Source organism: Tympanuchus pallidicinctus, unplaced genomic scaffold, assembly GCF_026119805.1.
Source record: "Tympanuchus pallidicinctus isolate F22 unplaced genomic scaffold, pur_lepc_1.0 scaffold11, whole genome shotgun sequence".
Classification (NCBI taxonomy): domain Eukaryota; kingdom Metazoa; phylum Chordata; class Aves; order Galliformes; family Phasianidae; genus Tympanuchus; species Tympanuchus pallidicinctus.
The window spans coordinates 8,885,702-9,012,600 of NW_026294627.1; the positions used below are offsets into that span (position 1 = coordinate 8,885,702).

At 44.6% G+C, this 126,899-nt stretch overlaps 3 protein-coding genes across 9 annotated transcripts; 1 reads left to right on the forward strand and 2 right to left on the reverse strand.

Moving 5' to 3' along the window:
• Nucleotides 1-7,773: 7,773 nt before the first annotated feature.
• On the reverse strand, nucleotides 7,774-18,393 carry FAM76B (family with sequence similarity 76 member B). 4 transcript variants are annotated; one of them, XM_052670970.1, is made up of 10 exons: nucleotides 18,201-18,391; nucleotides 18,027-18,091; nucleotides 17,837-17,891; nucleotides 16,229-16,384; nucleotides 15,619-15,815; nucleotides 13,661-13,708; nucleotides 13,382-13,462; nucleotides 12,596-12,728; nucleotides 10,668-10,769; nucleotides 7,774-10,123 (listed from the first exon to the last, which is right to left on the reverse strand). In XM_052670970.1, exons 1-10 carry the CDS (start codon nucleotides 18,294-18,296, stop codon nucleotides 10,034-10,036), a joined length of 1,023 nt encoding a protein of 340 aa, XP_052526930.1. In that variant the 5' UTR covers nucleotides 18,297-18,391; the 3' UTR covers nucleotides 7,774-10,033. The 4 variants fall into 4 exon arrangements, with proteins under 4 accessions (XP_052526930.1, XP_052526929.1, XP_052526932.1 ...); XM_052670969.1 differs by having other exon boundaries at nucleotides 12,596-12,731; nucleotides 18,201-18,390; XM_052670972.1 differs by lacking the exon at nucleotides 13,382-13,462 and having other exon boundaries at nucleotides 18,201-18,393.
• A 679-nt stretch (nucleotides 18,394-19,072) lies between these two features.
• CEP57 (centrosomal protein 57) lies at nucleotides 19,073-32,514 on the forward strand. Of its 2 annotated transcripts, XM_052670929.1 has the most exons (11): nucleotides 19,073-19,210; nucleotides 19,641-19,797; nucleotides 22,148-22,327; nucleotides 22,632-22,753; nucleotides 23,604-23,717; nucleotides 27,018-27,095; nucleotides 28,011-28,115; nucleotides 28,268-28,348; nucleotides 28,666-28,910; nucleotides 29,551-29,695; nucleotides 31,308-32,514. In XM_052670929.1, the coding sequence occupies exons 1-11, from the start codon at nucleotides 19,181-19,183 to the stop codon at nucleotides 31,542-31,544; spliced, it is 1,494 nt and encodes a 497-aa protein (XP_052526889.1). In that variant the 5' UTR covers nucleotides 19,073-19,180; the 3' UTR covers nucleotides 31,545-32,514. The 2 variants fall into 2 exon arrangements, with proteins under 2 accessions (XP_052526889.1, XP_052526890.1); XM_052670930.1 differs by lacking the exon at nucleotides 28,268-28,348.
• Nucleotides 32,515-55,794: 23,280 nt separating this feature from the next.
• Nucleotides 55,795-119,245, reverse strand: MTMR2 (myotubularin related protein 2). Of its 3 annotated transcripts, none has more exons than XM_052670914.1 (16): nucleotides 119,066-119,245; nucleotides 96,050-96,155; nucleotides 79,457-79,532; nucleotides 76,641-76,735; nucleotides 76,340-76,450; nucleotides 74,239-74,340; nucleotides 73,339-73,422; nucleotides 66,815-66,964; nucleotides 65,825-66,013; nucleotides 64,444-64,629; nucleotides 63,379-63,585; nucleotides 61,754-61,846; nucleotides 60,150-60,263; nucleotides 58,698-58,874; nucleotides 57,626-57,781; nucleotides 55,795-56,918 (listed from the first exon to the last, which is right to left on the reverse strand). In XM_052670914.1, exons 1-16 carry the CDS (start codon nucleotides 119,146-119,148, stop codon nucleotides 56,697-56,699), a joined length of 2,151 nt encoding a protein of 716 aa, XP_052526874.1. In that variant the 5' UTR covers nucleotides 119,149-119,245; the 3' UTR covers nucleotides 55,795-56,696. The 3 variants fall into 3 exon arrangements, with proteins under 3 accessions (XP_052526874.1, XP_052526875.1, XP_052526876.1); XM_052670915.1 differs by lacking the exon at nucleotides 119,066-119,245 and adding an exon at nucleotides 110,515-110,622; XM_052670916.1 differs by lacking the exons at nucleotides 96,050-96,155; nucleotides 119,066-119,245 and adding an exon at nucleotides 88,066-88,881.
• Between the last annotated feature and the right edge of the window lie 7,654 nt (nucleotides 119,246-126,899).

The window sequence follows — 126,899 nt, forward strand, 5'->3', positions numbered from 1 at the left end:
CACTCCCTATTCCACCTATGTAAGTTTCAAACCAAAGACTGATCCGAGGTGAGCTGAGTGGAAAGAGTCATCCTGACTACAAAAGAAAACAACCCTACAAGGAACAGAATGCAGGACTAAGAGCCATGATACTGATTCCAACAGCTTTGCTTTGGGTGAGAAAAAAGACAGGCAACCAGACATTCTCAATATATCCATAAATCAGAGCTACTCAGTTGTTTTCTTTTTTTCCATTCCTTTCTCTTTTCCTTTTCTGCTAAGATCTGTTCAACAGCCTTAATGCAGGGTCAGCAGGGCACAGAATTCTGCCTTTAAGCCTGGAAATTGCATCAGTGAGTGCAATCACGTCTTGAAAGACTGGAAAAGTGACAAGAAAGAAGGATTTCCTGCAGGAATACAGGAGGAATTATACACTGGCATATTCTGGCCAGAATTTAAACCTGGAGCTCTACTTTAATATGTCAAACTGAGGCCTATTGGAAAAGCTACTCTGGGAGTTAACACTTTGCGCATTAAGAAATTGGGATACATACACACTAATGCAAAATAGGCTCATCCGGAGGACTATTTTTTCTTTTTTACCCTAAACTGCTCACTAGAAGTATCAGATAGCTCGTTGGGAAACCTGGACCGACTGTCTTCCTCATGTGGGCAGCATGAAGGCCTCAAGAACGTGCTAAAATTGTTCAGCCCACTGAGGTTCGAGTGGGACATTAAAAAGTCTCCATTGATGTGAGGCTAATGTGGTCGCAGCTAGAGCAGGCTGCTCTCTCCCTCATGGTTCTACCACCTGTGTTGCCTCTTTGCCCTCCAACAGGCCTCCAGAATTTACATGGGGAACCACTACTGTAGAGCATCTTCTCCCCACTAAATAAACACAGAGACACCAAAGCCTGTGCTCCTCCTTCATTACACCTGGGTCCCTGCTCACCGCTCTCCCCTCACTTGTGCTCAATCACACACTAACCTGTGGCTGCTTGGTCTGCACATCTGCCAGCCTGCTGGAGAACTGCCAAAGGCTGCGCCGCTCTGATTCACAGACCTCAGTCAGCCCAGAGGGTGAGATGAGGAACTTGAGAGCTGAAGTCACTTCCACAGAGAGCCAGACCAATTCTTTCATTAGCTCCAGCACCCAAAACCACACATCTTTTAAGAGCAGTAGAAGAGTCAAGAAGATTGAAGACAGAATCATAGAATGGTTTGGGTTGGAAGAGACCTTAAAGACCATCCAGCTCCATCCTCCTGCCACAGACAGGGACATCCCCCATTCATTGAGAAAAATATTTCACCTTCTACTGAAATGTTTCTGGACTACACAAGTTACTGCTGTTACAAGCTCTGACCATAATCCAGTAAATAATATATCAGTATCTATGCTCCCAACTACAGTTCAAGTACAGAAAATGTGTTGTCATGCAGTTTTGTAGAACATGGTCATTTTTTGGTTTGTTTTTAAGAGATCAGATGGTTATCAGCCTGATAGCAATCATGACAGCAGAATCAACTTGATGAACACACTCTGAATCACCACAAAATTTCTATTTACTGCTTTCAAAATGATCTGGATTAGTGTTTTTCCCACTATCGATTTGTTTACTCAACTTAATGGCAAGTAAGACATTATTATAAATGGATTAAGATTTATTTATTTATTTGTTTTGCTGTGGCTTCCACTTGTCTGCACTTTCACACAGGAACAATATTCTCTATGCTATTGCAGAGACACTTTTTGGGAAAAAGTGCATCTTTTTCCTACCAAAGCAACTGATTATTGGGAAAACTACATTCAACATTGAACTCCAGGACTCTACTCTCCTGCTACAAAGAAAGAAGCAAGGAAATGCTCTGTACTCTGACTTTGTTTTTATGTATAGAACATATAGAATAAAACGAATATGTAAAATTCATTAGCTCCAAAATACTGCATTTTCAGATGGTTTGACCCATCATTTTGATGAATAAGCAAACTATATTTAAATTAACACACAAGGCCTGATCAAAAAATGTCATGAATAAATGGAAAAAAAAAACCCTTTTAAAAGGACAGGGAAAACACACTAAATGCTCTTAAACCACGGTGTTCAAAAAGTATATGGTGTCATGTATCAACATTTCACAAGCAACTCTACATTAAAACATACATGTTTAATTAAAGATAAGAAATGTGACTAAGGAAAGAGGGAAAACATCACAAAATAGTACATATTCTTGACGCCGTGCAGTCTACATACCAAACTTGTGCTATTAACAACAAAAATCAATGGAAAGATTTGGGCAGTAAGGTGAGTATTCTTTGGAACTCCATTTTTTTTCAGATTTTTTCTAATTTAAAGAAAAAAATAATTAACATGAATCACAGAATGGCCAGGGTTGGAAGGGACCTCAAGGATCATGAATCTCCAGCCCCCTGCCACATGCAGGGCCACCAACCTCCCCATTTAATACCAGACCAGGCTGCCCAGGGCCCCATCCAACCCGGCCTTGAACACCTCCAGGGATGGGGCATCAACAGCCTCTCTGGGCAGCTGTTCCAGCACCTCACCACTCTCTCTGTAAAGAGCATGCTCTAAATTCAGTATATCATGCTGGCAACAGACTAACAGGAAACAAATAGATGGGAAGTTACTGCTCCCTGCTCTGTTTACTTGAAATTGGTTTCCCAAAATAACTTACAGAAATGCCTCTTCATGCAAAACTATTTATTTTACAAGCTCAGCAAACTATCTTGGTGATCTCGAAACAATCATTGACTTATAATTAAAATATTTCACTACACAACACTCCACTACACAACAGGTGATTTTTTTTTTTTAATAATTATATTAAACTGAACACAATGAAAAATGAGAACACGAAAAAATGACTTATCCATTCTTCCCCCATCAAAGGTATGTATTTTAAGAGTTTAGATGAAGAAAAATATGTTTACCCTGTTTGGATTTCATGATCAAAGAATCATAGAATGGTTGGAAAGGACCTCTCGAGGTCACCTGCTCCAAGCCGTGCTCCAGCAAGGACACCCAGACAGGGTGCCCAGGGCCATGTCAGGCTGCTTTGGAAAACTCCAAGGAGGAGACTCCACAGCCTATCTGGGCAACCCCTGCCTGTGTTGTCACTGCTGGTTCATGTTCAGCTTGGTGTCCAGAACCTCCAGGTTTTTCTCTGCAGAGCTGCTTTCCAGCTGGATGATCCCCAGCATATACTGGTGCCAGGGGTTCAGCCTACACAGTTGCACGACTGCACATCTTGTTGAACCTAATGAGACTCTTTCCAGCCCACCTCTCCAGCCTGCTGACAGCACGGCCCACTTCTCAGCCACTCTTCTCAGTTTTCTGTCATCAGAAAACTTGCTGAGGGTACACTATTCCACATCATCTAGATCATTAACGAAGATGTTAAATAGGATTGGAACCAGCACTAATCCCTGAGGTACAGTTAGTTACCTCCAACAGCCTCCAACAACATTCTGTGCAGGTAATCTCTCAGATCTCCAGCACTCAGTCAGTTTTCAGTCCTCCTCACTGCAGTCCAAACAACAGCTTACTATTTGTTCAGACCTCTTGGAAGACAGTCAAAGGCCTTACTGAAGTCCAGGCAGACATCTGCACTGCTCTCCCTCATTCATCAGGTTGTTCATTTCACTGCAGAAACTTGAGTCAAGAAGGTGGGACAAGCATAGCCTCTCTCTGCTGAATTCTGGATGATGACTACTGGTGATTTTCTTGTCTTGCCTTGCAGAATCACTGCTCCATCACCTTCTCAGGGATCAAGGTGAGGCTGACTGCCAGCCTGCAGTTCCCTGGATCTTCCTTCTTAAGCGGCCTTACTGCTTATAGAATGAATAAATACAATGAAAAGAATGCCCATGGAGTGGACAAATTAAAACCCTTTTTCCCTTCACCAGTTAGATCTTCATGAATCCAAGACAGCCTTGAATTTTTAAATGATGAAGTGACCTCTCTCTTTTCACTACGAAGTTGCAAGATTTCAAGTGCATCAGACTTGGGAAAAATGTGCATCAGGAGTGTGTCAGGCTCAGAGAAAGAGGAAAACAGTATAGTTAAAATCTCATTATTCCAAGTCAAAAGTATATCTTTCTCACTTTTGTATGCTTACTGCAGTACAAACAAATCATTTACACGAATGACCTTAAGACTCAGACGCTAAGTCAGCCAACACTATGGATATATTAAGCATCTACATTGACTAAGTAAGACTTTAACTTATCCAGAGCAGTTCTTTTCTCAAAGGAAAAGCATATCCAGTCTCCACAGTATTTGGATGTCCTAGAGCATTTAACACTGTCTTTTGTGGGACAGCAGTCAAGAGGCATTCCATGGAACAGCCTCCTCACCTATAAAATGGGGGTGCTTTTTTCTTAAGGTAAATCAGTCAGAAAAATCACAACATGGTTCCAATTACGTATATATTTATACCTAATGAAATTAAGTATTCTTAATATGCTTCATATTTGCTAAAACATATTCCAAAATGCAACCACTTTAGTAGTTCAAATGGCATCAGTTTGCATTTGGACAGGAAGAGCTATCCATTTTAACTGCCAGATTGCATGCAAAGAGCATTTACAGCCATATACTTCTGAGAAACTGTGGTTTAAGCAGCATCTAGTGGTTACTCTTATGTAGGCAGTCATTCCTATTCAGCTCTAGATTCAGTCCATGAATGTGGTATTTAGGAAGAAAGGAAAGTGGTTCACTCCTTGTTATGAACAAGATCCAAAAGTGTGTCTGCATTAAAACAAAAATCTTAAATATAATTACCATTAATGCAAAACAAAAGGAACACCCTAAGAAACTGGCACAGTTATTACAGGAAGAAAGACTGAAGGATCTTAAACTGAGGAATATGAGAAAAAAGTTTCAACTGTCTCTTCCAAGGCCACTTTTCCTTCTATTTAAACCCAAACAACCTCATGCTTTTCCAGGAAGAATAAGAATCCAGTACTCACTCTCAATATTTTGTAGATGGTATTGTTGTAAAAGATACAAAGATAACTTGCACCAAGGTAACTTCTATGAATAATACACCCTGAGTCAGGCAAGTCACCAGCAAGCAACTTCTTGCAGATCCTGAAGGAATGGCTGAAATTACTGTTACCAGCTGCACTCAGTAAGATATTATGCAACTACAGCACTGTATGCTGCTTGAGAGTTCCTAAATTGCTTTAGTGAAATGTCAGCTAGATTGACAGACTAGCCATTCTACAATGGTTTATGTTATTCTAGCAAACACAGCCTTATAAGTATTCCTCTTTTGGAAGGTTTTGTTTTGTTTTTATGCTCTAATACAGCATAGCTGGAAGCATTCAAGGCCAGGCTGGATGGGGCTGTGAGCAACCTGGTCTATAGCAGGGGGTTGGAACTACATGATCTTAAAGGTCCTTTCCAACCCAAAATGTGATTCTATTATAGTAAATTATGTCAAGCTCCAATCAATGTAGGCATATAAAACTTTCAAGAGCAAACCACGGCTGGACAAAAACATCCCAGGAAATAATTTTATCAGTTACGTTGCAACAAAATTTTGAGCATACAGATATAGAGGGAAATTAGCACACAATTCTGCAAGCGTGCAGCAATAAGGAGTAGTCTAAAAGAAGTTTTAAAAGTTTCTCAATTTATAAATACAACTCACCCCCAAAATGTCCATAAGACGAAGGGGAAAAGACATTAACTGATGTAAATAATGAAGGGCAAATTGTGAACGTTCTGTTTTTCTTTTGTTAAAATAAAGTAAAACATTTATTTGTTAATTCAAGTAAAGGAAAGTGTCTCCAGGTTTTCAGCATTCAGTTAATAAATTGCTATGTGAGCTACTGAAAAAGGAATTACATCTGGAGCTAAGCATCAGCTTAGGCTGCAAATTCTAATACCTGTAAAAGCCACAGTAGGAATGCACCAAATTTCTGCGAACCAACCCATAATACGATCACAAGGCCCAAAGCTGTTTGGATCTATTCATTCCATTCACTTTTGTTTGTCCACAAGCATTCTGCAATCAAAACCCATCACCATAAAAGTCATCTTCTGCTGATGCCTCCAATACCAACCCTTAAACGTGTAAAGATGATGCAGGTTTATCTTCAGTCATTAGTATCTTTGAGAAGTTGGAAGGTTTCTCTTCTAATTGCAAACTAAAATTAAAGGCACTTATCTAAGCACTCCTAACGTCAGAAAGTCTTACCAGCAGAAAAAAACAAAACCTGCTTCCACTTGGCTTGTTTTGTACATCAGCATCCATTCAGTCACAATGCAAAACTGCTTTTACTCACCAAAAGGAGAGACACCAAAGAGAAATTCCCAGGAGAAAGGTCATTTGGAGCAGTGCCAACATACCATCATGAATTTTTATTTTTTTTAAACAGGAAAAGCTGCAAATCCAGGCTTGTTTTCTCTGTTTGGGTTAAAGCAAGGGAAAACATCACTGATTCATTTACCGCTGTGTTTGAGGACTGTTTCTGTCTAACATGTCAGATCAGACAAAATGAGTTCAAGCTATACTTTGAATCTTCTACTATGACAGTTATAGCAATCACAGAATCATTGTGGTTGGAAAAGACCTCTCAGGTCCTCTAGTCCAGCTGCCAACCCAACCCCCCGGTGCCCACTGAGCCACATCCCTCAGTGCCACATCTCCATGTTTCTGACAGTACTCTGTTACTGTTTCACCTATTTTTTCTAGGCCTGCACAGTACCAGCTAACCTTCTATGTGCTCTACATCATACATCCTTCTATTTTAAGCTCATTCCTTCTGCTTAATTCTTGAATTTTATTCTCCTACTGTGAAAAGAAGAACAAAACCAAAACACCGTAAGCAGCTCCACATTTTACCTTAAGGAACTGCCATTTTAGCACACACAGGTAACAGCTGGCTTGAAGAAAACTAGCCCTCATTCAGCACAGCACTTAAATGGGTAACACCTCAGAGATGCCTCTTACCGTTCACCCTTATCTTCTTTTTGTAGGAGCACATCAAACCTCTCTGCCTCCTACCCCAATGAACCCCTTGCCTGGTTTCCCCTACTTCTTCTGTGTGAGACAACAGAAGTCATTTTACTTTTTCCATGAGGAAATCAGCAGGAACTGCACATCACCACATCTGTGGTGACAGAACAAGGGGAAATAGCTTCAAGCTCAGGGAGGGTAGATTTAGGTTAGATATAAAGAAAAAATCTCCACAGTGAGGGTGGTGAGGCACTGCAACAGGCTGCCCAGTGATGTGGTTGATGCTCCATCCCTGGAGGCTTTCAAGATGAGGCTAGATCAGGCCCTGGACCTGTTCTAGTTGTGGTGTCCTTGTTCATTGCAGGGCAGTTGGACTAGATGGCCCTCAGAGTTCCATTCCAAACTCAAAGGATGCTATGCTTATATACCCGAGAGAAAAACAAGAACAAGTTCCATGAATTGCAGCACATAAAATACAAAGACCAGGACTTACCAATGCAGAGTGCAGCACGTTGTTATGGGTGCCTCCCTCCTTGAAATGGGTGCAGAAACTCTCAGCTTCACTTCCAGTCTCAGAATCACCTGACTTGTGTGCATGTAGAGAAAGAACAACCTTATAGTTAGCAAAGTCAGAAATTCAGGCACTACTGAATACGAGTGCTTATCTTACCTCCTCATTTTAAGATAGAAAACCTGTTTTAAAAAATGTTAAATTCCATAAGATAGCAGTTAAATCCTTTTTTTTTTTTTTTTACTGAATTTAAGACACGAGAAATACAGATTTAAGAGTAATTTTAAAATGACAAATTCACGTTTTGACAAGATTTTATTGTGAAACATTGGATTTAGAAAAGGTACAAAATGTCAGCAGTCAGATGTGTGCCAGTACAGTGTTTTAATGGTCTATACATGAGGACAGCTGAATAGCTTCACTGCAGAGCATGTATTCAGATGCAGCATCCAAGAGGGGGCTGCAATATTTGCAGGCTTGAAAGATATCAACAGCTTGATCCAAAATGGCCATTACTGGTCAGAGATAATCAGCATCTGAGAACAGGCTGGAAACCATAATATGTTACAACAATCTCCTTGCAGATCCACGTTTAAACATCAGTTTACTCTGTTAATAATCCACAGCTTCAGGACAGGATGTTATGGGATTCAGTGGGCATTTTGGAGCTTTTTTAGAACTTCTGTGTGGTTGTGTTTTAAAACCAATTTCACTGAATATGGGTCACCATTCAAGTGGGGAAAAAAAGCAACAGTATCAAAATATTACTCTGAATTAGTGAAAGTCATAAATTTGTATCTTACAAAGGAGAAAAGACAAATATCCCAAAAGGATAGCAGAATTCTCTACCCTAGTTTAACAATTTTAATGAAGGAGCATTTCTAAACATACAAAGTTGATATCAATGTACAAATGTATAAAAACACACACCGTATGAAACAAGCTAGCACAGTTTTTCAAATTATTCAGTAGTCTGTCACTGCTGGAACTTGCTCCAATGACTGAGAGGTTTCACAGGCAGGTGGACAGCCAAGTAAGGTTACATTTTGGTTCATTTATTTGGAAGCCTGTAGTTTATTGTACACAAGAAGCCTACTGGAATACAAGCAGTTACCCTGTACCAAGCTGTACCCAGAGCTGAGCTAAGCCTTCACTCACCTAAGCCTGCTGCACTTTATGCTGAGCTGTAGCTCACCTTCCTGACCAGAGACAGCAGGGCATACGAGGCTACATTGAATAGAAATTCCTGAACATGACTGATATCCATTAAGAGCAAAGCTAAACCTAAACTGATGTCATTTAGAACCAAAATCTACCCCAAACCCTCCTTCTGACACCATATCCACTCCCTTAACTTCAAGGCCATTCGTTTTGGCTACTATTTTCATGCTGTGCATCTTTACCAGGGGATGAGAACCTCGCAATTCATTAAGAGTAATCAAAAGTGACAACTAAGTAACTAATTAATTCAGACAATGGTGAATGTGCACAAGTATATTTACTTTAAATTTGAGTGTGTCTCTCTAATGAAGGCTGCAACATAGGGGGTACAACGTCTGCTAAGGACTTAAAACCAGCGCTGTGTCAAATGGAAAAATATACAAACAAACCACCAAACTTCGGTGTGGCAAAAAAGCATTTCTTTGTTTGTTTGTTTGGGAAGTGTTTGGCATGAGCAGCACTACCAAAACTCCACACCTCACAGACAAGCTACAAAGGTTATCTAAAGCCAAGACTCGCTGCCTGTCTATGAGCTAATTTCATTGCTGCTCCAAGCGCTGCACTTTGATCTTTGATTCCGACTCCTCTGTACACACATTTATATTTACATAAAACATTTATTAAACATGATTTTAAAACATAAAAACCTTATGTACAAAATACCAACATTCCTATAAATAAACAGTTGGAGAAAGGCACTTGCAAGAAAAATCTACAGTAAATCTTACAAAAACCACACTGCCTCTGTTACTGTACAATAGATAGTCTTTCTGTAAATCCCTATCACAAGAATGTAAAACACTAATTAACTGTTATAACTAAGAATATAACCGTTACAGCTGTATTTACAAATACATATAAGCCTTTTTTCAGTTTCACTTGAGCACCATGATTTCCGCCCTAAATTTATTTTTTGATACAAAGTAAAAGAACAGTTGCCAGAAACCAGCATTCATTGTAACTGGAGACTCATAAACATTTGGCTGACATCACTATAGCTTAAAAACATCCGTTGCTGCTTCGTAAAAAGTACACCTAGTTTGTTATTGCATGTTGTCCTTTTAGAGAGAACACTGCTACGTTCTCTACACAATTTTTTAATACTATTGCTGGCAAAAAGTTTCCAATATAAAAAAAATAAAAAACATTCTTCAAGCCAGTTGAAGTGTTCTATCCGAACGGTAACTAAAAAAAGCTGCACATTAACTATAAAAACGTGTAGGAAACATGCCAACTCATCTGGTGTGCAAAAATAGTTCTTCCACTACACAGGATTTTAAGGGCTTCGCAGAATTACTCAACTCCCATTGAGCAGAGCCATGAATCACCACCTCCTCAAGGAGACGTCAGTATACTGCCGCTCTTATCAAACTTTTTACCCTTGGACAGTGCTGCGACCTGCTTGAGCAGCTCTCTGTTTTTGGCCTGCAATACAGACAAAAGAAGTGCTATCAATGAGCAGAAGCCTCAGACTGTACTGGAACGTGCTAACTCCTCACTGCATTTAGGAAACAGATTTTCCAAATGCGTATGTTGAGCAAGCTCAAAGATAATGATTGTTTCCAGAGCCTCAACATGTATGTTCCACCTTCCAACAAAAGGCAACCAGAATCACAGAATGGCCAGGGTTGGAAGGGACCTCAAGGATCATGAATCTCCAACCCCCCTGCCACGTGCAGGGCCACCAACCTCCACATTCAATACCAGACCATTTCCTGAACAGCAAAAGTCAGGACTGGAGTCACTGTACTGAATAGTTCTTCATTCTGTGGTTAACAAGACAGCTCTCTGAGGACTTTTTTCTGCTTAACAGTAGGCATGTAGTTTAACCCAATATGCTTAACAGTTGGTCGTGTTACACTCAACTGTTAAATCAGACCAGCAGCTCGCTCACAACTGATGAAATACCAGAGAACAGAAAAAAATTCCTTTTCGAGCCCTTCTCTAGCACCAATAAGCAGCCACTTACCTGCAACTGTTCCACAGTTTCTTTGTGAGCTTTCTCCATGCTGTTCATCTTTGTCCTCAAGTTTGATTCCTGATACTGGAAGTCTGCTTTCAGTTCTGTCAACTGAAAACATAAATTCCATGAAGATTCCCTGGACTGCTGCAGTACGTCTTCTAATCAGCCTGTGAAATCTTTATGGAATCTTTTGGAATCTCAGGAACTACGGTATTTATTTACAACTGCAATCTCCAGGTATGTCTCACGATTATGTCAGTTTTAGCAATGGGGATATTAACACTATTAGATGCTCTCCCTATGGAAACAGCATAAAACACGTCACTATACAGAAGTTTGATGACATTTACTTACCCAAAGTTTTTGACAGCTTTACCCAGTAGATGAAATTTAAAAATAGGTAATGCATTTCCTCCTGACTCATCACCTTCTAAAGGTTTTATAAGAGAGAGGTAAGAGCTTAATGCTTGTCCTCTGAAGAAACTACCTACGCCCTTCATCACAGGCTACCCAGCTCTTTCACATTAAGCACTTAAAGGTTTGAAATTACAAGTATTTCCAACAGCAGTAACACGAGGCATGTTGTAAGAGCAGTACAAAATGAAGAGTTTCAATATCCCTCACACAGTAGATTTAAGTGTAGAAATGCAGGTACTGCAGATGGTTTAAAACTGGAAATGATTTTCTTCCAGGATCAGCGAGCCGGTCTTAACCATTAAACTTTTGATAAACCACCATGCATACCTATAATCAACTTTTAATTGAAAAGTATTACAAATGTAAATTATTTTCAATACAATTCCATAACCTCCTCAACACTGAATAATCTAGAACCACTATCAGTGTCTTAACAGCACCTAGTTATGAAGAAAGGTTGAGGGAACTGGGCTTGTTTAGCTTGGAGAAGAGAAGGCTGCAGGGAGACCTCAGTGTGGCCTTCAGTACTTCAAGGGAGCGTATAAACAGCAGGGGGAATGGCTGTTTGTGAGGGTGGACAGTGATAGGACAAGGGGGAATGGTCTTAAACTGTGACAGAGGAGGTTTAGGTTTGATATTAGGAGGGAGTTTTTCACACAGAGGGTGGTGACACACTGGAACAGGTTGCCCAAGGAGGCTGTGGATGCCCCATCCCTGGAGGCATTCAAGGCCAGGCTGGATGTGGCTCTGGGCAGCCTGGTCTGGTGGTTGGTGACCCTGCACATAGCAGGGGGTTGAAACTGGATGATCTTTGTGGTCCTTTTCAACCCAAGCCATTTCTGATTCTAATTAATCAGATGGCAAAGAAATAAGCTCTAATAAAGGATAATCACAGTACATATTTTTTTGTTTTTGAAAGCTGAATCTCTTTTATGAGTTTTGACTGCAGTCATTTGAGCCTAACTATATTTCACTTAACTTTTCCTGACTGCCAGGCACCTAATCCAAGCTTATCATCAAGCTTATCCACATCATCGACCACAGACCAAGACCTGATAACCTGCACAACACACATACTACCAGTATTTTAAAATCCAAACATGTGCTTTACATAAACTGTACATGTAAATTTGTATATCATCTCATGAATTATGGCATAGTAGCTTTAATTTAAAACTAAGGTTATGCTAAGCTTGAAATACTTACTACTCGTATTCCTCCTCTTATCTTGTGTGCCCATCAGCCTACACAGATCATTTGGGACCTCTGCTATGATTCAATTTCAAACATGTAAAACACACAAACCGCTGGCAGTTTAGGTAAGATTAATATAATTTGGCTCTGAGTCAAAGAGGAATTCATGAGACAGAAATCCCAGACTTGTCCTTGAAAAGGTAAGATCTCATTAGTTACTATATAAAAAACCTGCAACTAATTTTTGTTTTCTCACACAAGTAGGAGCCTACAAAACAGACAACAGAGTGATGCAGTTCTCGTTAAGCAAATGCAATTTTTACCTTTTTATCTTTCTCTAGGATAGTCTGATCTCTTTGCTGCAGAAGGCGTTTAAGTGACATTACTTCTTCTTTCAGCTGGCTTATGAGGACAAAGTTGTCAGTTCCCCCACTGTCTGCTGACTGATTTATAGAGCTACTAAAAACAGAAAAAGTTAATTATGACATCAATAGAAAAAAGAAGCAGTACATTTTTTTTCAAAGTTCAAATTGGACAATTAATAATTCTACAAACATCCTTAAGAACTCATGCAAAAAAAGTATGTACCTGACAGAATTGGATGCAACTGGCAAATTACCTTACTAATGGCACACATTACATACACCTGCAGAAATATAATTCAGTATTAGCTCTGAGGGGGAGAAATACCTTTTGGTTGAAGCAGCCCCTTTTACATTCATCCCAACTGTTTGGTCAGAAACAGAATAACGATTCAGTCTCACACCTTAAGGCCTAAAAGGCTTCTCTGGATACTAGCTCAGCATTAAGCAACAGGTTCAACCCTGCATCTAATCCAAAAAAGGTCAGGGAATAGCATTTCATTGGTAACCAATGCCTCATTATTTCACCTTTATTTAATGTTGTCCCAAGCAGCTTAAAAGTAGGAAGGCAGTGCCAGTTTTCTGACAGACAGCACTCAGATGCCACCCAGTAATCTGTGTGGCTGGACAAGGTGCACCTCCCTCACTCTTCAGACAGCAAAAGAAAACAAAAAAAGGAAGCAGCTGGCAACAAATCAGTGCTCTATTTGGTTGAAACACCTCAGCTTTACAAAAATGTAACTTTACCTATCTCCATTTGATGGCTTGGATTCCAGTTTGGGCTTTTTCTTTGGAGTTTCATTCTGAATAGCTGCAGAGGATTTATGGCTGAAATCAAACAAAATGTAAACCTAAAGCCTCGTGCTACATAACCCTCTAATTCACCATTTGGTACATGTAATATCACTAACTCATGCTCCTTGCTGTAATGCTAGAGACTAGCCAGAAAGGCAAGGAAAAAAAAGTCCTTTAAGTAAAAATGGCAAGATAAATTAAGAAGAAATCAACAAATAATACCATATTTACCTCTGTTTCCATAGTCCCTGATCTTGTTCTGGACTCAGACTGCTGATTCTGAAATAAACGAAACATCCTTGGTATAACTGACCAAAAGTACCATTATTTCTAAGTTTATATAAATCGTATCTGTACTTAACAAAAGTCACCCCCAACCTTTTTTTTTTTTCTTTAAATAAAAAATTACCTATTTTAAATATTCAGCTGGACAGCATTACCTGTCCCATTCATGACCCCTCTTTATAATGTCAAGATGCTGACATTTTTTTTGGTCTAAATATTTACATTACTACAACATGCAAGATTTCATGACTGATGGTTAAATCTTTTTTCCTCGTATTTCCCAATTTCTGTGTACATCCTATGGCTAATCTTGTGCTCAGCAAGCTAGTCTAAAACACCACTCTGTCTCGGAATTCCCATACTCTAAAGTGAGCATAGCCTAAAATGGTGCTTAATGATGGCATATTAGCAGCCTTCAATTTTAGATCCCTGAAAACATCTATCTTTCGAGTCTAAACGTCTGTCTTCAATCATTTGGAAAGTAACTTCACTTAATGCCACTGACAGAGGAACAGTAAAACTGAGAAGACCAGGTTGAATCAAACAGTTCAATGATTTTTCATTTCTACCTTGTATTATTCTCTCACCTCAACAATAACTGAAACGGATAGGAAAAGTCTTATTTATTGGACCAGAAGCAATGGACCCAGGGCAGCCTACAGAAAAAAGGTGCCAAACAAGCAACATTACGACCTGTATAGAAATATGCTCATTTTGTTAACTCTTGAGAACATTAGAAGCTCCATTCTATAAAGAGCTAACTTTATAAAACTCTTACTGTACCTCATGCATTACATTAGGTTTAGCTTGCTGCAACTTGGCTTTCACAGATTAGAGAAAACAGTACAGTAATTCTCTGAAGGAAAAGAATTTTATTCAGGTTTCTAAAGAAATCCAGACTTTTTTTTTTGAACTGGGCATATTTACATTTCTCAATACCACTGCAGTTCTTTTTGTTGTTTTTTTTTTAAGCCATACTTAACCAAACAAGTTTCAGTCAAAAAGGAAAAGCAAAGCTTAGAATGGAAGTTTGTTCTTGTGATGGAGTCATCACCACTGCTGCCATACTAGCTGTTATCTGACACAAAGATAAATCAAGCAGTTCTAAAGTGTGCCCAAAGCCTATCAATGAAAATAAAAATCATGGCCACTATTACCACAGTATAAGAAACAAGTCAGTCTCGGAATTTGTGATTTGTTAAGCTGGGTATCTAAATTAAAGGCTGTATGCTGCTTCTACCACAGCCAGAGATGGTGTACAGAAAAATGTTGCAGGAGATGGGAAGAACCATGTGAGCTGTTCTCTGTGTCAGTAACTGAACTGAGTGCTATTTTCCTATGCCTGCATAATGAAATCCTGCGGGATTTGATTATCACTAGCAAAGAGATTCACGCTGGTCCTAGACTGGTGGTGATCTCATACCTTTACTTCTGCTTCTCCATTTCACAACTATGAGCACACAAACGAGGCACAGTTAAGTAAGTTAGGGTGGGGATTTTGAGCGAAGCAGATACTGTAATATTAATATGCTAACACACACCTTTTAGCCCATGGTAAACGCATGCAAAATAGCAGTTGGCACACAGTAATTACTGCTTAGAAATCCATGTTTATCCCTAAGTAGCTTCATTTTCTGTGGCCATCCTGTGGGTATCTTTTCTCTGTTATCAATCAAGCAGTTTGACAGTCGCTGAGAATTTCTGCATCCCTGTCCTCTCTTCACTCAAATTGTTGGAAAACAAAGATTTCCACAGACAGTGGGAGAAAAACATTCTGCTCCTACTTCTGATGACGTATGTTAAGCAGCCTTTCTTATTTCCTTCCATTTCCTGACAGTCCTCAGTCCTGACAGCACACAATTGGAAAACGTACCTCCAACCACTCTATTTCTTGAAATACTTACTTATGGTGACCACTGCTGTGACGGTGGTGGTGGTGGTGATGGTGGTGGTGTTTTGAATGGTGCTGGTCTTTCTCAGTAAGAGATGAAGCTGAGGAGTTTGAATGTGAAGATCCTAGACTCTTCCTCTGTTCTTTTGTCTTCTGTAGCACTCGTTTGTAGGACAGAGTGCAGAGCCAACACAGCAACTTTCCATCGACCTTTTGGGAAATAATTCATAAGAGTTTTTTCTCCCAATTACACTTGCATTAGAAATATATATTTTAATACTTGCAAAAAAAAAAGAAAAGTTTCAACTCATGTTATCTTTAGGAAAAATCCAAACACCCCTTCAGTATAAAACAGCACTACAGTATATACAAGTAAAGTGAATCTTATTCCACTTCTTTTGTGTAATAGGGAATTATGCCAGAAGGCAGTCTTAGCAAATATGGGACAAACTCTACATCGCAGAAGAGTTAATACAGTTAATACATTTTCTAGGGGGCAAATCATTCTCAGCTTAGACAACATGTAACCTCTCTCAACCCATCGCACTCAATTAAGATGTCTCATATGAAATGGGAACATCTGTTGTCAACCTAAGCCATGACAGCTCCGGAACAAAGCTTACCTTCCTTCTTCCCTCCTCTTTTCGATCAAAAGCACACTGCTGTTTGCACTGCTCACATGTTTGAGGTGGGCCATACTTCTTTTCAGAGTTGGTGCAGCGCTGACATTTTGTGCCAATAAATGCTGCAATAATATTACAATACTGACAAGGCTTGGGCTGAAAAACAGACAAATTGAATGGAGGTTAGTTCATTGAAGAAACTGTGAAGCATTAGCACAGTTAATTCAAATCACAGGATGAGGATGCTTCCAAACTCCAGTGGCTCCATATGATGCATCTTAAACCTTTCTTCCAACCATCTCTCTCTCCAGTACTTACTTTTTTCTCAACAAAGATAATCCTTCAAAGGTCAAAAACCATCCTGGAATTGCCATGAAAACCCAGGTACAAACGTTGGATCTGCACTGTACTTTACCGTGCTACATCTCAAGCTTTTCAAATACTGCGCTTTGTTTGGCTTACATTTATATTCACTAAACGCCTGCCTACATGCCAACAGCTGATACGTTTCTCCAATAAGCTAAATTTCATCTACAGTAGATGAAGTTACGAGGTTTTGTTTCACAAACGAGATTATCCTGATACCTTCCATGAACTTGTGTCGGCAGGGCACACAGATGCAGTGTGTGCATTCACCTATTAAAAAGTTTAACTTCTCTAGCAGAACTGGAGCTGACATTTAAAACAAGGAAACCTAAAGTAACACGAATACAGCTAACACTCAAAATCTGTCCTACTTAGTAGCTTAATATGATTAACACACAGCAATTTTCAGACTTACACAACGCAGTGTGACTAGACTGACACATTTAGCACTCATAAAGAACACAGGCAGCTAACGGCCCTTCTGCTGTCAGCGTGTGTTCGTGAGAACAGGCAAAGACTTTCTTTACATGCATGAAGTGAATTAACATTGTTTTTTTCTAACTATACCGCAATTATAAATGACTGTTAAGCTGCATTTAACCACAAGGGACTTAAAAGCGAACAAAACAAACTGGAAGCCAGGAAGGAAATCTATCAGTAACCTTTCTCACCTTCGAATCATAGAATCACAGAGGGTGGAAGGGATCTCCAGAGACCATTGAACCCAAGCCCCCTGCTAAAGCAGGTTCCCTACAGAAGGTTGCTCAGGTGTGTTTTTAATATCTCCAGAAAAAGAGGCTCTGCAGCCTCTCTGGGCAGCCTGTTGCAGTGCTCTGTCATGCTCACAGAAGAGTAGTTGTTCCTTGTGCTTGCATGGAGCTTTCTGTGTACCAGTTTGTGTCCACTACCCCTTCACCTGTCGCTGCACACCACTGAAAAGAACCCAGACCCATCCATTTGACTGCCACGCTTCAGACACTTATGAACAGCGATGAGATCCCCTCTCAGCCTTCTCCAGGCAGAATAGCCCCAGGTCCCTCTGCCTTTCTTCACACAGATGCTCCAGGCCCATCATCATCTACGCAGCCCCCCCAAACTGGGGAGCCCAGACGGAGCACTATAGACGTGAGCTCAGCACGGCAGGTCACAGGGTCAGATCCACCTCCCTCCACACCTTTCCAAAATTCCTTACCGCCTTTCCCAACTCCCCCCCCCCCTCCCCGTGCTCTCGGCGCCTCTCACCGTTCCGAACTGCTTCACGTTCTGGGCGCACTTCTTGCAGATGGTGTTCGTTTTGCTAAAGACAAGACCAGCGTCAGTGGGGCTCCGCGCCAGCACCCCCCGAATGCAGCGCCGCCTCCGCGTTCGGGCGTGCGGGCAGTCGATCTCAGCGCCCACCCTCCAGCCCCAGAGGGCCCGGCCGCCGCCCTACCTCTCCTGCTGGAACTCGGAGCGGCAGTAGGTGCACTTGACGATGGGATGGGCGATACGGCACTCCTGGGGGAGAACAGCGGTCACGTCCCGCCCGCGGCGCCCCTCGTGCAGCGGCGCCTCCCGACGCGGATTCGCCCGCCCGCCCCCCGCCCCTCCCGCCGCTCCCCGGCACCTTGCACAGCTGCTGCCCCTGCGAGAGCTCCTCGAACGGGTACCGCTGGTTGCACTTGGTGCAGGCGTACAGAGCCGGGGCTGCCGCCGCCGCCATCCGCGCCGCTGCCGGCGGGGCGGTCGCGGGCGGGCCCGAGGGAGGGGATGAGGGAGGTGCGGGGCGAGGCCCGGAGCCGAGGTGCCGCCCGCGCCCCCCGTTCCCCTCCCGCCGCCGTGCCCGGGAGCGCTCCTGCCCGTCCCGCGCCGCCCCGCGCCGCCCTAGGCCCCGCGCGCCGTCGCCGCCGCCGCGCCGCGCCGCCTCCCCCTTGTGTCGGTGTCGGCGTCACCCCGCGCCCCCCGCCCTTCCCTCCACCCCGGGCTCGGAGCTCCCGCGGCAGCCAATCACCGCCTCGCGCCAAACCGGCCTTCAAAACTCGCCGCCCAATCGCCGCCCCCGCGCCGCTCGGAGCCGCCAATCCGGACGCGGATGCGCCGCCCTGCGCTGCCCGCCGATTGGATGGCCCGCGGCTCGCGGCACTGATAGGTCCCGCCTGGGGGATTCTTGCTTTCTGATTGGCCGACGTTCAGGGGCTCACTTTGACAAAGACCGTCCTCTTCCGCTACCTGCCCGCTGCGCGTGCGCAGAGAGCTTCTCGTGCAGCACACAAATCCCGCGGCCGCTCGCCCCTCCCGGTTTCGTTCTCTCGGCTCACGCGATTGGTGAAGAGAGTCCGCGCCCCCTCGACCGCCTCGTGTCCTTCGATTGGCTGAGAAGCGTTGTTTTTCTTTTTTATTGGATGATCGGCACGTCACTCAAATCTGAATGCGTGACGCTACGAGGCGAGCATTCGGGGGCGGTGCTCACCTCCGCTCTTCCTTTCTCATTGGCGAGCCGCCCCGCCGCTCAAGCGCCACGTGACAAGAGCGGGCGGCACCACCACCGCGGTCTCAAAGAGCCGTGCGCGAAAAGGCCGTGCTTGAGCGCGCGCGGCTCCGGTGGACATGGCGGCGGCGCGGGGGCAGCAGCGCACGGTGAGGCCGGCGGGGCACAGCGGGGACCGAGGCTGGGGCCGCGCCTTGGCACTTGTCGCTTCTGAGCGGCCGTTGTACGTTTCTGTCCCCTCACTCAGGCCGTTTCCCTTTTCCTGCGCTGATGTCCGTGCCTGTAACGCGCGCCCGGCTGATTCTGGATCGGGGCTCCGCCGTAAGCAATACTGCGGCGCAAAAGCAGGAATTAAAAGCTAGCTTGAAGAACTTAATCTTCGAGGTGCTTTATTTTTGGCAGGAGGGAGGCTGTAGTGTGTAATTAATGCAGCCCGAGGCTGCCAGGGGAGGAATGCAGCCTTGGAGCCGCTGCCGTGTGCTGTGGCGGGGCTTCTCCATGCTTCATCATCTCGGTCTGCCTTCTTTGTCACAGAGGAACAGACACCCGCGTGCCGTAACGGCTCTTTTTTGTTCGCAGGGTGAACTGCGCAGAGCTCCGAAGTCTGCATCGGCCACAGACAGACTCTCTGCAGCTTCCTACCTGGACTACCCAAAGCACAAGCCCTTCATCAATTCCGATCTGCTGCGCTCCCCGCACAAGCCTGTGGTTCCTTATCCTGAGAGCAACAGCAGAGGTAAGAATCATAGAGTCATAGAATAGCGTGGCTTGAAAAGGAGCACAATTATCTCGTTTCAACCTCCCTGCTATGTGCAGGGTCACCAACCATCAGACCAGCCTGCCCAGAGCCACATTCAGCCTGGCTGGAACAGCTGCACAGAGAGGTTGTGGATGCCCCAACCTTGGAAATATTCAAGACCAGGTTGTATGGGGCCTTGGGAAGCCTGGTCTACTGTTAGATATGGTGGTTGGTCACCTTGCCTGTAACAGGGGTTTGGAGCTTGATGATCCTTGAGGTGCCTTCCAACCCAAGCCATTTTATGATTCTACGTGAGCTGCCTGGCACAGGCTCCTTGAGAAAACACCCCCTGGAGACTGGCATTGCACAGAGGCTGTGACAGATCTGCTGTTTTCTTCCCTATGAAGGGAAAAGGGAATGAGATTTAGGATGAACCTTAAGTTAGTCTATGAAAATAAAGTCATGATAGGCTCAAGTACTTGTTCCAATGTTGTAATTCATGTTGGAGTTTAGAGACCTGGATGTTAATGATCTATTGGATCAAAGGTAATATATGCTCTGACATGCAGAATGCAGTCAGTTTGAGAGGGCTGCTGGCTCAGCTGAAGGACTTGTATGACACAAAGACTGGATGTGCAGCAAAGAGCTTACTTGTAAGTGATGCAGGTGTGTTTTTGTACATGGTGTTTCGTATTGATCAGTTTTTGGTGCTTAAGTTTTTACTTCCAACTTTTCTCAAGCAAGTAATCTGCAACTCTGGAAACAAATGCAGGTAGGGGGACAACTTACAAAAAGAGATATGGTTTATTAAATGTGTATATATGTAAATAGGAGTGCATATAGAAAATAATAAAATCAAACAGGCAGTTTCTCAAATATCTTACTTTTTTTGTCTGTGTAGACTTTACAAGGCCTAACATTTCTGTGAGTATATATTCTAGAAAAGATAAAGATTTGGGAGTTAATTTCAAATGGGAGGATAGATCTGGTAGTTCTTAAGTTTCCTTACTGCTCCTGCCTCCCTGTTCTAAAAAATCGCATTTAAAACCTGGAAACTATGCAGAGTAAATTCTGCTTGTTTTGATTAGGGCTCTGTGTTTGTTTCAGGGTAGGTGGTTGTTTTCATACTCTAATCTGGAAGGCTGGTACAAAGTAACTCTTCCTTGGATATTTCTTTGTTCTGAAGTGATACTTGGCATCCTGTAGGATTCCACCTTTATCCATTCATTGCTCAAATTGCTTCACTGATCTATTTTGCTTCTTGTTACTGTAAATACTCGAGGTTTTAATTTAGCCCTTGGGATTATGTAACAGCTGTTGATAGCTCCAGCTATGCCAGTTTCACCTGAGGCCTGGTAATGGTAATATCAAGAGAAGAGGGTATAGTCGGTGATTCTGGTCCTGCAAATTGGATTAGGTCATCTACAACTTTCCCCTTAGCTGTAACTGCTGTCATTCCCTTCTGAACCATTTAAACTGCCTTATAGCAAGCAGGCTGGTTGCTCAGTTCTCTGCATTTCAAGCTTTGATGCATTTTTCACTTTGGAAAACACATCCTTTTTTTTTTTTTTCCTTTCTTGTAATGTGATGCCCAACCAAAAATGCAGTTTCAGTTTTTTTCCTGTGTTCATGCCTCCTTTCTCTAGAGCAGGTTTAAGCACAAGGGAGCAGGCTAACATGAATCACATCTGCTCTATCAGCTGCCTGTGCTGGTGTTCTCATGTTATACTTCAGTAGGACTGTGTAGGGAAAGGAGCTTATGTTTGTGATTCCCTTTGCAGAATGAAACAATACAGCTAACAGACAGGTGGTCTGATGGCAAGGTGGTGAGAGTTATGTTATAGCTGCTTTTTTTTCCTGTGATGAGTGTAGAAGGGCTTTAAGCAATTGTTGGAGTAGGGAAGGGAACAGAAATGGGGAAGCTGGTTAGCACAGAGAGGGCACATGCGTTGTGGGCATGAGGGGTATAACAGGTATAGCAGAGGTATAACAGGTTAGCCCCTGCTTGGAGAAATAAACATCTCTTAGTTTCTGACCTTTATACTCCTCTGTGGTCACTAATAGGAATGTTTTCTGCATGTGCTTGTGGAGGCATAACAAACGTATGGAGAAGTTGCCACTGCTTTAATAGTTCAGCTGTTACTTTAAATTTCCAGCTGACAAAAGTCAGAAGGGGCACTGTTTGCACTTAATCTGCAGAATATTTGCCTGAGCAATAATTCATGGAGGGAGTCCTGGCTGGTGGGAAGGAGCTCTGGCTTTCTTACGTAGCACATTTGTCAAGGTAACATCAAACTTGAATAGTGCTTGTAAAAGCAACTAACAAAAGATGCTCACTCAATTACAGCAATATTTTCTGCTCTGAAGAATCTTCAGGAAAAAATTCGTCGGCTGGAGTTGGAACGGCTTCAGGCAGAGGAGAATGTCAAACACCTCAGCAGAGAAACAGCAGACTACAAGAAAGTACTAAGTGAGCAAATGCAGCACAGAGAGCGTGACAGAACTGAAGTGTCAAAGAAAAATCAAGGTTGGTTGCTGTAGGTAACACTGAACACTGATGTGGATGAAATCTGGGCTTCACCAGAGCATGAAGCTGTTCTAGCTGACTTTGTTCAGTCTCTTTACTTTGTAGTGAAGCATGGAGTTTTGAAGCAGTTGTTTTAAAAGCAAACTTTGTTCTGGGGGTTTGCTGCGTGTATGAGTTGATTCAGCTTCGTCTCAGTTTTAGATGAGCCTTTCCTTGCTTGTTTTTGAAGTGTCCTAAAAATGTCCCAAAACAGCCCCTACGAGCAGCACTTCAATTTCACTTTTTGGCCTTCTGTTACCTTCAGAACTGGCTTCTCAGCTGGCAGCTGCTGAGTCTCGGTACAGCCTGTTAGAGAAACAGCTGGACTACATGAGAAAAATGATCCAGCATGCAGAAAGGGAGAAGACACAGCTCTTGGAGAAGCAGGTGTGTTCTCAGGATTAAATGTGGGAGAAACATAATTGTATGAACTGTGTCATGATTTCTTAGAGTTAATGCCTTCAAGCACTGGTGTCTGTTTGAGCTGGCCTTTATATCATTTTCAGTATTATTAGGACCTTGGTATTTTATTTTATTTTTTTAACCTTTGTGCATCTGTCTCTGTGGCAATACTAAAGGCTGTGGTATTAGTGAGTCACATACCAGCAAGTAATTCTCACTTGCCTAAGCTCATCCGTATGCCTTGGAGTATAACTGACTGCCAGTGGACAAACCTTCCCTTTTGTGATTGGTCTTCAAATCTATTGAGATTTTATCAGGGAAAGTACTAATTGAAAGAAACTGAATCTGAAATATTAATTCTGTAGAAATGATGGTGAATTGTTTTTCCTATCATCAGTTATTGTGGGGATTTGCCCTATGTCAGAAATGAGCTTAAACTTTCTTTTGTAGGTATGTGTATCACCTAGGGCTCTCTGTTCACTGGCTTCTGTGGCTCCCCTATTTCAGACTATTAAACATTTACTGAAGAAATAAAGAAAATTGCCTCTAATTACCGACTAATAAAATGGGGGTTTTTTTTGTCCTATTTGGAATGGAATGGAAGGGAGGCTGCAGAATTTTTGTCATTCTGGCTGGATTTGAGGTCCCAGCACGGACAGAGTTCCCAGCTGTGCCAACAATGCTTATTTGCTCCTTAGTTGTTGCACCACTTAAAATCAGACAGATGAAGTAGTTCTCTTGTGGTCCTTCTTCATGTTGCATGCATAAAGCTTGCTATGTATGTGCTTGTTTTGCTGTGCTTATAATCATTCTCCTTTTTACTTCTCCCTTCAAGGATTCATTGGAGAGAGAACGGCTTGATCAGTCACATGTTCAGTTGAAACTGGAGAAGCTGGATATGTTGGAGAAGGAATACACCAGGCTTACTACAATGCAGTCCATAGCAGAGGTCTGTTGTATGTGCTGTAACAGATAAATCTTGCTTATTGTATGCAGCACTTTGTAGCTATATAACAATAACAGAGCTTGAGTAATAGAATGTCCTGTAGTGAAAAAGAACAGGTAAAGATCTTTGTAAAAATGGAAGTCTTCATGGTCAGTCAGGCTGTAGGTCACTGCACCCTGCAGCACTTGGAGTTTTTGTTTAGACTTAACCATATCTGTTGGTATTTGTCTTTTGTGTTTGGTTGGCATGTAGGATTGTGGATGTTTGTGAACTCTTGACTTCCTTGAGGTACCTTGCACCCTACTGGATGTTAGCTGATTTGACTTGAGGGTGTGGTGTGGTTGGCTTTTTGTTAGTTTTGGTTTTAGTTGGTTTGGGGTTGGTGGTGGTTTTGTTTTGTTGGTTTTTTTGGTTTGTTTTTTTTTTTTTTTTGCCACTTGACCTTTGTCTTAAGAAATGCAATTATTTTGTGGGCAGAATTCTGGCATTGCCTGTTGCAGTCTGGCATTGCCTGCCCTCCAGCCCTGGCTGGTTGTCAATGCATTTAATCTGCTTTTTCAAGATACAGTTTGAACCAATAGCTTTTAAAAGTTCAGTATGGCCATGTTCCGTCGTATCTTTTTCTGTGTTCCGTCCCTGCTGTTGGCTCCTGAAATCCAATCCACATCCTTTCTGCTGCTGGAGAGACACCACAAGGCTGAAGTATGGGAACTACAGAAGGCTTTAACGAGGGAGAGGCTTCCACCCACTGACATTCTGTCCCCTTCAAGAGCAGACAGGATGTTGTTGGGATGTGGTACTGGGGATAGTTCTGGACTCCAGCAAAATTGTAAGCTTGCCACCTGCGTGCAGCCCTCACCAGGTGCTGATATAGTGCTTTTCCAAGAGTGTGTAAGGTAGTAAATCATCCAGCTGGAGATTCTACGGATCTTTAGACAGCACAGCTCTTCCTGACAGACTCTGTTCCAAGGCAGCTGTAGGAAGTTGGTCAAGATCTTGACACCCCATTGTGAGCTCCTTCTATAGAATAAAAAGAAGTCTATTCTTTACCCAGGTCGAACTATGAGTGTCTTCCAGGCATTCTTGCCCATATTTAGTATTCCTGTGTAGGTTCCTCCAGAGTCAAGGTTGAAATAAGAGGTTCAGCAACAGGAATTGCTTCTAATGAGCATTTACCAAGCGTTGGACTGGGAGCAGCTGAAGTTTGGTGGGGTTATTTGTTATCTTGCACTGGCTGCTGAACAGAATTTCAGCATTAAATTTAGTTATTTCTCTTGGATCAAAGATGCTAAATTCACACAGTAATCAGTTCTTGGAACAGAGAAATCTGGGTTTAGCTCTGAAGGTCATTTTCCTTGTGATCCTCTTGCTGTCATGGATTGTTCCCAGATCAGCAGCTTGGACTGCTTCTGCTTGTCAGCCATGTTTCTGTTTTAACCTTGCTGTGCAAGTGTTATCTTAACAGTTGCAGCTGTTGTTTCTGCTTTAGTTGTGGCAAGACCACAAAAACATCTGCAGACTTCATTTCATGTGAGAAGTAGGGGCTATTTCCATACATGGTGTACTGAAGAGGATGAAAGTAGGGAGGTTCTGAGTGAACAATGATTTCCCTGCCTCTAATTTCAGACTCTGACAGAGCAGAAGTTGTGTGTGTGGTTTTTAATCACCAAGATTTGTAGAGCTGTTACCTAGTATTGCTTTCAAGCCACATGAAGATGTTGTTACTGCTTGTAAAAAGGAGATACTGAGATTTGCATTCATCTGATGGTCTCCTCATCAGAGTCCTTAACTCAAAAGTGTGTGGTGTAAGAACGGTGTAGCAGTAGTCCTGCAGTGCCTGGACAGCTGACTGAGAGGATCTGAGCATGCCTGTGTCTGATGGTGGAGGCTACAAGCATGGCAAGGGCTCTGGTTTTCTGCATGTCAGCTAGAATTTGAATATATGTGCAAGTCATATGCTTTGAAGAATTGTTGCTAGTCGTCCAGAATACTGTTCTGTGAATGAACAGCAGAAGTAATGAGCATCATGTTGTGGCTACGTGCTACCTATTCCTCCTGCTTTTCTTATTTCCCTTAATTGCCAGGTGGTGAGAAGCAGCAGCTGTCCTGCTGGAGCTATGCATGTGCTGGCTGCTCAGCTGCCAAGCAAATGCTGATTTGCAGGGCAGTGAAGCACAGAGGTGGGAGCTGCCTTCACACCACGGGTGTTTTTTGTCTGGTAGATATGGCTGGGTGTTTGTCTTAGCAGCCAACTACTAGGGAGTGAAGGCATCCTGTATCACTGAGCTCTCATACCTTTCCATTTCAAGTCCTTTGAGACTTACTTCAGTGTATGGTGGTCACATGAAATTTCACTTAACTTCAAAAATGGACAAAAACATGTTAAAATCCTATTTTTACATGTGGATTTTTTTTTTCAATGGTTAGCAGTAACTGAGCAGAGCATTTTAATCAGTTTGGTGCCAGCTTGTAGTCCTGTTACCTTATGCAATGGGAAATGTGGTCAGGGAAGGTCTGTGTTTCCACTAGCCAGGCCACCGGCTTGCTTACTTCTTGGTCATAGGCCAGGATTCTACACTGCCTGTGGGATGTAACTGTTGTGAGAGCTGAGCCTGGAAGGCGGATTTCAGAATGCTGTTTGACTGTAGAGAAGAAAAAAAATACTTTGGGAGTGTGACAGAATTTGCACAGTGATCTCTCACTGAAGATGTAGTGAGATGCATTCTTGCTGCACAACTTGAGCTGTACCCTCCAGCTGAGACAACTGACCGAGTGGGTGCTTGGTCCATTTCTGTGTGAAAGCACTGGTTTGACTTCCTGTCAGTCTTCAGTTCAAACAAAAGATTTGCTTCAGCATTTGTGTATTAAAACTGTCACATGCAGCAGGTTAAACAGGAATCTTTGTGCAGCTGTCCATGTGGGAATCAAAAACTGACACATTGTCATGGGTGGGTGATGTTAAGTTGCCTTTCCATTCTAATCTTTATTAAAAAGGTGACTGTATGGTCAAAAACATCATCGGAGTTCAACCTCATGTATTACTCTTCCTGTAGACTGCAACTGAAATTTATATACCAATTCTGGAAGTAAAAAATAGAAAAACTATTTCAATCTGAAGTGTAACCACTACAGTGTTGTATTTATGTCTATATAGGTGACACTGCTTCAGCGATTTTAGTTTTAAAGTCTTAACATTGCAAGTTGAGCTGATAAACTTCTGCTGAACCTCTCAGTGTTGTGCACTTCATGAAGAAAGAATTTGCTTTGCTAGTAATGCCTTTGTTTTCATTCAACTTTGACTAGAAAAAAATGAAAGAGCTGGAACTGAAACTTCAGGAGGAGGAACACGCAAGGAAGCTTGTTCAGGAAAAAGCAGCTGAGGTAACAGCAGGAAAATTCTTTTGTACTGCTGTGCACTGTAATTAGTTCTTCCTAATTCATCAACTTCTCAACTAAATTTGCTGATGATGTCTGCTACATACAGATTGCAGATGTACTCTTCACACCATCCTCTCACCTCATGTTCATCTGAGTGCCTTGCAAACCTTTTTCTAGCAGCATCTATGCACTTAAGCTTTGTTTTTGTTGTTTTTTTTTTTAATAAAAGAAGCTAGTTGGAAAAGAAATTCAGACTAATTTGTAGCCAAGGTGTATGAAGGTATCTGCTTTAAATACATCAAGGTCAAGAAGTGTGCTTCCTTTTATAATTTTAACTAGAAACACTGCATAAGGAGGCAAAAAGAGAGATTGTGAATCTGTAAAGGAGGACACTGGCCTTCTTCTGTGGTCATTACGTACTCATCAGTTGTATGCTGAAAAAGTATTTCAGTAACATGGCAGGCTCTGTCTGTAGCCTTTCCAGTAAGTGGTGTGCTCAAGTTTATCATAAATGTTTTGTTACTGCTTCTAGTTGAGATTGCTTGCGAGATGATTTCTAAGGCTGTAAGAAGTAGCAGCAGAGCATATATGCCACAAAATCAGTGGAGGAGGGCTGGTCACTTGAATTCCTTAGTATTTTGTTAAGTATAAAACAGCTGTTGTTTTGACACCTGCATCCTTGGGAGTTATTCAGCACGACTGATTATTTAACTTACTGGGATTATTGATGAGAAGTGATACTGAAGGAAGTGTTCTTGTCTGATGTTTAGATTAGGCTGCAGAAGCATCTACGCACTTGCAGCCCTTGCTTTCAAAGAGCTTGTGTTTTAGAAGCTGCTGTGTTGCCAATCTGAGCACCTCCTCTCTGATAACCTGTTAATATAATTTTAATCATTTCCTTCATTCCCTCAATTGCAGCTTCAGACCGGCCTGGAAACCAACAGACTGTTGATTCAAGCAGCATCACCACTGCTTTCTCCAAAAGCAAGAAAACCCAGGAAGAAAACTAAGCAGCCAGAGAAGGTAATGGGAAAGAGAAGGGTGTTTACTGAGAAGTGAAATAAATGTGTGCATGCAGTCAGAAAGTAGGCTGCCTCTTTTATCAGAAAGCTGAGGAACAGTGGGTTTGTTGTAGAGTCATCTTTGATAAACATTTCTCTCTTCTTTCCTTTCAGAAATGCTCTCTTACAAGCCATCTCACTACGCAGCCCCATTACAGACTGTGTCTGGGTGATGTACCCTTTGTAGCTGGGAAGGTGAGCTGCCGAATTCCAAAGCTTAATGCTCAGTAGCTGCAGCTCCTTCAATGGCTTTGGCATGGTGCACTCCTGACACCCAGTGGTCAGATCTTGTTTTCTTTTGGCTCTTTTATTCCAGTTTATCTTCAAAAAGCTTGTTAACTGCTATTTCCTAACATGGGTCTTCTGTGCTGCTTGCTGGTTAGGCTATTCCTGTTATGCGTACGCACTCAAAGATAAAAGTACATTGGCAGCAAATAAATCCTAATTTGTGTTTTTCATTAAGATAAGTAGGTTGATGACAATGTCACTTAAAAGAGGTATTTTCCTTCTAGTCTACAAGTCCCAGCCATTCAGTTGGTGCCAATGTACAACACGTCCTACACCTCATGAAGCATCACACAAAAGCTTTGTGCAACAGTCGTGTGGTGAATGATACTCCACTAGCAAAATCCATCACTGCTGGTCGTCCTGCCAGCAGAAGCAGAAAGCCACCTCTGCCAAAGGACTATTCTTCATCACAAGAAGAGCTCTCAGAAGTTCTGCTGACTTTACAGGATGAGTTTGGGCAGATGAGTTTGTAAGTTTGATGTATTTGACACTGCAGACAACGAATGCATATATTCTATATTTTTGCTTTGAAGTTGGAAAGTCTTGCTGGGGAAAGCATTTGTTTGGAAGTCTGTGGCATATAATCTATTTATTCTTGTAGCTGCAGAGGTTTTCCTTTCTGCAGTTACAGATTGATTCTGGTAATCTTGGGACTCCAGGTGCGTGTTTATGTGCAGTGGTATCATATTTTTGAGGGGTTGGGGGAGAAGTATAACAGCCCCCAATGCATTGGACAAACATTCCATGGAAAGACAGCTTTAACAACTCTCTTGCTCATCCTGGCTTACAGACTATGAATTGTTTGACAGCCCAGCAGCAGTAGAAACAAATGTGTAAAGTAGTAACTGAACAAGTGCTGAGTTCTCTTTCTTAAGGGGTCATTAATTTTAATTTTAAATGTGCATGTAGAAGTTTGAAACTGTTGGTTATTGACAGCTTCATTTTGCAGCAGCCTGCTGCCAGGGTGTGTAAACTTTATGATGCTACTCATGAAACTGTTCTTATTGGTTCATTATGGCATGCTGAACTTGTTGGGCTGCTGCTACTGTGGCTGTGTACACCAGCACTAAGTCTAATGCAAGCTTTGATCTGTATGTATTCTGTGTTAGTGATCACCAGCAGCTGTCTAAGCTTGTCCAGGAAGCTCCAACCATTGCAGTAAGGGAAGATCTGGAAAGGGAACTGGAGGCACTAGTGGGAAAGATGGAGGCAAAGGCAGATCAGATCAGCAAAGTCCGAAGGCATTGGCTGCAGGTGAGTTACTTGCCTATGATCATGCTTCTGTGAATTTGCATCTTTATAACTGTATTGTACATTCTAATGTAGCAGCCATAGTGTGAAGCAGAAATAATTATAGCATAGCACCTAGCCTTAGCTTCGCATCAAAGTCAGTCTGCATGCTGCTATCTTTCTATTCCAGTATTCACAGAATCACAGAATTGTAGGGGTTGGAAGGGACCTGCAGAGATCATCGAGTCCAACCCCCTGCCAAAGCAGGTTCCCTACAGCAGGTCACACAGGTAGGCATCCAGGCAGGTCTTGAACATCTCTAGAGAAGGAGACTCCACCACCTCCCTGGGCAGCCTGTTCCAGTGCTCCGTCACCTCACTGTAAAGAAGTTCTTGCGCACATTTGTGCAGAACTTCCTATGCTGCAGTTTCTGGCCGTTTCCCCTTGTCCTGTCTCCACTCACCACTGAAAAGAGTCTGCCCTCGCCATTCTGCCCCCCACACCTTAGATATTCATACACCTGGATCAGGTCCCTGATCCTGCAGAAGATGCTTTCTGCCTTACCATGTTACCCATCTGCCCGCTCTCCATTCTGTCCTGGGCAGAGTTTTGCATCTGATCTTACATGGCATTTTATACTCCTCTCATCTGCACAACAGGGAAAAGATCACCTGCAGTACAATAGCAAGTTTTCACAGCTGTTAAGTCTCTAAAGTCTCTAAGTCTCACATGTAAACTGGGTGAGTGGTCTGCAAGTTGAGCGTATGGAGTGGGAATGGAATGGGAGAGGTGCTGGACCTCAGTGTTCAGTCTGGGAGGTATTTCTGGCACACCAGGTAGCTGCATGTTTGGATCAGTCCCACTCTCACTCTCAGCATACATCTCACCACAGCAACTGTTTTGTATGAGGATCGTAGTGACAACCAGCTGCACATGGCCTCATGCAATGCTCTTTCTTTGTATTGAAGAAAACTCTAAACTTCTGATAAGCTCAGCTGATTCCCATGGGCTTTCACTGACTCTCCTCAATGTGGATTCTTATAAATTGGGTGGGGGGAGGTGACCTCTATCTAATGTGGGGGAGCTAAGGATACAGCTTGTTCTGCAGTTAGGTATGAATGTGTCTGCACCTTGGACTGTCCAGTTGCCATACAACCTTGTGCTAACTGTTGCTGAGTATGCCTGTGATTTGTAGAGCTGTGTGGATACCAGCTCTTTGTCTAAGTGGTGTCTTGGTATTCTCCCTGAAGCTCTATCCTCTGGCAGTGACAAGGTGCTAAGATCAGAAGTACATATATGGAAAATCCTTTGTCTGTTTTTTAATCACTGGATTATAAAAATCAATACTTTCTCTTTTTTGTTCATGGTGGAGGCATTCCCCATAAAACCATAATCAACTTTTTGATTTTTAAAGAGTGAACCTTATAGTTCAGACTATAATCTGAACACTGCTCTGAAGATGTGAATATAGCAGTGCCATGTAAGGAAAATAAGATGCTGCTTATTCAGGGCAGTGCAGAAGCTGTTTGTGGAGCTGACTGAGCTGAGTGGTGGGATTTCTCAGTTGTCTGGAAGAATTGCCAAAAAACCAAAATAATGTCAGTGATTAATGTTCTCATTTGGGCTTTACTTTCAGCTTGAGAGACTTAAAAGAGAATGCAAGTCCAAAAAGGCTTCTGCTAAGCACAGGAAAGACAGCAAGTTCCCTGTGAGTGAGGTTAAAGTAACAACAACTGTAACCACCAAAGGAAAGGATGCTGGTCCCATCAAAGTGAAACCTGGAGAGAAGAGCCGTAAAAACCTTCAGTTGCTGAGAGACATGCAGACTATACAAACCTCACTACAGAAGGATGATATCAGCTGGGACTACTGACTGTTGTGCACAAGATGTTTCTGAAACCATCCCAGTCACATTCTGGATATAAAGCAGCTGCCATTCTTGCCATGTGAGAGACTACTGTATGCTAAGTGTGGTTTTGAAACGGAGGTCCTTAATTCTTCCATCTGTGGGTGATTGTATGGTTTGGTTTAAAACTCATTCCACGTTTTAAGGTATCTGACCACTGGATCTAAGCGTGGGTTTCTGCCATTTCCCTTTGTGTTAGGATTCCAGCAGTCCCTCCCTTTTTCTCTCTTTGGTCTGCGTATCAAACTTCCCTGTGTATGTGGGTTGGCTTGTGTGAAATGCCACTGTGATATCACAGTGTTGTGGAACTCCTGTGTTTTAGGAGGCTTCAGATGCGTCCTCTTGAAAACAACAGCAGGTCCTTAAGTCTTCAGGGCTTCTGTCTGTTGTGTCATGTGCCCAGCTGCAATTATTTAAGCTGTGATTGTAAAAAGGAGAACAGGTAAACTCCTTCAGAAGTGTTTTTCTGTAGTTCTTCTCAAAAAGTGTTCCTAGTCCTGCACATCCATTAGTCAGTATGAATGGCAATGGATGCTTGAGTATGCAGAAGTGACTTGACAGATGCTTTTGCTTTAATGATGGGATTGCTTTGATTCTGAAGGGTGAGGTATTTCTTCAGAGCTCATATTTAATGAAAAGGCTATAGGATGTGGTGTTAATATCCCCTCGTCTTGCCCATGGCTTTGGGTGGTAAGGGAGGGAGATGAAACATGTTTTAAACTGCAAATGCCAAGTCATGCTATTTGGTCCTGGCATTTTGCTTTTAACTTGAAATACATGCTTTAATGAGAGGTCTATTTTGGTAGTAGTGTGCTCACACAGCTGAGTAAATGTTATTTATTATGTTAATAATGTAAAGAGTTTCCTATTAATGCATAGAAGACCAGGTTATCTGTTTATACAGTTGAAAAATAATAAAGCCAGCTCGCCTGTTGAATGAATTGTGGGAACAAAAGAAGGGTAGTTGTCATAGGCAACTCCCTTCTGAGGGGAACAGAGGGCCCAATATACTGACTGGACCCTCCCCAGGGAAAAGGCCACTTGGAACCTCCCTGGTCTTGTGAGGTAATAATCCAAGGACCAGCTTTTAGTTGTTTAAGTCAGCAGTGATGGTGCAGAGAGGTCTGAGGGTTTCAAGGGATTTTAAGGTACTAGGACAACTAACTGGAGGAGTGAGAGCTGAGGTGGTGTCTTCCTTGATCCCTTCAGAAGCAAGGAAAGATGATAAGAACAGGAAACCACAACTGTTCAACATGTGTCTAAGAGGTTTGTGCCATCAGTGGATTTTTCTTTGATCGTGAGGGCAGTTTATACAGAACAAGGCCTACTGGTGACAGATGTCTCAACGGGGGGGAAAGGATTCCAGCCCAGGAGTTGGCAGTGCTCATTGAGAGGGCTTTCATCTAAGTTTGAAGGAGCTTCTTGGTCTTATCTCCATTCCCCTTAGAGATGAGGTTAGGGGCAGCATGTCAGAGTTAGGTGCGAGACTGATAGCCCAGCTGGATTGTGTCCACACCAGTACGGAGAAGGGAGGGCATCAGGAAGGAGGAGCTTGGGGCTGTTGTGAGGCAGGAGAATTATGAGTTGCTGGATCACTGGGCTGAGGACAGTGGGATGAAGTTCAACAAGACCAAGGGCTGGGTCCTGTATTTTCATCACAACAAATCTGTGCCGTGCTACGGGCCTGGGGCAGAGTGGCTGAAAAGCTGCATGGAGAAAATGAAGGTGTTGGTTGACACTCAGCTGAATGCAAGTCAGCAGTGTGCCAGCTGGCTAAGAAGGCCAGTGATATCTTTGCTTGTATCAGAAACAGTGCAGCCAGCAGGAGCAGGGGGGTAATCATCAGCTCTGGTGAGGCTGCATCTCAGTGCTGTGCTTACATTTGGGTCCCTTGCTACAAGAAAGACACTGAGGCCTTGGAGTGTGTCCAGAGAAGGGCAACAAAGCTGCGAAGAATCTGGAGCACGAGGCTTATGGGGAGAGGCTGAAGGAACTGGGATTGTTTCCTCCTGGGAAGAAAAGGTTGAGGAGAGACCTTGTTGCTCTCTCAGCTTCCTGAAAGGAGATTGTGGCAAGATGGGGGTTGGCCTGTTTCACATAAGTAGAGGTAGCACTAGAGGGAATGGCCTCAGGTTATGCTGAGGGTGGAGGGGGGGGGTTCATGTTGGATGTCAGGAAAAATGTCTTTGAAAATGTAGTCAGGTGCTGGAATGAGCTGCCCAGTGAATTGGTAGAGTCCCTGGAGGTGCTCAGCAGCCATCCAGATGTTATACTGAGGGACATGGTTTAGTGGGGAAATATCAGTGGTAGTTGGATAGTTGGACTGGGTGATCTTCGAGGTCTTTTCCATCCTTGGTGATTCTATTACTCCCTGAAATAAGCTCCTGCTCACCTAATGTGCCCGGTGAAAAAAGGATGTTGCTGCCCACTGCTGACAGGGAGGGCAGGCAGTGTGTGAGCTGCCCATTGCTGCACCAGTAGGTGTGGGAGGTGGGTCTTGCGGCAGGACGTGTCAGTGTTCTTGTCCTTGCTCAGGTGACCGCTCTCCCACTTGCTGACCCAGAGGCTGTAAGTTCAAACATGGTCTCTAGCAGATGGCGGGCTTGCTCCAAGAAGACTGCGGTGACCCAGATGGAGGGACTGCCCAGAACTGCGGCAGTTCAAGTCTCTGGCTGCAGGGAGTGCCTGAGTCTGCTGGGGGGACGATGGGAGGGATGCCACCTGCATGAGGTGCGAGCAGGTGGATGAGCTGCTCAGCCTTGTGGCGGAGCTTAGTGAGGAGGTGGAGAGGTTAAGAGTCATTAGAAACTGTGAGAGGGAGATAGACGGGTGGTGTAACTCTCTGCGAGAAACAAGCAGAGATTGCAACCCCCAGCCGTAGTGGACTCTCTCCCTTGCTGTGATCAAACTGAGAGAGCTGACAGGAGAGGAGAGGAGGAATGGCAGCAGGTCCCACCTCAGCGACGCAGGCGGTGCCCTTCCCAACCTACTTCGGTTCCTCAGGTGCCGCTAAGTAATAGGTTTGAAACCCTGGAACTGGAGGGTGAGGAGGCTGAGAATGAGATGGTGGAACAGCCTCTGAGCTTTGCTAAGGAGAGGCAGTTGGCTCCATGCTTGAAGACAGCCTCTTCCATTAAAGAAAGGAGGGTGATAATTGTAGGCGATTCCCTTCTACAAGGAACTGAGGGCCCAATATGTCAACCTGCCCCCACCCAGAGGGAAGTGTGCTGCCTCCCTGGGGCATGGGTCAGGGACATCTCTAGAAAGCTGCCTGGGCTTATTCGCCCATCTGTCTACTACCCCTTATTGGTAGTTCAGGTTGACAGTGATGATGCTGCCAAGAGAAGCCTAAGGGCTATCAAGAATGACTTCAGGGGTCTGGGGAGGGTACTGGATGGTGCGGGAGTGCAGGTGGTCTTCTCTTCTATCCCTTCAGTGGTGGAGAAGGACACTGAGAGGATCAAAAAACCCTCATCAATAAATGGCTTAGAGGCTGGTGCAGGCACAAGAACTTTGGCTTTTTTGACCATGGGGCAATTTACTCGGCTCCTGGCATGACAGCTGCAGATGGAGCTCACCTGTCTGCAAGGGGTAAAAGGATCCTAGCCCAGGAGCTGGCGGGCCTCATTGAAAGGTCTTTAAACTAGGTAAGAAGGGGGAAGGGGACAAAATGAGGGCTGCTGAGGCTGTGCGGGTAGTTCAAGGTTCAAAAGAGAACTTGATGGGTGATGAGGGTGGAGTTCATAGGGATGGAGTGTGGCAGGGGAATGCTGCTTCCCTGGAGTGTCTGTACACTAATGCACACAGTATGGGAAATAAACAGGAAGAGTTTGAGATCTGCGTGCGGTCGCATGGCTATGATCTCATTGCGATCACGGAGACGTGGTGGGACAGCTCGCGTGACTGGAATGTTGTCATGGAGGGCTATGTGCTTTTTAGGAAAGATCGGCCAGCAAGGTGGAGTGGTGGAGTTGTCCTTTATGTAAGAGAGCAGCAAGAATGTACTGAACTCCACCTTGGGGAGAGCAGTGTAGCAGTGGAGAGCTTGTGGGTAAGAATCAAGGGGCGGGCTGGTATGGCTGACACTGCTGTGGGAGTGTGCTACAGGCCCCCCAGTCAGGAGGAGAAGGTTGATGAGGCCTTCCACAAGAAACTGGAAGCAGCATCACAATCCCAGGTGCTGGTGCTTATGGGGGACTTCAGTTATCCAGATATTTGCTGGAAAAGCAATGTGGCCAGGCACGTGTGGTCCAGACGGTTCCTGTAATGTGTTGAAGACAACTTCCTGATGCAGGTAGTGGAGGAATCGACGAGGAGAGGGGTACTGCTGGACCTTAATCTCACTAATAGAGAAGGGCTTGTCAGGGAAGTAAAGGTCGGAGGCAGCTTGGGTTGTAGTGACCACGAGATGGTGGAATTCAAGGTCCTGAGTGGAAGAAGTAAAGCAAAAAGTAGGATTGCTATCCTGGACTTTAGGAGAGCCAACTTCGATCTCTTCCAGGACCTACTTGGAGCTATCCCGTGGGCTAGGGTGTTAGAAGGGAAGGGGGCCTGTGAGAGCTGGTTGGCATTTAAGCAGCTCTTCTTCCATGCTCAGGATCGGTGCGTCCCTGTGAGGAAGAAATCAGGAAAGGGTGGCAGGGGACCTGTGTGGATGAGCAAGGAGCTCATGCACAAACTCAAAGGAAAGAAAAAGGCCCATGAAATGTGGAAAAAGGGTCTGACTACTTGGGAAGAATACAGGAATGTTGTCAGGGCCTGCAGGGATGCAATGAGGAAGGCTAAAGCCTGCCTGGAATTAAATCTGGCGAAGGGGATAAAGGAAAGTAAAAAAGGCTTTTTAAAGTATATTTTTAAGTATGTTGGGACCCACTGGGATGCATCCACGGGAGCTGAGGGAGCTGGCAGATGTCATTGCTGAACTGCTCTCTGTCATCTTTGAGAGGTCTTGGAGGATGGGGGAGGTGCCTGAAGACTGGAGGATAGTCAGTGTCACTCCGGCCTTCAAAAAGGGCAAGAAGGAAGATCCAGGCAATTATAAGCCAGTCAGCCTCACCTCTACCCCTGGAAAGGTGATGGAACAGCTGGTGCTGGATGTCATCTCCAGACAACTGGAAGCTGTTCACAAACAGGGAAGGTTTGGTGGGAGATGTGGAGGTTGGAGGCTGTCTTGGACAGAGTGACCATGAAATGATAGATTTCTTGATTTATGGTGGAGCCTGGAGGGGGAATAGTAAAATTGCTACCTTGGACTTCAGGAAGGCGGACTTTGAATTGTTCAAGGGACTAATAGGGGGAGTCCCCTGGCATTCAGTCTTAGCGAGTAAAGGGGTCCAAGAGAGCTGGTTGCTCTTCAAGAAGGAAGTCTTAAGGGCGCAGGAGCAGGCAGTCCCCCTGAGCTGCAAAATGAGCCGGCGGGGAAGAAGACCGGCGTGGATGAATAGGGAGCTATTCTTGAGGCTCCGGGAGAAAAAAGAGAATCTACCGCCTGTGGAAGGAGGCACAGGCCACTCAGAATGAACACAAGTCGCTAGGTTGTGTAGAGGTGAAATCAGAAAGGCAAAAGCCCAGCTTGAATTTAACCTAGCCACTGGGGTGAAAAGGAATAAGAAACTCTTTTAATAAATACATTAACAGTAAGAGGAGGACAAAGGAGAATATCCACTCTTTGCTGGATGAGGCTGGGAATGTGACCACTGAGGATAAGGAAAAGGCAGAGGTTCTGAATGCCTTCTTTACGTCTGTCTTTAAAAGTCAGACCAGTTATCCTCAGGATACCCCTCTCTCTGACCTGGTAATCTCGGCTGGGGAGCACACTAACCCCCCCGTGATTCTGGAAGAAACAGTCAGAGACCTACTGCTCCAACTGGGCTGCCACAAGTCGATGGGGCCAGATGGGATCCACCCGAGAGTGCTGAGAGAACTGGCAGAGGTGAGAGCCGAGCTGCTTTCCATCATCTGTCAGCACTCCTTGTTGACTGGTGAGATCCCAGAAGACTGGAGGCTTGCCGATGTGACTCCCATTTTCAAGAAAGGTCGTAAGGAGGATCCGGGGAACTACAGGCCTGTTAGCCTGACCTCGGTGCCAGGGAAGGTTATGGAGCAGATTGTCTTGAGGGAGATCATGCAGCATGTGCAGGGTGACCGGGGGATCAGGCCTAGCCAGCATGGGTTCATGAAGGGCAGGTCCTGTTTGACCAACCTGATCTCCTTCTATGATCTAGTGACCCATCTGGCGGATGAGGGAAAGGCTGTTGATGTGGTCTACCTAGACTTCAGCAAAGCCTTTGACACTGTCTCCCACAGCATTCTCCTGCAGGAGCTGGCAGCCCGAGGCTTGGATGGGTACACTCTTGGCTGGGTAAGGAGCTGACTGGAGGGCCGGGCACAGAGAGTGGTGGTGAATGGAGTCAAATCCAGTGTGTACACTGTGTCCGGTGTGGCTGGAGGACTGCATAGAGGAAATGGACCTGGGGGTATTGATTGATGCTCGGCTGAACATGAGCCCACAGTGTGCCCAGGTGGCCAAGAAGGCCAATGGCATCCTGGCTTGCATCAGAAACAGTGTTGCAAGCAGGAGCAGAGAGGTGATTGTTCCCCTGTATTCAGCACTGGTGAGGCCGCACCTCGAGTACTGTGTCCAGTTTTGGGCCCCTCACTGCAAGAAAGGCATTGAGGCCCTGGAACGTGTTCAAAGGAGGGCAACAAAGCTGGTGAGGGGTCTGGAACACAGGGCTGATGAGGAGAGGCTGAAGGAGCTGGGAATGTTCAGCCTGGAGAAGAGGAGGCTCAAGGGAGACCTCATTGCTCTCTATAACTTCCTGAAGGGAGGTTGTAGTGAGCTGGGGGTCGGCCTCTTCTCTCGTGTCATTAGTGATAGGACCAGGGGGAATGGCTTCAAGCTACGGCAGGGGAGATTCAGGCTGGACATTAGGAAGTATTACTGTTCAGAAAGGGTGGTCAGGCACTGGAATGGATGCCCAGGGAGGTGGTGGAGCCACCGACCCTGGGGATGCTCAAGGAAAGGCTGGATGTTGTGTTGAGGGACATGGTTTAGTAGGAGCTATTGGGAATAGGTGAATGGTTGGACTGGGTGATCTTCTAGGTCTTTTCCAACCTTGGTGATTCTATGATTCTAAAAGGAGGTTATCAAGAGTGGTCAGCACGGGTTCACCAGGGGGAGGTCATGCTTGACCAACCTGGTAGCCTTCTATGATGTTGTCTCTGGCTGGGTGGGTGGGGGAAGAGCAGTGGATGTAGTTTACCTTGATTTCAGCAAGCTGTTTAATATTGTCCCCCATGACATCCTGTTAACAAAGCTGAGCAAGTGTGGGATAGACGAGTGGACAGTGAGGTGGGTTGAGAACTGGCTGACTGACAGAGCGCAGAGGGTCGTCATTGGCGGACGTCTGGTTGGAGGCCTGTAAGCAGCGGTGTTCCTCAGGGGTCAGTGCTGGGTCCGGTCTTGTTCAACATCTTCATCAATGACCTTGATGAGGGGATAATGGCCACCCTCAGCAAGTTTGCTGGTGATATGAAGTTGGGAGGATTGGCTGACATGCCTGAAGGCTGTGCTGCCATTCAGCGAGACCTGGACAGACTGGAGAGCTGGGCAGTAAGAAACTGGATGAGGTTCAACAAAAGCAAGTGTAGAGTCTTGCATCTGGGGAGGAATAATTCCATGCACCAGTACAGGATGGGGGATGACCTGATGGAGAGGAGCTCTGCGGAGAGGGACCTGGGTGTTCTGGTGGACAACAGGTTGGCCATGAGCCAGCAGTGTGCCCTTGTGGCCAAGAGGGCCAATGGCATCCTGGGGTGCATTAAAAAGAGCGTGGCCAGCAGGTTGAGGGAGGTGATCCTCCCCCTCTACTCTGCCCTGGTGAGGCCTCATCTGGAGTACTGTGTCCAGTTCTGGGCTCCCCAGTACAAAAAAGACAGGGATGTACAAAGTACAAAGATGGTGAAGGGCCTGGAGCATCTCTCCTATGAGGAAAGGCTGAGTGAACTGGATCTGTTCAGCCTGGAGAAAAGAAGACTGAGGGGACCTGATCCAGGTCTGTAAATACCTAAGGTGTGGGGGGCAGAATGGCGAGGCCAGACTCTTTTCAGTGGTGAGTGGAGACAGGACAAGGGGAAACCGCCAGAAACTGCAGCATAGGAAGTTCTGCACAAATGTGCGCAAGAACTTCTTTACAGTGAGGTGACGGAGCACTGGAACAGGCTGCCCAGGGAGGTGGTGGAGTCTCCTTCTCTGGAGATGTTCAAGACCTGCCTGGATGCCTACCTGTGTGACCTGGTGTAGGGAACCTGCTTTGGCAGGGGGTTGGACTCGATGATCTCTGGAGGTCCCTTCCAACCCCTACAATTCTGTGGTTCTGTGATAAGGCTGTGGTGAAGTGGGGGTCTCTTGCAGGTAACAGTGACAGGACAAGTTAAATAGCTCAAGTTGCTCCAGGGGAGATTCAGGTTGGGTATTAGGAAAAATGAAAAACTGATTTGTCTGAAAGAGTGGTCAGGCATAGGAACAGGCTGCCTGGGGTGGAGGTGGAGTCACTGCACCTAGATGTGAAAAAGTGCAGATGTAGCGCTGAGGGACATGATTTAGTGGCAGTGTTGGTGGTAGTTGGATGGTTGGACTAGATGATCTTGGAGATCTTTTCTATCCTTAATGATTCCATAACAGGTTCCAGATGCTGGAAGTTGAAGAGGAAGTGACTGGAGAGGCGCTGCAGGATCAGCCTAGGAGAGAGCCCAGGGCAAGGAGGTCACCCCCACGCCTTGAGACTGCCTCTAATAGTAAAGACAGAAAGGTGGTCATGGTGGGTGACTCCCTCCTCAGAGGAACGGAGGGCCCCGTATGCAGACTTGACCCAGTCTGTCGGGAAGTGTGCTGCCTTCCTGGAGCTCGGGTCAGGGATGTAACCAGGCAACTCCCAAAGCTGGTCAGGTCAACTGACTATTTCCTGCTACTCGTAGTTCAGGTGGGTAGTGATGAAATCACTCAGACAAGCCTACGCACGATGAAAGAAGATTTCAGGGATTTAGGGCGTTTAGTCCACGGAGCGGGAGCTCAAGTGATCTTCTGCTCTATACCTTCAGGGCCAATGAGGGACTCTGAGCGGGATAGAAAGGCACAAGCAATGAATAATTGGCTAGGAGGCTGGTGTCGAGCCAGAAACTTTGGATTCTTTGATCATGGGGCAGTTTACTCAGCCCCTGGCCTGCTGTCTGCCTGTGGAACCCACCTATCTCGAAGGGGGCAGCGAATACTGGCACAGGAACTAGCGGGGCTTATTGAAAGAGCTTTAAACTAGCTATGAAGGGGGAAGGGGACAAAACAGGCCTCTCAAGAGATGAGCCTAGGGGAAAGATGCTCGAGCAGGGGATGAGGCAGACAACTAGTCTGAAATGTATCTATACCAATGCACGCAGCATGAGCAACAAGCAGGAAAAGTTGGAAATGATTGTGAGTCAGGCTAATGATGTCTTTGTTGCTATTTCCGAAACATGGTGGGACCACTCCCACGACTGGAGTGCTGAGATAGATGGTTACAAGCTCTTCAGAAGGGATAGAGGAGGAAAGAAGGGTGTTGGGGTGTGGCCCTTTATATTAAAGACTGTTTTGATGCAGAAGAGCTTGGGGTTGGGAATGATGGAGTGGAGTGTCTGTGGGTAAGGATCAGGGGGAAGGCCTGTAGGGGAGACATCGTAGTTGGGGTCTGCTATAGACCACCTAGTCAGGACGAAGAGTTGGATGAGGCATTCTATGAGCAGCTCGCAGAAGTCACGCGATCGCCAGCACTTGTTCTGATGGGAGACTGACATATGTTGGAAATATAATATAGCGCAGAGGAAGCAGTCCAGAAGGTTTCTAGACTGCGTGGAAGATTGCTTCCTTATGCAACTGGTAGACCAGATGTCAAAAGAGTGGTCAACAGAACTGCCCTCTGGAAGTTCAAGAAGGTAGACTTTGATCTGTTCAGGGAGCTTGTAGCGTGGGTCCCTTGGGAGTTGCTTCTCAAGGGTAAAGGGGCACAGGAAGCCTGGACGCTCCTCAGGACCAAAATCTTGAAGGCACAAGAACAGACTGTCCCTGAGTGCTGTAAGGTGAGCCGCAGGGGAAGGCGTCCGGTGTGGATGAGCCGGGAATTACTGTTGAGACTCCAGGAGAAAAAGAGAGTCTACATCCTCTGGAAGAAGGGACAGGCTGCTCGGGGAGATTACAAAGAAGTAGCTAAGGTATGCAGGGAAGAAGTTAGGAGGGCGAAAGCCCAACTTGAGCTCAGGTTGGCTTCTGCAGTAAAAGACAACAAAAAATCCTTTTATAAATATATCAATGGGAAAAGAAGAATCAAAGATAATTCTCATCCTATACTTGATGCAGCAGGGAACGTGGTCACTGAGGACAAGGAGAGGGCTGAGATCCTCAATGCCTTCTTTACATCTGCCTTTAATAGCCAGATCAGTTATCCTCTGGGCTTTTTATGCTCCGATCTGGAAGTCTGGGACACAGCACAGAATATGCCCCCAGCAATTCCAGTGGAGACAGAGAGTTCCTCTTCTGTCTGGACTGTCACAAGTCCATGGGACCGGATGGGCTGCACCCTTGGGTGCTGAGGGAGCTGGTGGGGGTGATTGCTGATCCCCTCTCGGCCATCTGTCAACTCTCCTGGTTAACTGATGAGGTCCCAGAGGATTGGAGGCTTGCTGATGTGACTCCTGTCTTCAAGAAGGGCCGCAGGGAGGATCTGGGGAACTATAGGCCTGTCAGCCTTACCTCAGTACCAGGGAAGGTTATGGAGCAAATCATCTTGGATGAGATTGCACAGCATGTACGCAGTGTCCAGGGGATCAGACCCAGCCAGTGCGGGTTTGTGAAACCCGTGAAACGGGCTTGACCAACCTCATCTCTTTCTATGACTGGGTGACTAGTCTGATAGATGAGGGAAGGGCTGTTGATGTAGTCTTCCTAGACTTCAGCAAAGCCTTTGACACGGTCCCTCACAGGCTTCTTCTGGGGAAACTGGCTGTCCATGGTCTGAACAGATAGACACTTCTTTGGGTAAGGAACTGGCTACAGGGCCGTGCCCAGCGGGTCGTGGTGAATGGAGTGAAGTCCAGCTGGCGACCCATTACAAGTGGTGTCCCTCAGGGGTCGGTACTGGGGCCGATCTTGTTTAATATCTTTATTGATGACCTAGATGAGGGGATTGAGTGCACCCTCAGCAAGTTTGCAGATGATACCAAGCTGGGAGGTGGTGTTGATCTGCCTGAGGGTAGGGAGGCCCTTCAGAGGGATTTAGACAGGCTGAACCGCTGGGCTGAGGTGAATGGGATGAGGTTCAACAAGGCCAAGTGTTGGGTCCTCCATTTTGGCCATAACAACCCCATGCAGTGCTACAGGCTTGGGGATGAGTGGCTGGATGAGTGTGAAGAAGAGAAGGACCTGGGGGTGTTGGTTGATGCTCGGCTGAACATGAGCCGACAGTGTGCCCAGGTGGCCAAGAGGGCCAACGGCATCCAGGCCTGTGTTAGAAATGGTGTGGCCAGCAGGAACAGGGAGGTGATCATCGTCCTGTACTCAGCACTGGTGAGGCCGCACCTCGAGTACTGTGTTCAGTTTTGGGCCCCTCACTACAAGAAAGATGTTGAGATCCTGGAGCGTGTCCAGAGAAGGGCAACAAAACTGGTGAGGGGTCTGGAACACAAACCTTATGAGGAGCGGCTGAGGGAGCTGGGATTGTTTTGTCTGGAGAAGAGGAGGCTCAGGGGAGACCTCATTGCACTGTACAACCTCCTGAAGGGAGGTTGTGGTGAAGAGGGATCTGGCCTCTTCTCCCAGGCAACGAGCAGGACACTGGGCAATGGCCGCAAGTTGTATCAGAGGAGGTTCAGGTTGGACATAAGGAAGAACTTCTTCTCTCAGAGAGTGGTCAGGCACTGGAATGGCTGCCCAGGGAGGTGGTGGAGTCACCGTCCCTGGCAGTGTTCAAGAGGCGTCTGGATGACGTGCTGCGTGATATGGTTTAGTACTTGTGGTGGCAATGGTGAAGAGGAGACGGTTGGACTGGATGATCTTATAGGTCATTTCCAACCGTGTGATTCTTCTTGTGTGATTCTTCTTGTGTGATTCTTCTTGTGTGATTCTTCTTGTGTGATTCTTCTTGTGTGATTCTTCTTGTGTGATTCTTCTTGTGTGATTCTTCTTGTGTGATTCTTCTTGTGTGATTCTTCTTGTGTGATTCTTCTTGTGTGATTCTTCTTGTGTGATTCTTTGACTTAGTCACCATCACAGAAATATCATTGTCATGACTGGAGTGCTGCAATGGATGGCTATAACCTCTTCAGGTGGAATAGGCAAGGAAGGAGTGGCAGTGGGATGGTTCTCAATGTTGGAGAATGTTTTGAATTTGTACAGGCTTAGTGTTGGTAATTATGAAGTCCTTATGGGTAAGGATCAGGGGAAGGCTGACAAAGCTGACATCCTGGCGGGAGTCTGTTATAAACCACCCAACCAGGATGAAGAGGCAGATGAAGCATTCTACAAGTGACTGGCAAAAGTCCAACCGTCACTAGCCCTTGTTCTCATGGGGAGCTTCAACTTAACCAACGTTTCCTGGAAATAAAATACAGCAGAGAGAAAAGTCTGGGAGGTTCCTAGAGTGTATGGAAAACGATAACTGCCTGACACAGCTGATAAGAGCCTACCAGGGGGGTGCTCAGAACTGCTGTTCACAAAACAGGAAGGGCTGGAGAGAGATGTGGCTGGAAGCTGTCTTGGGCATAGCAACCATGGAGTGATAGAGTTCTATTTAGAACGTTGGTTGGGGGAGTTCCTTGAGAGATGGTCCTGGAGGTCAAAGGGGTCCAGGAAGGCTGGACATTGCTCAAGAAGGGAGTCTTAAAGGAGCAGGCTGCCCCTGTGAGACTGAGCTGGCTGAACAGGGAGATTTGCTGAAACTTCAAGAGAGGAAATAAAGAGTTTACCAACTTTGGAGGAAGGGGCAGGCAGCTCAAGAAGAGTACAAGGATGTTGCTAGGATATACAAATTGGCGTATGGATGAATTTAGAGTGTGGTCAGCATGTTGTGGGATTTGTTCCTCACCCTCTGCTCTGCCTTGGTACAATTCTGTGTTCCTCAGTTTAAAAACTGACTCCTAGAGAATCCACCAGAGGGCAACAAAGATTATGAGGGGGCTGCAGCATCTCCTCTATGAGGAAGAGCTTAAAGACCTGGGGCTTTTCAGCCTGGAGAAGAGATGGCTGAGAGTGTGTTTTGCCAGTGGAAGTAGTCAGCACAAAGGTCACAGATGAAGTTGAAGAAGTGTGTTTACTTAAATTTAAAGCAATGAGAGAAGTGAAATTATGCAGCAAGAATAATACAGAGCAAGGCACTTAACCATAGTAATGAGGATAGTGATAGCGATTAAGAAAGATACATCACCAATTGCCCTAATATTTTACCATCATCCAGATCCACAGTTGCTGGAGAGCCCCAGTTGCAGTGAGGATTTGGAGAACCTTTGCTGGCACTTGGGAGGTCCTGTGCAGTGCATCCTCTTGTAGGTGAGGTCTCCAATTTCACTGAGATTATTTCCTCTGTAGGAGGCTCAGGGGAGACCTTATCATTCTACAACTGCCTTGACAGCAGGAAGCTGTGGTGAGGTGGGAGTTTGCCTCTTCTCTCAGGTAACAGCAATAGAAGAGGTGATGGCCTCAAATTGTGCCGGGCGAGGTTCAGGTTGGATATTAGGAAAGACTTCTTTTCAGAAAGTGTGCTGAGGTACTGGTGCAGGCTGCCCAGGTAGGTGGTGGAGTCACCATACCTGGAGGTGTTCAGGAGCCATGGAGATTGGCACTGAGGAATGGGGTGAGTGACCATGGTGGGAACAGGCTGACGGTTGGACTAGGTGATCTTAGAGGTCTTTTCCAACCTTGGTGATTCTATGTTTGCTTACTGATCCTGTTGCTAAAAGGGATGTGGAGACTTGGACTAGAAGTATGTAAGTCTGTGCTGCAGTTCAGGTCTCAGGCTGTGGAGAATGCCTGGCCCTGTCACTGCAACAGGAGGGCAGCAGGGATACCAGCTGTGTGCGATGTGAGCAGGTGGGTGATCTGCTCAGCCTGGTGGTAGAGCTAAGGGAGGAAGTAGAAGTGCTGAGGAGCATCCAGAGTGGTGAGAGGGGGACTGATTGGTGGAGTTGCACTCTGCCATCCCTACAAGAAGGGTGCGGGGTGATGCTTTTCAGGCAGTGGGGGATCATCTGCCATCTCACAGTCAGGTGGGAGGGGGTGACCTCAGAGACAGCGAGGGATGGAAACAAGTCCCTGTTTGGGGCAACAAGAGTACTGCCCCTCTGCCTGTCCCACCCGCCCAGGTGCCCTTATGTAACAGGTATGAGGCTGTGGAGCTGGAAAGACTGGGGGTTGTAGATGTTGGTGGGGGTCCTTCTATGCAGGAGAGGTTGCCTAAGGCCACAGTGTATTGTGTTGCCACAGTGTTCCTTGTATTGCCACAGTGTCAGTCAGGAAAAAAAAGGGCTGTCATCATAGGGGACTCCATTCTGAGGGAAAACGAGGGCCCAATATGCTGCTCAGATCCATCACGCAGGGAGGTGCATGCCTGCCTGGTGCCCAGGTGAGAGATGTTGCTAGGAACATCACCTACCTGGTCAAGCTCTCTGATTGTTATCTATTACTAGTTTTCCACATAGGAAATGAAGAGGTAGGCAAAAGAAGTTCTTGGATGATTGAAAAGGACTTCAGGGCTCTGGGAAGACTTCTGAAGGGATGAGGAGTTCAAGTTGTGTTGTCCTCTGTCCTCTCAGTTGGTGATGGATCCACACAAATGGAGGAGGCTGGGTGTGCTGAATGAATGGCTTTCAGAATGGTGTCACACTCAGGGCTTTAGATAGCATGGCTTGGGATGCAGCCTTGAGAAAGAGGGAATGCTGATGGCAGACAGGAGCCAACTGATGAGAAGGACCACAAATATCCTTGGGAATAAGCTGGCTGGGCTGCTTAGCAGGGCTTTAAACTAGATATGGGGGAAGGAGGTGTACTGGGTGACAGAGAACTGGGAATGCTGTCACCTTGGGAGGGGGTAAGGAAAAACCCCAGACTTGTCCTGGAGGTACTAGGGAGGGCCCCTTTGAGAAGGCAACGATGCCAGTGATTGGAATACTCTGCTTGAGGGCTACAGGCTTTTTGGAAGGGACAGATAGGGTTGGAGGGGTGGAGGAGTTGCCCTCTATCTTAGAAAGTGGATAGATTGCAAGGAGCTGTGTCTGAGGAACAGTCATGATCAGGTAGAGAGCTTAAGGGTAAAAAAATCAAGGGTCAGTTCAGTAAAGGGCATCTAGTGGTTGGGATCTGCTACAGGCCACCTGATCAGGAGGAGGCTGTTGGTGAGGCCTTCTTGCTTCAGCTGCAGGAGGTGTGCTTATGGGCTCTTGCCCTGATGGGGGATTTCAACCCTGCTGGGATAGCAGCATGGTGGCTGGCAGACAGTACAGGACATTCCTGGAGTCTGTTGAGGGCAACTTCCTGGTCCAGGTAATAGATAGACCAACCTCAGGCTTACTGGACCTGGTGCTCTCCTCTGCATTAGTGAGCATTAGAGAGGTTAAGATTGGAGGCAGCCTGGGCTGTAGTGACCATGCCTTCGTGTGGAGTCTGTGATCTTAAAGAATGTGAGCCTGGCAAAAAGCAGAGCTAGGTCCCTGTGCTTCAGGAGAGCAAAACTTGAGCTGCTCAAGGAACTGCTGAGTGGGATCCCCTGAGAAACTGTCCTTAAGGGCATGGGCACAGAACAGAGCTGGCAGCTCATTAAGGACACCCTTCTGAGAGCACAACAGCAGAAGAAGTTGAGCAGGGGAGGCCGGCTTCTGTCATGGCTGTACAAGGACCTGCAGCTTAAAGTGAGAGAAAAAGAGGGAAATGTACAGAAAGCAGAAGCAGGGTTGTGTATCCTGAGAGGAAGAGGGCTGTTGTCTGCCTTTGTAGAGATAGGGTTAGGAAAGGCAAGGTGCAGATAGAGCTAAACTTGGCGAGTGTATGATTAATGAATGTACAGATGTTATAATTATGAAATATACCAGAGAGTTTGGCTAAGCAGTTATTATACCAAAAGAGAATAGATGGAATGCTTACCTGTATCCTGGGCTTGCTATGAAACTCCAGCAGAGTGGAGCTCCAGGAGAGATCCTTCCCCACTGGATGTCAGCTCTTCAATGAGTCTAAGGAGAGGTGGAGCCACCTCTTCCAGCAGCTGAATTGCCTTCACCTGTGCTCCTCTGGCTGACTCATGGCTCACCTCAGGTGATCAATCAGAGATTCAGGCCGTGATGCACTTCCCATCACTCCACCCCTTCATGGCGTGAACCAATGATCAGGTTGACTAAAGGGTAAGCTTTCCCTAATACAGAGATCAGCTGTATTGCGATGCTTATATAGTTTTCATCATGACACATGTTGGTACAACTCAAGATGAGTGATGATCAGTGAATGTCCATATTCTTTCATGGGCCAGTGCTCGATGGTGTGACTGGAGGCATGCGGCCATGAGGTGCAGCTCCGTTCTATGTTCCATCAGTCCCATGCAGACCATCACCGGGTGTTGTACGTGATCTGACAGCAACACTGGAATGCTCGATGGCATTTTGTTCCTTCCTGTGGTCCTGAAGGCTCACAGACTCACAGGTAGTAATACAGATGTTTCAGAGGTACCAGGAGGGGAAGGTCTGCTCTCCAGGGCAAGATACAGGCCGTATTTCTATCCTGGGTCAACACTTCCGCCTGTACTGGGGCACGTCCTGGCCGCCTGTACCACACCTTTTGGCCGGATATCTGCGGCTGCATAACGATATCAGGCACCAAAGGAGGTGTCCTGATCTGCCACAGGGAGATGATGGGGGTCCCTTTAGCAATAAAGATCGGAGTGTTGACCACACTATCAGTAGGCCATGTACCTATTACTGGAGGGACTACTGAGTCTCCCACCTCCAACAGTCTCCCTCAAGGTGCAATTAAGGCCACACCACTTGGTCCTACCTGCACCTTCCAGGGCCATTTTATTTTATGGGTACCTGGATTTAAATTCTCAGGGGCAGGGAGCAGAAGATTATTTTTGTTACCAATCTGGGGTCTTACCTGATGATCAGTGCCTATAAATTTAGATACTAAGCGGTGTGACCCATGTCGTCTGCAACATTCTCAGGGTACTGGGTCTGCTTTCTTGGGGTCTTTCATTCAGATCCTGCAAGGTTTCATAGAATCTTTTCATCCACCCCTGTGGGGACTGGGAGTCTGTCTTCAGGGCAGTCTTAAGTACACAGTTATAATAATGTTCAGTGAGGCCTGCCTCCATTGGATTATATGACAGGTGGAATTGCCATTCGATGTTATTTTCTTCTGCCCAGCGCTGTATCGTTGCACCAGTAAATCTAGTCCCTTGGTCACTCTTGATGACTTGAGGTGTCCTGTAGGCAGACATCAGTTTAGTGAGTGCCTTGATGGTATATGCCTGGTTTGCTTTTGGTGCTGGATAGGCCTGCAGCAGCCCATATGCAGTGTCAACACAGGTCGGGGCGTATCTTGCCCCTTTGGAGCGAGGAAGGGGCTCGATGTAATCAACCTGCCATCACTGGAGAGGATTGTGTCTCCTACCAAGATGGGCTGTTGTTCTGGGCAATGATCTCGGTCTCATCTTGGAGCAAACGTTGCAATGGCTGCCCGAGGCTTGGATGGGTGCACTCTTGGCTGGGTAAGGAGCTGGCTGGAGGGCCGGGCACAGAGAGTGGTGGTGAATGGAGTCAAATCCAGCTGGCGACCGGTCGTGAGTGGTGTTCCCCAGGGGTCGGTGCTGTGGCCTGTCCTCTTCAATATCTTTATTGATGACCTGGGTGAGGGCATCGAGTGCACCCTCAGTAAATTCGCAGATGACACCAAATTGGCTGGAAGTGTGGATCTGCCTGGGGGTAGCGAGGCCCTACAGAGGGATCTGGACAGACTGGAGAGCTGGGCTGAAGCCAATAGGATGAGTTTCAACAAGGCCAAATGCCGGGTCCTGCACTTCGGCTACAACAACCCCAGGCGACGCTACAGGCTTGGGGCGGTGTGGCTGGAGGACGGCATAGAGGAAATGGACCTGGGGGTATTGATTGATGCTCGGCTGAACATGAGCCCACAGTGTGCCCAGGTGGCCAAGAAGGCCAATGGCATCCTGGCCTGCATCAGAAACAGTGTTGCAAGCAGGAGCAGAGAGGTGATTGTTCCCCTATATTCAGCACTGGTGAGGCCGCACCTCGAGTACTGTGTCCAGTTTTGGGCCCCTCACTGCAAGAAAGATATTGAGGCCCTGGAACGTGTTCAAAGGAGGGCAACAAAGCTGGTGAGAGGTCTGGAACACAGGGCTGATGAGGAGAGGCTGAAGGAGCTGGGAATGTTCAGCCTGGAGAAGAGGAGGCTCAGGGGGAGACCTCATTGCTCTCTATAACTTCCTGAAGGGAGGTTGTAGTGAGCTGGGGGTCGGCCTCTTCTCTTGTGTCATTAGCGATAGGACCAGGGGGAATGGCTTCAAGCTACGGCAGGGCAGATTCAGGCTGGACATCAGGAAGTATTACTTTTCAGGCACTGGAATGGACTGCCCAGGGAGGTGGTGGAGCCACCGACCCTGGGGATGCTCAAGGAAAGGCTGGATGTTGTTTTGAGGGACATGGTTTAGTGGGAGCTATTGGGAATAGGTGAACGGTTGGACTGGTTGATCTTCTAGGTCTTTTCCAACCTTGGTGATTCTATGATTCTAATGCTGGCATACCTGGACAATATACCTGCCCATAGCTGTATGGGCAGCCCCAATGCTTTAGCAGCTGGTCACATTGTCTTTCGTCCAGCATGCCGTAGCTTCTGATGTAACCAATGGACAATGTTCTCAGCTGGCAAATTCTCAATCCATCCAACTTGGGCCAGCGTGTCAGTTTCATCATTTCCCAGTGACTGTAGGGGCTGATGACCAGAAACATGGTAGACACATACAGTCCTGTGTTTGACTGGGTTCCATATGTCTAACCACACATCTCTGTCGCCTTCCTTTTGGTGACCCCTGGTTAATGTCCCCTTGTGAAGTGTTCTGACAGCCCTGGCCGATTCACACGCTTTTCATGACACCAATGTGGTGAGCGGCAAAATGGCATTTATTGCAAGCAACACACTCTTCTTATAGTTTTCCCCTATATGACAGTGCTACCAATCACCCTCATTATGGTTACCTATGCCCAGTAGACGTATATCATGTCTTGTCGTCTTCATATATGCTCTTGCTTGTTCTCCTTTCTTATCCTCAGGAAACGTGTTACCATGGTTTCCCATGAATCAAGGGGCCCCTGCAGATCCTGTTACCGTCCGGTGACCTCCACAGCCCCCGCTTTACGTATTCTGCTGACTACACATCTCTGCCCCAGACTGGCCAGGCATGGGTATTCCATTACTGGGCGGACCACTGCAATCCAAAGATTGAGCCCCCAGTACACAGCCCAACTGTCTGTGCAGATGTTCAGGATACCTTCACCGGGTTCCTTGGTTATAACCATCCACACGGCTCGCAGTTCTGCCCATTGACTGCTCTGACCATCCCCCTCATCAAAACAGATTGTCTCGGTGGAAGGGTGGTATGCTATTGCTCTCCACTTGCTTGGGTTGCCTTTGCTGGACCCGTCTGTGTAGCAGGCATCTTCAGGGATAGGATATTTTCCTTCCTGAACAGGACTCTTCTCTGGTGGAGCGACCAATGTTTCTTTCGGTGCATCACTGTGATACCTCATGGGGCCTAGGATGTTCTGGAGTTCTTCTTTCAATGGTGATGAAGACAGACTGCTCCTTTGGCTGAGGTAGGCGACCCATTGTGTCACTGTGCTTGCACCTCCCCTGTCTTAGGAAGGTGGGTCAGATCTTTCATCCACCCCTGAATCAGCAGAGTGGTCTTAACTAAAACTTCAGCCGTTTGAGTTATTGGCTCCACTGCCTGTAATGCAGAGTAGGCAGCCAATAACTGTTTTTCAATCATACTGTATCTTTTTCCTGCTCCATGCCAGATCTGAGACCAGAAACCAGTGGGGATCCAAACAGAACTCTGGCATTGCCATAGGCCCCAACCAAAACCGTCTTGAGTAACATGGACATCCAACTTGGCTGGGAGGGTAGGATCAAACACACCCAATGCCTGGGCTTGTTCAGCTGCCAGTTTTGCTTGTTGGAAAGCGTTCTGTTCTGTTTTCCCCCAGTCCCATAGCTGCCCCTTTTTTGCGAGTCTGTACAGTGGCAGCTGCACTAGGTGAGGTATAAAGGAACACCAATAACCCAATATACCTAGAAACTCTTGCAGCTGCTTTGATGATGTAGGGACTGGGAATGCCTGAACCTTATCTATAACAGCACTGGGTAGCGCTTTGGTCTTTCCTGACCAAACCACTCCCAGGAATTTTACGGACAGGCCTGGACCTTGCACCTTTTGGGGATTTATAGCCCATCCCCTCTGTTGTAAATAGGCGGTTAATGAATCTGCTGCCTGTCCTACTGCCTCCAGTGAGTCGGATGTCAGCAGGAGGTCATCAATATAATGATATAGGTTAATATCATGAGGTTTTCTCCAATCAGCCAGGTCATGTGCCACTGGATTATGACAATACGTTGGTGAATGCATGTACCCCTGCGGCAGGACATGGAAGGCCCACTGCCTGCCTCCCCATGTAAATGCAAACTGATCTTGTGATTCCTCAGCAATTGGGATACTGAAGAATGCATTTGCTAGATCTAGGACACAATGATAGGTTTTTATCTCCCTACTCAATGCCTCCATTAGGGAGGCAATGCTGGATATGGCTGCATGAATAGGCGGTGTGACTTTATTTAGTTCTCTGTAATCCACTGTCATTCTCCATGTGCCATCCGACTTTCGCACTGGCCATATGGAGGAGTTATATGGGCTGTGTGCAGGTCTTATAATGCCCACTTTTTCTAATTCCTGCACCGTTCTCGATATTTCATCTTGCCCACCTGGGAGTCTATACTGTCTGACATTAGTAATCCAGCACAGTTTTGGCAGGCAAACAGGCCCATGTTTCGCATGGCCTCTTAATACTGCCTGCACCGCCCGGATACTGACACATCTTTGTCCAAGTCTGAACTCTCCCACAGTTGTTTGGAGAGCCAGACCCCATAGAATGTCTATGCCCAGGATGTATTCTTGGACTGGGGCAATAGACACCTTGTACTCCCGGGGTGGGAGATGCCCAACTCCCAATTCTAACCATGTTTGGGTGACAGCAATAGTCTGTCCCCCAAAACCACCAATCATCACTCTGTCGCCATCAAATTTCCCCGGATCTCCATAGACAATTGATGTTTCTGCTCCCGTGTCTACCAATGCCATCACTCTCTGAATATTTTTTCAGGACCAATAAATCGTTAATTCTACATAGGGCCTCTGGTCCTGTCTGGAGACCCCACAGGGACTAACATCCCTTGTCACTCCATGAATTGTGCTATGGCTAAATCTTTTGCTTCTGCTGGCTCAGGCACTGTGGCCCGAGACACCTGAGGTGGCTTTTTTTTCCTATTTGGAACAATAAAATCTTCTAGAGTCCATGTTGTTGTTGGAACCCTCTCTATAACCCTCACCCTTGATTTCTTAGGGTAGTTCTGGAATTTTTGATTGTCCTTTAGTTGTCTCCAAAGCTGGAGAAGGACAGGGTTGGGCTGGCGGTCAATGTTAGCAAATTGGACCCCAGCCTGAATTAAATCATTAAACATTTGTTTTCAGGAGACCCTTATGGGTCCTGATCGAGTAGCCGGCATTTTGGTTTTACTTACTGGCAGGACCTCTGCTTCTTCCAACATCCAAATGTTGCACCTAGTCCGCAGGCGTTCTGTTTCTCCCAGGTCGGCCACTAACTGGGCAGCCTGCTGGACTACGGCTTCTGAGGCCACCAGGGGATTTAATATAGAGACTAAAGTACCACAGAGATGAGAGGGAGCTTGCTGTAGAATCAAGTCTCTCATTCCTGCTGAGAATTTGACCATACCAGTGCCATCAAATGTGTCTTCATGGATAGCTTCCCTTACGTCCAGTTCACGGATATAATTTTGAAGGTCCTCCATGGAGAACCACATCCCTGTATGTAGAGGTATGTCCCATTTCTTTGGCCATACGCGTATGGCCGGGCTGTTACATGCAGATGAGTCTGGGCAGGGGGCCACTGATCAGGCGGCACCCCTGACAGGATGGACTTCTAACAGGAGGGACTTCTAGTGGATCTGTCAAAATTGGAGGTTTGAGATCTAACTTAGATTTCTTATTTTCTTGATCAGTGAAACCTGATGCAGGAGTCTGGTCATTGTCTATTGAAATGTTACGAGCTTGATCTATTGGAAGATGCAGAATTGGTTTCTTCCCTGTTAATATGCCAAGTTCTTGCTCTAACTTTTCGATACGGTCTTTCAAAAGTTGATTTTCCTTCTCTAAAGTATTATTCCTCATTTCAGCATGATTTAAAGCATTTAACAGTGGCTGTGCCATTGCCAAAGCCAATTGTCTTTCTTTAGTGATCAGTACATCTTTGCTAAGTCCCTGAAAGTAATCTGCCATGTGATATAGGGAGATATTTCCCATAACACAAAGAGGACCCCATTTTTCAGTGATAACTTCTAGTTCATAATAGGGAGATCCTACAAACCCTGGGATCTGTCCGGGGATCATTTTATCTATGGGAGTGATGTTCTACCCCTGACCCATTTATAGTAATTCCATAGAAAGCCAGCATGGCTTCACCAAGGGCAGATCGTGCCTCACCAATCTCATGGCCTTCTATGATGGAGTGGCAGCTTCAGTGGATGTCATCTACCTGGACTTCTGTAAGGCCTCTGACATGGTCCCTCAGCACATCCTTCTCTCTAAATTGGAGAGGTGTGGATTTGAAGGATGGACTGTTTGATGGATTAGGAATTAGCTGGCTGGATGCAGCCAAGGGGTTGTGATCAATGGTTCTGTGTCAGGGTGGAGGTCACAAGCAGTGTCCCTCAGGGGTCGGTCTTGGCTCTTCAACATCTTCATCAATGACATAGATGATGGCATCAAGTGCATCCTCAGCAAGTTTGCAGATGACGCCAAGCTGAGCAGTGCAGTCAATACATTGAAGGGAAGGGAAGCCATCCAGAGGGACCCGGACAGGCTGGAAAAGTGGGACCATGAAAACCTAATGAGGTTCAGTATGGCCAAGTGCTGGGTGCTGCACTTGGGTTGGGGCAATGCCAGGTATTTATACAAACTGGGGGAAAATCTTGTTGAGAGCAGCCCCGTGGAGAAGGACTTGGGGAGAAGCTGGACATGAGCCAGCAGTGTGTGCTTGCAGCCCAGGAGGCCAACTGTGTTCTGGGCTGCATCAAAAAAGGGTGGCCAGCAGGGAGAGGGAGGCATTCAAGGGCAGGCTGGATGTGGCATGAAGCAGGGGGGGGTTAAATTTTTTTATTTGTGGTCTTTGTGGTCCTTTTCAACCCAGGCCATTCTATGACTTGAGACACGGGAGGTTTTAGCTATGAGAAGTTGGAAGCTGCCTACCACACCTGGAGTGACCTGGCTCCACTAAACTGGGGACATGTGCTTTGTGTAGCTGGAGCATCACTTGGGCATCAACTCATCCTTGAGGGTCCTGACAACCAGGGGCTGAAACTATCATCACAGATTTTCCATGGAAACAATGGATGGAGATTAGCTTGCTCAAAGGAAGGTTAATGTCAGAATTGTGTCAGGCTGTCTTAGATGAATTGGAAAATGCAGAAGAGGGCTTAGATTGATTGACTTCCAAGTGAGATACCCAAGGTGGAATTATTTCTACTACAAGTGAGTGTCACAGAGCATGCCTTGAATTGCTGATTCTAAATCATCTCAGTGAAGCTGGATTTAGCTTGTGTTACATAGACAAATGTGAATGTTCCTTTCTCACAGAAGTGACTGTACTAAAGCATTGTAAACTGCAAAAATTGGTTATTTTTCACTGTAAAAGTATTTTTTAATACTGTGCAGCTAAATACTATTTGTCATCCTGTACAGATAGAGTTGTCCAAAGGTAATCTACTTTCCTATCATTCTGCATTTCAGAGTTCAAACAACAGCATCTTGCAGGTCAATTTGCACAAGTAGAGATGAATAAGACTAGCATGTCAAATCCAAAATTCAGTGCTGTTTTATTGTGTGTGTACAACTGCTTTGGCTTTGGTAACCACATAGTAGAAAACATGAGCACAGGAAAAACTTCATCCGTTTATCGTTTTTTATTAGTGTTAAACCAACCAGTCTTAATTCAAAAAAACAAAATATACACACGTGGTCAGTTTGCTAAGATAGAATAATACTATGACCCATCTTATACAATGATTGTACTTAACAGTAACTCTGCCCTTCAACCTTAAAGCAAATTTAAGTCTTTCAGAAGCTATTTTGAGTGGATTCTTTGCCCTAATGAGATATGAACTGTAACAAGTGCAGCAATGATCTACAGCCTGTTAATCATACAAATAGACTGCAGCTGGAAATAATTCCTCCCTGTGAAAGAATGGGAGGATTCTGAAAGAATGATGGGTAAATTAGTCCACTCTTATATCCTCTCAAAGAAATATTTATCTGTCTTGGGAGAAAGGCTGAGAGAAAAAGCATGATATGTATATTAAGCAGCTGCCCACAGTATGGCTCCTATTGTACAAAAACAATGCTGGAACTCAGACCAAGCCATGATCTCAGTGCAGAGATAAGAAGCAGCCTGGAGCAAAGCTCCTTGCAGATACACAACTTCACTGGAAGCCCTGCCACCTACAGCCTCTTACGTGTCTGACAAGCAGTGCAGCAGTCATGGTTTCACTGAATGTTTATCTACTCCTACAATAAAACCTACAATAAAAGTTTGTATTAAAATTGAATTTATGTTTAGTCTCGAAGTATGCTATGATGAAAAAAAAGACTTAAAAGCCTGGGTACAGAAACCACTATGCTTTTTAGTCTACTGGAATATTAAGTACCAGTTGCGGTGCAGGCAGAAAGGCTTCTTTGGTTGTTACAGCTGCTTCCATTAGTTAGCAGAAAGCTGAAATACCTTAAAAACGCTGCTATGGTCCTGCACAGAAGCATTAAACTCACAAGTAATGCTTACCCAAGCAAAATGGAATGACTGATCCCAGCAGCTCACATGCACCCCTTGGCATTCCACTACCTTCCTCCTGATGTGGATGAGGCACTGGAGAACAGAAGAGCTGCAGGAAGCCCCAGGGGAGCCATGCTCTGCTCCCTCCCTCTGAAATAAAGGTGCTTAATTTACATCCTGGCACACTCACTGTAAACCATAAGCAAAAATCTAGAGTTGCAGAGATGGAAGTAAACATTGTCCTATAAAGTTAAGTCATGTAAGTTGCTCCTCTACCACCATGTGGCGTAGTGGTAGAAGATGCCCTTCTTATGTAAGGCATCATTTTACATGGCTTCCCAAAATCCAGTGAAAGTGAGAACAGTGATACGTTTTGGATTCTAGTGCTACCTCCCTTGGTTTGCTGGCAAATATTCTCACACTGCTAAGCATCTGTTAATACTGCAGTTGCACGACTTCACACGGCGAGATTTTACAGTTCTTTTAGCAAAGGGGGGCCTTTTCAAACTCCAAGGCAACATTTTTCCTATATAGCACTTAGCTCTAGCACACAGTCCCTTTTGTAAACCAAGGTGATTTCCAACATGTAAGTGAACAAGGAAAGAGCTCTAGGTTTCTCTTAAGTGGCAAGTGCAATTGGCTTGTGTTATAATCTAGCCACTGAGGTTAATTGCATAGGGGGCTATGTTTGTTTTCGCTTAAGCTTCTGTTAGTGATACAGTACTAATAAATTACCCTGGAGAGAAATAAATAAATAGGTTGGCATCCCCCAGACACTACAAAGGAAATCCAGAGAGTTCAGGAAAGCAGTCCTGATGGTCCTGGGAAGGTACTCTGCAAACAAGTCCAGCTCACACCACTGTCTGTACAGGAGTGACGCACTGCGCGGGAGAGCCAGCTCTCTCTGAGGACGAGGTGGAGCGGTTGGTGATTTCTCTCTGCAGCTCCTCCACTTTCTTCTGCAGCTCAGCCCGCTTGGCAAGAAGCTCCTTGTAGCGGTTGTGGACAGGCTCCTGTAAGAAAAGCTGGAGCTGAGGGCTGCAAGGCAAGTGTGCAAGCCTGAACCTCATCATGGTGCCACCGATCTTGCACTTCTGCTTTACCCAACACATGCAGCGTAACAGTGGCGAAACAAAACCTAACGTATATCTTGATAGGTGACAGAGCTCTAATCTCTGCTGTTTCTGGGAGATGCCAGCCTTGGCACCTCAGTCTGGCCATAGTTTCAGAACTCTGAGGAAAAGTACATGTTTTTCTAACTATTTTCACACAGTCAGTTCAACAGTTCTGAGAAGCACTTACTGGGTTCCTGTGTCTAATGCTCCAGATCTGCAAAACACTGCTAACTACAGTTAGACTGTCTGAGAATTTCTATCCCTTCCTACATAAAAGTGATTGAAGCATTTAGGGCCGCATTCAGGCCGCTTGTCTCAGGCGTCTGCCTTGGGCAAGCCAGTTCTCCTGCTGTAAAATTTCAAGGCCATAAACAAGGGTCGCACCCCGGGCCTTAGGCAACCAAAGTAAGCAGCAGGTTCTTAATGGCAGAAATCTACTTGCAGCCCCTGAGCTCAGATCTAGAGCCTTACACCCAAAGATGTTTTAAGTTCTCAGGTTCTTTTCTGAAGAAGAAACTCTTCAGATGATGGTTTTCCTGCTCCTCATGAAATTTTACAAGCTGTGGAGCAGCTTCAGCTCCTGCAAGTTTCACAAGGTGGCGATCTGCAGCTAACCACCATCTGTACTTGCTGCTCTTTTCATTTGCTCGTGTATTAACTCTGGCTTTTGTTTTTAGATTTAAGCAGTGGCAGCTTAAATCTGAGCATTATTTCTTGTGCTTTAAAGGCCCTGAGCTTCACAATGACAGTATTAGTACAAGCACAGAGGGAAAGAAAGGCAATATCCATGGAAGGAATTGCAACAAGGCTGTACCTGTGGCTTCATCCTGGGGTTCCAGCGGATGTAGTAGCCAACCCACAGCTCCAGGTGCCGCATGCTGGCCACAGGGTACAGGACGTGGTTGGAGTAGCTCACATACAAGGGGTTAGTGAAGTCCTCCAGCTGGCTGTTAATGTAAGACCAAAGTGACACGGTCTTCTTTGGAAGGCTCTGTAAGGGAAGGGTTGGAGGAGGCTTTAATTCCCATACTAGCATTTATGAGTACTTAAACAGCATTACATATGCCTGTCATTAATACAGATCTGGTTGCCTTCTTGTAGCTTTAAAAAGAATTCTTCTTTTGATGTGGTTATTGGAATCGAAGCACATGGATGCAGGCAGGCAGGCACGCACACAGCCTGGCATGGAAACTCCCTGTGCTTCTCAGCATGGCCCCAAAGCCGCCATCGGCACAAGGGGACACAGCTCAGAATTGGCATGTGAACTCTTGGTGCTTTGGTTACACTTCACCTCTTTAAAGAGGTCCCGGAGGACTTGCTGGAGCAAGTAATGGGTTGGGGGGGGAGGAAGAAAAAAGAAAAATCCATGTGACTGAAGTCCTGATGCAGTGAACTAATTAGGCTCATGAATAGTCCCAGCGAAAGTACATGAGGTTTTCTTTTCTGGAAATTCAAGCACTGTGGACTCAAAAAGAGGGACTGATTTCAGTATAATGCTATCACTCTGCATTACAGCAATTGTTTCATATTTTATTTTTTAATCAGTGTGCTGTCAAACACAACACTGTCCTCTGGGATGTTAGGCTGCAATGTTTCAGCGATAACATCCTTCATCGATGGGGAGGAGAGAATGAGTGTCACTCTGCCTGACTTCAGTTTGGTGGTGAGCAGGGTAGTGCTGAATGGATCTGAAGGTGCACAGCTGCACACAACCCAACTGGAACCAATCTCAAACAAACCTGTATCAGAGTGCAGGGCAGAGCTGGCTGATGGAAGGGCCTAGAGCCACGTTCTTTAACTAGAAGCTCTGTCCTCTCCCAGAAAAATGCAAGCACTGCAACAACGCACACTGAGACCTGTTATTGTTTGTAACCCATGTGTGTAGAATGACAATGTGCTCATTAGTTTAAACCTAAAGGAAAAGGGAGGGGAAAAAGGTACCAGCTTCCAGAGATAAGTTTATGTTAAACCAAAGGTCAAAGAAACATTGCATTTCCAACTACTTTGGAGACAGCAGGAGCTGCTGAGCCACCAGAAAGTAGCTGAAGAACTCACTGAAAAGAGGGAGTGTGAGCAAAAGGGTAGTGCTCTGAAATGTAACATCCCCACAGAGAGCAGCTGACACAAAGTGGAAAAGACCCCGAATGTCCCAGCTGTTAAGATGGAGGCTTGGCAGTACCTACAACCAGCTGCAATTTCTTTAGCACCATCTGGCCAGCTAAAGCAATCACAGTATCACGTCTTCATCTCAGAGAGAAGCTCTTACCTCCTTTATTCTCTGCTGCTCACTGCTGCACAGGAACGTCCCAAATAAACAGCTGTACAGGTGGTCCAGGATGGTTATCAGGAAATACTCGTTGAACTCAAATGCTGTAGGAAACTTCAGGCAGAACCAGAAAATGGGTTGAGGTTTTACAACAGTCACAAACTTTCTCCCACAGCGGTAAGGAGTTTGCTTGCCTCTCATTTCTAAGACAGCATTTGCCTCTGTTCTGCGGCTGGCTGGATATTTGGGGTCTTAACTGCTCCTCCCAGGAGCAAGAGTTTCTCTCTTGGAAAGCTGCTTTACATGTGCAGAGAGGTATTCTGAACAAAAGCCAGAGGCATGAAAGGTCTGACTGCTGTGTTTACACACATTCAGTTCTGCTTCAAGTTGAAGCTTGCTCTGCTGTGCCTGCCCCCAATGACAGACCATTCAACCACACTGCAAACAAAAGGCTGGAGCATATGTGAAATAAAGCATAAAGGAATGGAAATCCCCTGGGGCCAAATGGGAATAACGTGTGTGCCCAACAGAGTGCTTTGCAGAGGGCACAGCAGAGAGGCACCATGCAACACAGATCAGTGAGATGAATGGAGGTGTACAGATAGGGGCTGTGGTTGCTGCTGATGTACAAATACAGACAGATCCATGATGGGGAGAAGTACTGGAGTTCCACAAAGGGGCAAAAGGAATACAGGCAGCATACTGCAGAGATGGAGAGGACAGCAGGAGGCCTTCCTCCCTTGGAAAACACTTTTCTCTGACTGCACTGGCTGCAGTTCTCACCTCACCATCAGGATGCCGAGGACAGCAAAATAGAAGTGATTTTAGAGGGTGGTAAATTCTCCCCCTTTCTCTGCTTGGATACAGCACAGGTATATATTGTGGCATCTTTTTCCCCATTTCATCCATCATAGTTCATGTTGAGCCTATCTTTTTCAGTGAACTGCCTGACCACTGCTAACACTGGCTTTAAAATACAGTACAGAGATCACAGCAGACATTAAGAAATCCCAGGTTCTACACAGCTGTGGGGAAAACCCCCACCAGCCATTGGGGATCTCTTCTAAACTGAGGAGCAGTTCCTGGCTCCATAACTCAAGTATCAATGAGGAGCAATGTATCAGTTTTCAGAAAAAGTCACTTTAGAGTAAATTCCCTGCAGGTTTGTTTATGGGATCAGTGTGAGCAAACGTCTGCATCCACGATGCCAGAAACTTAAATTAGTAGCTCAAGTTACTCATGTTTCTGAAGATACTGTGGGCTAATTAAGGGTGGTTGAGGTGTCTGTCTCTACCCCACTAAATACGAAGACACTGCCTTTCTGTTTCAGGGTGACATGCTTCTCACAAGCTCACATTTACCATAGCAGCATTCATGTAAGCAGTGCCCACTGGCCAGCTAATCTGACACAAGACTGCATCATGGCCTTCCTGCACAGCTGTGCATTCAGGCTCCCTGCTAAAGTGAGACAGTCAAGACACTTGTCAGAGTCCAACAAAACAAAAGTAGAAGCCCAGGAAGGAGAGCCTGTGTGGGTCCTAGGGTGGGACCCTGTGCCACACTGTGGTACAGTGGCCTTGCAGACGTGCTGCTCAGCAATTTACCTGTCTTGTCATTTGCCAGACACAATCGATGAACTGGAGGAAGACAGGAGAGCGATCTGCATCTGCATGATTCTTATCTCCATGGCCAACTCTCTGGAACAGAGCACAACAAAGAACATGAGATGCACAGAGTTTCATGGGGAAGCTGCCGGGGGCTCATCTCAGTCACACAAGACTGCACCAACAGATCCAAACAGGTTCAAATGAGTTGATTTTGCTCCTTCCATATTAGTGGGTGAAGCAGTAAAGGATAGCTACTCTCTTAGTCTTTGAAGTGAAATTTTTTTATGATGATATTTTCATGTTAAATTAAAACGAGTTGTTTGAGTAGAGGCTCCAGATGCTACGCTGGCACCGATTTCAGCTAATAGCTAAAGTTCAGAGGAAAAAAAAATTAGAATGCTTTTTGCTTCAGTTGCAGCTGTCGTCCTGGCTACTTCAGTAGTAGAGTTTGCTGGATCTAAACACTACCTACAGACACAGCATGTGGTGATAACCGTCACACAGCACCTCACAGCTTCCAAGTGCTGTACAAACACTAACTCAGCCCATCTCCTGCCACCTCAAGAGATGCAATTAAGAAAGTATCCCAGAAGTAGGCCTCCAACCCCGACCACGCTGTGTGGCCCTGGACAGGAATGCGAGGCATGATTCCTTACTATTAGACAGTACATTAGTGCTATACATTACCCATGAGCTCTAAGCTCTGTACAAAGACCAAACAAGAGCATGGAGGTAAAGTAGTTACCTCTTCTTGTAACACTGTTGTCCTCTCAGCAGAGGAAATCAGTATCATTATCTCCTTTGTACAGACAGGGAAGTAAGAATCCTCTTAGTGCATACACCAGGTAATGGTTTTGCTGAAGCAGAACCTTAATTACACAGTGCCTCAGTTATACCACTTTCTTCAGAGAGGGGGAACAGCATTTGACTAAACAAATTACCACCACTGCATCTGCTGTAAACAAGTCTTGTTCTAGCCTTTGCCAAACTAAACAACCACAGGAGAACAGCTACAATCAAAACACCATAGGAACAAAGACCAAATGGACACTACTGAAGCATTCCCCCTGTATAAATCATGACAAACAGCCAAGTCACAGGTTCACAAAGCTGCCCCTCTGCACACATCCACCATCTCAAACTGCTGGTCTTTTGCCTAAACATTAAAAGCTTCCCCAAAAGCAAAATGTGCCCAAAGAAAACGTGAGCTCAAGGCCACTGCAAAATTCCCCAACCTCTTCAGTACTAAGGTATTTGTTGACAATGTCCAGGCAGCCTTAAAAAATGGACTGAACTGAAAACACAAACAAAACACCCCACTCTTTGCCAATTCCCAGCTTATACTGAACCCAGAGCACACTGCTAGTTTAAGACTGAGCACAGGAGCTGAGAAGGTATATACAGTAAATACTTCCTGTTCCTCCTATCTAAGCAAGGCTGTCTCCAAGGAGGTTAAGACATGATAGCCATTACAGACAGAAAACAGGAGCAGTAGCATTCACCCTTCTTCTGCAAGTTCAGCTAGGAGACTTCTCACAGCAAAGGCTAAACTCCTTTGAAAATCCCTTCAAGGTATACAAAAGCTTTCTGTGTTATGAGCTTTCCAAGGGCTCATAACTCACCAGCTGAAATCTGTGTCCAAAGCTCAGCCACTCCTTCTCCACCAGCACTTCAAAGCCCCTGATGGTTCGGTAGTAGCCATCTAACATCAGCAGAGAGAGAGAGGTGAGCTGGGCTGTCCGGTCCCAGCCGTCACTGCAGTGCACAACCACAGATGTCTTTCCTGACTCCACCTTGTCGGCGATTCGCAGGGCTCCAGCAAGAATGAGCTGGGACAAGAAAAAAAGAAGTTACAAAAATGTCTTTGGAACAGAAGCTATGCATGACAAACAGCTACTGACAGCATAGGACAAACCAAGGGCTCTATGTGCCTCAAGGAGAATGGTAAATCAGTTCCAACCTCTTTATAACTAGGGCAGCAAATTGGTGTCATCGTTACAAAAAATGTGTTCACATCTAAGCCATAATGCAGGCACCCCTGTAAAAAACCCTGCATTAAGCTCAGCCATCCTTGGAGAGGCCAGGATTTCAGCTCAGGAGCATTTTGTATCTCAAAATGGCTGCTGCCTTCCAATTGCTTGAGAAGCAGGACAAGTTCTTTCTGTATTAACTGACAGACAGTGTAAGCTGTACATTTTTTAGGACAGAAAGCTTAGTTTGAAGATGAACATTTGTACAAGCTGAAGCGTTCTGCCCCATTCATTTTGATTCTGCTCCAATTCCTGAAAGGCTGAGAAGGCATCAACACCCAACACCTGCTGGTCTGGGCCAGGCAGCAACACCTGGATGGCAAGGATCCCGGAGCTGAGAGGTTGGAAACAGACTCCTATGTTCTCAGGAGTGCTTTCATGGTTACATGTTACCCAGAAATACAGTATGCTTCCAAAACACCATCTTTCAATGTTTTGTCACCCCCTCTCTGGTACTCTTTGCCATCTCTTCTAAATTCCCCATCCCCAGACACTGTATTTTTGTTGCTTTTAAATTGGAAATTATTAAATTTTCATCTTAAATAATTAAATTTCTTATTATTTGAGGATCTGTCACTGGAGTTAGCTCTAGTGGCATTTCCCAATAGACAGAAGGGTACAAACTCAGTTACATCCAGTGGATGCAGACATGCATACCTTGATATGCTCTAGCCAATGAGTTGATTCTAAATTAGACAGCCAGTGAGTCTCTTCAATATTGGGATACACAATTTCTTTCAGTTTTCTCAGGGACTCTCTCATGACATGAATGTTGTGAATGTCCAGGAACACTAATTCTGCATTCTGATAGGCATCCTCACTCTCATAGCCTCCTCCTTTAGCCTGAAGAAAAAAAAAAAAGAAAAAAAAAAAGCATTAAAATCACTAAGTGAAAGCATATTTGATATTTTATTCCAATAGTTTGTATGAGCAAATATGAGCTGACAAAATAGCACAGTGTCTGTGCTATCTAAAGCACTGGATTTATCTTACAATTGAGTACAAATATATACATGGACACATTTTGTGTCTCTTTCCTGCAACAGTAATGAATGCTGTAATTTTCACTGAATAATATCACATTACAAGCTTTCTTTTTCTCAGTAATTATCATTTATCCCCATTCAAGCTGCTAGCTCATTAGATTCGCTATTCTGTCATTTACAAATTTACCATACTATTATAGAGGAGTATATCCCACACAGTAATTGCCTTTCTTAAGTAGTGGAAAAGACAGATTAAAAAAAAATCAGTTTTGCTGCAGCAAAGTAGTTCTACCATTACAACATGGCTCAGAGTGATGGCATGAGACACAACAGCAGAAATATCACAACAGTGATACTTCTGGACATTAGAGAACACAAGGTAATGTTCTGAAATTAAAGATCACAATGCCTTATCTTCAGAAGAGATGAGCATTCCCTGCTCCCATCAAGTTTAACAGGAGTTCTGAAACTCTCAGAGGAAGCAGAGTTCCAATCATGTGATTTGAAAAACGGTGATGCATCAAATCCAGCATGCTGGAGTCTGTATCAATATCCTGTTCATCTTTTGGCCTTGATTCCTCCCTTTTAATCTCATTTCAAGTTATGCATTAAGGGGGAATGGTTTTAAACTGAGACAGTGGAGGTTTAGGTTAGATATTAGCAGGGAGTTTTTCACACAGAGGATGGTGAAGCACTGGAACAGGCTGCCCAAGGAGGTTGCGGATGCTCCATCCCCCCAGGCCAGGCTGGATGTGGCTCTGGGCAGCCTGGTCTGGTGGTTGGCGACCCTGCACATAGCAGGGAGGTTGAAACTACATGATCATTGTGGTCCTTTTCAACCCAGGTCATTCCATGATTCTATGATTATGATTCTATGGTATCTACTGATACCAGCGCAGGTGCAGAAGTCTGACTAATTAATCAGATCACTCTGTGTGTATTTTCAGCGGAAACCCCTTCGTGATTCTCAGGAATAATTTGAAATGTTGGTGGGATGTGTGTTCTAAATGACTGGATTCACAACTCTTGTCAAAGGAAACAAAAAAGCTGACCTTATTGGCTACAGCATTCACACTAGGCCTTGCATCGAATATGAAAATTTTATGGGATTGAGCATTAGAATCCATGATGGCTTGTAGGTACTTTTCATCTTCCTTGCTTCGTTTGCCACTTACTCCCACCATTGGCTGGCTACAGCGAGTAATTGTGGCTTGACTTTCTGGGTGAATCCATGACAGTACCTTCAGAAACAAATGAAAAAGAAATGAGGGACAATAAGGATTCATTAAATGAATGTTCTACCTACAATGGCTTGTTCTGGGAGCTTTCCCTACACTACCTGGTTCCAAAAGGCTGGATTTTATTAAGTCATGATCAAATGAACCAAATGTACTGCATTTATTCATTCTGCACTTATTCATTCTGGTTACACTGCCTAAGTCGAAACAAACAAGAGGTGATTGAACAGGATTAAGTCTGACTGTTTTCTCACAGTTGTGTGAGTCACAAAAACACCTTCACAGTCTGTCACTGGGCTATGTCTCACCTTATGTTTCAGCATGTCAAAGTTAAGAACTCTTGGAACAGATTTAATTTTCTGTAAGCATGAGAGGGAAAAGCACATTTTCAGTTGCTGCTGCAATAGCCATCATATTGCTGTCTTCTGTCTTAGTTTGAAACAATAAACATTTTCACTAAGAGTACTGTTAAGTATTCCTCTGTCCTCGAGTGTCAGAGGAGGCCAGACAACAGTAAACAACCAAATAGGGCTACTGTGTGTCCCAGGAACTGAACTGAGATTCAGCCTGGACTGTGCTAAGCTATCTTATCTTCTCCTTTTCGTTTAGTCTACATCTCTTTCACAAGAGTAGTTCCAGCAGATAATGCTGTTTTCTAACTCCTCAGACATGTTGCTGTCACTTTTATTATCCATTGACCATTTATTTGCTCCCTGGAATCCACTCAACCTGATCTTAGCATTATTTATGGCCCAAAGGTATGTAACAAAACCACATCAAAGTGGCTTTTTTTGTCACACTCACTGGTATTCGTCCTCTTGATCTGAAAGATGCCACTCTCTTTAATTCTTCATCAGGAATGTTTACGGGCACAGCTAGAATGGCAGGGTATGTATCACACAGCTCATAGCGCTCATTAATCTTGCTCAGCCTCCAGCTTTCATTGGGAATTCCCTTAAGAGGAAACAACAGCAGGTTAGCAAACAAGTTGCTCTGAGGCTTCACCACAGTTAAATTCCAAGACCTGAAATCCAAGGCAACTTTGGTTAACAAAGAGCATTTAGAGCTGGACCCCAGGATTGCATTATCTTGGCAACTTGCATTGCATGCCCCTTTCTGGATGGGCAGATGTTTTGCTCAGGTTGCTGAAGACAAAAGAAAATTAGAGGACTGCAGGATGGTTTGTCCAGGATTAATGAACCGTAGAGGCTGCAGATGAAGCAAGAGATGAGGTGGTCCCCCAAGGGCTTCTTTAACATCTCTTCTGCTTCCATGATGGTGTTACAGGTGAGCAAGGAGCAGGGCATCAGCAGTGACTGTCAGCCCCCACTTCTCTGGCAGCACTTAGCTCAAATAGGCTGGGTGGCAACTGGGGATGGAAAGCAGAGCTACCAGACAGGATGGAGGAGAAGTCACAGAGTGCACACAAGCACACCACTGAAGGCAGCGTGCCTGGGAGGAAGCAACTCAGCACAGTCCAGAACAGCAACCACTAGCTCACAGCTGAAGCACAAGAGTGAAGGTCCTGAAAATCTGTAGACTTAGTTTCGCCAATGTGCAGAGGCAACAGGTCAAAATGGAATGGCTGCTACTGTAATGCCTGCAAGGAAAGGTTTAAACAGCCACATGCTGCAGCAGGGTGAGTGCTGACACTGAGCATCAGTGAAGAAGGCTGTGAGAATACAGATCTACTGCAGGTCCTCTGTGCATATGGGCAGGCTGCTAGGCAGTCAGCCTTACAGAAAGATCAGCCTTTAAAATAATACACGCTTTTGTTCTTAAAAATAGTATTTCACTTCAAGGAAGGTGGCGGGTGACTGGTTTCCCCTGCCATGGCTCCCACAGGAAATAAATGACAAATCTAACACAAGTCAGATGAGCTGCAGTCATACGGCTGACCCACACAGACTGCATCCAGCTCCCCAGCAGAGCGGTGAGTCACGCTGTCAGAACAGGTCACCCTCAGAAATCTGAGGAGACAGACCTTGTGCCTAATACTGGTCACACCCAGCCTGTGAACCTCCTCTGGTCCTGGGGCACACCCTGGGAAGGAAATGCTACTACAAGGAATTAGCAAAACCATCAGGATCATGAGTACACAGAAAACTCGGAGGAAGATGGTTTTGGTGCTGTCTGAAACCAAAGTTGCAGAAACTATAAACAAACTGTGTATGCACACAGCTCAAGCTTACTGATGGGTACAGCATGCTCAGAGGCCCACCTGCTGTACATACGAAGGATGAGATCTCCTGATCCCATTCTAAAACTGTTCTCAGTCCTATCCTAATGAGTATGTGACTGTGCTGCAATGTATTCTGTATCTTCTACTGAAACTCACTGAAATGATTAAGCAACGTAAAGCATCTTCACTGCACCAGGAAGACTGGCTTCAGTGCACACTGCTTAGTCCAGAACTGCCACCTCCAAAGCTCAAGGTCTTACAGACACTTTTTCTGCCAAATGAAATTTTGCATCTGCAATAACCCAGGCCAAGAAAATCCATGACAACCCCCAGAGAAAGAAAAGAGGGTGCATGTCACTGAGCTTTTCATTTCCTTTGAATCATAGGGAACGTCCTGAATCAGAGCACCACCCATAGAGGACTTTGGATTCAGACTGTGACTTCCCCTAAGGATTCGAAGCAAGCAGAAATAAGCAAAGTAGTCTGGAAGAGAGCTGAACTTGCATCTTCCCAGGACGTTTGTAATGTGGTGCAATTACTCATGTTGCTTCAGATTTGCAATTTTTCCAGCTGGAATCAATAGAAAAAAAACACAATATAAAGCACACTGGCATTTCCTCATATAAGATGCATTTCACTGTTTACTGGTAAGTTGTAAGTCTACTTGTGATCCTTAGCTTGCAGCAGCCTCTGAACTGTACCCAATAATGGTCTGGGAGAAGGCAGGTTGGCCTTCCAAACCTCTCTTGACTCTGTTCCATCGTAGCTCCAAGTCACCCCTCCCAGGGCTTAGTGCACATCTGTAGCTCTGACTGGCAAAGTTATGAGGAAGTGCTGTGAGAAAATCTACAGAAAGATAAAAAATATAAAATTATAGATACGGAAAGAAGACTGTTGAGATGGGGATCACTGATAACTCATGGTTTGAAGAGAAATAAAACCACCATGAAAAGATGTAAAATCCTAAAGGAAAAAACAAGTGGGCAGCCATTGTTCGAAGGCCAACAACTCAGTCATCCTGTGTGTTGGTGTTGGCATTACTGGTGGAAGAAAGCAACAGCGACTCAAGCAAGGAAGGTGCAGATAGGCTGATCCTTCTTCTCTCACATACACCTGCCTGGCCAAGAAAGTCTCCACTGATGGCTTCTTTGGAGTAAGAATTAATGCTCAGCCCAGTAGTTAGTTAAATCCAAGTGCTAGCCAGTAAGTTCATATTTTCAGTCTACTGGCACAGCCTCTTCATGCATGGTGAAAAATGCTCAAATACACTCACTCAAAAGAATGACTGAAGCCACGCCTGGAACTTGCAATGAAGGCAGTGCTCGGGAGCACTCCTTATGGCCACATCATGCAACCATACAGACACAGTCACTGTGTCATCTCCATGCACAAAGAAAACTCAATTTCCCTCTGGCTAGTCATTCACACCTTACTTTCATCACCCAGGCTCAGTTATCACTTGACCTACATGTTGAGAAGACTGGGTTCACTTCATCTGCAAGTTACAAGGGCTAAGACAAGCCAGCACAGCACTGAAATCAGCACCTTGCAAAGCATACACGCGTGTTTAAATTTAAACACATGGTGATCTTTCACTGACTGGAAAAAACATCAGGTCCTTGCAAGACATCTCTCTCCACTAGACCTAGCAGACTGATTCTGAGCTTAGCCCATGCAGCTGCAGCAGGCACGGCAAGAAGGGTCCTAAGTTACCTACAGCCCTTCCTCTCCCAAAATGGATTTGGCCCAGGAGAGACCAAAAAGCTGAACGTTTCAGCTCACGCACATACCTGCACCAACACAGACTGCCAGAGCCAAGCTGGTCCCTCCAGCTGTGTGCTCAGCCCACACTGTCATCCCTTAGCACAAGGGAAGTGACAATCCTTTTTGCAGCAGAGATATACCTCACGTAAGCAGGATTGCAGTTAAAACATGGGACATTTAACAATTCAATTCTCTTTATCCTCTCCGAAATGTACCCAATGTTCCCCTGTAGGTCTCCGTTCTTATGCTTTACCTTTCCTACTCTGGCTTGAACTAACGCTTGGTACTTTCAGCTTCTCTTCTAAGTTATTCATTGCTATATGCTTTTTCAGAAAGCAGCAACCACAGCCCTGTACTGTGGCTCTGTGGTACTTAAGACCAGAGCATAGAATTAGACAAGCAAGACTTCTGTAGGGAAACATCACACATTTCCAGCTTCACAACCGCTTGTAATATTTTCCAAATCCTCCCCACCTTGTTAAGGAAAATGAAAGCTTTAAGTTACTCCAAAGGCATCTCAAGGCCTTTTGGTTTCAACTGAGCCTTATTCACTTTGCAATTCTGTTTTATACTCTGCCAGCCCGCGTGTAATAAAAATCAGGGAGCAATTTCAGTTTTAAATTTCATTTGCCACATGTGATTCCATTTACTGACTAAATCCCAAACCTCTCTAAGTTTCTTTTGTTCTCCACAGGTTGTTTATTACTCCCCATAGTTTTACACAATCACAGATTTTTAATAAGTTACATATTTCCATCCTTCCCAAGAACACTAGCAGCAAAGTAAGGAAAGACATTCAGTAAGGCCCTAATTGCTACAATCTCTACCATATCAACACACTTTTCTGAAAAAAAATTGATACCACACACAGACCTTGCCATGTCTACCAGTGCAGACATAGATCTTACCACGGAGCCTCATCAAAAAGTTTTTTTCTGGATGCCTTGTGGTTGGCTTCTGCTTTTGCTCTGCTCCCCTCTCTCTGCGTTCCTGCTCCCACAGGGAAATGAGTGGCTTTGCCCAACATGCCCCAAGTTAATGCCTGACTGTTTCTCTGGGTCGCTTTTTGCCCCAGGCCAGCTCTTCTGTATTAGTTTTTAAACCAATTCCAAAAGGTCCTGCAGAAAGCGCACATGTCCTGCTTTTCTATTTCTGATCATAATTTATACACTCAGAGACAGGTAATCCCATTATCTGATTAGATGATGCCAGTTTTGTTTCACTGTTAACGAATCCCTGCTGCCATTTCAGGACATAATCCTGATTTACCGTTGTAGCAGTTATTGCTTTAACAGAACCTGGCTGGACAAAGAAAAGAAGGCTAAGACATTCACACAGATAAATTGAGCATCCGTAGTTATAAATGCCAAAATTAAATAAACAGACTGAAATATCTTAAAGTTTTGGAGAGGACATAAAACTTCATGTTGCAGGACTTAAATCAATTATAATGAAAGGGATGAAAGTCTCCTCCTGGCCAGATTACAACACAAACGCCTACTGCAGCATGGTTTGCCTCTTCAGCAGCTGGCGTTGGTCACTTCTGGAGATAAGCTGCTGGGACAGATAGATTGTGTGATCTGGAATGGGAACGATGGTGGTCCAGCATGTGTAAATCTCAGATAGGCCATGGCTGCAAACAAAACTCATTTGGATTCATTTTCGCAGTTATCAATGTAAGCAAATAATTGATGGTGTTAGCATCTGGACAGCAGTTTGGTTTCCTGACAGAAAAGCAGTCAGGCTAAGCTTTTCTCGTCCACTCAAAAATGATGCAAGAGCAAAAGTCATTACAAAAGCAGCTCATGTTGCAGCAATGTCACAACAACATACCAACACGCTGCATTGCTACCTCAGGACTCCAAGACCCTGAGTCTCATCTGCTCTGCAGAAAGGCCAAGAAAAGCTGAAAATCACCTACACGTAAATCTCTGTATCTTTCCACTGCTCAACCAAGCCCATGGCAAATTTAAGGTACTGAGAGTCACAGTATAAAAGGTAATATGAACAGAAAACCTACATTCTAAAAACAGCTCAACAGGATTGAGAAACTGGATTAATTATATTAATAACTTGAAATTATTTTCTTCTATCCAGATTTTGTTCAAATGTCCTCTGTTCCTCATCTTTTTTATCTGCAGCTTAGCTGAATGAATGCAGTGCTTTTTAATTGAGATTATTTTGATTGCAAATATCTGGCCTAACAAGTCAAAGTCAATCTGATCACATGAGAATTTGTTTCTTTTGGGGTTTTATATTGTAGTATCACTGCAAAACATATATTTTTCTTTTGCAGTAAAGACAGTGGGGGCATGATACATCTCACTTTCAAATAGCAATTTAGAAGACAGCGATCTATCTTAGGTAGCTATTTTAGAAGGGAACAAATCACCTCCAACAGTGAAGCTCTCTCTGCCCATCTGTTAATGATAGGCACAGATAGGCAATTTAGTAAGCATGCCCAGATTTTAGAAGACTAAAGCTAGTAAAATGGATTTCCTCTTTAGATTTCAGATGTCAGGAATCAGATGAACAACACTGGGACATAGGTCTTGTCTTATTTTGTTTTATGGGAAAGATCCAAATAAAGCTTTAAATTATATGTTTGTAAACAACCTCATTTTACACAGGAAAACTGACTTTATCCTGACAGATCTGGATGAAGCAGAAGTTTACTGTATCCAGAACAGAATCATCACCAAACTGTTGTTTCCTCAATTTGAACACTGCAGGAAAAGAGCTATTTTGTTGTTAAAAATACAAAATTAAAAAAATCCCTCGTCTTTTTTTTTCCTAGGGAGATGCACTCAGCTTTTTAGCCTGGTATTTCTAGTTGACAGCCTGTCACTTTGTGCTCATTAAAACCCTCTGACCAGTCTATTCTGGACACATTAAAACTGTCTGTTCTTCAGAATGCCTTCTACTCTGACTCCCCAGAAAAATGAAGGCATTCTACACTTAGATTTGTTTCCTCCCTCCAGTTCTTGTTTGAGATATCTTAGAGAAAGCTGAAAATAATTAAGACCAATAGAAACAAGAATAGAGGCATGAAACTCAACAATGAGATACCCACAAGTGCAAAATACCAGCGTCAGTTTCTTACCACCAGCACAATTTGATGACAAAGCAATAGCCTTTTTTCCTACCAAAACCTAAAGTCATCTTTCTGCTGCCTGAATAATCTCTCATCAGTGGATGCTACTATCCCTAAAACTGCCATCATCAATCACTGCACTATGGAGAACAGTGTCCTGTTCCGGTCTGCGAGACATTTGTCAGTAGGATCATCCTCTGTTCACACAACCTGTAATTCTATATTGCTGCACAGAGCCTCACTTCTGAAGAACAGGGAGGATGAGGAAGGGTATGACACAATACTCACTTGTCTTCTGTACTCCCAAATAGGGTCATATACCTTCCATCCATTTTCTGGAAAAACTTCTTTGTATTCGAATGCAAAAAGCGGCTGAGAAAAAGAAAATGTGCCATTAAGAGCCCATTCAGTGTCCATTTCCAGGATGCTTAACATCTAAAATAAGAATCCTTGATGGGTCCTTTTTTTTTCCCCCACTGTATTACTTTTCTTTTAAGGTTTTGTTAAAAAGATCAACACGCTGACTGTAGGAGGTCATTTCTTCAACAGCATTTATATCACCCTACCCCAGTCTTTCTTGTCTATCACCCAGTACTTCATGGACAAAACTCTGTTATAAGAGAGAAAGAAAAGACTACTTGTGCAAGAACACTCTTACATATTAAAAACTGGATCTTTCCATGATCATGATCCCAGGCAACACGGGTATCCCAGCTTGAACAGGAAGGTTGAATCAGATGGATCCAGAGGTGTTCCCTTCCCATCTAAACCATCCAATGATTGTATGACTCAATCAGTATTTGAAGCAACAACTGCAGTCACAAAATGACTGAACAGATGAACTGCATTTCAGGTTTGGAAGCAGCGCAGCCACCAATAGCTGTAAACCTCTGATGGATGTCACTGTGTTTGGAATATTTTACATCCACTATGAGGACAATCAGAAAGTTATTCCTCATTAACAAAGTAACCCAGCCCAATGGTAGTAGACTTTTCCTGTTTCCTATACAATTCTGACTGAGTTAATCTTCAGACAGGTTTAAAACCAGCATTTCATCTTGTTCAACATAAAACACATCATGTGAATATTCCACCTGGGAGGTGAAACTCAACAAAACTGTTCACTGTCACTCTGCACCTTTTGGTAACAACATGGGAAGAAAACAAAATAAAACCAAACATACTTACAAGATTATTTGAAACTGGGAAAGCATATTTCATTAGGTTCTCAAATATGGATCGTCTAGTTCTCCCTTCAGGCTTATGAGCAAATCTTAAGTTTCTAATGTCCTAACAAAAAAAAAAGGAAATCAAACTGTAGGTTTTAAACCATTTTAACATCCAACAGAACTCCAAAAGTCAGCATTCAAAACAAAAGTCACATCACGATGTTCTATCATGATGTTCTTTACAGTACTGATTTAGTATTGCACGTTGATCAGTGTCATACAGCAGCTCTGGATTTGGCTTGATGACCTGCTGTAGCCTTCACAAAGCCTGCCACAAGCACAAGGGAGTAAAGGAGTGCATGGGCAGTACCTTGCCTCCAAATGAAGCTCCCTACCTGCTAAAAGTCTAGGGGAGAGACCTATGGACAACTATCTCAGATTGACAGGACTTTGCGAGACAGCTCCTGCTGTGCTCCCAAGCTGAGCTGTGCTAGAACACTACTGGAAGGGACAGTCTCACAGAGCATCTCCATAGAGCTACTGCACGTTGGAAGCTGAAGCCCAGCTAGCTACTTTGATAGTGCAAAGTAACAAATGCCAGCTCTCCTTAAAACCTGCAACTCAGAGCACTCAGAAGGCTGAGTGAAACTGAGAACTCCTCCACTTTGCACGGCAGCAGTTTCCACAACGAGGGGTAACCCAGGACATCTTTCCTGTACTCATCTACAAAATTAAATTCAGGAACTAAATAAAGCATCTCTATACTGCCATGATTTTCCACTCAGGTCTACAAACTCAAACATTTGTAGTAAACAGTTTAACAGCCACCAGCAGGAAGTGAACCATCAAGGTCAAGTACATGAAGATGGAACAGTAAGTCAGAGAATTAGGAAAATGGCAAAGACTGTCTAACAAGACTGAGATGAGGTGACAGGTCTCACACAAAATTTCATAATGCATAAGCTCTATGTGTACTAAACTGCTGTGCATTCCCTGGGCCAAGTGGGCTGCAATATATATGTATGTTGTGTAGTACCAAGAAATCTATCTTTTAGTCTGTGCCTGAGTTTCCCATCCAGGGAAATAATACAGTTCCTTCTAAACCTGCCTGTGTAAGCAAGTTTGCATACGGGTAACACGGCTGAGGACAAAGAATCCAAAGCAGAACAGGGAACAAATTGGCCTGCCAGCACAGGCACCCCCATGGTAGCCTTGGAGGATTACGACTACAGTAGGCTGAGGAAGCAGCTGTGTGATTGGGTACAGGCTATATCAACTGTTTGTGACTCAGCATGCCCACAGCTTGAGAGTCTGCTTAGCTTCCTGGTGCCTCAAAATCACAGCAGTGCCCAGCACTGCTTGGGACTCATCTTCATGCATCCATCTGCTCTCAAGCAGAAAGTAACATCCTAAGACCTTCGAGGTTCAGAATCTAGCTCTCCCCAAGCTGCCGTTGAGAAAAGCAAAGGGATTGTGCCTTGGTGAACAGAGGAGGTATGGATTTTAGGACAACAGATGTTGCCCTTATCTGCTTTGGGGTCTACAATAAGTAAATACTAGGAGGTGAACTAATTATTTCCACTACAGTTTGCATTTTCAATGACTCCAACAGCTCCTGAGAGGCACACTTTAAAAATTTACTACCTTGAAAGAAATGCAAGAGTAGCCTCAAGGGGAACTGAAGGTTACTCTCCAGTTCCTCACCACAAAGCACAGCAGCAGCTGGACACAAGGTAATGACCTTGAGAGAATCATGAACCCCTTTTTTACTCTTGAAGTGCAATCGCATTGAAGGCATCCCATACTGCACAATGAGTAGAGTCTTCTTGGGATGTCCTGGTAAGCAATGTGAAAGACTTGAGGATTGCACTACTGTGATACAGACTTCGGTTTCCGCTATGAAGAGAAAAGATACTACCCTGCACAAAGCCTAAAAAAAGGTTTGGATCTCATCTCTAATGAGTGGAGCTAGAGAGTCCTGGAAGTGACTTTCAAAATCAGACATTTTTGAAGTGCATGAAATAATACTGAGTGGTTTTCCAGAACTTCTTACAATATTATAGAGAAAATCTTTTAAAATACATTTTCCCTTTCTCTCACTGTAAAACATAAATGTTTACCTTGCACACAATCTCCAGTCCATAGGAATTCTCACCACGACTGGAAGCACCTCCTATTTTCTCCACTCTGTTGATAACACCTAAAGATGCATCTAGGACAAAAGGAGGGTCCTGTAGACAGTTGAAATTTGTGAGTTTAAAAAGGGGAGGGGGGAAAATCCCAGCTCCTGTTCCCTTATGCCTATATTCCCAAACATACAGCTATCATTCACACACAACTACACTAAAAACCACAAACCAAAATACACCTAAGTCCTCAAGACTGAACAGCCCACAGAAGTAGATGGTTACAAAGGCTTACCCGTTCCATGCTTTTAAAGTACAGTCTATAATTGGTAACAGTAAGGGTTCCTCTGATGGCTCCAGTGAAGGGGCAGATGTAAGTAACATCTTTAGCTTTAAAAAAAAAGAAAGAAAGAAAGAAAGAAAGAAAGAAAAGGTGAATTTCATGGTTAATTTATGAGAGTAAAATTCACAAACATACTCAGGGTATTCTCTCCAGAGCATGAATTGAAAACAAGCTTAATCGGGTGTGCTAGCCTACAACTTACATGCAAGTTTCAGTTCTGTCAAGAAGATAAAAGTTTGGGCATAAATCAAAGTAAAGGCAAGTACAATACCTGGAATCTCACATTTGCACAGAACACAATTAAAAAGTCAGTATTTGATGCCAACTATTTACTCTTCCTGTCTCACCAGCAGTAACAGTACCAGAGAACACCGTGTGTGAGAAGAGACAATTCCTGCCTAACTGCATAATATCTGAAACTGACAAATATCTGCACAAAAAAAATGATTGCCAGCAAGCTGTTTTGTGCCATTGAGACCAAGAGAAGTCAGTTCTCCTGCAGATGGCTTTTAGGATGCTTAGGTCCTCCTTCACACCCTTACACACGGAGTCAGACCCAACATGCAGTCCCTGCTAATGGCCCTGACTGAAGCCAGCAGAGCTGCAGTGACTTCCAGCAGCCAAAAATCCATATAGCACCCAATTGCCAGTGATGTTAAACCTTAACCCAGCGATCAAATTACTCTGCAACAATTCAATTATTTCTGAACCTGAGTGACGGTGACTCAAACCAGTCCCCTTCGTAAAAGGCCTCAAACGTTTCTCGCTTGTGCCGGCAAAAGGAAAGAGGTGCTGCTGGTTTTCCACAGCAAACACCTCCTCTAACTGCCCTTCTGTTTTATATCAATTAAAAAAGCCAACATTCAAGTTGTTCCCTCCTACCAACACCGATCACTGACCTGTCACACCTTCTGTCACTGAACAGTGGGCTGGCTGTGCTGTGGCGATGCTATTACCAACTGGTAGCAATATTCCTCAAACACAGACATCCTTTCAGGAGACCCACAGACTACAGCTGCCAGATCCATGAAATTTGGAAAAGAAAACAAAACCCCCAGCCCATCTTAATAACCTTAGGCCTACAAACCCTGAGGGATCCATTTTGCAAGGACTGCAAGAAGGCAGTAAGAAAGCTCACCTCCCAGTCAGGTGACAGCCACCATGCAAACCAGTGGGAGGCAGCTGAAGTGTCACAGGGACCCAAATTTCATCCACCCTTATCCCACAAGTTTCAGTCTGGAAGGAGGGAGGGACACTGCCTTACTCTATGGCACTCATAAAGGCATTGTTGACTCTCTAGATTCAGATACGGAGAGAAATCCTTAAAAATCAACAGTGGGCAGGCAGCCAGACCCAGCTCTGGTTGCCTTCAGAGCCTCAGCTAGAAAGTTCCAGGGAACAGGGAAGAGGAATGACAAGTCTGAAGCAAAATAAGGAGCAGAGAATTTCTGGTTTAAAATATATATGCTAGCAACCTTACTATTCATTTATATAAAATGAAATGCCTCTATTGTAAGGGCTATTAAACACAAAATGCTTCAGCTCTAATTAAACCAATGTTTGTTTCATTACTGATGATTATTAATCACTTCTATCCAAAGAGTGCATCGACAAGAGCTTAAAAGCAGACTCATGAAACTCATAAGGGTGAGAGCACCCTGCCTGGCTGCTCCATTATAGTTCTCATTATTGAAAAAGCAGTTTCTATATATTCTAAACAAATAAAAAATAAAAACTACTAGTAAGAGGAGTGTGCACACACATCTGAAAAAGAACAGAAATTCCCAGAAAAGGGAAAAGGTGCTAGAAAAATGTTTCCCAGGTAAGGAATCTTCGGCATTATCTCAAACACTAGTCTTGCCAACTTAAAAGCCACACCACCTCTCACATTTACATTAGCTTGGTTTCCTAAGGAATCACAGAATTACAGAATGGCCAGGGCTGGGAGGGACCTCAAGGATCATGAATCTCCAACCCCCTGCCACAGGCAGGGCCGCCAACCTCCCCACTTAATACTAGACCAGGCTGCCCAGGGCCCCATCCAACCTGGCCTTGAACACCTCCAGGGATGGACGGGGCATCCACAACCTCTCTGGGCAGCTGTTCCAGCACCTCACCACTCTCATAGTAAAGAACTTCCCCCTGACATCCAACCTAAATCTTCCCTCCCTCAACTTAAAACCATTTCCCCTTGTCCTGCAGTTATCTACCCTTTCAAAGACTTGATTCCCTTCCTGTTTGTAAACTCCCTTTAGGTGCTAAAAGGCTGCAATCAGGTCAGCCCTCAGCCTTAATCAATTCCACTTACATTGCACATGTACACACACACACACATATATATATATAATGTCCAGTTGTTTGACCTTAGTCCTCATATGTTTCTATGATTTCTACAAGTGTGTAACTGATAAACAGGGTCCTTCAAGGCATTAAATTCCTCCACTATTTGTGCAAACGTGGATACCAGGTACGAAAGAGTAGTACTAGAGCTGCTACCAAGGGAAGGTCTAATATGTTCAGTCTCACTCTGCACTCTGAAACCCACCTGGCCTTACAGACTCACGTGACTGCTTGGTTATTTGCCAACAGATAAAACACTTCTAATGCTGATCTCCAGGAACCCTCCAAAATACAGACTTGCTGAAACAACCTGCAGGGTCTCAAAACATCAGCAATTTGCTACTGTTGGTCATTGACCAACAAAGTATTTTGCTCTATGGATAATCTATTTGGTCAAGCAAACAGTAAGAAATGTATTCTTTGCTTACCCATGTCTTTAATGGTTTCTCCTGGCAGCAAAGGTGGCTCTTCCATTTCTGCCAATTTATTAGTCTCTCGTAGGACCTACATAAAAGCAGCAGAAAAATAAATGGATAATATTTTCATTAAATGAGAAGTCTACCCCTATCTCCAACAAGTCAACGACATAAAGAACAATAAATATTCAAAGATCCTGAGGCACTGTCTCAACCTCTGAAAGGTCAACACAAAGCACATGAGACCACGGCTCAGTCCTGCAACCTCTGAGCATGCCCCTGGGCCATGCAGAAGTGTTGAGGTGAGGATGCCTGATGGAGAAGCAGCTCGAGCAGGCTGTGCCCCAGCAGCACACGTACCAGGCAGCTCCTTTACACACTCCAATCTTCTCCTCAACTTTTATATAATTACAAGCCAAACTCTCTGCCCACAGTTACACATAACCAAAGGAGTAGGTTAGAATGAGCAACTACTACCACACTGCTATCAACTATGAAGTAGAGCAATTGCTTGCTTACACTAAGGAAAGTGATAAAAGATGTCTTATCACATCAATATCCTCAGTGAGGGTCCAACAATGGCAGAGATACACATTTGGCTCAGTGGCAATAATCTCTTTAAAATGTCACATTTTTATATAGGAGGTATAGACTAGCTTTTTCTGCTGTCTGCTGAACAACTCCTTCTCCACCTTCCCTTGGGATGAAACTTACTTTGCACAGATTTAACAGTGTTTACACAAGGGCTTTCACTGGAACAGCACAGCGCAAGGAAGTGGATATTTTCAGAAAGCACATCTATAACTATAGAAGCACAACAAATCCAACAACTCCAAGTGCAAAGTCTTGCACCTGCGTCAAAGCAATATCTACTACCAGTATAAGCTGGATGAAGAAAGGATTGAGCACAGCCTTACCAAAAAAGAGTTGGGGGTATTTGTAGACGGCAAGCTGGACATGAGCCAGCACGGTGCCCTCACAGTCCAGAATGTCAACCCTACCCTGTGCTCCATCAAAAGCAAACACAGCCAGCAGGGCACGGGAGGTGATCCTGCCCCTCTACTCTGCACTGGTGCAGCATCACCTGGAGCACTGCATCCAGACGGGGAGTCCTCAGTACAGCAGAGACATGGAGCTATTGGAGCACGTCCAGAGGAAGGCCATAAAAATGCACCAAGGGATAGAACACATCTCCCATGAGGACAGGCTGAGAGAGCTGGGGCTGTTCAGCCTGGAGAAGAGAAGGTTCCAAGATGACCTGAGAGTGGTCTTTCAGTATCTAAAGGGAAGCTACAGGGGGCAGACTCTTTAGCAAGGTCTGTTGTGACAGAACAAGGGGAAATGGTTTCAAGCTTCAAGAGGGTAGATTTATGTTACATATAAGGAAAAAGTATTTTACAGGGAAGGTGGTGAGGTACTGGAAAACATTGCCCAGGTGATGGATACCCCACCCCTTGAGACTTTCAAGGCGAGGCTGGATCAGGCCCCAGGCAACCTGAACTACATGTGGATGTCCCTGTTCTCAGCACGGGAATTGGACTAGATGACTTTAAAAGGTCCCTTCCAACTCTAAGGATTCTAGGATTTTAACGTGATGCCTAAACTTCCTCCTTACAGCAGGCAGTGCACAGGAGGAGCAGGTATAAGCAACTAAGATTAAGGCTAAGTCTACATGGCCAAATGCAGATGGATCTGTATTATAATGCCTATGCCCTCAACTGGCTAAATTACCACAATCAGCAGCACCTGACTGCTCAGTCCAATAGCACAGAGAAGAACAGGTAAGTCAGTCCAGACTCTGCCTCGTGCTGTAGCAATCATATGACTCTGGGTTTTATGTCAGATCCTTCCTAGTGGAGACAGGCAGAGAGTGCTTATGTCTGTGCTTATGTCTGCTCACAAAAATGTGCAGACTTGGCCAAATGCTTTCTTTATCTTAATGTGAGGAAGGAAAATGAATTGGCTTAATTTAATATCAGGAAATCCCTGCAAAGAAAATTGAAAGATATGGCCTAAAGTGGTCCTTACAGCCTGACACATGTGTGGTCAACTTTTATGTAGGATCAAGCCAAAGGGAGATCCTCAGGGATGAAAAATTCTCTCAACTACACAGAGAAATGAAAACAAAAACTGAAGAAATCCCATGCCACAATAAAAGCACGTTCCAGCATTTTCACACAACAGATTGATGTACAGATGAAAAGACTGCTAAGATCAAAGCCTTCTTGAGAACAAGATGTACATTTCAAAAAATGCATTCAAATGACTAAAACACAATAATAAAAAAGAAAAAGCAAGTGTGGTCCTAACTTCCTAATAGGAACCTCCCAAATGGGGAAATAAAGGAATGTGCCAACCTGGGGCAGCTCTTACCTGGGAAGCAGCCAGTGCAGCCGGCACCGATGCGAATGGGGTCGATGAAGGGAGGTCAGCACTGACAGTGAGGAACTTGCAAGAGAGCTTCTCCTCCATATCAGCAATACCACTAAAAGCAAGGCTTCACCAGTACAACTAGCAGAAATCTATGCTAGGGACTTCTTGTCAGCACAGCTGTGCTGGCCAAAGATCACACACCCATCAAAACCCTGATTGAAGGCCTCCTCAGCAAAAGCCTGTGATGTAGACCCAGCCTCAACTCCTCTGTGTCAATTTTTGCCCTTGAATAACAACCTTGAAATTAGCAGGATAACATCTGGATTTTGCTAAATGAGATGGAGGCTTCTAGCTAATTAGTCCTTAAGTGGTGGTCGTCTTTGCTGCCTTTTATCTTGGAAGGACATAAGTGAAAAACACACTCTGTGTTCAGGACAGGATACACAACTTCTTCTGGAAGGTCTGTATCCAAACGGGCAGCAGCTGCTCTTGGATCGCTGGGGCCGGCAGCTGGACTCACTGCTCTCCTGCAGATGTCGGCGGGAGCACATCCAGCAGTCAACGTTTGGACAACTGGGTTGTATCTTAAGCCAAAATAAATATGAGGTAAGGTATACAGAAAGCGTTCAGCAGGACAAAGAGCTGCTGTGGTCATTAGGTGGGCAGTGCTCAGGTGGGCTTTAAACACTGCACTGAAAGCAGGAGACAGACGGATGAAGAGGAAAGCAGGAGGCAAGACTAAGATTTCCCTATCCACACCATTCTGTGAAAGCTGAAAGCCGTTTTTGGTTTTAAAACTGGCTCTTCTAAGTGTTATAAAATCCAGGTGCTCACTCATACTCTGAAAAGTGGAGTACCCAGGGTCAGAAGCAGGGGTTAACAATCCAAATCTGAGTTCAGCTCAACACAGGGCAGTGGACACATGAGCAGATGACCTCCTGCAAGTATAGCACTTAAAGGAAATAAAAACAAAAGGCAGAAGCCATTGATCCCTCCTCCCCCTCCCTTTTTTTTTTTTTTTTTTTGCGTACAATTAAGGACTAAACTGTTACTTTGACCATCTTCTAGCTGACTTCAGCCACGTGACCTAACTTGGGTAACCCAGTACAAGCTGTCTTCTGATGACTGGAGTCAGTGCTTACACATCACCTATGAATAACATTACCCTTCCCAAGAGGCTGTGACAGACAGGGTCAGAAAGCCCAGCCCAAGTGCTTCTCCAGTGTGCTGGTCCTTACAGTATCTGCCTAGCTCTAGACCTTGAATGAGCCTCCTAGATGGAATGTGAACACTTGAAACCCATCCTGGCAGAAACCCAGAAATGAACAGTATGCATTTTGCTGAAATCCATCTCCATCAGTGTCTCCTTAAAATTGATTTGGGGATATGCAACCCGTGTGCAGCTGACAATGCATGCAGAGGGCACAGGAGGAGACATCTGGGGCAGTGCTAAAGGTCAGCATGTTACAGGAGAAAAGAAAAGTGAGTGGATAAGGAAAGACAAGTTTTGGAAACAGAGCTAGGGGAGAGACTGGGAGGGGACAACGAAGTGGTAGTGGGCCGCTCTGGGAGGACACCAGCTTTTTACAAGAACCTTCTGCCCTTTACATGATTAAGGAGATGATGTGAAAGCCTCCACATCTTGATTTTGCACCCCCAACATTGGTCATCAAACTGCCAGGAAAATCTTTATATGCACTTAAGCCTATTTTCAAGACTCTAAAAATAAGAGTTTTGAATCTTAAAGAAAATATAAATTTAACCCTCTGCACATTCTTGCAAAACAGAACTAAGGGCCACAATAAGGCAATGAAGCAGACAGGAGAGCTCAGAGACACAGCTGCAGCAGCCTGGCTGCAGAAGTGCCAAGGGTCCGAGGCCAGAGAGGCAGGCTGGCTACCAACGCAACTGAGGCACTTAGACATGTCTGTAATTGAAATGTATCACTTCTTTGAGACTCAGATTTTTAAAGCATTAAGAGTAACAAAAACAAAGAGTGCTTTGAGATCTACAATGGGGACTGTGGCAGAGCTGGGCAGAATCAGTGCTACTTAGGAACAGGCGCACTTTGTCATGAAGCCACACGCTGACTCTATCTGTCACAAGGTTCTGTAGGGAAGCTGCGTTAGCAGGACTAGATGATCTCCACAAGTCGCTTCCAATCCCTATGATTCTGTAAGAAACAAATATAAGCACTGAAAATCTGTAGACTAGCTTGCACTGCCTTTGAGCTTAACAATCTGCTCAGTATCTTTTCCCCACAAAAATGTTATGCTTAGAAACTGTCCCTGGCAGAAAGAAATATTAATTACACACCAGAACAACCTTTATTTTTGTCTTCTATTGAGTAGCATACTCTACTCATCAGCAGCTCTCCAGGATAGTGAGCACGCACCTCAGCACCTAAGCAATTCCTGCCACAGCTCAGGGAGGGTGTGAGGACTTCATGCCACCACCTACCTGTGTTCTCCGTTCAAGCAGCAACTTGGCAGAACAAACCCACACCTGCTACATTTAACAACTGCTTCTCGAACTCCAGGATCCATCTTGTGTTAGCTCATTCCACTTGCCCACAGCTGAAGGTGTAGAACTCCTTTACACCTTCCCACTTACAGTGCCCAAAGCAAGAAAAACCTTAATTGCCAATACAATCTCCAGATCTCACCAACAAAGTGATCCCCTCTTTTCTTGACATGGACAAGGTCAGGGGAAGAGCTTGAGATCATGCTAACGAGTTCCTTGCCTCATTACTCATCTCTGTACTGTGATTCAGTTCTGCCAAGCCTCCCTAGCCGTATGATTGCACTGCCTCCGAACACAGCAGCCAGCACGCTACTCCAAAAAAATCCCTTTCCTGATTCATGCTCCTGCATAATTCAAGCATGCAGCTAATCAGCCAGCCCAGGAGGTATTGAGGTAATCTTGTACCATAAATCCAACCACAAGGTCTCAAAGGTCTGAGCATCACTGGACACTGTTCCAGGACATGATACCTTAGAGGGCGTTCCTAACTCCGTATTGAGGGTTTTCTTTTAGCTGGGAACAAAACAACTGATAAGTTTTCCTCTTGCACTTCCTGCAGGCTTCTACCTACCAGCTGAGCTGCATATCCAGGATCACAACAGACAATCCTGCTCCAGCTAACACTGAGCCAGGATTACCTCCTACCAGCAAACCTGCCAGCACTGTGGCTCATGTAATTGCTCTCATACCTAGCTCAGTCAAGATGTCTGGGTTAGACTAATGGTTTCTTCAGCGCTTATTTTTCTGTAACTTAGGCTGCTTTGACAGGACTGGCTTGGGCTGTGACTACACAAGCAATCAAAAAAGCCTAAGGACAGGGTGGGGGAGGGAGCGCAGCTAGGCCTTGACAGGGCCTCGAGCAGCCTGACCTCATAGAAGGCATCCCTGCCTGTGGCACGGGGCTGGGCAAGGCAAGGTCCCCTCCAACCCAAATCTTCCTATGATGCAGCAGCTTTAGCCTGGACACTAACACCTGCAGCTTCCATGTAGCAGACCACAAGTCTCAGGACGCAGAGATGCTAAGAGAGCATCTGCGGCCTCTCCCAGTCATTTTTTATTTATTCCCTTCTACTTTCTCCTGAGGGCTTGAGTCCTGAAACCCAAACACAGACACAAAAGGAAGTTTTTGGCTTTATGCAGTGTTAGAGGACACTACAGGTTAGTGTCACCAAATGGCTGTTTTGGCCCAATTCTGCATAGATTCTTCTATTCTGAAACAACCAGAATTAACAGAAATAATCTGTTCTAGACAAAATTAAAATGTAGTCTTTTATGATTTTTTTTTCCCTAAGTTAATTTCTCCTTGGCAACCTCCCACACACGCCAAATGATTTTGCACATTTTGAACAGATTTGTGATGCACAAAGCCACGGCGCTGGTGCGAGACATGCTGACACTGTGACCACTTTGCTCCTGCATTACTGCCTTCCCCTAAACACGTCTGCTCTGCCTATTCAAAAGCCAAGCTTGGTGCTGCTGTTCCAACAACATACAGTTCTGTGCTGTTTCCTATAACAGGAAACGGATCTCTTAACTGATCCCTTGACATAAACATATATAACCTGCACATAGAGACAAACATTACACACACACTCATAAAAAGATGCCTTTGCATCTGCAGCCCTTGAACTCACAGGTTTGGCATGTTCGTCTTGTGACTGCACACTGGTCAGCAGCAACAGGCAGGATATAACCAGCTGGGACAGGAATTTATGTTTGAGCAAAAGAATACACACAGAAGTAGTAGATTTAAAAAATAAGTAGTTTTCTAATTATCAGTTAGCATCACAGATTAGAAATTTAATAGCCAAGTGAAAAGTTTTATCTCCTACATGAATACATTTGTCTGATACTTCAAATTTTAATGGACTGCCTGAGAATAGTTATCAAATCTAAGCCTTCCTTTTAGTTTGTTGTTGGTTTTTTAAACGCTTTTCTTTCTAGGGCTGCCACATGAGTAAGTGCCCTTCTGAATCAGCAGTCTTGCAATTCTACAGGTAAAATGGCCGGCAATCTGCAGGAATATCTATTTCATCTACACCCACAGATCTGTGTCTCAGTTAGTCACTATAGCACTCTGTGCAGCCAGTAGAAAAAAAAGACAACCAAGGAGGTTATCTTCAGGTGACTGCCTTTCTTTCCAGTAATGGCAGAGCATGAGGGTAAATAAATCTAACACAGACATCTGCACCTTGTAGGGAAAACCCAACTCTGGTGTCTCACTGTGCCAAGTGCAGCAGTGCCCAACCTGGATACCCCAGTATGACGGAGTAGTCAAACTACCTTCTTGAGAGAAGTCCAAACTTACTGTGTGCAGAGAGGCAGCAAGAGGTGAGCCTATTCAGATCCAAAATTGCATGAATGTCAGTAAAACAGGCATGACTCCAAAGCTCATAGGACCCAGCTTATTGGCTGAGTTACCAGAAACATCTTTTGGGTTAGGGCTGGCTCCTTTCTCATGTCTCAAAGAAGGGAAGTCAGTCTTTCTGCAAAAGTTCAGCCATAGGATTCTTTTTGCATATTTTTTCTTTTAATCTTCCTTGTAAATCAAAGCAGTACAAAGTAGTAAATCATACAAACATTTTCCTTTCAAGTGTCTTCTGGTTGTCTCAGACCATACTCGTCTACCACTCCGCCTAAATTGCCATCCCCCATCCCTTTCTTCTTCCACAGCTGTTGCCATGTATGTCAATCAACAAGGGACAGTGCCACTGTGGTACATGAATCAGGGTATATCATTACCCTAACAATAGTGTGAAAACCTCTGAAATAAAATAGATACGAATAACTCCTTCTTCCCGTCACCTCAGAAAGTACACGGAGTCCTAATTCTGTCTGGCTGATGTTAACAAAAGCTGCAGAACTTACACAGATATGCACAAAATCAAGACTCATATGCTTATCTTAGATAATTTTTCATTGGTGCATTGATTTCCACTCTAAGTGAAACATTTCGTACAACATAGAAGGGGCAAATTTTGAGGGCACTTTTTTTTTCTAGCAATTTGCTGCCAAAATGCTTCACTCCTTCTGTTTTCCTAATGCTCAATTAAGGGAGCAGTAAAACAGTAGCACTGCTTACATGATAAATCCTCCTCTAGACTGCAAATATTGTACTTTGGAGAGATTTTCAGTTGCCATTTAAGGCTATTTTAAGTGCACTTTGAAAAGATTTATGTACTACGCATTCTACTGGAAATGTAATAGAACATAAATTGAGCAAGTAAATGGACTCTGCTGATTATTTTTGAATCAGTAAGAATACCATCACAGAAAGAACAACAGCATCTCTGCATGACTGAGGCACAGAGACTTTTCTGAGGACCAGATGCACTGGAAAATTAGACATTCAGACCAGCAAGACCTTAATTGTAGGGAAATGCTTTGTGTATTATCCTTTTGGGACAGAAGAAGTTGAAAAAGGGAAAAAAGAGAAGACCATGGGCTCATAGAGCATTCCAGAATAGAACACAGAGAATCAAACATACTGTTAGAGACCACATCAAACTTACTCAGCTGCTAAGAGAACAAATGAGTAAAGAAGGCTTCCTAGTTTGTTTAAAAAAACAACACGAGAGGAATTTAAGTTACCAATAAAATGTTCTGTCAACAGACTAAGACATTACTCCAGAAGACAATAATCACATATAACACATGCTACAACTGAATTTTCAACTGTGTTCCTAGTCCAAAAGTACAAATTGCAAATTGTTATCCAGACCTACCGTGTATGTTTTCAAAGCATAAAAAGGCTCGAGAAATCCACTTGCTTACTTCCCACCGCCTTAAAAAAAATCTTTAAACAGAAACTGAAGGGTAGTGTTTTTAAAATAATAATAATAATAATAATACAGTCAGCAGGGTAAGAGAGGAACTCCCCTGGTGGAGGAAGTAGCCACTCTGCAGAATTTTCCTGGGGCTTTCTGCTTTGTTTTCTCCACGATGAACCTCTGCACTCAGGCTCAAGCTTCTAGTGATGAAGAAGTCTCTTTGGGTTGGCGAGTCTCGTAGGCCCTTGCCTTCTAAGGCAAAGCTTAGAAGCTCAAAGGAAAACATTGTTGAGGGCCACTCGTTCCACCACGGCTGGCTTGTCTCTTCAAGTTCATATGGCTTGGTGCCTCGAGACAATTCTCTTATTGGGCTCCAGCAGAAAGTCATCATTGACTCAACACTGCAACAGTCCCTGGCACAGAAGGTTGCTGATATTATCTATTCAGACAAGTCCAACATTTTTTAATGCAGAACCTTCCTCACTGCCAAGGGTTCTTGAAAGATAACAGTTCTGTTCTCCACTGGCTGCTCAAAATCTTTGTTACGCTTACTCCCTCCTTTTTTTGTTTTTACTCTCTTTTGTTTAGCAAACAGCTGATAAGGGAAAACATTACATTTTTTCAAGGAAAGCCTTAAACTAATTCAGTAGCATCAGTCTGAAGAAATAACAGAAAAAAGCTCTGACAACCAGGAGTTATACATGCTGCCAACCAAAATAAGTTACAGACAAAAGTGTCTCTGTTACCAAGAATTTCAATTAGGAAACGATTGTTATGTCAGATAAGGAATCGAGGTATAAATAATTATATATTTACAGTCAATAAACAAGCACACCGAGGAGAAGGGAGATGCTTTGTTCAGTACACAAACATACACAGAAAAATCTTGGCAAGTGCCTCATGAAGTCTCGTATCCGACTGCTCCTTTTAAATACCGTGCTTGTTCATTCCTGTCAGATTCCTGCTTCAGTACACAAAACTGTAAGAATACGAATAACTCTTACCCAGTTTTAATCAGCAAAAGGAGAACTCTTGCACTTTGTAGCTAGGAGAAATATGGCAGTTGGTTAGGAAAAGCTGAAAATGTTACAGTAACATCTGAAGGCCATTTGCTTTTTCTTCTTATTTTCAATTCCTAATTGAAGGCAATAATAAATGCTTCCAGAGATTTCCTTCACTGCACATCACTTCATATTCAAACATCCAGGTACCTCTATAAAATAAAAATTAGCAGTGATTGCTGTCTTTGCTCTCTTTTAAGTAGAAGAGCACTTAGGGAGTATTATTTCTGCTTAAAGGAGACAGAAAACTGACTGCTTCTGGCTTTTCTTCCCCATCTCATTTGCATGAAATCAATATTTTGCAACCCAGAGCTTGGCTACTCTGTTTCTGCTTCCTTGAAAGGGGGAGGTGCAAAAAAGGCCTTACTACAGAGAGGTGGGGAGGGACAAGACTTTCCAGTTTGAAATGAAAAATAATTGCAGTTCTCATGAAATACGTAGTATTTACAGTCCTAGAAACTGAAGTCCTGGAAAAACAAGTTAATGGCAGGGGCTAAATTCCAGCCACTCACTGGGCTGTCCTGGAATGACCATGCTTATGGACAAGAGTGTTATTCATGCTCCAGAACGTTTGTGCCTTTGTGCACCCACAGCTTAATGCTCCAGCAAAGAAAGGAAACTCATTTCCCACAGATGCACACACGCAATTAGCATAGCCAAAAATCAGGCTTTCAACATGAAGTTGTTCTCCATAAGATTTTCCTACTTCTCAGATACTTTAAGTCCCTCTGCTTGATCCCTTCAACATTGTGAAGTTTCAACCACTCTTGGATTTGGCTCTGAGCTCAGCCATGCATGCGAGGGGGCTGCAGGCACACTACATTCATACACACAGCAAGGTTTCTTTCTGCCCATGAAGCTTCCACTCCTGGACATCCACAGCAATGCTCTGAGTGAGATAACAACAGAGTCCAAAGTGGTGACAGTGAGAAACACACATAGTCAGGTCTTCCCAGACCGACAGTAAAAAGACATTCTGTTTATTTAATTTCACTGCTGTTTGCATCTAGCCAAGTCTTTTGTGACCACAGGTCAATTATCTTCGCCATCTGGTGGCTTAGGCAACACGGTCTGTAATTTAATATAGTCACAGTCCAGTGCACTGGGAAGAACAGCTCACATCACAGGAGACATCTCCACATTTCCTATAAGCTAGTCTTCTTATGGGCAGTCCCACGCACAGAGTCGAGGGCCAGTCTGTAACAGGAGAGCTTATCCCCACACATCTGCTCAGCAAGGGATGGGACAGAGTGGCAGGGTCTTGGACAACCCTGAAGGTGCTTAGGCAGAGGCTTTTCCATGATTTAGTGCTTCAAAGCTAGCACTATGCACTAAGCAAAAAGCCCCTTAAAAGCAAAAGTAAAAAGACAGCTAACATGAATACTTAAAGCTTAAGAAGTTATGCCTCTCTCTAAACCCAGCTCTTATTGAACATGTGTTACACATAACCAAAGCCTGACACTTCCTGCATTGGCAGGGAGATAGCAATGGAAAAGCTCACTGAGGCTAGTTTTAGTGATTTACAGCAAAAGATGGGGGAAAAAAAGAACACATCTTTCTTCAATATGTTTTTCTACTAACGTGCATGCTCTACATAAAGCCAGACTAAGACATTTTGCACTAAAGCTGGAATAAAGTAACACAAAGGTGGCAAAGTCAGTAACTGGCATTTTGGTTAATCTTGCCCAACACGGCCTGAGAGACAGGATTTACTTGAATTTTTAAGCTTTACATCTGGACAAGTTATTCTGAACTGTCTTCATAACTGGAGGAGACACAGGCAGTTTTCAAATGAGACAAAACTACACCTAAAGGAGCAAAGCTAAACTCCCTTTGCAACATCCTACAACAAGAGCTTCTATAGCTTAGCTACATGATGTTCTCACCTAGTGAGTACATTTCCTTAAAGCCAAGATAAATCACATTGTAAACAACGTCTTTCTTTCCATTGACTACAAAGGAATTGTGGTTGACTAGCTTGAATGCAGACTAGCTCAAAAGAACTTAATTCTGGAAACCTATCGAAGACAACACGGGCATCCATTTACTCTCTTGGAAGAAAACTACTTCATATATCTTCTGTCATGCCTCAGTTATGTATCTTAGAAAACAAACCACAAAGGCTTGCCTAAGTCTTCAACAAAGCACGCAATGGATGACAAATGAACATTATGCAAGCATCGTCTCTCCTCTCCTCTCCTCTCCTCTCCTCTCCTCTCCTCTCCTCTCCTCTCCTCTCCTCTCCTCTCCTCTCCTCTCCTCTCCTCTCCTCTCCTCTCCTCTCCTCTCCTCTCCTCTCCTCTCCTCTCCTCTCCTCTCCTCTCCTCTCCTCTCCTCTCCTCTCCTCTCCTCTCCTCTCCTCTCCTCTCCTCTCCTCTCCTCTCCTCCCTCTCCTCCTCCCCTCCTCCTCCCCTCCCCTCCCCTCCCCTCCCCTCCCCTCCCCTCCCCTCTCTTCTCCCTTTCCCAACCTTTGAGTCTTGGGCATGCCACAATAATGTTTTTGTATCGTATTTATAAGCCTATTGCAAAACCACTGATTCCTCTTACACTAAAGAAGAAAATTATTACTGTGGATGGAGCAAACAATCACAGAGAAGGGGACATGTGCTTACACAATGTTTTTCTGGATCGCAGAGGAATATCAGGAATTGTGAATCTCAATGTCACCCTCAAAGAGAAGAATAGCTTAGTGGTACCACACAGTAATGGCAAAAACAAAGATGAGAACTACTTTTTTCTGAAGGCTGTGCAACTAAGCAGGTGACATATCTGTTTGCCATGCTGGAGGTTTGCTAACAGATCTTCCTCTGTCCACAGCACAGACAAGAAGCAACAAAAAGCCAATACCATGGATTTCTACATTCTGGGTCAGGTTGTTACTGTATACAACCCAAAACTAAGCACAATCAACCTTTAACCTTCAGGCAAAGGTATCATTCATAAGGAAGTGCGACAGCAGACTCCGCTGGCCTCATGCATTTCTTTCCATCTGGGGATGGAAGGGATCCAGCCCTTTTATGAGGTTTATTCCAAAGCTTTGAATATGGTATGAATATGGTAAACTTCAGGCATTATCCTATAAATCAACAGCCAAACTCAAAATGAAAGTCCCAAATGATAAAAGCTAGAGGGTTAGCAACAAAGCTTAAGAGAAGCACAATAAACTGCACAGGCTGATCTGCCCATAGCATAGGAGAAAACAACATCTATAAGACTTATGAGCAAGAAATCCATTGTACCTTAATAATCACCACGTTCCCAGATCTGTAAGACACACTTACATACCTTTGGCAATGTTGGCTCTATAAGGTGCTTTTAAAATCTCATTCCAATTTACAGACTATCTATGAATTTCCAGCTCATTTTCACATCCAATCACTACTGCTCAATTGTGTTCTTGCCTGATCTATAACTTATTAAAACATACGGTTAAAACATACGGTGGTGTATTTGCTGAAAGTTCCCTGAAAAACTGCCTCCCCCAAATCAATTCTAAACAGTTTCAGACCTGAGATCAGAAAGGGATGGGGCAGTAGGGGCGTAGAACCTAACAGTGTTTAGGGACACTTGGCGGGTGGAGGGTGGTACTCTTTAAGTTTTCACTTTTTGTACAGCCAACTGAAGCAGCCAACTCTTATTTAGAGATAGTTTATGAAGTGAAAATTCCAGAAATTGTAATGGAAAGACAATTTAATCTTAGCTCCAGTTACTGAAATGCTCAATATACATTTGAGAAAAAACAAAAACAAAAAAACCCACCAAAAAATAAAAACAATAAGACTTCATAAAAGTTATTATGAAATACTTTGGAGAAACATTTAGGAAAAATACTGCACATGCATTTAGTAGGAATCCCCAGTGGTTGTCTCATTTACCTCATTACACACATGCACGCACACACACTGAGTGTTAATTGCACTCCAAAAGAAATCTGCAGGCACAGACTGCAAGAAATGATATGGGTCCTTCCCTCATTCCCTCCCCCTGACGAACGCCTACTTTTCTTCTAAAAATTCCCCACAGAAGAAGAGAGTGCTAATTGTAGCTATCACAAAGTGTTTTTCCATCACCACAGAAATTTAATTCCTAAATTTGAGTTGATGCACACGCAGAGGCAGGAACCGAGTTGAGGTAGGAGTGATGACGGATCGCTGCAATTCATTCTAGAGGGGAAAATTTAAATACACATCAAGAGCATAATCCTACAATTGGCAGATCCACTTCAAAATCTTGAAATGCTTATTTTCAGCCTCTTAAAGCTAACTGATGCAAGCCCTTCCTGTGAGAACACTGTGTAGCGCAGGCACTTGTCTCGCATACAACAGTTAGCACAGAACGCGTTGCTGTATCCGTTAATGGTACAGCATCATCTGCAGTATCAAAAGGGTGAAAGAAAAGTGTAAGAGCAACCACGACCTTAAAAAACTTCTCGGTGCACTGGCTTTAAAAAAAAAACTGTGGAATTTTCAGAGGACGGAGATGTTAATTCAGAAGAAATTGGACAAAGAGTGATGAACCCAGAGAGAGTGTGTTCGTTCTCCACGAGAGCTGAAAGAAACTGGTTTTGCTGATCACCACAAAATAAATCTCCCGTTCCCAGCTCATCTCACTGAGGGGCAGACACCAGGCCCCAGGAATGAGCCCAGCACAGACACACAAGCACTGACACTGATTTTAGGCTAAGGGACTGCACCCGTTGTGACAATACCAAAATAAGAGGCTGCCCACTGGAAGGGGACAGACCCAAACTTCTTCGCCAGCTGCAAACCACAAGGAGACAAACAGTTACTGCTTACATTCCTGTAGGAGGGAGAAAGGCAGTTTGTACTAATGGAAATGCCACTTTTCTCACTGCTGTACTTCCTACAGCAGGACCATGGGAATCAATGCTCTGCAGGCCTGTGTAGCATCGACAAGCAGCCACTGAGTGCAAATGCAAGATCCAGCTTTGTGCTTCCACCCGACTGCGTTGCAGCCACTCACAGCACCTCAGCAGCAGCAAGCTGTAGGGGGAGCACAGGAGGCAATGCTGGTGCTGCACAGCACTGCTGATGCAGGTTAACAGGAGGAAGCACTCTGCCAGCACAGGCACGTGCTACACTTGGCTTCAAGCATCTTTATTCTAGAAAAACGGTTCTCTGCTTTCACCACCTCTCCTTAAACACTATTCTAAAATGAAAGGTGAACAGTACTTCTTCCAACCACAGTAGAAATGTAGGTTGCTTAATATTTTTTTATTTTGAAGGGCAAGCTGTGAAGAAACCATCCTGCAAATTATGAGAACTGTGGCACAGCAAGGAAGGAGGGATTTCTAATGACCTCCACAAACAATACATATGCATCTTCTGACTGAAAAACGTATTGTGCTAAATGAACATTCCTCTGCAAACAGCATTTGACAGGAATCCTTGTCTAATAGGGATTTCACGCAGCCGCAGTGACAAAAAGAAAGGAGATGAGAAGACACATCTGGAGTTACAAGGAGGACATGTTGAGCCACGTAAACCATCACAAAGCAAAGACAACCTTGAATCTAGAAAAAAAATACTGCTTGGTTCTCTGTATGTGTAGGTAATCCTCCAGTGCAAAAGAACCTGCAAAGCAGCAGTTGATCTGAGCATCAGAACTGTAAAACAAATCCCAGTTACGTACAAGTTAAAATAAAAAGAGGGAAGAAAATAAGGCAATGTAAAATTTATATATGACATTATATACACAATCACAAGTGTGGCACTGCTTGCAATCATATCTATTTATACCAATTAATTGCTTCATCTCAGCTAAAACCTCTGCTATGTGCTGGAGAAAACCACCTCAGCTTCAGAGGAAAAGCTTCAGAGCTGCTACAGAACACTTTACCCCAACAATTTCTGAGGATTACCCCTTTTAACCATAGGTAAAAACTGTGAACTAACATTTACACATAATCTACTGATTCTTTTACAAATTTCTGCCTAATACTGGCTAGTAAAACTCTTTTAAAAAGGAAACATCAAAGTCCTTGCCACCTTTGAACAGGTGAACTTTCTATTATTGTAACTACTCACAGGGCAAAACAAACATCAAAGAAAGGAATTGGTTTTGTGTTAGGTGTTTTCATGCGATTTTATGGCATTCAGATTTCACAGAGCTGCTCAACCACAGCTGAGAAATGCTAGAAGTCATTACCAGAACGTACCAGCACCACTGCTTTTACAGTCAGAGACTTTTTTGCAAAGGTGAGGAATATCAGCAAACCTCTTGGTTTCACAAGGGAATGTACAGATAGTTTAGTTCTTAAAACTCTTCTGAGCTAAACTCAAGCTTTGGATTTGACATTAACAAATCAATAACAGACTTAAAAGAGCCTTGTCTGGGACTTTTATGTGAGAGCCACTTACTGTAACAGAAGACTATTTTAGCAGCTTGAAGATAACAATCTTTCTCTGAAAGAAGATACTTCCAAGGACTCCCTGTTTACAAACAAGGAGGAGTTTTCAAAAGAGAACATCTCAAATACACACCAGTGGAAAAAATATGATTATACAACTGGCTGGTTGAGGATCTTCACTTACTTAAAGCACTTAAAAGAAAAATGAGTTCCTTTGAAAATTCATCTCCAAATGTAGGTTGCAGAGTCAGCTTTTTGAAGATTAAACAACTTTATAAAGAAGGAAATAATATGGTAGAGATTAAAGTTCAATTTCTATTTCACTTGTTTGACTTTGGGACCTTTCATGCTTTGGCTACATAAAATTTGGCATTAACCTGAAAGCTAGAATCATTTTACTCTATCCAAACTCAGAGGAGCAAGAAATGGTCACTGATGGAGACCACAACACATACAGATAGGTGGATAGATACAGATTTTTTCTTTTGTTCAGACAAAGCATACATACCCTTAAATCTGGAGAAAAGTTGTCTGCTGAGGTGGAGACCGAGTCTGATGATACAAGAGAAGCAGATTTTGTATGAGCAGAATGGTCCGACTGAGAAGTGGAAGCACTGAAAAGAGAAACACAACGCTATCAAAATGGTGCTCAGGACTGCTCAGAGCCGACAAGTAAGGCCACTCACTTGCAGCTGTATCAGGCAATTTTCCCTGGTTTCCACCCTTTCCATTCTCAGTTATTTAGTCCTCAGCAGTGGTTTCAGAGAACCTGTTCTGCCTTCCATTACTGCGGATCACAAAAGCACACACAATTCATTACAGATCACAGCTCAGACCGAGCCAACACTGTCATGAACGCAAACCTGATTGAATCCTAAATCAGTGAAACGAAGGGGCTCCATTTCAGGCTTTCAGATGGGAGAAATTAGCGCACTGCAACTTGATGAAAACAGACAGGATTCTGAATGCAAGCCAGCACAACTCCAACCGCAGCTTTACAATGGTGGAATGAATTCAGAATAGAAACCTTTTTCCACCACACGGAACTTTCCTCTTTCAGGTATAAGCACAGCCCCAGGAGGACGAAGAAGAGCCCCCAGCATACCTCTCTGGTGATACAAAGTGTGATTTGCTGAAAACAAAGCAAAACAGCTATCATTTTTTCGACCCGGTTTTTCTAGGACAGCTGTAAGCAATTAAAATAAGCTTATTTTATGACATTTTCATGCTGCAAGCTTTTCTAGATTCGTAATTGCTTGAAATTAGCATTTGATAATAATGCTTCTAAAGCCCTACGGGACTGCAAAAGAAGGACCTCTGTGGAGCAATGTTCTGCCATGGCACAACAGCAAACGCCACCTGGAGCAGCTCGTTCCCACACTCTCAGTGACTCCAGAAAGGTTTCAGCTGGGTGATACAACACCCTTAAAGAGCAGCTACCTGACCAAGGCAAAAAACCCACTGGAGCATTACGTTATTAGTTGTATTAATTAGTCATTTGACAACCTTCAAACAGCTTTATCTGAGCTTCCAAAGAGCCTGGAGATCCGTTAATTGTCTGAAAATTGTTTTGCTGCTTAACTGCTGGTAAACAGCCATTGATAGGCCAGAATGTTCCAGTTTTATTTCTATTCTTTGAGGTTTGGCAAAGCGTTAGGCAGGCAGTGTTAAAAACATGAGGTACTATGGTAAAGTTGGGCTCTTGCTGGGATTGACTCTCTGTCCAAGGATTAAGGAGCACTGGCAACTTTCTTAATTCTGTGATGCAGAAACTTTGAAACTGAAGTTTTGGGAACCGTAAAAAACCATCTAAATAAATGATACCATTGTGCCAACTGAATAGCACGATTCCACTGAATGCATTTATTGTACACAGTTCACCAGCTAACCGTTCTGCTTCCAACACACTTAACTCTTTGAGTTTACCACGATGTTACTTTTCAGAGGCACAGACAGAAAATAATTCCACACTGAAGTAACAAGAACCAACTCAGCAAAGCCACTCAGATACACAGGATGTGCAAACGGTTCCACATCACAACCAAAATGGTAGAACTGCACTGCTGCCAAGTGCTGGTCATGCTCCTACTCTTTTCCTCCTCTCCTTGACACGGGCTGCACTCCGCTGCCATGCATTCCCATTGTGAACATCAGGATGTGTGGTTTGATTTGTTGATCTGCAGGGGCAGCAAACGATCGCTAAACACAAAGAAAGTCTTCTGCCGGATCACAGGGCTGACTGGATTCATTACATGGCCACATAAAACAGAGGCAGTGCACAGGAGAAGAAGGGAATCTGTATCTGGAGATGATGAGGAGGGTTGAAAACTCTTCTGCGTGCAGCTGCCCGCAGGCATGCTGAATGAGGCTTAGCCCTAAACCACATCATTACACTGCTTTACTTAAACCAGCTCAGAGCCCTGGATGCACTCCCTCAAAACTCATTTCAGTCTGCTCCCCTTCAGTCTTTACCTTCCAAGCGTTCACCCTGATCTTTGCAACTGTATAACTGATTGAGGTTTAAAGTTGTGTTAAAATCTCCCCATCTAATCATTCCACAGAGCAGCACCACCTTACTGTGCTGCAGCCCATGTGGGGATGGCACTAACAGTTTTCAGCTGGGAGTCAGCAGCTCTGCCTCAGTCCCACAAAGTCAGCTCCAGTTGGGGCAACTAAAGCTTCAGCAGAAACCTCTTGGTGTATTTAAATGCATTTAAGATCAGTGACACAGCTCAGCGTTGAGAAGCCATTTAGCACAAATGTAAACAGCAAAGCAAGGGATGTACTGACAGCTAATCTAAGCTCATGGCCTGCACGGAGAAGGCATTTGTTTGCACTGTGCAGAGCAGCGTATTTACTGACCAGCACTAAATGATTGAGCACAAGAACAGTAATAAAAGCATTTGCATCAAGAATTTCATGTCCTTTCATTACAGAAAATGAGCTGGAAAGGTCTTTCATGAGTAGTGGTATTCTCTCCCTGTGCCCCCAAGCTAGGACAAGCTATACCCAGGCAATCCCTGCAGCCTGCTCACCTAACCTGTTCATCACTTCTCCCATATAGGGAAAGCAGTGACAGAGAGTCAAAATCCATCAGTTGTTTCTGCTTGCACAACTTGTCTGCCCTCCTGCATCCCCAGCCTTTACCAAATAAACAAGCAGTGATTATCTAACCATAATAGACCAAAATTTGTTATGAAATTGTTAATTAATTTTACTTCAGCAGGCTGAGGAGCCAACTGCTTTGTGCAGGGAAAAAAAAAAAAAAAAACCAAAAACAACAGACAACTGTCTAAGTGTTTTGTGTTTGTCAATCATGCCTGGTTTTGAGTGAGTTTACATTTTAGAAGGGAATTTTCAGAGGCTCCCAGCTGCTGTGTTCCTGTGGCAGCCACCAACAGCAATGTCACCTCCTGTGACACCAGGGACAGCTCTGGGAGGTGCTGCCTGCACAAGTGAGCAATAGCACTCAGCACGCACAGGTTGCACTTGTTAGGCTGGCTACCTCTGTGCTCATTGGTCACTCACAGGGAACTGTGGTGGAGGAAGGTGTGGGGTACTGAACTGCTGCTGCTGCCTCACCACTCCCTCCTGCCACGCACAGGCAGCTTGCATGGCTCCAGTTCCACAGCTCAGCCAAGTGATTAACCTGATGTTCCTGCAGGCACACAAGAAGTTTTTTTAGTTTCAGTGGTTTAATAAACAAAGAGCTCTCCCTACTGTCAAAGCAAAAAGGAAGACCTTCAAGCCATGCAGTTTCATATGTCTGTGGGGTGGGGGAAGGAGAGCGTGCTGGGGCTGCCACGCAAGGAGCAGAGCTCCCTCCATATTTGCCACCCGCTCTTCTGCACCCGGTGCAAATCTTGCTGCCACTGCAGTTTCTCCATATTAACCCAGCTTCCTCCAATGCAAAGTTAGAGCTATCTCCTAAGTCTTTTCAGAAGTAGGATGGGGTAGTACTGATGCTAGTCTAAGGTGCTGAGGACCCCTCTAAGAGATACCCCTAACACCTGACTTTCAGAAGTAAGGCAGTACAGGGCAAACCTGTATAACAGCACAAGAATAATGGTCAAATGCTGCTGCTGACTTTGGTTACAAACATTTGAGAACGCAGGTATGTGTGGTGTGAATTCAGCAAGGGCTAGAAATCACTGGAGCTGTGCCCATGACTTCCAGCTTAAAGTCTGGTTTAATGCAACTCAGTAGATAATGACAGGATAAGGGGGAATGGTTTTAAACTGAAAGTGGGGAGATTTAGGTTAGATGTTAGGGGGAAATATTTCACTGAGAGGGCAGAGAGGCCCTGCCACAGGCTATCCAGGGATGTGTGAGTGCCCCATCCCTGGAGGTGCTCAAGGCCAGCCTGGATGGGGCCCGGGAAGCCTGAGCTGGTGGGCGGCAACCAGCCCATGGATTAGAACTGGATTGCATGGCCCCATACTGGATGATCTTTGAGGTCCCTTCCAACCCAAGCATTTCTATGACTTATTCTATGATTCATTCTAAATTATTATCATCTCTGAACCTCACTAAGGTTCTAGGAAACAGCATTTATTAAAGTTCACAAAATACTTTAAATTCTCCCTCCAGGAAAGAGACAGAACACAGGTGCTTCAGAGCTGACCTGTGAAGAATAGGCACCCCAGGAGCAGTTCTCTTCCCATGCTGCACAGGCAGCTCCACAGCACCTGATCAGCATCCTGATGTCTACGCTAATTGTCACAACAGACCCTTACAACAGAAAAACTCCACGGAAAAGTAACTTGCGCCTGTTGCTGCTATTCTCATTTCTCCTTCTTTGCTCCCCAAGCAGAAGCAGAAAACAGGGTTAGGATGCAATTAGCACTGATACACGTCTTTCAACTTAGTAATTATTGTTTAAATGTATTTTTATGGCCAGATTCTGAATGATAAATGAGCCTAAATGAGATCTGTCAGTACAATTGTCTCATACAGTGTCTGCACGCAGCATTAACCCCTTGGCTATACGGAATACATACATGCAACTAATATGAGAATTAAAATGGAAAACAAGCATAATGACTCAACTCTTGATAAAGCTTTCATTGTTATTATTAGGACCAACCCACAACATGCCAGGTGGTTCTCAAGCATAACTCAGACAGATGCCCTCTGGTGATTCTTGTTCAGGCAACTGAAAGGTATTGCAGCCTCCAAAGCAGAACTGAAGGAATGCCAGCATGCCTCGCTTTAACCATCAACAAAGATGTAAAGAAACTACAAGCAGAAGTGTCTGAGACACACAAACTTATCCTGTTACACTACGAAGATGCAGGGAAATTTTGCAGGAGAAAGCAGTGGTGAAGTCTGAGGTCACTTCAAAAAGTATCATCAAACAGCCAGAGTCATCTGAGGCAATCTCTGCCCTCTAACCATTTTAATTCAAGTAACATGGTGTATAAAACATAAAGGAAAATAAATAAAAACTTGTTGCTATTGTCTTTGCTGTTATGTAAGTGTGAATACGCAGTTACTGCTTTCCTAGAGCAGATAAGCAACAACTTTTCACAGAAGAAAAAACACATATACAGCAATTTGACCACATGAGGATCCAAGAGCAGCCCCAGAGAATTCAGGTTGGGTAGGAGGCAAGCATGGAGATGTCAGAACCAGAGTGAAAATCCAAAGCCAAGCTTAAGGACAGCATCTTCTCCCAGCTCGTGTTACCCAAGAAGAAAAGTAGGACAGCCAATTTCACTTACAAACCAAAACTGCACACAACTTCTGGCAAAACACTAAGAAAGGGTCACAATATTACCATGATTCAGATGAACCTTCCCTCTCTGTAACTGCTGAGAACGCTATTTCCAAGAAAGTGTCTTAGGAAGCCTGTCTCTCTTTGTTCAGCAAGAACATCAAAATTCCATGTAAACAGATCTTCCTAAAGACAAGAAAAAATCCTGTGCAAAAAGGGACTGAGCAGCAACTCTCCAAAAATCTACCCACAGTTCATTTTTTACACAGTTAATACAGGTTCCTAAAGTTCTTATCCTAAATCTAAGACTGAGAACCTGTGTATGAGTTCAACTCTTGGAAAACCTGCTGAGACAGAAGGAAAATTCATCTCTGGAAAACATGGCATTCTCATTTAATACTGTATGCATCGGCTCTGGAACTTTTGGGGTGGCTTTTTTTTGTTTGATTTTTATTTTATTTACTTATTTACATCAGTGTCTGAAAATACTAACCTGGCTCACTCCTATAAGTAACACAACTGAAATGCACTTGCAGATAATCAAGTCAGCTCTCCAGCACCTTCTTTAGAAATATTCCTTCCCTGCCACTATAAGTAGCTGCTTTTTTGCTTGCAAAGGTGTGCCAATTACTCAGATGCTAATTGGCATCAGCTGCTCATACAATTTCTTCTCTATCAAACAGTATATTTTGTTTCAATACTCACTGAAATGACATGGAAAACAGGTGATAAAACGCACCACTGTGCAATACAGTTTGAGCTGTAAAGGTCATAAATGAGAAAAGCCCTACAGAGTGCAAATTTCCATTTCCTCTCTTCCTGTTTTTGTAAAACTTTCTTATTATGTACATTCCTAAAAATTAATCAAGGTGGAAACTGCAAATTAACATTGACTACTGGCAAAATACAATTTCATTTGGAAGCTTTGAATGCCTAGAGAACAGGATCCAAAAGGCTCAGATTTACAGCAAGACCATAAGTAGGAGCACCTGTAGTACTTGGACACACTTTTTATACAGCATAATTACACAGATCTATTCAGCGCTCTGTGCACTTCCAAAATTCAAGCTGGCAATTTTCTCTCTTCAATACTTCCAACGCTCGTGCTTCTTTCAGAGAAATACTGAAAAACCTTTTGGGTCACATCAGAGCAACAGGAGACAAACAATGTTTGTTTCCCGTGAATATCACTTTGTCCTAGCTGGTACTGTCTGATCTGGCCTGGGAAATCCAGCTGTCACCCACATCAGGGCTCCCATTTCCAGCAGCTCTCTGTAGCTCTAAGGAAGCAAAGCAGCCCTATAGTCCTTTTGGTACACAGATCCTAAGGTACTCAGGTGCCCCGTGCTCCCCCTTGTCCAGGGAAGGGCTTACAGCACAGCTGGAGTCTGACTGACCTGGGGCCCCTCAGCAGGAGCCAGGCATTCTGTGCTGGCATCTGCTCTGCCAGAGCCACAGCAAACTCTGCAGCTGTAAATTAAGTTTCAGAGTCTTCTCGCTCTGTCTGTCCCAGGACAAGAGTCCTGCTGTGCAAGCAGGATCCTAGTGTACAATCCTACTGTACAAGCCCACAACACATTTGGAGAAAAGAGCAGCATCTCCAGAAAGCAAGGACTCATTTTTTCACAGAGAGAGGCTCGCTGTACCTTACTTACAAAAAGAAACTACCTACAGCATATACAAGATGCACTCCTATCCTCCCAGAATACACAGAACACGTTTTTCAGGCATCCTGGATACACAGTTGCTACACTTAAGAACTACATGAAACTCATGTTCTAAACATTTAAATATCCCACCTCAACCCTGCTTGACCTGAAGCTATCTCAGAGACAGATGAAAGCCACAAGCAAATACATTCTCGCAGGAAAGAAGAGAACCAACCGCCAGGCTTCCTCTGGCATTCCGGAGAGGCAGACAGTTACATAATACAATAACATACACATGCCATTCAAAAGGGTTGGCTGTCAGAGCTTAACAAAAAGAAGCCATTCCAGTAAACAAATCATCGTGCATGTGTGTGACAGACCTGAAACAGCCCCCCACACCACTTGCCTGAATGGAAAAGATTGACTTCTGTTGCCAAGCAAACCCAGGTCTCAGTCTGACTTCATGTTCCAAGGAAAGAAAATGACTTTTTTTTTTTTTTTTTTTTTAAAGTTGATCCTTAAAGCAGCATCCTCAGCTGAATATATGGTACATGTTTTCCCATGAGCCATAAAGAGAATGTCCTATGTTTTGACCGTGAACAAGCTTTTCTAGGAACGCAAATTCTGCTCTCAGAAGTTACACAATGGATTACAGTGTCACAAGCACTGTTCATGCTCCATTAGTCATTCTTTTATTATTTTTTTTTAACAGAAATTCACAAAAGGCCTGCAGTGTGTGTAGAGCACTTGCTGAACAATAGGCTGATTGTCTAAAATATTTGCAAGATTCCAGGAATAGAAAGCCAACACCCAAAGACAAACCAATATGCAGCACATAATTAGTAACAGCAAGCAGCTCACAGTATCATGCTTTCATGAGTCAAACACCCCAGAAGGTAAAAACAGGAAGAACAGCAGCAATCAGAGGTCTGAACCGATATGTCCTGATCAGCATGTGGAAGATAACTACAGAATTATCTGTATGCACAACAGGAGCAAAAGGGGCGTTGGGTTTGTAAGAAGCTCCAGGCCGGTATGGGATGGTACTCAGCTACAGGAAAGGAAACAGAAGGGAAATAATGTTTTTTTAAACTTTTGCTGGAACTGACACTGTACCTCTCTTTCACCAGCTTCAGAGACCAAAATTAGTTACCACTTCACTCGTGGCACTAACAGTGACAACAGCGATGGGTGGGCAAGGCAGATGGCCCATCTCCTCCAGGTGAGACAAGGTAGGAAGCTAGTCCAGCAGCTACGTCTCTGCCCTATTCTTTGTGGCAGAGATGTGATGCACTTTCTGCAGATGCTTGTGCACACCTGGGTCTGTGCTTACAAACTTCTGCATTTCCACTCTCTAGGACTGACCCTCTGCATAAATTTAAAATAAGTTATGACCGCAGGGCGAAGGAGGGATTCAAAATCCAAACCTGCTCAGTGTCAACAAAGCACTGCTTGTGAGAACAGTGCTCCCAGCCATTTGTTTTTGTGCTTTACAGAATCAAAGAAACAACAAGGTTGGAAAAGACCTACAAGATCATCCAGTCCAACTGTCCACCCATCACCAATAGTTCTCACTACACCATGTCATAGAATCATAGAATCATAGAATCACCAAGGTTGGAAAAGACCTAAAAGATCACCCAGTCCAACCGTTCACCTATTGCCAATAGCTTCCACTAAACCATGTCCCTCAACACAACATCCAGCCTTTCCTTGAACACCCCCAGGGTCGGTGACTCCACCACCTCCCTGGGCAGTCCATTCCAGTGCCTGACCACCCTTTCTGAAAAGTAATACTTCCTAATGTCCAGCCTGAATCTCCCCTGCCGTAGCTTGAAGCCATTCCCCCTGGTCCTATCACTAATGACACGAGAGAAGAGGCCGACCCCCAGCTCACTGCAACCTCCCTTCAGGAAGTCATAGAGAGCAATGAGGTCTCCCCTGAGCCTCCTCTTCTCCAGGCTGAACATTCCCAGCTCCTTCAGCCTCTCCTCATAAGCCCTGTGTTCCAGACCCCTCACCAGCCTTGTTGCCCTCCTTTGAACACGTTCCAGGGCCTCAATATCTTTCTTGCAGTGAGGGGCCCAAAACTGGACACAGTACTCGAGGTGCGGCCTCACCAGTGCTGAATACAGGGGAACAATCACCTCTCTGCTCCTGCTTGCAACACTGTTTCTGATGCAGGCCAGGATGCCATTGGCCTTCTTGGCCACCTGGGCACACTGTGCGCTCGTGTTCAGCCAAGCATCAATCAATACCCCCAGGTCCATTTCCTCTATGCAGTCCTCCAGCCACACCGCCCCAAGCCTGTAGCGTCGCCTGGGGTTGTTGTGGCCGAAGTGCAGGACCCGGCATTTGGCCTTGTTGAAACTCATCCTATTGGCTTCAGCCCAGCTCTCCAGCCTGTCCAGATCCCTCTGTAGGGCCTCGCTACCCCCAGGCAGATCCACACTTCCAGCCAATTTGGTGTCATCTGTGAATTTACTGAGGGTGCACTCGATGCCCTCATCCAGGTCATCAATAAAGATATTGAAGAGGACAGGCCCCAGCACCGACCCCTGGGGAACACCACTCACGACCAGTCGCCAGCTGGATTTGACTCCATTCACCACCACCCTCTGTGCCCGGCCCTCCAGTCAGCTCCTTACCCAGCCAAGAGTGTATCCATCCAAGCCTCGGGCTGCCAGCTCCTGCAGGAGAATGCTGTGGGAGACAGTGTCAAAGGCTTTGCTGAAGTCTAGGTAGACCACATCAACAGCCTTTCCCTCATCGGCCAGATGGGTCACTAGATCATAGAAGGAGATCAGGTTGGTCAAACAGGACCTGCCCTTCATGAACCCATGCTGGCTAGGCCTGATCCCCCGGTCACCCTGCACATGCCGCATGATCTCCCTCAAGACAATCTGCTCCATAACCTTCCCTGGCACCGAGGTCAGGCTAACAGGCCTGTAGTTCCCCGGATCCTCCTTACGACCTTTCTTGAAAATGGGAGTCACATTGGCAAGCCTCCAGCCTTCTGGGACCTCACCAGTCAACAAGGAGTGCTGACAGATGATGGAAAGCAGCTCGGCTCTCACCTCTGCCAGTTCTCTCAGCACTCTCGGGTGGATCTCATCTGGCCCCATCGACTTGTGGCAGCCCAGTTGGAGCAGTAGGTCTCTGACTGTTTCCTCCAGAATCACGGGGGGGTTAGTGTGCTCCCCAGCCGAGATTACCAGGTCAGAGAGAGGGGTATCCTGAGGATAACTGGTCTGACTTTTAAAGACAGACGTAAAGAAGGCATTCAGAACCTCCGCCTTTTCCTTATCCTCAGTGGTCACATTCCCAGCCTCATCCAGCAAAGAGTGGATTATTCTCCTTTGTCCTCCTCTTACTGTTAATGTATTTATAAAAGAGTTTCTTATTCCTTTTCACCCCAGTGGCTAGGTTAAATTCAAGCTGGGCTTTTGCCTTTCTGATTTCACCTCTACACATCCTAACGACTTGTATTCATTCTGAGTGGCCTGTGCCTCCTTCCACAGGCGGTAGATTCTCTTTTTTCTCCCGGAGCCTCAAGAATAGCTCCCTATTCATCCACGCCGGTCTTCTTCCCCACCGGCTCATTTTGCAGCTCAGGGGGACTGCCTGCTCCTGCGCCTTTAAGACTTCCTTCTTGAAGAGCAACCAGCTCTCTTGGACCCCTTTACTCACTAAGACTGAATGCCAGGGGACTCCCCCTATTAGTCCCTTGAACAATTCAAAGTCCGCCCTCCTGAAGTCCAAGGTAGCAATTTTACTATTCCCCCTCCAGGCTCCACCATGAATCGAGAAATCTATCATTTCATGGTCACTCTGTCCAAGACAGCCTCCAACCTCCACATCTCCCACCAAACCTTCCCTGTTTGTGAACAGCAGGTCTAGTGGGGCAGTTCCTCTCGTGGGCTCTCTGACCAGCTGTATCAGGAAGTTGTCCTCTATGCATTCCAGAAACCTCCTAGACTGCTTCCTCTGTGCTGTGCTGTACTCCCAGCATATGTCAGGGAAGTTAAAGTCCCCCATGAGGACAAGGGCAGGCGACTGTGCAGCTTGCGCCAGCTGCTTATAGAATACCTTGTCTGTCTCTTCATCCTGATTTGGAGGTCTATAACAGACGCCCACCAGGGTGCCTGTCTTGTCAGCCCTTCCTCCGATCTTTACCCATAGGGATTCAACGTTATTGTCCCCAGTCATAATCTCAGTAGCGTAAAAACATTCCCTGACGTAGAGAGCCACACCATCACCACCCTGCCTTCCTTGCCTATCTTTCCTGAAGAGCAAAGATATGTCCCTCAACACAGAATCCAAACGGTCCTCGAACACCTCCAGGGTCGGTGACTCCACCATCTCCCTGGGCAGCCCATTCCACTGCCGGACCACTCTTTCAGAAAAGTAGTATATCTTAACGTCCAGCCTAAAACTCTCCTGGGGCAGCCTGAAGCCATTCCCTCTAGTGCTATCACCAGTTACACGAGAAAAGAGGCTGACCCCCAGGTCACTGCAACCTCCCTTCAAGTAGTTATAGAGATCCTGAGCCTCCTTTCTCCAGACTGAACAATCCCAGCTCCTCCAGCCGCTCCTCACAAGGCCCGTGCTCCAGACCTTGCACTTTCCTACACAGCAGGCTACTGCTCTACTTTTGGGGCTGTTCAGAAGGAGCCAGAGCCTTTGTTTCAAAATCTAAGATGTTCTGAGGGTAGAACTGAACTCCAAGAACTCCTCTGAGAAAACAATATTTCTGGGTCATGAAAACATGGTTGAGGTAGAGAAGTTCCAGTAATTCAGGCTTGAAGAAACACCACACAGTGACAGACAGAAGGTCCTCAGGGAGATCAGCAATGCATCTGGGCACCACAATATCAGAAGAACGAAAAACTATTAGGGAGCATCCAAAGTAGATTTACTGAGATGGTGAAGGGCCTAAAGAGCAAGATGGATAAGGAGTGGCTGAGGTCCGTGGTTGCTCAGTCCAGAGCAGAGCAGGCTGAGGAGAGGCCTGATGGTGGCTGCAGCTCCTCACAGGGAGCGGAGGGCAGCGCTGAGCTCTGCTCTGTGTGACAGGGCCCAAGGGAACGGCATGGAGCTCATGGGCCCCTTCTAACACAGAATTTTTGACTATTCTATTATTCTATTCTTAGGTTTGATATTAGGAGGGAGTTTTTCACTCAGAGGGTGGTGACACACTGGAACAGGCTGCCCAAGGAGGCTGTGGATGCCCCATGCTTGCAGGCATTCAAGGCCAGGCTGGATGTGGCTCTGGGCAGCCTGGTCTGGTGGTTGGTGACCCTGCACATAGCAGGGGATTGGAAAGTGTTCATCTTTGTGATCCTTTTCAACCCAGACCATTATGATTCTGTGATCCTAGTGGGTCCCTTTGAACTCAAGATATTCTAGGCTTTTAGGATTCCACATCTCCAGGACATCCAGCCAGCAGTCTCTCAGGCTTTATCCCACCTCACAGCTCTCCTTTTGACCAGCTCAAGCACTGGTCAAAAGTGTCACAACCACAACCACAGTCCTCCTGATGCAGTATGACATTCACTAGCAAAAAGGCAACTCAGGAACCCAAATCCAGCAGGTCGAGGTAGGTGATTCTGCCCCTCTACTCTGCTCTTATAAGAGCCCACCTAGAGTACCGCCCTCAACTCAAGAAGGACATAGAGCTGTTGGAGCGGGCCCAAAGGGGGCCATAAAGATGATCAGAGGGCTGGAGCACCTCTCCTATGGGGCCAGGCTTAAAGAGCTGGGGTTGTTCAGGCTGGAGAAGTCTCCAGAGGGACCTCATAGCATCATTCCAGAACCCGGATGGGGCCTGCAGGAAAAGTTGGAGAGGGACTTTTTATAAGGGCAGGTAGTGACAGAACGAGGGGAAAATGGCTTTAAATTGGAAGAGGGTAGATTTAGACTAGATATCAAGAAGAAATTATTTACTGTGAGGGTGGTAAGACTCTGGAAGAAGTTGCCTAGTGAGGCTGTGGATGCCCCTTCTCTGGAGGCATTGAAGGCCAGGCTGGATGGGGCTGTGAACAACCTGGTCTAGTGGGAGGTATTCCTGCCTATAGCAGCGGGTTGGAACTGGATGATCTTAAAGGTTCCTTGAAGCCCAAACCATTCTGTGATTCTGTGATTTCCTGGTGCTACAGGACTATCAGTGGAATAAGCCAATTCCAGAGCTCAGGATATTCTGTGCAGAGAAGAGCTCTGGACAGCGTTGCTATCTCCTATATGTGAATACAAACAAAAGTCATGGAAATCCTAAACACAATTCAAAACTACTTCTGCTATTTATGGTATTTACTATATAAGCTTCCACCTCCTTCCTTTAAAGTATATTAAATCAGAGTAAAACAAGCATGTAGAGAATGACCAAGTTCTTGACACAAATTCAGACAGCCTCATGCTAAGCTACAATTACAGCAATAAGAGTCTGAGAGCAAAGAGAAACAGAAGAACAGAAAACAGCAATGTCTTCAAATATTTTGTTTGCTTGTTTTAAAATGCTGTTGTTTTGGGTATTTTTTTTGTTTGTTTTTAAGAAATACTAGCTTAATCAAGAAATAGAAATAATACCTGCATGAGAAGGTACTCACCTTAGGACAAGAAGGAAATACAGATAAAAAGACAGATTTATTTTACTACTTTTATTTTGGCAGTGCCTTTATCTCCATCTACAAACTAAGAACTGATTATGCTTGGTTTAAACAATACGTGTATACTTCCTACAGTTCACGTGCTGTCTCGTTTCTTCTTTGGATTCTTTTTTTTATCTCCCTGTTTAAAAAACACCTTAGTAAGAAAGAAAAATGTACTGTTAAATGTTCTGATTTTCTTTCAAACACATGCCACACAACCCCCTCACCCTAATAAACCAAACACCCACAGGAATTAAAAATACCAGCAATTTACTCATCAATGACAGGAGTTGTTCCCATACTGCAAATAATCAAAAGGAGGAAAGAACATATAAATACAGGCAATCTGAAGAGTCATGCATCACCCAGCAAAAATGAGGCGGCATAACACCTTGATATGCTTCCAAAGACACTTTATAACAGCATGCTTGGCCAGAGTCAGCTCAAAAAAGGATTTGAAACAACAATATTCTGTCAGCCACACAGCCTCCGCATGAAATTGGTCCCTGGTGGAGTCACAAAGCTAAAATACTACCAAGTATGCAATAACTTGGGGGGTTTATTTCCAGAAATTCGAACGAAGATAACACAGGAGGTTTTCATAAATGTTGAGCACCTGTATTCTGTAACAATTTTCAGAGAGCCCAGCATCACTGCAGATTACAATCCTTCTAATCCCCGTGTTCTACACCAACACCTGGGTCCAAGTTTCCCAAGAACTCAATCCCATTTATTCTCTAAATAAAAATCTGGTTTCCTAAGAGCTCAGCAGCTATCAGCCCCTGTTACAGTCCAGATTAGCCGAAGTGCTCTGCATGCTCACCCCCCTGGCTAGTCATACATAGGTACACATTGAAAACAAAGGTCATACATCTAACAATGATACGAGACATGAAAAGTTTACATGCTAATGTTTTTTTTTCTGTACATCAGTTCCACTGCATCTGAAATGTACTTTTACCTTCTGTGATTAGCCACTGGTCATAGCCACTTCTTCCTAAGACTTGCAGAAGTCAGACTACGCAGAAATTTCAGTAACTTGATGAGTAGGAACAACCAAGGCTGGACAGGTTCAGCTCCTTCTGGTACATGCTATAGGTGTCTGTGTACCCAACTACTCAACTGAAATCAAGTCAAGGAAGCTTAGGAAATGATTAATCTCTGTCACAGTGGGCATCTATTTTTGCTCAGCTGAGTTATTTGAAATGAAGTGCACTGACCCTGCTGAGGGCAGGGTGGTTTTCTGTACCTATTAGGGAGATAAGGGAATCCAAACTAGATTCTATTCTAGTTTCCAGAAAATGAGAGTCACAGGGCAGAGAAGTTAGTATATGCTTTGTTTTCAACAGAACAAAGCATTTTGCAGGCACCAGAGAAAGCACAGGAAAAGAAGGAAATGCAAAAAAATGGGAGACAAAAGGTTATATATTTCTATATTTCTCCAACTCGATAGAAGTCTGATTCAAGAGAAGTTTCCACATGTTCATGACATCTTTCTCATCAAGGTATTTCCTTATGTTGAAAAAGAAACAAGCATTTTCATTAATGGAAAAACTGACATGGATACCCTTGCCATCTCCACCTTTGCTTAAATGTAAAATGTGACATAACTTATTACTTCTACTCCTCTGACAAATGCAGTTAAAACTGTCCAAAGGTTACAGAAACTAACGGAGAACAAAGTAGACAGATGTATACTGATACATGAGGAAACGTGGCTATATGAGAAAACCAGGCTATAAATCTCTGCTCTCTTTTCAGCTGTCAACAGATTTAGCTAACATGGAAAAGAGGAAGAACATAAGTTAATAGCTCCTTCCATTTTTGGAGTGGAGAACAAGCCAAATTCAGCGCACTTTTTGACCCGTAAGCACGATGAGGAGGGAGTTCTGTGTAGGTGTTCACATTTGAATTACTGTAGGCTCTCCTTGCAGTTGCTGGGGATAAAACTGAGATGAATCACTTCATTCCCATTGTCTACAAAAAGAAATCCAGAAACTGGCACAGATGTGCATCAGAAAGGTCTGCAGCGAGATGAGACAAAGTTTATCCAGGAGATCTGTATCTTTCTTTACAAGAGATGAAAGCAGAAGGTGGAATACACAACGGGACATTTTCGGTGAAGTGGAATGTCCGTTACTAGAATAAAGAACACAGCTTGAATTTTCAAGAGAAGCCTACTCCAAAAGCCAACCTGGGTAAAACGGAAGAAGAGGATTCCACATATTTCTTTACCAGGGATGCTGATCAGTTTTTTACTTGTTAAAGGTATCCCAGTCGCTGACTTTGACAGTCATCTTTTGGCAGCATCTCTGGTAGCACAGGTTTCAGTCACTTCCCACTAAGTCCAGCTCTGTGGGACAGCTCCTGTAGTTACATACATAACCAACTCACTCCTTGGCTTCAGCTCATCCACACGCAGACTTTGCAGAAATAACTGATGAGTGTGGTCCTATCCATCCCTGCAATCTTTCTCTTTGAGAAGGAGTGGCATCAATCAAAATCAATAGGACTTCTTAATATAACAAGAATTTCTTATTCTCAGGTAAGCAAGAGGTACGAATGAGGCTGTGGTTTAGGAGTTCAAATATTATGTAATGCACATATTAGTGCCTTTTGTGCCAGGGAAACTAACAAACAAAAACACAAACTAAAACAACTTGCACAAAAAACACGTCATGTAAGACACGTAAGATACATCAAGGAACATAAGTTGTATATTCATTCCACCAGTTAAATTTTTGGAAAGAAGAAACCATCAGCCTGAACCTCATTCTTCCTGGCAAAGGATCCAGATGCTGACAGCTGTGTAAGATCCACCAAGGCCAGAGTAATGCCATCAGCCTGGGACCCAGAGGTGCTGGAGAGGGGTAAGCCCAGCACCAGGAAGAGGGGCTGAAGCTGAAGCTAAAAACCTGAGTCTATTACAGTTTTAACTGATTTTTTTTTTTTTTTTTTTTTTCCTGTAACAACTGCATCCAGACTGATAACAATTAGACTTCCAAGATTTCATTTACACTAACAATAAATTTTGGCTATATAAAGACGTGTTGCCCTTTCACCAATGAACAAGATTTCAAGTGTAACACTTTGTACCAGGACATAGGCTCTTTACATCACAATAAATTAATCCAAATAAAACTGCTGTTTTATTCTAACCAGATGTTGCCCATCTTCCCAGAATAAAGAAGAAAAAAACCACCATAAGTTTGTGCTCTCTGACAGCAGAAACATGATCACACCCACACCTGATCCAGATCAAATCTGAACCATCGGGTGATGTAACGTTAGTGGATCTGGAGCCACAGCCAGAAGCCTACAGAAAGGCTAGGTCTGTCAAGTGGGAGCATTTGTACATCACTAGCAAGATGACTAGAGTATCATTTTGAAGGGGCTATGGACTAGAAAACTACTAGCAGTTTTTCATTATTAAATACATCAGACTTAGAAAGCAATTGAAAAGAATTCATGGAGCAGAAAGGCAACAGAGGCAAGGAAAAGAGCTACCTTGAAATCACTGGAAAATTACTGAGTGAGAACATTGTCTGGCAAAGGAAACTACAGATGGTAGGAAAAGGAAAAACAAATACTTGAAAAGTTCCACTGATTTTCTGTTGTTGTCTTTCACAGAATTTTTCTTCAATTAGCTCCTACTTACTGGGGCTATAAAACAGCCAGATGTTTTTCAGTTAAAAATGAAGACATGGGGTAATTACTGTGACAATATCCTTTTTGTACCTTCCCTTTGCTGGGTTATTATCCCTAACACCTCTACAAGCAAAGCACTTCATTACCTTCCCATCACCCTCTTCTTTATGGTTGAATGGCTTTCCCATGGACAAACTACAGCATCGCTTTTTTTCACGTCCCCTTATACAACTACACCTTGTATGTAACACCTGATCATGGCAACCTCTGGAAAGCTTCTCATGCATTTCTGGCATGTATGCTGGCTGCTGCTCTCCCTCCCCCCCCCTCAACTAAGCTTTCAGGTAACTTGAGCTCTTTGGGGTATGGATCAGGTCTCTTTTACACCACCTGAAAAAACATAAACATTAAAGCAGGCCATCAGGAAAACAAAACATCGAGTTAACAAAAAAGAAGCTGCTGGCTACTGATTCTGATGAGCTATTCAAGGGGTGTTAGGACCTTTCTAAAGGTAGTTCTTACCTTCGGACAAGAACAAGGACAAGAAGAGAAGAAATGCAACCATTAAAATATAAGAATTAGATAACTAAACAGTTGAAGGTCAGTATTAACCTATAAATGAAGTCAGAGCAGGAGGAGAATCAGATAATACATAGGAATTGTGTCACTGACATCACTGGGTCATCCCAAGTCTTAAAATTCAGGCTCTGTAATTGCGTTCCTGCTGTAAATAGCCTGTAGTTAAGGAACTATGTGTAAGACTCAAAACTGTCTAGCAAACAGACTATTAGTCAACATAATAGCACCATCTCTCTTCAGAAAAGACAGTGCCTGATAGGACCCCAGAGGGCTGTGTTCTCAGCCTCTCTCTATTCCTCATCAGCTGTCAGATCTGGCCCCATCTCTCCACAGCAGTTTTTCATCTCATTCTTAGACTTTCTCGCTCTTCGCTCCATCTCTCAGCAAGGAACCACAGCACTCTACTGCACGTCCAAGAGCTCAGTAAAACGACCCGCCAGGCACTGGTAAAAATAGAGCAGCCCTGGCTCTCCAACGCTTCTTTCTGTATTTGTACAGCAGCTAGAGCTGTGGCACCCCAAATTCTCCTAAGGCCTCTAACCAATAATTTAACATTAATTAGAATACAAGAAACAGGTGAATGCCAATTGTATTTTGTATTCTCAAATAGAAAACATACCTTAAAAAAAAAAAAAAGAACGTGTGCACTTTTACTGAATGTTTAGAATCTGGACAAAGGAATCTGTGTGTGCCCAAAAGGGAAACATGTATGACTGAAGGTCTCATAAGCCAAGAGAAGCAGGAACTGAAATGTGGATGCCAAAGACTGCTACTAAAAGCAATTCCCATATTCTTCAAGGGTCAGAGTTTCTCTTCACAAGTGCACTGCAAATACCATTCACCCAAAAAGACTCCACAGCTTTATTTTATCAATTTTCTGCCCAAATCCTCTGACCGTAACAACAGACTTTCTTCATTCTGCAATGGCAAAACTATTCCTTATCTTCACAATATACAGTACTTGGAGGAAAAAAACAAAAAAACAAAAAAACCTACCTCAGAATGGACCTTAGTTGCAAGTAAGCGTTATAAATCATCACTCATATTAAAATTAATAGTAATGAGCCTGCCTGGAGCTGCTAATTGCTTCTAGGTGTAGTGTTAATTTTCTCAGATACAAAGGAGCAGTTCATTATCAACACTCAGCAAGCAACATACTTGTCTTCAGCAGCAACAACTCTTGAGAAATCCTGCTGCACACATAGAAGAAATCAAAAGCAAGAAGTGCTCTCAAAGTCCAGGAAGAAAAAGACAGCTACTCGCATTTTACTAAATGCCAGAACTGGCAAAACCTTTCCTTTTCAAACTCTAACTTCAATGACTCATCACAAAACAACTCCATCAGCAAATCACACACATCTGGTAGCAATGTGGTGCTAGTGAGCCCTCCTCAGCCAACAGCTTGCAGATCCAACTCCTTCCAGCATCGCTCTCCTCTGTAGGGAAAGAATTTCTTCAACACAGCTTTAAATCAGAGCAGGTATTGACAGGACCTTATTTGAGATGAACGGAGGAGTTCATACCTCACGGAGCTATTGCTTCAACAGACCTTGCTGCACTGATTTACACAGAGCTTATGTTTTCCGAGTTATCCCTGCAAACGCTAAGGACAAGGAGCATGATTGTTTTCATATGCTTCAGCAGAAGTGCAGAGCACAGGATTCACTGTGCCCAAAGACCTCTGCGGATGATAACTGCCAGCAGAGAGGTGGTAACAAGCAACCAGAAAGTGGTAACATCAAACACTGCTACAGTCACGCTGGCAGGAAACATCTGCCCACTGCCTTATCTCTGTCTGTCATTTTATACCGAGGTTGAAAAATCACCGACATCTCCTGCAGCAATTTCCTTCCTGTACAATCACCTCCATGCTTCTGCACAGGCAGTACAAATTTACCTTCAGTGAACCTAACAGAAAGGCTCCCAGCAGTTCTACTTGTCCGTTGTTCAGACTGAGCTTTAATATTTTTTTCAGAGAACATTTTATGGAAGCACACAGAGATTTGTTTATTTGAAGACTAAGACACGTAATCACAACACAAACAAAATGCCTTATCTCACCTTTAATGAAATGTAAATTAGACACCTACAGTTCAACATCACCTTTTTTCTTCAAGCCAGGCCCTTTACTAAAGTCACGCATGGCTACATCTGACTTTCCTTTCACAGAAAGAATAGTTATGGCAGAATCCTGCTGGCTGTTACTTGGAATTCCAAAGATCTATATGCAGCTTCAAGTGAAAAAAAAAAAACAAAAAACAAACCTCTAAAAAACATTAATTTCACAGAGAGTCTTTCCAAAGTATTACTTAGCACAGAGGAAAGGTATTTATCACTCTCCCATAATCCCCAAACCATTTTTACAGATAGAAGAAGTCCATACCACTGAATAAAGCTTGCACTTCTGTGCCCTTCTGACATAACCACAGTGCAGCTCAAAGACACCCGCAGAAGCAGCCTGTTACCTTTCTCCTTTCTGCCCTGTGGTTGCTCCTGGTCTGACTCTACATACACAGGCTCCTCGCAAGGTGAATGCCACAGCACCTTTCTATGAGTGGTTGGCTCATGATCACCTGTCTTCCACAGAACAGGATCCAAGGGGAAAGCCCATCCTAAATACTGTCCTTTGGAAACCAGAAGCCAGTGCTCTGCCATCCAAAGCTAGCATCAGGTGAGCCATGTCAGACTGGAGAAGCAGAATGGCTTTATCAGCACAATGAGAAGGGTGCTTCTGCTCTTGGCTATGACCTCACACAAAACCAACTCAATATTTCCACCCAGAGCTGAGGATTTTCTGCAGCATACAAACAGCTGTACTGTGAGCCTCAAACTTTATGGAATATTTTTATAGATAGAACAGAAAAAAGGTAACATTTGTATGGTTATTCCCATCTCTTACTCCAGGAGCACGAGTACTGTGCATTACTCAGGTCTACTGAAATATCAAAGCAACTTTCACTGTCAAGTGTCACCGCTGCCACATCCCATTTGCACAGCCGAATGACAGACATTCTAATACATGTTTTTTAAGGCGCTCATTCATGTGAGCAACCTTTCTAATGGTAAACTCTACCAGGTGTGCCTTACTGCGGGGTCAGAACTTAAATATCTCTAGAAATATGAAACGTGCTTAACTTCTCATCAGGTGCTGAAAGAATCCAAGGAACATGCTGCTAGATATATTTAATACTAGCACCTTTCCAAGTACTATAAATTTTGCACATAGCAATTCAAACACAACTCACTAACACCTCACTGTGAATCTGAGTGAGTGCCTTTCTACTCATTTGTTGTTGTTGTTTCTTTTTAATAAAACAGATTCCAAAAGCTGATGAAAGCACCCTCTCAGTTTGCTGCACTCCTCATATCCTCCCAAAGTAAACTTTTAAAAACAATCAAAAGAACCCACTAAGCACAAACACTTCACACAGCTGCCGTCATAAGTAAACAGATCAAAGCTGTCCTACCTTACAGACCACAATAAGAAAAGGAGGAAAATAAATATGTCCATACAAATATGTTTCAGTGTATTTGCTTCAGAGGCAATGTTCTGGCACACAGAATCAGACTGCACTGCGTATCTAAAATGTCAACTTAGTAATTGAGCAAAAGATCTACAGTCCCATCCACAGAAAAATTGACTGTGTGCAGGCACCATCAGATTTGCAGGGAGAGCTGGTAAAAACATTCTGAAGGTCACCAGGCATTTCTCTTTGCAAGAGCCTCATTTTACTGTCTTGTAATTTCACCCTAACCATAACCATTTCAACTAAAGTACCAAACTCAATACGAACTTTTTATTTTTTTAATTAATAACTGCATAGGAAAAAGGTGCATCAATTTCCAATAATCAGCCAGAAAAAAAGGTAGTTTGTTTGGAACATACAAAAAAAAAAATTGGTCAGACTTATGTAAGTTTGAGATGCTGGAGCAGAGCCTTGAAATTCTGAAGGTTATTGGATAACCTTCTTAATACCGCAAGAAAACTGTTCAAGTTAAGGCCTTTTCACGACTTGGAGGACAGTCTGGTGCATGCTCAGCAGAGACAGATTTACCATCTCCACTTCCCAGTGATTCCATCTGTATGGGGCATGCTGCTGAGTAAGGATCTTCAAGATAAACTGTGTTTCCACAACCACAGGTCCCAGTCTCTCATATAGTGACTGACCTTCAGATGGCTCCAAGCTGCCCAAGCTGACACAGAGGGAGAAAAAGAAGTATACTGGGGAAGTGAGGAAGAAGAGAAAACAGGCCTCTAGGCATCTAGCAAGTAAACTACGGAAACAGATAGAGAAGAGTTTGATGAAGCAGAGTGAAATGAAGGTAAGGGGTCACAAAGGACATGAGAAGGAAGCACTCTGGCTGCAGAGTGTGCACTGCTTGTCTGGGGATCCTGCTGGGTGGCACAGCAGAGCAGAAGTCAATGTCCCCTTGGGCTGAAGGGATGGGGAAACACCAGGAGATGCAGGGAAAGTATTGCCTCCTCAACTCAGCACTCATCAGAGTGCTCCTAGGATCTGCATACAGTTTCCATCTCCCTAAAGGCATTGGAGGGAGCTCAGGAGAGACTACTGAGAGGGCAGGGGCTGGACCACCATCCCCACAAGGAGGGGCTGGGAGAGCTGGGTTTGGTCAGCCTGGATCAGGAATACTTTGGAAGGACCCACAGGCAGCCCCCAGAGACTACACACAAGGCACCACAAGGATGGCCAGCCTATGGAGGATGCACAGTCTCTATCCTTGCATGTTCCCAGTATGACCCAGCCTCCAAGGCATGCCAGCAGGACTGAGAGATCCTTAGGGCCCTCTGACCTGGGCACAGAAGGCGGCCAGAATGGGGCAGAACCCCTCCAGCCGCCGGGCATCGTACCACGTCCCTGTGCCCCACCCTCACAGCCTCAGCAAGATGTGCTTCTGAGTCACAGCATCCACACCTCTCTGATACCCTGGGAGACGCAGGAAGCCTCGCAGAGGTAATTTCCTCTCGGAAATCACCCACGCAGCATTAAAAAGTGGTTAAGACTGAAAAATCAGGCTCTCTTAAAGCTGCCAGTGGATGGACAAAACGACACGGATTCAACAAACCCCACGACGTGTTAATAACACGGCACAGGGCTCAGCCGCACAGAGCCCCGCGCAGCAGCGGAGCACCACGGCGGGAGAACGACGGCACCGACGCTCTCCCCCCGCCCCCCGACGGCTCCGTGCAGCGGGAGGCCCCTCAGGCCCGGCCCCGGGGAGCAGGAGCTGCCCGCGGGGGGCGATGGCGCGGCTGCGGCCGTTACCTGGAGAGGGAATCGCCGCTGGGCGGCCGCGCCGCCACCGCCCGCCCGGCGCCGAGGCTCTCGCAGCTGGAGCTCTCCTCCATGCCGGGCGGCGGGGCGGCCCCGGGGCGGACGGCTGTCAGCCGAATGTGGGGCAGCGCCCGGCGGCGCAGGAAGCGGCCATGTCGGCCCGGCGTGCCGCGCGGGGAGGGCGGGCCGAGGCGGGGCGGCGCCGACCGCCGCCGCTCCCTTTGCCGCAGCCCGCCCGCCTCCCTCTGCCCGCAGCCCGGAGGCGATGAGGTCGATGAGGGAGGGAGGTTGCGGGCGTCACCGAGCGCCCCGAGAACCGCCGTGGAGGGAGGCTGTGGTCGTGTCCCCCCGGGGCCTGAGGGACGGGAGGGCAGCGGGTGTGCTGTGTGTGCTCATCCCGACGAGGGAGAGTCGGAGCTGGTGCGGATCAACTCCTCCAGCAGCAGGGGTTACATCTGGCCTCTCCCCTGTGCGTCTGGATGTGACAGTCCTTGCTAAAAGCAAGGAAATCTTGCTGCCCTCACAGCCCTGAGAACCAGCTGTATCCTGGGTTGCATCCAGAGCAGCGCGGCCAGCAGGGCGAGGGAGGTGACCCTGCTCCTCTGCTCTGTGCTATGAGGCCTCACCTGGAGCACTGCATCCAGATGTGGAGTCCTCGGTACAGCAGAGACGTGGAGCTGTTGGAGCGCGTCCAGAGGAGGGCCACAAATTTTTGTGGGAGGGATGGAACACCTTTTCTACGAGGACAGGCTGAGAGAGCTGGGGCTGTGCAGCATGGAGAAGAGAAGGCTGCGGGGACACCTGAGAGCAGCCTTTCAGTATCTAAGGGGAGACTGTAAGAATGAGGACAGACTCTACGAGTCTGTGGTGATACAACAAAGGGAAATGGTTTCAAACTAAACTGAAGGAGATTTAGACTGGATATAAGGAAAAAGTTTTTACACTAAGGTGGTGAGGCACAGACACAGGTTGCCCAGGGAGGTGGATGCCCCATTTCTGGAGGCACTCAAGGTGAGGCTGAACAGGGCTCTGAGCACCTGACGGAGCTGTAGGTGTCCTTGTTCATTGCAGGGGAGTCAGACTCAATGACCTTTAAGGGTCCCTTCCAACTTTAAGGACTCTATGATATGTAATTGCTCCTGTGCTACAGAATCCCATCAGAAGCCGCTGGGTTTGGAGCTGTGTATGCACCAGATCCAAATTATATGTCTCTGCAGGGTGCTGGAGCTGTGTGCACATGAAGGAAGGAGTTACCAGTCTGACAGCTTGAGTACATCTGTGTTGTGCCCAGGAAGCTTTACAAAGATTGCTGTTGTGGAACCATGGAATGGCTTAGCTTTGGAAAGGATTTTAAACATCTTTGAGCTCCAACACTCTTGCTGTGGACAGGGTTATCAACTACAAGATCAGGCTGCCCTATCAAAAAACAAGTCCTTCTGCAGGAGGGGCAAGTGATACATTTGGTTCCCTGGAGCAATTTGATGAGCAAGAGAAGAACTCTTAGCATTATTTACAAAGACCCAGGAGGAACTGCAGCTGATGCTTCCCTCTCACCAAGTGAACGTCTTCTGAACGCATAGCTGTTTTGACAAAGACTCTGTGAGGCAGACAAGAAGCCCAAACACTGTTAGCAAGCAGGTGGGTTTCCAGTAAAGCCTGCTAGTCAGAGCTGTCTGTCGGTAGAGGCAAGAGAACACCCAGCGTCATAAATAGGACTCCCAGGGGACCTCCATGCTTGAAACAGTAACTCAAAACGTCATAAATCCTCTACAAATCTGAATGTTCCATGGATGTAAAATGTTTACTCATCACCCATTTGCTCTCCGAAGAGTAAGTCAGTTGATGTACCTCCTCCTGTTATTTCCCGGTTTGCTCTTGTCACTGGGGTATAACTCCAGAGCACTTTGAGTCACTTGCAAACTGGTGAGGGAGAGCAGGATGTTGATGCTGGGTTGCTGCAGCCCCCCCTGAGACAGCATTAAGCTGCCGTGAAATTTCCTCCCTCTCTCTTCCCTGCAGTGTCTTTCAGATTGAGCAAGCTCTATGTGGGATGGCTTGAAACTGGTTTATACTTGAAAACACAGCTTTGTCAAAGCCATTTTTCGCTTTTTTTTTTTTTTTAATTTAAGAAAAAGTTCATAAATTGAGGCAAATGAGTTTGTCTAGTCCGTCCCCCCCCACACATTTTTTTTCCTCCACCATAGAAAACTGAGCTTGTGTAGGCTTTTGTAAAATGCAGAGTGTTTTCTGTTTGAAGCGAGATTTTTAACATAAACTAATTGCCAGCATTCTCTTGCGGCACACAGCCTGTGCACTCTGGAGTGCCCACTGCCTGCTGTTGAACACAGACTGGCAGGGGGTGTTGAGGCAGCAGCAGATCTGCATCTCTGGTAAGCGGTCACATAACTCCTGGCAGCCTTTTCTCTGTTCTACAGTCTCTTCCCAGTCCCTCTCAGGTCTGAGTTCCTGAAGGTAGTAACCCTTAGCGGAGGTCGGTATTGTGAAAGAGGTACAGAGCTGTGCGTGTCTCCCTTTCAGATCTTACCAGACTGATACTCTTATGGTGAGTTGCTATTACCTTCATTCCCACTGTGTATCTTGTCTGATAGCAGCACAGTTGTTTAAAAAAAGTCAAGTAGGAATAAAAACAGTATATAAGACCCCTTGCTATGTGAAAGTATTAGAGTGCCTTCTTTTCTTTCTAATTTGCCATTGATGTGGCACCTCTAAGTAGTTTATTGATGAAGTGTTCTATTTGCTTTTCGCTGTCCTGTTTTGTTCTTGGCCTTATCCCCAGGGCCTGTGAAACCCTTTAGAAATTCTTACTGGTGCTTTGTAAATGAGAACAAAGCTAATCACCTCCTGGATCTCTCCTGCTTCTGAAAAGAACTACCAATCTGCTCAGTGAGTCTCTGCATTCAGCAATAGTTCAGTTTTCAAAGTCAGGCAGAATTTTCTCCCTGGGAAGTGAGTTACCTCAGGGCTCTTGGAAGTGATGGAGAATCAACTAAAGGCTCTGACATAACCAAAACCAATTAAGGAAAATTCACAAGACTGTTTTATGACTGATACAAAATAAGCATATTTCAGTATGTTAACCTACTTTTGCTTGCCATGTCCCTTTAATTACTATTATCTTACAAATATCAGTTGTTGTTTTTTTTTGTGTGTGTGGGGGAACACTCCATCATTTTGTGATTTGAACACAGAAAACTGTAAAAACATCAAGATAGTTGACAAAATGATGTGTTCATCTTCAAAGACACAGCTGAGGTAAATAAATGATAGCCTAAAAGAATGCCAAGGAAGTTTCTTGAAGCAAAGTTGTGGAAAATACTGCTCAAGGACAAGCATATATCATGCACTACTTTCTGAAGTTGTATTTGTTTCCAACTTGGGTTTGTAACGTAGGTGCAAAATAGATAGCCTCTCTTTCCCACCCAAAGAGGGGTGGCCAGCAGGAACAGGGAAGTGATTGTTCTTCTCTGCTCTTGCGAGGCCCCATCTGCAGTACTGTGTCCAGGTCTGGAGCCCCCAATACAAGAAAGACAGGGAGCTGTAAGAGAGTGCCCACAGAGGAGAGCCACAAAGATGATCAGAGGGGAGCACCTCCCCTACAAAGACAGGCTGAGGGAGCTGGGCTTGTTCAGCCTGCAGAAAAGAAGGCTGCAGGCTGGCCTCATTGTAGCCTTCTAGTACCTCAAGGGAGCCTACAAACAGGAGGGGAATCAACTCTTTGAAAGCGCAGATAATAGCAGGACAAGGGGAAATGGTTTTAAGCTGAAGCAGGAAAGATTTAGGTTGGATATCGGGGGAAGTTCTTTACTATGAGAGTGGTGAGGTGCTGGAACAGCTGCCCAGAGAGGTTGTGGATGCCCCATCCCTGGAGGTGTTCAAGGCCAGGTTGGATGGGGCCCTGGGCAGCCTGGTCTAGTATTAAGTGGGGAGGTTGGTGGCCCTGCCTGTGGCAGGGGGGTTGGAGCTTGATGATCCTTGAGGTCCCTTCTAACTCAAGCCATTCTATGGTTCCATGATTCTATGATTCTTAGGCATTTAGAGGCTGACAAAGCTGTAATGAATGCAAAGAAAAGGGGACAATTTTATGTACCATATAAAACAAGGGAGGGAAAGTAAAACTTTTGGCTCAGTCCTTCAACATGAAAGATAGTGTTTGCATCCATTATATTTAAACTGTGTGTATGTAAAGTAAAGACTTTCTAGCTGAATGTGTGCATGTAGTGCATACATCTGGTGTATGATAGATGAATGTGCTAGATGTTACAAGTATCCCAATCTTGGAATTCCTTGGCTTTGCTGCTGCACAGCCAAACACAGGCCTCTGATGATTGACACTGTGAGCACAGTGTTCCCCACAGCTGGGGACAGTCACACCGCCCAGCCTCCTAGCATAGCCTCACTCTGTCCCCTGCTCATACGGATCTTGTGGGGATGTATGGTTGTAGTCTATCAACTTCTTGGCCAAACATAGCTGGGACACTGTGAGCCAGAGCAGAGAAATAGTCATGCTTCTACACCGGTCGAAGGGAAAGACTCTGTGCTCAGACAGCTCTAAGAAGGCATGCTTTCTTGCTGCAGTCTTTATCATACCCTGCCCTTCCAACATACAGTTCATCAGACATTCCTCTCCTTCCCTCTCTTCTCCATCAAGCACCACAGTTTTTTATAAGTCCTGTAAATAAGAAGGGAAGGCTGCCTTAATACCTTTCAAAAATGGTGCCCTTGTCCTCTTTGCTCCATTGCCAACATTAAACTCATTCTCCTTGCTGGAACTCTGTGGATCACCCATATTTTCCTCAAATTACTCATGTGTTCCTGTATCACTGCCTGTGCCCCGTTAGCCAACACACTAAATAACTCAAGGCAGTGGCAGCTTCACACACTGTGCTTTCTTCTCTACTAGTCCACATCAGTGGGTCCAACAAATTTGCAGCATGACTCAATCCCATAATTGTTCTAAAAACCACACAACTAGAGATGCTCTCATCTCTCCCTTTGATTCATTAAAACGGCTCCCAGATTTATTAAGTTCTCTTGTCTCCTTGATGTACAGCTTAAGGGCAGTGGGCAGCTGATAAAAGATTCTCAGTGCCTTGGGAAGGGCAGATTGTTACTGACTAGATCCCACTCTGATGTATGATCACCAAATCACATTGGAGGTGGCATGTATCTCTTTTGTCAAGTTCCATCAGCTGATAACGTATGAGGTCAGAAACAGCAAGAGCTTTGGCACACACAGAGAGGCTGATGAAGAACAACGTGCTGTGGCTGCGAGTTGGAGCTAGAGCTGCTTGTGGTTGCGAGAACATCTGTTACAAGATGGTCACAGGGCACATGCACAGATTTGATCCTGCTGATGCATGATGCCTGTGCTGTCAAAGCTGGCAACCAGTCAAAACCCTGAGAGAAACTCAGTGTACTTGAGGTTAACCTGATCACAGTGGTTATCATTCACCCATGGTGTGGATCTTTGCTGGCTGTGATGACACCCAGAGAATGCTTTTGCCTTGCAGCCCACACATCTGATAGAAGCAGAAGCAAAAGCTAATAATCAGTGGGCCTCCAGTACTTTTTTTATGTGACTTAATGGCCTTTGTTACACAGTCATGCACATACTGGTACAGAATATTGCAGATGTGGAGCTCTGGACTCAACCTGAGCTTAATCCTGTGTGCTGTTGTTTGCAGCTCTGGACTCAACCTCAGTTTTATCCTGCATGCTGCTCTGCCTGTGGAGTGCTTTCTTGTCCTCGCTGCCACCAGCAGCTCGTTACTGCTCATGGGGCAGGCATCACATGTCAGATAGGATAATGAGTATGTCAGGATCCGTTCCAACATGTGCTCAGTGTGCACAGACCACTACCTGGAGTCAAGCATTTCACCCACCTTTTAATTGCCTTATGCTTTTAATTTTTAATAGCCTCTGCAGATACTGATTTATTGCAACACACTGTTGCATGTGTTTGCGTATGGCTGAGCAATACCAGTCCAGTCTGAGGCTGACTGTGAAGTCTGGAGGTGCAGACACCCTTTTCTGGAGAACACAAAGCTGTCTCACCAGCGCTGCATTCCTGTGGCTCCAGGGACAGCACCTCTACTACATGCTGCAAAACACAGTATAATTTTAGGTGATCAATTTTGAGAGTCTCTTTGAATAAAGAAGTATAGTGTCTTCTTCAAGTACTGAATGCATTACAGCAACTGTCTGCAGGTTTGGACTGCAACACTTCAGCAGCTCTTTGCCATCTGTGGAACAGTCTCCAGTCTGGCAAACACTAAGTAAGAATTACAGGAGTTAAATTTGAAAGTTTTTGTGCTTGTTAAACCACCAGTGCTGGAAACAAGTGTATTTTCAGAACTTGTAGGGTGATCACACAGGACAGAAGGATGTTTAAACAAAAATTTTCTTTTCTTTTTATATATATATTATGAACTGTATTTACACAGAGCAGTCTATTACTGAGTAATAGGTGTTCATAAGCAGAGGAAGAGCTCAGTACTTCTTGGGTCACATCTTTATTTTACAATCCTGACATATGCACCAATTTCAAACACTGCTAATTTTAAGTCTACATTGTCTGAAATAGTACTGTCTTTATATTGCGTATGTGTGCACAGATTTCAAAGTGGGATCTTAGTTTACAACTGGTGTATTTAATAGCTACAATTAGAGAAATGGTTAAGAATACTTGATTTTATCTCACTTACGTTTCTCTTCCTATTGAGGAAAATTAGCGTTATTGTTTTAATAAAACACAGTAAAACAATCGTGGTCAGATGTGGAAATAATAATAATAGCATGAAAGCCACATCTAGAATATAAAATGAAGTATTTTTTAATTCCTTTTATTTACCTTGATGGCTCATGTTTCCATATGGAAGGCTCATAGAGTTGCCTGACTTTGTTTTAGAAGCAATAGGGTGTTCTGCTTTGGTGATGAAAGGGCTGGGGAGCTGCAAGCTGAACAGTGCAATAAAAATGAAGCATTTGAGAGGTGTGTGAATATCTGCTCAGTGCTGCCAGTCTGTCTACGTGGGTGAGCTGTGAAAAACATACAGGAAGGTAGTGGGGACACGCTAAGCCACTGGATTCAAATGAGGGAGGCAGATTATTTCTTTTTCCAGTAATTTACTCAATTACTGTAATTTAGATATGGCAGATCACAGAGCTGTTGATACTGCCAAATGCACAAGGATCAAATTTAAGTGCTGGAGCCTGGATTCATCACACTGTTTAATTGTTAGCTTACTGACTGGGTTGCTTCAATCTGCAGCCTTCAAGATACCCACATTGACCTTTCAGAATTACTGCTGTGCAAGGCAGGGATGGGTCTGTATGGAAATACTTGCCTGGTGGGTCTCCGTTCTTACCAGACATGCATCCAAAGTACCCTCCAAAATAGACATGAGTGTGTGGTTACCTACTAGCTGTCTCAGACTCTTCTGATTTGCACAGGAAACTAATCAGCATATAGTTAAAGCTATGTTGCATTCAGCAGATGAAAGTATGAAATAAATATTTTAAGCTACTCTGTTTGTGTACCAAAAGTTAGGAAATATTTGGTTTAAGGATCCTCGAATATTCTGAATGGATCCCATTCAGATATCCCATCTATGCTCTGGATGCAATGTGTCTTCAAAAGGAAGAGAAAAATAGCTTAGTGGGACTGTGTAACCAAGCATATTTTTAGGCTTGTACATTAGCATTGGCTGAATTCAGGCCTCATAAGGAACTCCAAATGTGCAATTTCTGGTCATATTCCAGCATTTGGATGTCAACTACTTGTACCCTGAAGAGCGAGACTCAT

Bases quoted from the DNA above. Each gene is read 5' to 3' on its own strand.
- CEP57 (XM_052670929.1), top strand. From the start codon at position 19,181: ATGGCGGCGGCGCGGGGGCAGCAGCGCACG. The intron at 19,211-19,640 runs GTGAGGCCGGCG...TTTTGTTCGCAG, and splicing joins CGCGGGGGCAGCAGCGCACG to GGTGAACTGCGCAGAGCTCC. The intron at 29,696-31,307 runs GTGAGTTACTTG...CTTTACTTTCAG, and splicing joins TCCGAAGGCATTGGCTGCAG to CTTGAGAGACTTAAAAGAGA.
- MTMR2 (XM_052670914.1), bottom strand. From the start codon at position 119,148: ATGGAGGAGAGCTCCAGCTGCGAGAGCCTCGGCGCCGGGCGGGCGGTG. The intron at 96,156-119,065 runs GTAACGGCCGCA...TTCTCTTTTCAG, and splicing joins AGCGGCGATTCCCTCTCCAG to TGCTTCCACTTCTCAGTCGG. The intron at 76,736-79,456 runs GTAAGCAAAGAA...TTTTTTTTAAAG, and splicing joins AGAAACCATTAAAGACATGG to CTAAAGATGTTACTTACATC.
- FAM76B (XM_052670969.1), bottom strand. From the start codon at position 18,296: ATGGCGGCGGCGGCAGCCCCGGCTCTGTACGCCTGCACCAAGTGCAAC. The intron at 13,709-15,618 runs GTAAGTATTTCA...CGTTTATTTCAG, and splicing joins CACAGCAGTGGTCACCATAA to AATCAGCAGTCTGAGTCCAG. The intron at 10,124-10,667 runs GTAAGTGGCTGC...TCTGTATTGCAG, and splicing joins AAACTGTGGAACAGTTGCAG to GCCAAAAACAGAGAGCTGCT.